Raw genomic sequence first — 144,179 nt, 5'->3', positions numbered from 1 at the left:
AGAAATACAAAGGATCATAAGAGACTACTACAAGCAACAAAGAAAAGTCCAGGACCAGATGGCTTCACAGGTGAATTCTATTAAACGTTTAGAGAAGAGCTAACACCCATCCTTTTCAAACTCTTCCAAAAAATTGCAGAGGGAAAAACACTCCTGACCTCATTGTACAAGGCCACCATCACCCTGATACCAAAACCAAATATATCACATACAAAAAAATTACAGGCCAATATCACTGATGAACATAAATGCAAAAATACTCAACAAAATACTAGCAATCTGAATCCAATAACACACCAAACAGATCATACAACATGATTAAGTGGGATTTATCCCAGGGATGCAAGGATTCTTCAATATATGCAAATCAATAAATGTGATACATCATATTAACAAATTGAAGGAGAAAAACCATATGATCATCTCAATAGATGCAGAAAAAGCTTTTGACAAAATTCAACACCTATTTATCATAAAAACTCTCCAGAAAGTGGGCATAGAGGGAACCTACATCAACATAATAAAGGCTAATATGAAAAATCCACAACAAACATCCTTCTCAATGGTGAAGAACTGAAAGCATTTCCTCTAAGATCAGGAACAAGACAAGGATGTCCCCTCTCATCACTATTATTCAACATAGTATTAGAAGTCCTAACCATGGCAGTCAGAGAAGAAAAATAAATAAAAGGAATACAGATTGGAAAAGAAGAAGTAAAACTGTCACTGTTTGCAGCTGACATGATACTGTACCTAGAAAATCTTAAAGGTGCCACCAGAAAACTAATAGAGCTAATCAATGGATTTAGTAAAGTTGCAGGATACAAAATTAATTCACAGAAATATCTTACATTCCTATACACTCACAACAAAATATCAGAAAGAGAATTTAAGGAAACAATTCCAGTCACCATTGTAACAAAAAGAGTAAAATACCTAGGAATAAACCTACCTAAAGAGGCAAAAGACCTGTATGCAGAAAACTATAAGATACTGATGAAAGAAATCAAAGATGACACAAAGAGATGGAGAGACATACCATGTTCTTGGATTGGAAGAATCAATATTGTCAAAATGACTCTATTACCCAAGGCAATCTACAGATTCATTGCAATCTCTATCAAATTACATTTTTGTAATGTAAATGTAATTTGGCAAATGGCATTTTTCACAGAATTAGAACAAAAATTTTTCCAATTTGTATGGAAATACAGAAGACCCTGAATAGCCAAAGCAATCTTGAGAAAGAAAAATGGAGCTGGAGGAACTATGCTCCCTGACTTCAGACTATCCTACAAAGCTACAGTAATTAAGACAGTGTGGTACTGACACAAAAAACAGAAATATAGATCATTGGAACAGGATAGAAAGCCCAGAGATAAACCCACACCCCTATGGTCACCTAATCTATGACAAAAAATGCGAGAATATACAATGGAGAAAAGACAGCCTCTTCAATAAGTGGTGCTGGGAAAACTGGACAGCTACATATAAAAGAATGAAATTAGAACACTTCTTAACACCATACACAAAAATAAACTCAAAATGGAATAAAGACCTAAAAGTAAGGCCAGACACTACAAAACTTAAAGGAAAACATAGGCAGAACACTCTTTGACATAAATCGCAGCAAGATCTCTTTTGCCCCACCTCCTAGAGTAATGAAAATAAAAACAAAAATTAAAAAATAGGACCTAATGAAACTTTAGAGCTTTTGTACAGCAAAGAAAACTATAAACAAGATGAAAAGACAACCTTCAGAATGGGAGAAAATATTTGCAAATGAAGCAGCTGACAAAGGATTAATCTCCAAACTATACAAACAGCTCATCCAGCTAAATATCAAAAACACAAACAACCCAATCAAAAACATGGGTGGAAGACCTAAATACACATTTCTCTGAAGAAGATATACAGATGGCCAAGAGACACATGAAAAGATGCTCAACATCACTAATTATTACAGAAATGCAAGTTAAAAGTACAATGAGGTATCACCTCACACCAGTGAGAATGGCCATCATCAAAAAATCTACAAACAATAATTGTTGGAGAGGGTGTGGAGAAAAGGGAACCCTCTTGAACTGTTGGTGGGAATGTAAATTGAAAGAGCCACTATGGAGAACAGCATGGAGGTTCCTTAAAAAACTAAAAATAGAACTACCATATGACACAGCAACCCCACTACTGGGCATATACCCAGAGAAAACCATAATTCAAAAAGACACATGCATCCCAATGTTCAATGTAGCACTATTCACAATAGCCAGGACATGGAATCATCCTAAATCTCCATCAACAGAAGAATGGATAGAGAAGATGTGGTACATATATACAATGGACTATCACTCAGCCATAAAAAGGAATGAAATTGGGTCATTTGCAGCGATGTTGATGGACCTAGAGGCTGTCATACAGAGTGAAGTAAGTCAGAAAACAATTATTGTATATTAACACATATATGTGGAATCTAGAAAAATGGTATAGATGATCTCATTTGCAAAGCAGAAATAGAGACACAGACGTAGAGAACAAACATATGGGTACCAAGGGGGAAAAGGGGTGGGATTGACATATATATACTTTTGATACTATGTATAAAATAGATAACTAATGAGAACCTACTGTATAGGACAGGGAACTCTACTCAATGCTCTGTGGTTACCTAAATGGGAAGGAAATCCAAAAAAGAGGGGATATATGTATACATTTAGCTGATTCACTTTGCTGTATAGCAGAAACTAACACAACATTGTAAAGCAATTATACTCCAATAAAAATTAAATAAATAAATAAATAAATAAATAAATAGTTGAATGAACAAAATGATGGCATTTATTTCCCCCAGGTACATTACCAAATTATTTTTAAATTCCTGTGGATGCCTGTGAGTAATAGAAATTACTCTTTAAAGTTATTTATTCAGAAGTTCTTTCTACCTGTTTTCAATGATAAAGCCATATGGTTAATTCATTTGTTTAAAAGTGAACAAGACTAGGTCATAGTGCTTTGCAATTATTTTTATAAGTATATGTATTTTTAAATGGTGATTCTGATCTCTATGATGATATATGAATAACTTCCACTTGGTTGATTGGTTAACCAATGTTGGAAGCTCATTTTAAAATAGGAAATAGTAATTTATTATGTGGATAAATTGTTAACTGACAGTGATTCTTAAAATGGAACATTTTTTCTTCTCACTATTGAGATGCGAATCCTAGCATCACTAAATATTTGCAGTCAAAGGCCAAACTTGTATTTTGAAAAAAGTTAATGTTAAACATTGACATCTTTAAGTATAAAATGACAGGGTAATTTGTTTTGTTACCAGGGATTTGATTAATTGCATTTTAGCAAGGAATAATTCCTATAAGCATATATAAATGAGGTGTGGACAAAACTATTGTGTAGGGAATTTTGTATTTGTGTATATTAATTGCCTGGGTTTTCAAGGATGACTGATGCATTTTAATTCAAACTTCAAATGCCCTTCAAATGAACAACCTGTGCCTGAATTTAAATCCTTACAAAGAAATAGCATTAGAAGCTCTACTTTCATTTTGTAGGTAACTAAGAATATGAAACTGTCTCTTTTTTTTCTCATTTTTTTCAGATTAACCTTAGCCTACTGACTATCAAATTTTTAAATGCATCAAGAACATTTTTTGTCTGAAAAACATAGCTTTTGTTAATAGGCAAAGTTTCAGGGTTAAGGAAGAAAACATAAGTAAAAAGTGTTATCCCAAAGCTTCAAAAATTCACTTCCTCAAAATCAAGCATTGGTAATAAAATAAATGAAATAAATTTCCCCTGCTCTCTTCTTTGTACCAATACACTTACTTTAGGATACGTGACAAGATTTTTTTCAGTGAGTCAGCCCAATCTTAGTTATTTAAATGAAGTTGAATAATCAATCCAAAAAACCCGCCTAAGTTTTATCTTAAAACAATCATTTTTCCAAGTTTTTCCTATTATTTCCTGGCTAACTGAATCAGAAATGTTGGTTTTTAAAATATTTTTGATAGATTTTCTTTACCTGTTTTTGTAACTTCATTTCCAATTCTGACAAAATCGGGGAGTGCTAAAAATAACAAACGTGACTAATTATCAATTACCTGCAGTAAAGCGAAGCAAAAGGGGAGCTGGCATGATGGAATAAATTACATCCACTGCTAGTTTAAAAATCCAATTTTAACCATTACTTTCAACCTCCTTCTTATTAACAAATAAAATTGGACTTCCCTAAGTTCCATTACCTCTTCCTTCATCTGAAAAATCCCCTGATGGAGTTGCTGGCATAAAGATAAATATTCCAAAGACAGGAAAGAGAGGATAGAAATGGAGCAAGAAATATGGATCCTTTGCATACTTGATATTTCATTCCAAATCTATAAATAAAAAATAAATAGTTGAATGAACAAAATGATGACATTTATTTCCCCCAGGTACATTACCAAATTATTTTAAAATTCCTGTGGATGCCTGTGAGTAATAGAAATTACTCTTTAAAGTTAATCTAACAAAAAATATCAGATGTAAGCAAAAATTCTTAGAATAAAATGTAATTTTTATGAGGTGACAATCTTGCCTGAGATCTGTGTTATTCTCCAACATACATATATATTCCTTTGTCCTTTAAATTTAGGTGGTGTTGGGATAGAAAGAAGGATAGGTGTATAGAGTTATGTGATAAAACAAATATAGCAAAATTAAATTAAAATAAATCTAGGTGGAGTGTACAATTTTTTCAACCTTTCTGCTTGAAATTTTTCATAATAAAATTTGGGAAATAAAAATCAGAATTCTAAAAGAAATCTCCTCCAAATAAATTTAATATAATATTAGAAGATAATTAAATATTGCATGAGTTGGTTTTCTCTGACCATATCAAGTGCTTTCAAATATATGGAACTACTAGAACCTTTATACATTGCTGGAGGGAATGTAAAATGATACAACCACTTTAGGAAATAATTTGGCACTTTCTTAAAAATTTAAACATATAATTACCATGTAAACCAATCATTCCTCTTCTAGGCATTTACTCAAAAAAATTTAAAAAATAAAAAGAGCTTTGCACATAAGAGCCAAACACCAGAAAGAACTCAAAATTCTACCAACATGTGAAAAACAGTTTATCCAAAGGAATAGTTATCAGCAATAAAAAGGAATGGGATATTGATACATGCAGCAATATGAATGAACTTCAAAATCGTTAGTCTGAGTGAAAAAGGCTAAACAAACGTACATAATCTGTGCTTGCAGATAATTCAAACTACTCTATAGTCTGAGTGAAAAAGGCTAGACAAATATACATAACCTATGCTTACAGATAATTCAAGCTACTCTATGGTGACACAAAGTCCATCAGTGATTCCCAGGGTACAGGGTGGACAGAAGGAAGGATGAATTATAAAAGGGCACAAGGAAACTTTTGAGGATGATAGAAATATTTATTGTGGCCATGTTTTTTGGGTAGATGCATATGTTGAAAATGGCCAAGTTTTACACTTTAAATATGTGCAATTTAGTTTACTTCAACTATGCCTCAGTAAAATTACCCAAAAAAATGTCATGAATTGGGCTTTTCAAGCGTACTTCAACACACAAACAGAAATATTTCAGGAGCACTGTAAAGTAATATGAAGAACATTATAATTTTTTAAAATGATATATATAGGGATTTCCTTGTGCAAAATGGCTTTTAATGGGTATCATTTCCAACCATGGGCATGCATTTTGTTAGATACACCAGTTTTGTGGACATGCTTTGTAATCGTGCAAACTGTACAGTCACAGAGGATTCTTAGCTTGGTTTAATGCTCTGCTGTTGCCATCTTAAAATTCTTAATAATTTTTTTTTTCACCAATGGGTCTTTTTAATATATGAATTTATTTATTTTTGGCTGTGTTGGGTTTTCGTTGCTGCACATGAGCTTTCTCTAATTGCAGCAAGTGAGGGTTACTCTTCGTTGCAGTGCACGGGCTTCTCATTGCTGTGGCTTCTCATTGCAGAACATGGACTCTAGGCTCGTGGGCTTCAGTAGTTGTGGCACGCAGACTCAGTAGTTGTGGCTCGTGGGCTCTAAAGCACAGGCTGAGTAGTTGTGGTGCACCGGCTTGGTTGCTCTGCGGCATGTGGGATCTTCCCGGACCAGGGCTCAAACCTGTGTCCCCTGCATTGGCAGGCGGATTCGTAACCACTGCGCCACCAGGGAAGTCCCATAAATTTCTTAATAATTTTTGAACAAGGGGCCTCTCATTGTCATTTGCTACTGAATCTGACAAATTATGTAACCAGTCCTGTGCCAGAGGCAATTTAATAGAACTAGGCCTCTTGGTAATAAAGAGTAGATCTGCACTCAAAGCACGTCTGTTCATGGTTTGGAAATTCTACAAGGGAAAAGGTATGGAAAATTAGATTGCACAGAGTGGATTTTTGGTATCATTAGTAGGATTGAACGTTTATCGACTCAAAGCACATGCTAAATGAAGACTTTCCTGACCAAACCAGGCAATAACAACATTTGGAGCTCTAGATAGTTAATGAGTAACTCTCAGCAGGTCAAATTACTTTCTTTTTTTTTCTCTCTATGTCAAGGTATAAATTATACATCATTCCCCAGATGTGTGATGGTAGTTGGAGGCCACCTCCAACAGTTATTAGAGAGCTGATGATATACATGTTATTTGCTCTTGGGCTTTGCAGAGACAAACATGTTAAACCATCCACCACAGATGTTTCTTCTACCACAGTTACTGAAACAGCCATGTACTGTAGTAAAATTTCCAAGCATGAAACAGAAACAGAAATGATTATGAGTGTTGAAGTTTTTCAATCTCTCTCCTTTTTTTTGTTTTTGGTTTTTGGTTTTTTGACCAACAGGCGTGATGAATATCAACAAACCAATCCTGTACTATCAACAAGAGAAGCTGATTAATAATGTATCACCGGGAAACTTGCTGGTATTTCTTTGTGAAACAAAATTTTACCTTCTCTGTTTCCTCTCCCACTTTAAAAGCTTTAGGTTTTTGTATATCCAGAGTAGAGGTCAAGAAGGAGCACTTGCCTTAGCTATACAGAAACTGATCACAACAATAAGTCCTGAGTCACTTGCTTGATGTCTTGCTTGTAGCTAGGTACAGCTGCCTTTTAGAGACTGGTTATAAAAACTTTCTAAGGCTTTGCTGAGCTGTGAAACTTGTTCCTCACCAAAAGAAAATACAGACAATAAAAATCCAGGAGCTGAAACAGAAAGAAAAAGGTAAGTTGTTCACATTAATAATCAGGAATTGGGCTGGCAATAAGGATCAATTTATTATCATAATGGGTATTATACTTCATATTTCATCATATAGGCATATTGTTCATATTGTTGAGGAAACTAATGTAAACGCATTATTACAGATTAGAGTCAGAACTCAGAGGACATTGTGTGTACAAGCACAGTAGATTATTATCTAAGAGCAATATCACATGATCTGGAGTATTTCACAAAAATGAATTTTATGTATTAAATATTGACAACTTGTTCTACCCAGTGTACAGGACTGACCTTGAGCTGATTATTGGCTGGTTGACTGGCTGAGGAAGAGGCTTAAGATTTGCACCTGCAAACAGTTCAAGAAGTTTGACAGTCCAAGGTCACACTATAAGGGAAACCAAAACATTATTTTTTAAAATATTTATTTGTTTATTTGGTTGCACCAGGTCTCAGTTGCAGCTCGTGGGCAACTTAGCTGTGGCAGCTGGGGTCCTTAGTTGTGGCAGGCGGGCTCCTTACTTGCGTCATGCATGTGGGATCTAGTTCCCTGACCAGGAATCGAACCTAGGTCCCCTGCATTGGGAGTGTGGAGCCTTAGCCACTGTACCACCAGGGAAGTCCCCCCAAACATTATTAAACTAATTTAGGGTCCTCAGGCTCCAGACAGACTTCCTTGGCCAAATTGTGCCATGACTTCCAGGGTCACATGATTGCCAAATTTCTGTCATAAGTAATTTCAATTGCCCTAATCATTTTTTAAACTAATTTAATTGAATGAATCTATAAATTCAAAATAATATATCAGAAAGAATAACTGAAATCCCTAACTCAAATTGAATTTGGCCACATTGCTAAAGTGAATATTATTCTTGATTTCTACTTTTGTAATTTTGGTTTGGTTGCCACTTTCTCTTTTTAAATTTCACTTCTGGTATGTCAACTTTTATCCTGCAATCCTGGAGTAGATACACCCACTTAACAACAACAAAAATAAATAAATAAAAAGTAAAGCAGAGAAGAAAAATTGTTGTAGAAGTTAATTTAAATTTGCCTTCCCCAATAAAGAAGATGTGGTACATATATACAATGGAATAACACTCAGCCATTAAAAAGAATGAAATAATGCCATTTGCAGAAATATGGATGGACCTAGAGATTATCATACTAAGTGAAGTAGGTCAAACAGATAAAGACAAATATCATATGATGTAGCTTATATGTGGAATCTAAAAAAAAATGATACAAATGACCTTATTTACAAAACAGAAACAGACTCACAGACTTAGAGAATGAATTTTGGTTACCAGAGGGGAAGCATCGGAGGAGGGATAGATTGGGAGTTTGGGATTGACATGTACACACTGCTATATTTAAAATAGATAGCCAACAAGGACCTACTGTATAGCACAGGGAACTCTGCTCAATACTCTATAGTAACCTAAAAGAATTTGTAAAAGAATAGATACACGTATATGTATAACTGAATCACTCTACTGCACACCTGAAACTAACACAACATTGTTAATCAACCATACTCCAGTATAAAATAAAACTTAAGCAAAAAAACAAAAAACTTATACTTACAGTTACCATGCAATTCTCAGTTTGTAAGTTTGCAAAGTATTGTTCTTATTAATACAGGGTCAGGATATATTCCCAGTAGATTACTAAAGGTAAGATAACTATTAGGTTCATTCAAAATACAATAAATACAGTAAATAAATTAATTAATTTTCCTTCCCGAGAAGGCAGAAACTTTTAATCCTTCTTAGGTGTGAAGCTATATAAGGAGTCTGTACAGCAGTCTCTCTGGTAAGATCATAGAGAAAGGGAATAATTCATGTTTCCAGAATAAGAAAGTCCTTGAAAGAAGGATACTCCAGGTCCTGCATCTACTCTAAAAGCAAACATTTTCATTTCTATTACAGTACTATTGTATGAAATAGGAGAATAAGTAAAAAAAATAAATACTTAAAAAAGCAAGTACATAATAAAAATTATTTTACATTTATCTGGAAGAGGGAAGAGTCCTAATGAAATCCCTTTCTGGTATATCATACTGACCCCAGCTTGATTTTGTCTATACCAAGCTTTCTCAACCTTGTCACTATCAATACTTTGGGCCAGATAATTATCTGTCTTGTGTAGTCAAGACTTTTTGGCTGATTATTTGTTTTTTATTTTTATTTTTTATTGAATTATAGTTGATGTACAATATTTCAAGTGTACAGCAAAGTGATCAGTTATACATATATATTATTTTTCAGATTATTTTCCATTATAAGTTATTATAAGATATTGAATATAGTTCCCTATGTTATACAGTAGATCCTTGCTGTTTATCTGTTTTATATATACTAGTGTGTACCTGTTAATCCCCATTTCCTAATTTATCCCTCTTTCCTTTCCCCTTTGGTAATCATAAGTTTGTTTTCTATGTCTGTGCATCTATTTCTGTTTTGTTAATAAGTTCACTGGTATCATTGTTTTACATTCTACATATAACTGATATCACATATTTATCTTTCTCTGTCTGACTTCACTTAGTATGATAATGCCTGGGTCCGTCCATGTTGCTGCAAGTAGTATTTCATTCTTTTTATGTCTGGGTTATATATATATATATATATATATATATATATATATATATACCACACTTTCTTTATCCATTCATCTGCTGATGGACATTTAGGTTGCTTACATGTCTATTTACAAGGCTATTTAAAATAGTGCTGCTATGAATATTAGGGTCCATGTATCTTTTTAAATTAGAATTTTTGTCTTTTCTTGATATATGCCCAGGAGTGGGATTGCTGGATCATATGGTCGTTCTATTTTTAGTTTTTTAATGAACCTCCATGCTGTTCTCCATAGTGGTTGCACCAATTTACATTCCTACGAACAATATAGGAGGGTTCTCTTTTCTCCATACCCTCTCCAACATTTATTATTTGTAGACATTCTGATGATGGCAGTTCTGACTGGTGTGAGGTGATACCTCATTGTAGTTCTGATTTCCATTTCTCTAATAACAACGGATTGTTAATTTGCATTTCTCTAATTAACAATGTTGAGCATTTTTTCATGTGCCTGTTGAACATCTCTATGTCTTCTTTGAAGAATTGTCTATTTATGTCTTCTGTCCATTTTTTATTGGGTTGTTTGTTTTATTGATATTGAGCTGAATAAGCTGCCTGTATATTTTGGAAATTAATCCCTTGTCAGTCACATCATTTGCAAATATTTTCTCTTAATCCATAGGTTGTCTGTTTGTTTTTTTTATGGTTTTGTTTACTGTGCAAAAGCTTTTAAGTTTAATTAGGCCCCGTATGTTTATTTTTGCTTTTGTTTCCATTACTCTAGGAGAGGAATCCGAAACAATATTGCTGCAATCTATGTCAAAGAATGTGCTGCCTATGTTTTTCTTTAGTTTTATAGTATCTGGTCTTACATTTGGGTCTTTAATCTATTTTGAGTTTATTTTTGTACATGGTGTTATAGAATGTTCAAATTTCATTCTTTTACATGTAGCTGTCCAGTTTTCCCAGCACCACTTATTGAAGAGGCTGTCTTTTCTCCATTGTATACTCTTGCCTCCTTTGTCATAGCTTAGTTGGCAATAATTGTGTGGGTTTATTTCTGGGTTTTCTATCCTGTTCCATTGATTTATGTGTCTGTTTTTGTACTGGTACCATACTGTTTTGATTACTATAGCTTTGTCATATAATCTGAACTCAGGGAACCTAATTTCTCCAGTTCCAGTCTTCTTTCTCAAGATCACTTTGGGTATTCAGTGTCTTTTGTGTTTCCAGTGAAATTTAAAAATTTTTTGTACCAGTTCTGTGAAAAAAGTCTTTGGTAATTTAGTAGGGGTTGCATTGAATCTGTAGAGGCTGATTATTTTTAAGAAACTACAAACACTGGAGAACCTCTAAAAACCAGGTAGAAAATACTTTTTTGTAGGAGACATTTACATGTACAGATGGTCCCCAACTTATGATGATTCAACTTACATTTTTTTTTAACTTTATGATGGTGTGAAAGTGATTGATAGGCATTCAGTAGAAACTGCACTTTGAACTTAAAATTTTGATCTTTTCCTGGGCCACAGCTCCCAGTCAGCCACAGGATCACAAGGGTAAACAACTGATACATTTACAACCATTCTGTATCCATACAACCATTCTTTTTTTTATTTTTAGTACAGTGTTCAATACATTACATGAGATATTCAATAATTTATTATAAAATAAGTTTTATGTTGGATGATTTTGCCCAACTGCAGGCTAATTGAAGTATTCTGAGCATGTTTAAGGTAGGCTAGGCTAAGCTATGATGTTTAGGAAATTAGGTATAAAATGCATGTTTGACTTATGATATTTTAAACGTATGATGGGTTTATCAGGATGTAATGCCATCATACATAAATGAAGATCTGTATAAGGCAAATCTCCATTTGTGAGGGTGTCTCCCACCCTGTATCAGGAAGAGGGGGATAGCCTTATCACTGAAAACTCTTATTAATGCAGCAGACAAAAACTGAACTCCATATAATAATCTTACTCTTGTTTATTGTGCTTTTCCTGGTAATCTCCCAGGTTAACTGACTCCCTACATCCAACATCTTCTTTTCTCTTTAGTTAGTTGAAGGTGGTATTTAAGGTGAGGGTTTCTGCTATTTCAGGAAGTTACTCAGTTTTTCTGGGTATATCCCATGTATACAGGAGGTATACATGTTATTAAACTTTTATTTGTTTTTCTCCTGTTAATCTGTTTTACACCAATTTAATTAGTAAACCAGCCAAAGAATCTAGGAAGGAAATTTTTTCTGCTCTTACAACAACTAAAAATATACTCAGACATTGCCAAGTGGTCCCTTGAGGAGAAAAATCACCCCCAGCTGAGAACCACCACCTTACACAGTACTGCCTAGAATAGCACATGGCACATTTCCCTTACATAGCATTTGCATATACTGTCCCCTCTTCCTGGCTTGGTCTTCTTCAGATACACAGACACATGCACACACACACACACATAAATGTTTCTTTCAGATTTTCAGAACAATTTTTTAAATGGGAAATGTTAAAATTTGAAGGTTATATTTTCTTATTTTAATATAAAAAACATTTACTAAGTACTTATTACATGCAGAGCAATGTGCAATACATTAAATAAGTTCTAAAGATAAAAGAGGAACACTTCCTTCCAAAAAAAGTTTGTAATCTGTAAAGAGAGATCCAAATTATTAGAACACATTGCAGAGTAAATTAACACCATTAGAGAGGACAAATGGTGAGGAAATTAAAAGAAGATATGACACCTAGGCATATTGGTCAAATAAATTTCTTAAGGCTCTTTGCAAGAAACAGCCTTGCTCTCTTTCTTGAAGACATGTTTAAAAGTCCCTGAATTTAAATTTGTCCCCTAAAACCTCCTTCTCCTTTCTAGGAATGTTAGGAGACTTTAGTTAGAAGAACCATGAATTTCTCTCAAGTGATGTTAAATTTCAAGGCACTTAATCAGAGGTGTCTGTTTATTCATCAGACACCTGAGAGAATTACTAGCTTCATTTTGTAGGGAGAAATTAAAGGCCCAGAAAATCTCACTGAGTTTTCAAAATTACTCTGAGAAATAACTTTATATCCTTATTTTAAAATGTGCTATTGTTAGCTTTAATGTGGTTTAAGTTATATCCTACTGAGCTTGAATTACAGCTGACAGTAGCTTGAAGCAGAACCTGGTTTGGCTATGAGCTAAAAAGTCATGTAACATTATTATTAAGAGAACTGGGACAGAAAAGTTTCATGCATAAACCTTGTCTATAAATATCTTTAGTAACCGAAGTTTTAATTTCAAAAGCAAAGCTCTGTATCAGAAAATTGATAATTAGAAAAAGCGCTTAATTATTTCTTCCATTTTTCTAATAGGAAGAGCAAAGAAGTTAGGTAGAACATATAAGAAATCTGCTAGCTGATCTTCGAAACTAGGAATGTCAATGAGGTAAACCACATCATTTCTTTAGCTAATAGACTAAGCAAGAAGAACAGAAAAGCAAACAAATTGTCATATTTTGCAAGTATGCCACAAAAAACTTCTGAAACATGATAAAGATCCACAATTGGTTTATATACTGTACCTCACAGTTGCTGACATGGTAAATTCTAGACTAGTAATATTCATTATAGCCACTTAAGCCTAGATATAGACAATGCTAAGACTAATCAAAGGTGAATAATAAAGGATGGCTAATGTTTAAATAAATCTCTTAATCTGGTAGTCTGTTTAAGCTAATGATGGCATTAATGTTTATTATTAGAGGTTTTAATTAAAGATTATTAATTTTTTACTAATGTTTTATTACTAATGTGAAGCCCCACCTGTTGGTTCAGATCACAAGGCAGTAATCATCTTGTCACTGTACACATTAATTTAAAGGTGGGGTAAATATGCAGGAGAAATGAAATAGTTCCCAACATGTTGACATTATACCAGGTCATAAAGTGTCAGTAAGTAAAGTATTCTAATAGAAAAATCGTCAAAAAAGACAAGGCCCACATCTATGTAATTACCATGGAAAATGAGATCTGGGGCAGTGGATAACCCTAGGTTGTTTTGGTACCATGATAGCAACAATGAAGGTATTTAAAAGATTTTTTTAATTTTTGAAATAATTTTAGACTTACAGAAAGTTGGAAAAACACTACAGAGAATTCTCACTTCACCCAGTATGCCCTAATGTTAACATTTCATATAATTATGAATAATTTTATAAATAATATTGATACAATACTATTAAGCTGCAGACATTGTAGCTCATTAACTTTCTCTCTATTGTTCTTTTTCTGGACCAGGAGCCTACATTTCATTTGGCTGTTATGTCTTCCCAATATCCTCCAACCTGTGACAGTTCCTTCGTCTTTCTTTGTCTTTCATGACCTTCACACATTTGAGGAGCATTTGTTAGCTATTTTGTCCCTTAAAAATCTTTTAATTTGGGGTTGTCTCATGTTTGCTTATGATTATATTGAGGTCGCTTTTTTGGCAAGAATACTATAAAACTGATGTTATATCTTTCTCTGAGCATTGTATTAGGAAATAAATGAATAAATGATAATGTATCTCATTACTAGTGATACTAAATTTGGTCACTTGGTCAACAGTATGTTTGCCAGATTTGTCCACTATGAAGGTACAAGAACCTTCAGAAGGAACACTGCTCTACTGACACGTTAGTTTTAGCCCAGTGAATACCTTTTGAACTTCTTACATCCATAACCAGAAGGAAATAAACTTGGTGTTTTTAAACCACTGAGTTTGTGGTAATTTGTTACAGTAGCAATAGGAAACTAATACAGCACCCATTTTATTATTTAAAATAAAAACATTCAATTTGTCAGATATTTCTGAAAGAAAAGCGTTTGCATTAATCAGGATTTATATCTTGCAAAAAATAATTTGACTTGCTACTCTTGAAAATGAAGAAGGCTTAATTTCATAGACCACAATTGGTTGGAAACAGGAGATTTTGATTCAAAAATACCAGCTTTATATTTGCTTTCAATTCCAGGTCTAGTGTCTAGTGTACTCTAGGATCAGCAGAACCACTGTACTTCTTCAAAGAGATAAAACTCAGGAAAATTCTTTCAAGTAGGTTGGGTATATGAGTGAAATGGAGAGTACATCAAGTAACACCCAGAGTTCAAATCAACTATTTAATTTTAGTTAGATAAAATATTATCTAACTAAATATTTTGACTTGGTATTTTACTAAATATAATCTGTGTACGTTTGGCTTTTCTGTAATCAAATATGTGTGGTTGCATGCGTGTATGTGCCTATATATTCACATGTCCCTCTTCATAGTGGATTAACCATAGAATTAATAATTTTATTTCATTGAAATTACAGGTATTCCACAAGTATTTTCTATTGTTCATGGGGAACACGATGTTGATAATGATGAGAAAAATATTTACACTATTTTTTTTCTTAGACCACTGCAAGCATTTTTTAAAGTCAGTTTGATTTTCCCTGGGTTAATTCTTCAGAAAGATTGACTTATTTTCCCCAGCTTTACTGATGTATAATAGACTTGTAACATTGTGTATGTTAAGTTATACAAAGGGATGATTTAATATAGGTATATAATGCAAATGATTATCACAAGGGTAGTTAACATATGTACAGCTCACATAGTTATTATATTAATTTGTGGTGAGAACATTTAAGATTTACTTTCTTAGAAATTTTAAAGTATACAACATAGTATTATTAACTATAATCACCATTCAATATATAACACCCCCAGAACTTATTCAATTTATAACTGAAAATCTGTACACTTTGATCAACATCTCCCTATTTCCTCCACACCCCAGCCCCTAGCAACCACCAATCTACCTCCTGTTTGGCTTTTTTGGATTCCACGTGCAGGTGAGATCATACAGCATTTGTCTTTATCTGACTTATTTCACTTAGCATAATACTTTCATTGTTCATCCATGATGTTGCAAATAGCAGGAGTTCTTTATTTTTTTTTTAAATTTTATTGGAGTATAGTTGATTTACAATGTTGTGATAGTTTCAGGTCTGCAACAAAATGATTCAGTTATACATATATATATCTATTCTTTTTTAAATTTTTTTATTTCATATTGGAGTATAGTTGATTAACAATGTTGTGCTAGTTTCAGGTGTACAGCAAAGTGATTCAGTTATACATATACATGTATCTATTCTTTTTCAAATTATTTTCCCACTTAAATCTTCCTTTTCATGTACGAATAACTTCCATTATACATATGTATTATACCCTTTTTTAATCCATTAATTCATTGATGGACACTTAGGTTGTTTCCATGCCTTGGCTATTATGAATAATGCTGCAATAAACATAGAGGTACAGATATCTCTTCAAGATGGTGATTTCATTTCTTCTGGATATACACCTAGAAGTGGAATTGCAGGATGATGTGATAATTCTATTTTTAATTTCTTGGGAAACTTCCATACTGATTTCTATAGTGGTTGAACCAATTTAAATTCCCACCAACAGTTCATAAGGGTTCCCTTTTCTCCATCACATTATTCTTAAACATGCATACACTTTTGTAGCTTTTCTTGGATATTACCTGAAAAAGCCACATACTGCTCTTGTGGTCACAGGAGCAGTATTTTCACCTTGACTGGACACATTTCTTCTTATTTCAATTTTGCTCTCCTACTTAATTGGGGAATGAAATCAAAGTTTGATTTTTTTTTATTGACCACTTCTGATAAAAGAACCATTACTCTTCCAAGTTTAATTTTTTTGAATTGTTGTTATTGTCTAAATTGTCTAAATTCTGAAAGTACTCCCAAGTAGTTAAGTCATTTTAGTAAAATAAATTTGATTTCTATAATACTGTTTAAATTTAGAAAATTCTAAATGGTGTCTATGACATTTGAACTACATATAGTTTCTTCATATGACTTGATTTGTTTCAATTTATTTCTTTAAAAAAAATCTACAGTGCAGAACAGAAGTTAAAATGAAATCAGATGATAAAAGTGATGATTCAGATAAATCTTATAAGTCCTACTTCATATGGGAATATTATCAAATCAAGAAACACTCTTATTTTTCATCAGTTCCTAAGACTCAATTAAAAAACAAGAATTTTTAAAATAATTTTCTAGAATTTAAACAAATCTTCTTTATTTGAAAAACTTACTTTGTTTCTCAGAACACAGTGCAAGAAAGATTAGTTTTTAAGGTTTATATTATTTTATACAAAAAAGACCATGATAAATCTATACTAATTTTTCTTATCATTCACTGGAAAGAACATTTCTGAGCACCTACTGTGTGCATGACATTGTGCTGTAGTGATAAACATAACTAATATTTTAAAATAAACAATAGAATACTGAGAAGCTAACTGGAAGTATTATTAAGCTTTGGCTAGATTTTGCTTGGGGCAACTCGGGCCAAGAATGGGAATAATAAAACTATATTGAGGCAGCCCAGGATGTCAGGCTGAAGCCTGATGAATGAGATGGAAACATGGGGCATTAATGATTGGTTTTGCTTTCACTGATTTAAGTGTAAGAGATGAAACTTGGAAAAGTAAAAGTATTCCTTAGGCAGGGAAAGAGATGCATGAGTGCTTCTCCAGGGGATGGGCAGCTGCCAGTCTAGAGAACAAGCTAAGCAGTATACAAGTCACAGCCAAGAGAGCCAGGAAGATCTGCCAGGCAGGCAAGAATGATTAATATTCAACCGTTTATCCCCCCACCGGGACACTTTCACACTTCAGACAGCAAAGGTCGAGCACAAAAAGCAATTTCTCCCCTTGAAGGATTTTGTGATGGCTTGATTGCTAACTAGCTGTCTTAGTGGTCACTGTGATTAAATTACCCATATGGTCGACATTTTCTTTATCCTAACATTCTGGAAATATGCAGTTATTGTTGGTGATTTGTTTCCTGCTAAATATTCTGTATTGCATACTGAAGATTTTAGAACCCTGTAGTGCCTTCACATGTTTCTTGTTATAAATTAACTTAGAAAACTAACTGGAAGCACAACTCTCTTAGAAGCTCAGGAACAACACCTTTGTTTTTCCCAACACTAATGATAAAACTGGGATCCAAAATGACAGCAACACATTCAGAGCTCAATCAAAGGTGATTGGGGACCTTCACTTATTTATTATGCTACCTTTCCTGTGTCCTATTTGTTTAATGTTGCTCTATTTTTACTAGGGCCCCTGCAGTTGGGTAAAAAGAAGTCATAACTAGTATTAATAAGTTCCCTTTTGGGTAAGAGGACTCATAGGTGAGTCTATCACAGATTAAGCCTTCCAAAAGAGTCTAATTTGAGTGTTATTTATTCTGTCACTACTCCTTATCAATTATTTAACATAATCTTTGATCACCAGCTTATTTCAACATCTAAAAATATTAAGATACAGTTAGGAGAGGTCTTTTTGAAATTAGCTCCTATACTTTCTGGAAACAAGTATGCTTCTAGGGAACTAAAGGAAGAAAAAGCCAAGATTATCTTGCTCATATAATTTGGAACTTAAAATGCCTATCTCTATTCCTGTAGCATAATTCATTCACTGAAGTTCATGACATAATAAGGCTCACAAGACTACAGCAGAGACAAGAGGGGTAACCAGGGCTTTCTACTCTCCAGACACCATGTTGCGAGGGAAGGAGATGGTGGAGATTACAAAGGGGCCAGTGAATAACACCTTTCTTTTCCTTAATCAGTCTCTGAATCTGTCAAAAAATAAGACAGAAGAATCAGTACATGGAAGCAAAAAATTGTCCTTACAACTGGTAAACTGCATAGGAGTATGTAGCAAGATAGTGGGCTTCCTAATACTACATCATAGAATTAGACCAACTTGCCCATGCATTAACAACCAGGGCTGGAAATTTGCAGACCTCCCAATGGAGAGGCACACCTTGTAAAATTTAATAAAATCCAAGGGCAGACCAGAGCCCATCTTTCTTACAGGTACCTTGGCTCCCAAGAGGAAAGATTGGCTTAGCCATGCATGCCTTCTTCATGCAAACATCAAGCAAAACTCATCCCAGCTATTCTCATTTCCAAAGGTGGTGGGGAAAAAGTGGTAGTCAGGTCTACTTAGGGAAAATGTCTTATTGGTAAAAGTTAAAGAATTGAAGACTAAGCATCCTTTTCAAGTGAGTTTCTACTCCTGTCTGAATGGAGTGGGCTCTGCCAATAGAAATGTAATCAGGTCTTAGAAGAAAGACCAAAGTCCTCAGATGAACCCAGCCTCATCCCAGCTCTCCCTCTACACCTTAGAAACTCCTGCCCTCAGGAAAATGAATAGAAAGGAGTGGTGATTTGGAAAGGGAAAGGCAAATTAGTCCCAGATAAGATGGGTATCAATAGGACATTGCTCACATTTCATCAGAGCAAATACAAAGTTTGGACAAATATGCCTGTATCTGAGAGATAAATGAACAGTAATGCCATGGCAATTTTGCAAACATACGATAAACGCATTTGAAAGAATGAACAAAGGAATAAAAACAACAAATGAGATGTACAGAAGGGAGACAAAGAGCTCAGTATGGGAGAAAATATCACCTAAGAAATAAAAGCAACACTATACAAGTGCTACAGAAGAATGTAAAAAAAATCGACACAACATAAAAAGAGCTCACAATTACATAATTAAAAAATTAGAATGAGATGAAAACATACTGTAACATTAAGAGAACAGATGTAGGAATAAATAACTCCAATACAGACATATTGCTTAAGTGAAAAAATAGTGAGGGACAGAATAGAGGTGGATTAATAAGAAAAAAATTTGACACATTCATAATGAGTAAAAAAAAGGCAAGAATAGGAATAACTAGTGAGGAGATGAAATTATATAGAACAGGAAAAAATGATCCAAAATAAAGATAGTATCTTTGAGATAATGAATATAAAATATGAAGCATAAAAATATTCAGAATATAGGAAAATGGGTTTGAAATGTAGAAAGACATGACTTGTCAGATTAAGTATGTATAATATCTCATGGAAAAGTGATCAAAACAAGTATATCAAGATAAATTTTGACCTATTGAACTATAAAGAAAAAGGAAGGCTTTTGACATCGTTACAAAAAGTAAATCACTTACAGTATGAAAGATTAAATCTAGACTGATCTCATACTGCACAGCAACATCAATGCCAGAAGATATGGAATACATTCTAAAAAAATTCTAGGAAAGATATTTTCACTCAGCAACATACCTACACAAATTCTCCTTCAAGTTAGATGAAACTAGGAAAAAAAACACTGAAAACCTGAACTAATTCAGGTAATAAAGTAAATATTAAAACAATTCTAAATGATAGAAATCTATCTATATTTATCAAGAAATAAATCATAATCGAATGATAACATGGAAAAAAATGGGTGGTATGGTTTGGGATGATATGCTGAAACATTATTTTCTTCTGCTTTTTATGGTTTCAGTTTAATCAAGCATGGATCATTTTAATAAAAATCATTGTCTGTACTTTTCAAGAACAAGTAATATAATTCCATTTAGGTAAAATTTTTTAAACAGTCAAAATTAATTTATAGTACAGAAATAAATCAACATTTGACTGGATCCAAGAGTAGGAGATTTACCTAGGAAGGCACATGGGGGGACATTTCTGTAATGTAAATGTCTACATCTTGACTGTTGTCCTGCTTACACAGGTGCATAAATTTATCAAAATTCATATAATGTTTTACTGAAAATAAGAGTGTCTTATCATAATTAAATTATACTTCAATAAACTTGATTTAAAATGCAATATGAGTAACTGATGACAAATAATCTGGTGGCATGGTGATTATTAGTCATATACAAAATACACACACACACACACACACACACACACAGATACTTTATACTGAGTGGCTATGATTACTTTCCTATTAAATGTGATCAAACAATAGAATTTTTATCCTAGAATTTAGGTAAAGAGGTTAAACGAAACTCCAAGACCCTTAAATTAGTGGTCCTTTGTGAGGTCCACAAAGATCCCCATAAGAGGCTGCTCTCTCTAATGTTGTTTGCCCTGCCCAGTCATCTAATGCATGTCCTCATCCATCCACAGTGATTTTATACTTTTCAGAAAAAATATCCAAAATTATTTACCAATTTTCCCATTAGACTCTGGATTCAACATATTGTGATACAGAACACGCTATCTCCAATTCAATCTACAATCCAATTTGATTTCTTTCATTCTGAAATACAATTTCAGTGAAATATAAATTGGTCATTATTTTTAACAGTTAATTATATATTTAACAGCTGTTCAGAACATTTTAATCCTAAATGCAAGCTATTTTAATGCTCCATGAATTATGATACATATGACTTTTACATTAATAAATATTTATGTTTTACTCCATACATCTATGTATATAAGTACGTTTAGATAGATGAGATGTTAGAAATAGATGATGGATTGATGGATGATAGATGGGTAGATAGATACATAGATAGATAGGGAACTAGGTAGATAGATATTAGATTGACTTTTTTTTTCTATACATCTCCCAAATCCACATACCCTTTCCAATTTGGGGAAACCATTCTCAGGGTAAGATTGAGTGTGAAACCAGTGAAGCTCCAGCTCTGTGCACCATGACTCACAGGAACCTCTATGAGTGCTAGAAGTTGTCACGGGGTTACCTTAGTTTACTGCTTTGAGATTTTTCAGGTAGCAGCACAGAGATGTGGAGCCCTGGTGGAACTCAGTGTACTTCCTTAGTTGAGGAGACAGAGCTGAGAGTGTGAGGACACCAAGGCAGAAAAGATCACAGGGCAGAGTACCAAAGAAGGAAAAGCTACACAGAGAGAAAACGCAGGTCTGTACTGGATCCACCTCAAATATTCAGCAGAGTACGGATCAACATATGTCTGTGAGGAAACTACACAAAGCTGAGGAAAGGGCCATCCTAAATGAATAGAGGGGCAGTCACCAATGCTCAAGGAAGGCCAGGAATAATTCCACTTCTCAGCAGCCAGATTTGAAAACCTTATGATCATAGGACACTATGAATGGAGTACTCAGAAGTGTCCTGCACTATTAGTGGGGAATAATTAGCCCTAGACTAAATATTGCCCTTATCCGGTGCAACAAATCATAAAAGGATCAAACTGTTTCTAAGAAACTTGACTGTATCCTACAACAAAGCTCAAAAATTTTCATAGAAATAAAATACAACTAGAACTCAACAAATAAAAATTAATAATGCTTGGCATCCAAACAAATGTTATGATGTATGCAAAGAAGCAGGAAAACATGATTCTACTGAGGGAAAAAAAAATCTAGCACTATGTTAAACATATACTGAAAGCTCAATAAATGTTTGCTGAATGAGTGACTGACTGAATGAATCATAGAAAACAAATTTGTCTCAATGTTCTTGCCCAGTAAGAATATTTGTTTTCCCAAGTATTTTTCTTCAGCTAAAATTCTTGTCATATTATTTCTTATGTGTCTTTCAAAAGGTAAAACTCCCTATGAGATGCTGGACAGATGTTTCAGCATTGATCACAGATCTGGACCAAATTGAACAGAAAATATTTATTAAATGAGCAAATGAAGGAAGGAGAAAAATACGGAACAAAACAAAATATTTTAAATGCTGGGGTTCACAACAAATTATCGATTCACCTTTATTATATACAACCTTTTCATCACTTCAACAGCATTTTCTTCTCTAACTGAAGATGAGTTCTGGGATTTAAATGATACCTGAGTTTGTGCATTTTGGACCAAAAATAATAGAGCTTTAGACTAATGATCTTGACAATCTAGAAAAGGATATAATTTTCTTTCTCACTGTTTCCAAACTTTCACTGCATATCATTTTTTTAACTACATGTCAAATTATAACTCCATCTTACAAGTAACTATTTAGTTAATTACTAATAAAAAACAACAGTTTTTCTGGAGTCATTAGGATTTAAATAATTTACCAACATATTAATTTAAGCTTGCTTTTTTTAAAAAAGTTTAGCTGTTGTTACTTTAGTTCCAGGATTGAAACACAATTCTTTTTTTTTTTTTTTTTTGAATTTTTGAATTTTATTTAATTTATTTTTTTATACAGCAGGATCTTATTAGTCATCAATTTTATACACATCAGTGTATACACGTCGATCCCAATCGCCCAATTCATCACACCACCCCTACCACCCTCCCGCTGCTTTCCCCCCTTGGTGTCCATACGTTTGTTCTCTACATCTATGTCTCAATTTCTGCCCTGCAAACCGGTTCATCTGTACAAGTTTTAGAGGTTCCACATATATGCGTTAATATATGATATTTGTTTTTCTTTTTCTGACTTACTTCACTCTGTATGACAGTCTCTAGATCCATCCACTTCTCTACAAATGACCCAATTTCGTTCCTTTTTATGGCTGAGTAATATTCCATTGTATATATGTACCACAACTTCTTTATCCATTCATCTGATGATGGGCACTTAGGTTGCTTCCATGACCTGGCTATTGTAAATAGTGCTGCAATGAACATTGGGGTGCATGTGTCTTTTTGAATTATGGTTTTCTCTGGGTATATGCCCAGTAGTGAGATTGCTGGATCATATGGTAATTTTATTTTTAGTTTTTTAAGGAACCTCCATACTGTTCTCCAGAGTGGCTGTATCAATTTACATTCTCACCAACAGTGCAAGAGGGTTCCCTTTTCTCCACACCCTCTCCAGCATTTGTTGTTTGTAGATTTTCTGATGACACCCATTCTAACTGGTGTGTGGTGGTACCTCATTGTAGTTTTGATTTGCATTTCTCTAATAATTAAGGATGTTGAGCAGCTTTTCATCTGCATCTTGGCCATCTGTATGTCTTCTTTGGAGAAATGTCTATTTAGGTCTTCTGCCCATTTTTGGATTGGGTTGTTTGTTTTTTTTATTATTGAGCTGCGTGAGCTGTTTATATATTTTGGAGATTAATTCTTTGTCCGTCGATTCGCTTGAAAATATTTTCTCCCATTCTGAGGGTTGTCTTTTTGTCTTGTTTATGGTTTCCTTTGCTGTGCAAAAGCTTTGAAGTTTCATTAGGTCCCATTTGTTTATTTTTGTTTTTATTTCCATTACTCTAGGAGGTGGATCAAAAAAGATCTTGCTGTGATATATGTCAAAGAGTGTTCTTCCTATGTTTTCCTCTAAGAGTTTTATAGTGTCTGGTCTTACATTTAGGTCTCTAATCCATTTTGAGTTTATTTTTGTGTATGGTGTTAGGGAGTGTTCTAATTTCATTCTTTTACATATAGCTGTCCAGTATTCCCAGCACCACTTATTGAAGAGACTGTCTTTTCTCCATTGTATATCCTTGCCTCCTTTGTCATAGATTAGTTGACCATAGGTGCATGGGTTTACCTCTGGGCTTTCTATCTTGTTGCATTGATCTATGTTTCTGGTTTTGTGCCCGTACCATATGGTCTTGATTACTGCAGCTTTGTAGTATAGTCTGAAGTCAGGGAGTCTGATTCCTCCAGCTCCATTTTTTTGCCTCAAGACTGCTTTGGCTATTCAGGGTATTTTGTGTCTCCATACAAATTTTAAGATTTTTTTTTTCTAGTTCCATAAAAAATGCCATTGGTAATTTGATAGGGATTGCATTGAATCTGTAGATTGCTTTGGGTAGTATAGTCATTTTCACAATATTGATTCTTCCAATCCAAGAACAGGGTATGTCTCTCTATCTGTTGGTATCATCTTTAATTACTTTCATCAGTGTCTTATAGTTTTCTGCCTACAGGTCTTTTGTCTCCCTAGGTAGATTTATTGCTAGGTATTTTATTCTTTTTGTTGCAGTAAATGGGAGTAAATGGGAGTGTTTCCTTCATTTCTCTTTCAGATTTTTAATCATTAGTGTATAGGAATGCAAGAGATTTCTGTGCATTAATTTTGTATCCTGCAACTTTACCAAATTCATTGATTAGCTCTATAGCTTTCTGGTGGCATATTTAGGATTCTCTATGTATAATATCATGTCATCTGTAAACAGTGAGAGTTTTACTTCTTTTCCAATTTTTCTTGTTTTATTTCTTTTTCTTCTCTGATTGCCATGGCTAGGATTTCCAAAACTATGTGTAATAATAGTGGTGAGAGTGGACATCCTTGTCTCATTCCTGATCTTGGAGGAAATGCTTTCAGTTTTTGACCATTGAAAATGATGTTTGCTGTTGGTTTGTCGTATATTCCCTTTATTATGTTGAGGTAGCTTCCCTCTATGCCCAATTTCTGAAGAGTTTTTATCATAAATGGGTGTTGAATTTTGTCAAAAGCTTTTCCTGCATCTATTGAGAAGATCATATGGTTTTATTCTTCAATTTGTTAATAAGGTGTATCACATTGATTGATTTACATATATTGAAGAAACCTTGCATCCCTGGGATAAATCTCACTTGATCATGGTGTATGATCCTTTTAATGTGTTGTTGGATTCTGTTTGGTAGTATTTTGTTGAGGATTTTTGTGTCTATATTCATCAGATATATGGCCTGTAATTTTCTATTTTTGTAGTATCTTTGTCTGGTTTTGGTATCAGGGTGATGCTGGCCTCATAGAATGAGTTTGGGAGTGTTCCTTCCTCCACAATTTTTTGGAAGAGTTTGAGAAGGATGGGTGTTAGCTCTTCTCTAAATGTTTGAAAGAATTCACCTGTGAAGCCATCTGGTCCTGGACTTTTGTTTGTTGGCAGATTTTTAATCTCAGTATCAATTTCATTACTTGTGATTGGTCTGTTCATATTTTCTACTTCTTCCTGATTCAGTCTTGGAAGATTATACCTTTCTAAGAATTTTGTCCAGTTCTTCCAGGTTGTCCATTTTATTGGCATAGAATTGCTTGTAGTAGTCTCTTATGATGCTTTGTATTTCTGCGGTGTCCATTGTAACTTCTTTTTCATTTCTAATTTTATTGATTTGAGTCCTCTCCCTCTTTTTCTTGATGAGTCTGCCTAATGGTTTATCAATTTTGTTTATCTTCTGAAAGAACCAGCTTTTAGTTTTAATGATCTTTGCTATTGCTTTCTCTGTTTCTATTTCATTTATTTCTGCTATGATCTTTATGATTTCTTTCCTTCTGCTAACTTTAGGTTTTGTTTGTTCTTTCTCTGATTCTTTCAGGTTTAAGGTTAGATTGTTTATTTGAGATTTTTCTTGTTTCTTGAGGTAGGTATGTATAGCTATAAACTTCCCTCTTAGAACTGCTTTTGCTGCATCCCATAGGTTTTGGATCATCGTGTTTTCATTGTCATTTGTCTCCAGTTATTTTTTGAACTCCTCTTTGATTTCTTCAGTGATCTCTTGGTTTTTTAGTAAATTATTGTTTAGCCTCCATGTGTTTCTGTTTTTTATGTGTTTTTCCCTGTCATTGATAGCTAATCTCTGTTTTTTATGTGCTTTTCCCTGTCATTGATAGCTAATCTCATAGCATTGTGGTCAGAAATGATACTTGATACGATTTCAATTTTCTTAAATTTACTGCAGCTAGATTTGTGACCTAAGATGTGATCTATCCTGGAGAATGTTCCATGTGCACTTTAGAAGAAAGTGCAATCTGCTGTTTTTGGATGGAATGTCCTATAAATATCAATTAAATCTCTCTGGTCTATTGTGTCATTTAAAGCTTCTGTTTCCTTATTAATTTTTGGTCTGGATGATCTGTCTATTAGTGTAAGTGAGGTGTTAAAGTCCCTCACTATTATTGTGTTACTGTCAATTTCCCTTTTTATAGCTGTTACCAGTTGCCTTATGTATTGAGGTGTTCCCATATTGGGTGCATATATACTTATAATTGTTATATCTTCTTCTTGGATTGATCCCTTGATCATTATGTAGTGTCCTTCCTTGTCTCTTATAACAATCTTTATTTTAAAGTCTATTTTATCTGATATGAATATTGTTACTCCAGCTTTCTTTTGATTTCCATTTGCATGGAATATCTCTTTCCATCCTCTCACTTTCAGTCTGTATGTGTCCCTAGATCTGAAGTGAATATCTTGTAGACAACATGTATATGGGTCTTGGTTTTGTATCCCTTCAGCAACCCTTTGTCTTTTCATTGGAGTTTTTAATCCATTCACGTTTAAGGTAATTATCGATATGTATGTTCCTATGACCATTTTCTTAATTGTTTTGTGTTTGTTTTTCTAGGTCCTTTTCTTCTCTTGTGTTTCCCACTTAGAGAAGTTCCTTTAGCATTTGTTGTAGAGCTGGTTTGGTGGTGCTGTATTCTCTTAGCTTTTGTTTGTCTGTAAAGCTTTTGATTTCTCCATCGACTCTGAATGAGATCCTTGCTGGGTAGAGTAATCTTGGTTGTAGGTCCTCCCCTTTCATCACTTTAAGTATATAATGCCACTCCCTTCTGGCTTGTAGAGTTTCTGCTGAGAAATCAGCTGTTCACCTTATGGGAGTTCCCTTTTATGTTATTTGTCATTTTTCCCTTCCTGCTTTCAAAAATTTTTCTTTGTCTTTAATTTTTGCCAATTTGATTCCTGTGTGTCTCGGTGTGTTTCTCCTTGGGTTTATCCTGTATGGGACTGTCTGTGCTTCCTGGACTTGGGTGGTTATTTCCTTTCCCATGTTAGGGAAGTTTTCAACTATAATCTCTTCAAATATTTTCTCAGGTCCTTTCTCTCTCTCTTCTCCTTCTAGGACCCCTATAACACAAATGTTGCTGTGTTTAATGTTGTCCCAGTGGTCTCTTAGGCTGTCTTCATTTCTTTTCATTCTTTTTTCTTTATTCTCTTCTGCAGCAGTGAATTCCACCATTCTGTCTTCCAGATCACTTATCTGTTTTTCTGCCTTAGCTATTCTGCTATTGATTCCTTCTACTGTAGTTTTCATTTCAGTTATTGTGTTGTTCATCTCTGTTTGTTTGTTGTTTAATTCTTCTAGGTCTTTGTTAAACATTTCTTGCATCTTCTTGATCTTTGCCTCCATTCTTTTTCCGAGGTCCTGGATCATCTTCACTATCATTATTCTGAATTCGTTTTCTGTAAGGTTGCCTATCTCCACTTCATTTATTTGTTTTTCTGGGGTTTTATCTTGTTCTTTCATCTGGTACATAGCTCTCTGCCTTTTCATCTTGTCTATCTTTCTGTGAATGTGGTTTTTATTCCACAGGCTGCAGGATGGTAGTTTTTCTTACTTCTGCTCCCTGCCTTGTGGTCTAAAACACAGTTCTTATTCCAAAGGTCTTGTTCTTTCCTGCCACAATATTATAGGGTCTTCCATCACTGAGAGCCACTAAGCATCTGAAACAACAATAAAATACCTGTCTCAAGAAGTTTTAATATTCACTACAATTTTAGATTGAACTTTACAATAAAAAGTTATTCAAAAATAGTTTTATCTCTTCTCATATGACATGCCTTACAAGTCTTACTTAGGGTTCTGTTGAGTCCTAGTGACAGTATATAGTGATAGAAGAAAGAAACAATGGAGATAAACACAATGGATATTTTAAAAATAATATTCTTACTTGTATATTAGAATTAAATGTGTCTCTATCTTAAATTGGACTGTTTATTCTCTTTTAAAATCAAATTTTATTTTCTTAAATCTCTATATGATGTTCACTTAGTTTCCTATTTTTTTCTTTAAACTATGGAACATTCTTTGATGTAAAATATATGATTTAAATATTTTGATTTGTACTTTATCCAAACAGCATTTACTCCATACTTAGAGAGATTTTTTTTTTTTAAGTTGTCCAGTTCTTTTTATGTTTAATAACACTTAAGTGGCCACAGAATTTTATCAAAACCATAGTTTTGATAAACACAATTTCACTTTCTCAGCTTTAAAAACAATGAGAATTACATACTGGTGCCATGAGAGGGAACAATGAACAATACTATTTTATTTTAATTATAACTACTGCTTTTAAGGAAAATAATGCATTTTAATATTTTACATAAACTTTCACTGCTATTATTTTTCTGTTTCTTTACTCACTGAAGTCTGTTTCAAATTACTAATATATTGTGTCATTTAAAAAATTCAGCAGGAGTCTTAATTATTACTTAATTTTGTTTGTCAATTACTGAATGCATTGTTCTTCTTAAAGAGTTATTCAACATAAGATTTTCTTTCCAATTCGAAAAGCACAGAAATTTCTGAAGTTGTATAGGTCGTAGACCTTTCAAACACTGTGAAAGAATATATCTTGCTCCTCAATCTTGATGACATTTTATACTTTTATGTGGCTTTTAGAGTGAAGGCATAACAGAGGAACACAGGAATTGTTTGTCCAAAGGTATGAAAAATTGCTAGAAGTTATTTTGTTAAAGGCCAATATAAATTCCTAGGACTTGGTCAATAAAATAGGTAGGGCTGTTGTATGAAATCACATATTGCTTTAAGCATTACAAGAAAGATAAATCAATATTATCAGAAATTCTTTAGTTACATTACTAACGTTTCAAATGAATACTTATTTAGAAGAGAGATATATATAAAAAACTTTATTTTTTCTGTACATTAAATATGGTCTTGTATCCAATCTTGGGGTATATTTATGTTGAAAATTTGAATATCCAGAGGCAGGCAGTGGGGGGGTGGGAAAAACAGGTGAAGGGCATTAAAAGGTAATAAGAAAAATACTGTAGTTGATGTAAAAAAAGGAATAGAAATTTTGAATCATATTTAAAATACTGATTTTATATATATGTATATATATATGTTTATGTATATGCTAAATAATTAACTCTATTTTATTTTATTAAAAAAAATTAAAATATTTTTGGAGCATGAACCAATCAAAAAATGAATTAAATAATTTAAAATGGATAACCAACAAGAACTTACTGTATAACACAGGGAACTGTGCTCAATATTTGTGACAACCTAAGTGGGAAAAGAATTTGAAAAAGAAGAGATACATGTATATGTATAACTGAATCACTTTGCTGTACACCTGAAACTATCACAACATTGTTAATCAACTGTACTCCAATATAAAATAAAAAGTTAAAAAAATAAATAAATAAAATAACTTTTAAAAAGGTGGTCTTGTCACCAATTTTGGAGTATATTTATGTTAAGTTTGGAATATCTTTTTATCTCATTTCATTTGTTTTAAGAAAAAAGTTTAGTGAATCTCTTCAGACAATATTTCAGAGAAATTCATCAGTATCTATTTCCCAGGCAGGGGCTGGAAGGTTAGAACCAATCGTACTTAGTCATCTCCACAATTGTTACTATTCACTATGTCCAAATCATTTGTGCACAGATCCACATTATCAGGTTTAGAAGGGCCAAAGTGAATGGACAGAATTTCGGTCATGTAGTTAACTTGTATAGATGTATCCTCAGGCTTCTGAGCACCTCTGCCCTTTGTGGGTCATTCTCAATTGGTCTGAAGGCGTATTTCCTGACAGGAATTACCAAACCTCATGGTGTCATCTTTAATGAACTTGCGTTAGTCATTCACCACCCCTTTCCCACTTGCCATTACCAGAACAAGTATGCTCTGTAAACCTCATCCAAATTTTTTTTTATTTTTAGAAGTGCCTTAAAAATGAAAATGTACGGCTGAAGCGTCATTGGAGTAAGGATATAGTTTAATCTTTATATGTAGGGAATTTGTATATTGAACGCTAAGCTTTTAAGATGAGATCATTGAAATTTCCATATTAACAAATGTTCCAAATAATCTAGTATTCTGAATCCATACATGGTTTAAAAGAGATGCTTACAAGGAAAATAGAGGTGAGATATATAAATGCTATCTTAAAAATAAACAAGGGAAAGTTTTCATAAGAGAACAGTTTGTCCTGAAAATTTTAATGTTTGATTATTCACTATCTCACCTTATTCTTTAATGCTATAAATATTCTTACTATTTTTTTCTATCTCCAGCATTTTCCACTGATGCTGGTTTTCACATGGTAAGAAGATTATTTTGGAAGATTTTAATATTGCTCGTTGAGTTATAGCCAACTCTAATGACTGTAAGTTCCCAGAGTTGTGAGCACAGTGTGGTGGTGAGGAAGGCTGTGGTGTCAGAGTGCTTGGGTTTGCTTGGGCTTCACCACATGCTAACTGTGGGACCTAGAGCAGCTTGTTTTAATTCCTCTGTTCCTCCATAGCTTCATTTGTAAACTGTGACTAATAACAGTACTTAAAATATGGGCTGTTTTGAGGTTAAATGAGATAATGCCATGCTTTGCAATAGTAAATATTCATATATCATTGTTATTGATACTATTACAAATAGTTTCATTAGTCTCTGCTTCTTCTCTTGCCCACCTCCAATCTATGCATCCCACAGCAGCAGGAGGAATCCATTTAAAACTTAAAACAAACAATGCCACCACTGTGCTTGACCTCTCCAGGAGCTTCCTGTACATTTAGAAAAAAGTTCCATACCCCTTACCAAGACCTAAAAGGTCATGGTGATCTGTCCCCAGACTGTTTCTGTTCCCACCTCCTAATGCTTAGTTCTGTAGCCTCAATGGCCTTCAACTTGCACCTTTAGCACACCAAGGCCTTCTTACCACAGCGCTTTGCAATAAGTCTTCTCTTAGAGCACAAGATCCGTGTGTGACTCACCCTTTATTTTTCCTTCGGCCTCAGCTCTGGTTTTAGAGAAATCTTCCTTAATTACTATATTGCTCTGGGTTCTTTTCTTCGTAGAATTTGACACTAGCTAAAATTACCTCCTTTATCTATTTATTATGTATTTTCTTTCTTTCTCAGGAGACTGAAAGGTCCACAGGTGTAGGGACATTTTCTATCTTATTTTCTATCTCCAATGTCACAACTGCACTTGATAAATATTTGCTTAATGACTAAATATATAATTATAGTTCAATTCAAAGACGATGCCATTCATGATAATTTTGTCAAAACTCACACCAGAGTAAAAATCTCTGTGGCAGAAGGAGCTGGTTTCCAGGCTAGAATAGGAATGATTTATTTCATTTAAATTTTATAATTCTTTTCTATCAGGTCTGTACAAACCAGGGTTGTTATTGTTTTTTTAAACCACATGTGATTATATAAAACTCAAAACCAAGTTTCAAGTCAAGAAGAATGTGAATATATGTAAACGCTATAAGATGGCAGAACTTTTATGAAGAAAAACCTAGATACAGCTAAAAAGAAGTTTCTCTAAATAAAACTTTCCACTCTTTCATAATTACTCTTTCCATCCAGAATCCATATCTGTCTCACTCTACTCAATAGCTTTGAAGCTTTGTTGTTCCTTCCTTTAATTTCTTCTAGTTTTGAACTTTTACTTATCGTTTATGATACTGATATTGGCATGAAACATGACACATTCAAAATTGGAAAATTGAGGAAAGGTTAATAGGGGAACTATTTTCTAAAGAGCAGGAGAGCTGGTGCATATGTTGTAGCTTTTAACTGTGCTGACACTTCACAATTCCTATCCTTTATAGTATAAGGGGAGGAAGCAGTTACCAGAACCCAGAGAGTTAAATGCCTGGGAAGGACAGTCAGACCACAGCTAGCTTTAGAGGCATTCAGCCAACTGGCTGCACCCTAATAAGCAGGGAACCAGGGAGAACATCGCTTCTCACTTATGCAACCTCTGGACATCTCCTGCTGGTGCGTCCCATTGGTCTACAGAAGCAACCCATAAAAGTAATCTCTCCCTTCCTCCCCTCCTCCAACAGGAAGGATGTAAATGAGAGAATACAGTAGAGTTGAAGATACCAAAAGAGAAGACATACATCGCCTCTTCTCATTCTGTCCCTTCTATAGTTTGGACCAACTTCTGACCAATTAGAAATGATACATAATCTTGCACAGGTTTTGCTGTTCTTCAGTAGTCTTTTTAAGACCCCCTTGTGTTCTGACTACTACACATTCTCTGCACTTCCCACTCTCCACTCTGCAGATCATCAGTGCTTCTTCCTCATAGGTTGTGTCCTTTCTACAGGAACATATGCTAAACTCAACCCAGAGAGAATGAAGAAGCAAAAAGTGCAGTACATCTTAAAGTGCTTCTACTTTTCCTCTTTTTTTCCATACTCTTCAGGGAAGTAATCTAGTACTTTTGCTCCTATCTTCTTATCATATTCTCTATTCTTCACCCTGCCAATCTAACATTTTTCCACTAAATTCTCACTCACTAAAATTGCTTTAAGTTCAACTTACCTCTAAACAAATCACATGATATTTTCTCAATTTCCCATCCCTCTTTCTCTGTCTCCAAAAGCATTTTAATCTTCAGGATTCCTCCCTCTGCAATATTTCTATGTACTATGTTTCATTTTTTTTTTTTTTTTTAACCTCTGGATAGTTTCAGGTCTTATTTTTTCTCTTTATTCAATTCTTAAGTTATTTATTATCGTGACTTCAAATACTTTTATTTATTATCTTGCATTTTTTACCCAACTAAATAATTATTTCCCTCCATTTGATCTGTTCTCAAACCTATTTACTTATCTTAGTTTATACTTTGGCTATCCTTCTAGTGTCATGGGAGAAAAAAAATTACCTCACTATTTATTTGGCCAACCAATTGGTAGCCAAGTCCTATTACATTTTCTTTTGCACTTTCTCTACTATTGATTTTTATTATCACCAACCTACTAGATGTAAGTTTTAATATTTATTGCTTAGACTTTTGAGGCTACCCAATAAGTTTCCTTGCATTCAAATTCTTCCCCAACAAAACCACCCTTCTTACCACTGTTCAGAAACCGTCTTATAGAATCACAGAACCTCGAAAGTAATTCCTTTGAAGACAAATTTTCAATGGAGCTTCCATGGCATTCTGAATAACTCCAGTACTAATACATATAAATAATTTCCTAGAGAACCTGTAACCATCTAGTTGATATTTTTTTTTTTTTATTGAATGCAAACTAAGACCACTTGACTGTTACTGAAATGAATAGCCCAGTTTGCTTTTTTTTTTTTAAAGAAATTCACGTTCTTTTTTTTATTTATTTATGACTGTGTTGAGTCTTCGTTTCTGTGTGAGGGCTTTCTCCAGTTGCGGCAAGTGGGGACCACTCTTCATCGCGGTGCGCAGGCCTCTCACCATCGTGGCCTCTCTTGTTGCGGAGCACAGGCTCCAGACGCGCAGGCTCAGTAATTGTGGCTCACGGGCCCAGTTGCTCCGTGGCATGTGGGATCTTCCCAGACCAGGGCTCGAACCCGTGTCCCCTGCATTGGCAGGCAGACTCCCAACCACTGCGCCACCAGGGAAGCCCAAGTTGATATTTAATGTTTATTTGACATAAAAATTCTGAAGAATAAAACTTAACATTATATCAGTTAAAATGCAGCTATTATTAATTTTACAAAGTCCCTGAGAAGAAAATCATTTTCTGTAATGTTTTAGCCTGATATTTTAATTGTCCTCATGACACACTTTTTAAATTTTGCTGGATGTGGGGGAGAGAGGGAAGCACTGAAATTCCCAAGGACTTATGAAAATTTCATATTAAAATATTTCCCTCTTGTCAGTAATTAATTTTATGTTAACTGTTTAATTACACATCTTTTTAGGTTTATTGCAAGATGTAGCTTTCCAAGTACGTTGAGGATTTTAACTGCAAAATTACATCTTACTTTTCTTGTATTGTGGATAATGTTGATTAAAAGTGCAATAGAGAATGAATATAATTTTGATATTTATTGTAAATAATAGAATGACCCTTATAACAGCTCTACAGAGAACCTAGCTACTTTCATGCAGAATTAATTGTACTTCAGAAAAAGTTAAAAATTATTTCAAAATGAAACAACAGAGTACAACAACTTAACAGTAAAACGTAGTGGAGATTATATGAAAAGGCATTTGAAACTATCTATCTTAAGAGAGACTCCACATGGATAAATGAGTTAAATAATTTTTATTATTAGAATGAAATTTATAATGTATAAAACTAATTACATGCTTATCACTACAAACACTATTAGAAGTTTCTAACTATGACTTAATACTGCTATACAGGTCTTGAAGCAAGAATTTGGCTAACAGCTATGTTTATTATAAATAATAAGAGCCTTGAAGAATTAAACTTTTCCAGCTTCATGTAATTGTTCTCCAAATTCTTTTATACATACTAATTCAATACTTGATCATGGTGTTAAATTATATTTTGTAGAAACTGTAAGATCAGAGTAACACTAACACACCTTGAACTACTCTCTTTGGCATCCAGACATAATGTAAATCATCTTCAAAAATAGAGGGTCAAATTAATGTGAAGATATATAAAAATGAAGTTATTATTAACCTAAAAGAGTCATTCAGACATGAATGTCTGGAAATATATGGTGAAGACTAAAATAGCTAATGGAATAATTGTTAGGAAATATATTTTTACCTTCCTGTTATTTTGTTATCTGATCATTCAGCCTATCGTTAGAGCATGCTCCATTACCTAATTAGACTAGTTGAAATATGTATAGCTGATTCATTTTGCTATAAAGCAGAAACTAACAAACACACCATTGTAAAGCTATTATACTCCAATAAAGATGTTTTTTTTAAAAAAGTCTATGATCTTGATTAAAAATGCACAAAAAGCTTTTTAATCATCCAGAAAAAATACCAACTTAAAATTTTAGCCATGCTCAACCAGTTGAAAATAACTGAATGTTAACTGGCCAAAACCTATTGCCAAGTATACATTTTTGCAGTTTCTGAAGTGTTAATGGTAGATTTTAGTGTGCTGTTAACTGCCAAGCTCAACAATAAGCACTAACCAGTATTCTGTTAAACTTTTCAGACTGAATTGCATAGGATTTACCGTGAACTTCAATGTTAATTTGACCATGCAGTGAGAGTGGTCAAATTTTAACAAGAGGGTCTCTCCATATAAGAATATAATAAATCAATGACAAGAGTGCTTTAGTTCTTTTAAAACATTTTTAGATCCTTTATTTCCTTTTCTCCCATTGATGAATTTATAAAATAAAAAATGAGATATTTTCTGCTAACTAAATAAAGGAAGAAAATAATTTATAAGATGGTTAATTGATTCACCAAAGTGCATATAGATATATAGAAAAAAAACACCAGAAACTAGGCTTCTTGACATCTGTTTTTTCCAATGAGCAACAAAGCCTGAAGGGATAGAATTATGGAGCATTCTCTCAAAGGACATTTTTTCATCATCATCTCCAGAAACTCTCCCACTGATGATAGGCTCAATGTGCAACCCACATTTCTACTTATGTTAGCATAGGGATTTCCTAATTAATATTAGCTAGCTCATCTTCCATTCTTTCTTTTTAGGACATCTGAACAGCACGACTCCGACCTCCATCCTTAACATTTCAGTAGCGTCATCTGTCCTTCAAGGAACTCTACCCAGATGCTTCTGACACTCTGGAATGGTGGTCACAGCGACTCCTATATATCAATCTAGAACTTAGTAAATCCCATATTGCCCAGCAAATTATTGTTCTGGCTGACATAAGTAAGATGACTGTTGATAATACTGATTTAGAGATTTAAGACAAATAAGTTCTGATTGCCTCCCTACTTTATCTGTTAATAAATATAGCTTAAAGAATCCCATTATCACCAAGGTTAAAAACAGGCTATTTATGATGTTAATATTATAAATATAAATGATATTTACAACAATTAAAAGCTAGAAAATACCTAAAATGCAAGAACAGAAAAATTATTAAAATATTCTGATATATGGAATACTATGCCAATTAAAATAATAATTTAAATGAATATTTAATGATAGATAAAATCCTATAAACATACTTAGGATAAAATAGAGGACAAATTTGTACATATATTGGAGTGAAATGAAAAAACAAATACAGTGCTCAGAAGAATGTCAACACATAGTAAACAATGAGTATTAAATTTTTTCCAAATTGGGTTTTTGAATATATATAAATACATAGATATGCCTAGATATATATGCAGAATTAGGAAAATTTTTATACCTCCAAAATCTCCAAACTCTTCAATTAGCAAATAGAATGGCATATATCTTTAACTCTGATGTAGCTCTGTCTTGTTTGATATAGTAATCGTCTCAACCCTTCTTGCCCAAACTCTAACTTAGTAGCTTGGCAATACAAGGAAGACTAACTGTGGTACAATAAATTCTGACATACATAATTCCAAAAATTGTAATGAAGACACAGGAAGAAAAATAAAGAAATATGGTAACTGGAATACAGATTTTCTCAAATTTTTTTTTTAACATAGTATCATTAATGATAGTGGAAAGTGGAAAAAAATCCCTACTAAAGTTAAAGAATATAGTCTAAATGTCCTATCACACATACAAATTTTCAAATTACTTTTCTTGTTTTATCTTAAAATTTCATGGAGTTATCACATGAAAAGATACTCAATATCACTAATTATTAGAGAAATGCAAATCAAAACTACAATGAGGTATCACCTCACACTGGGCGGAATAGCCATCATCAAAAAATCTACAAACAATAGATGCTGGATAGGGTGTGGAGAAAAGAGAACCATCCTACACTGTTCGTGGGAATGTAAATTGATACAGCCATTATGGAGAGCAGTATGGAGGTTCCTTAAAAAACTAAAAATAGAGCTACCATATGATCCAGAAATCCCACTCCTGGGTATATATCCAGAAAAAAAAAAGAAAACATAATCGAAAAAGATACATGCACCCCAATATTCATTGCAGCACTATTTACAATAACCAGGACATGGAAGCAACCTAAACATCAATCAACAGAGGAATGGATAAAGAAGACGTGGCACATATATACTATGGAATATTACTCAGCCATGAAAAAAGAACAAAATAATGCCACTTGCAGCAATATGGATGGACCTAGAGATTGTCATACTGAGTGAAGTAAGTCAGACAGAGAAAGACAAATATCATATGATATTGCTTATAGGTGGAATCTAAAAAAAGGTACAAATGAACTTATCTACAAAACAGAAATAGACTCACAGGTGTAGAAAACAAACTTATTGTTACCGGGGGTAAGGGGGAGAAGAGATAAATTGAGAGATTGGGATTGACATATACACACTACCATATATAAAAAAGATAACTAATAAGGACTTACTGTATAGCACAGGGAACTCTACTCAATATTCTTGTAATAACCCTTATGGGAAAAGAATTTGAAAAAGAATAGATATATGTATATGTATAACTAAATCACGTTGCTGTACACCTGAAACTAACACAACCTTGTAAATCAACTATACTCCAATAAAAATTATATTAAAAAAGTACTAAAAGGGGAAGGGTGGGGCTTGGAAATCTTTGACACCAACTGGTGATTCTGGTGTCCATTTTCTATATTCTCAAATTATTAGGATTTTTATTAGTGTTAACAAAATGAAAAGTTGACATTTACAAAATTTTACTGCTTCTTTTTTTTTTATAAAAGTGCTCTCCTTTTTATGTAAAAATGGATTTGACACTAAAGGGAATGTTTGTAAAAATTTCCCATTGTGTCTTCACTTTAGCACAGCTATTTTATCATTTTTGTTTATTTTCTTCCAATATTTTCCATATAGTACTTATAATTGTAGTTATAATACACACACAATTTATATCTTACTTTTTATGCACTAGTATATCATAAATATTTTCCATGATTTTATATAATTTGAAATAAATATAACTTTTAATGATTTTTAAAAATTTCATGAAGCTTTCCTATTCTGAAAAATAATATATGTATGAATGTTTTAGTATTCAAAACAATATGTGTCTTAAAAAAAAAACACTTTTATGTAAAAATGACTCCTAAGAAAGATGAGTAGTGATATATTTATATACCACTATGCCTGGAATCATGTGACCTCAATGGCAATAGTGCATACCTTTGAGAAGCACAGAGTTCCATTTTTTCAGACTCTATCAAAGGCATTAAAACTATGTTTCCCCCAGATTTTCCCAGTAAAACAAGGATAGTGTCTATTGACAGTTATGGAGTAAAGCCAAATTTGTTGCATGAAAGAAAGAAATCCATTCTAGCTCATTCAAGGAGAGGGAAAATAAGAATAAGCTAAATGTCGGTAATGGAATTTTGCCTTGAAGATTGTACTACATGTAAGTATGAGATGAAACAAATTAATGAGCTCAAGAATGGGGATGTGCAATATGAAAAAACTGTCAGCAAACAATAAAACAGCTATAATAAAAATATGTATAGATTTTAGGTCACATTTTTAAAACTTGACTCAAGTTCTAAGATTTATTCTTTGTGTGTGTGTGTTTATGTGTGTGTGCTTATGCAGTCTTCACTTTATACAGCAGTGAAGGACTAAAAAATAATCATGCATGCTAAGGCCATGTAAAGCAATCTTTATAATCAATGGAAAATTTGCAACTGTTCTGCAAAATTTTGCTTGCATCAGACAATCTTTTCAAAGATGTTTGTATAGCAAGCAGCTTTGGAAGATAGAAACACAGTCTACTACTGAAGAAAATTTATTTACTGTTCAATATAATAAAAATAAGTTCTCCCTCTGGAGCAGCTGTGCATTCATGGTGTGCTACCAGGCCCCTCAGTAAGACTGGGTTTCCTAAATTCAAGTGTCTTCTGTAACACACCACACTGTGTGTACAAGCATCACCCAGCCCTCCTCTTGTTATCCTGCGGGAAATGGTGCTCAAAGAAGCAACACAACAGTGGTACTCTGGCTACTGCCATTGTTGTAAGTAATACTTATTTTTTGTCACTGGGCCAGGAGACACCTGTCTTTTGCTAGAATCTATTAAACTGTAGCAAACTAACTTCTTGGCTTGCAAGTAAGGTAAAAATCTCAGAGCCTTTGCAGTTCTTAACAAACCATCATAATTCTTTGAATAAACCAAATATGTAAACAGAAGTTGAAACTATGTAGAGAAATTTCTACAAACAAATTCATGTATAAAGGAGCAAAAACCCTAAATAAAAATCACCAAACAGATTTCAGATTAATTCCATTCTTATTATAAAATAATGTATTGAATTTAAGTCATGTGTATTCTGGAAATGTAACTAAAGTAAAATTATATTTGGTATAATCATATAAATAATCCCCCCCCAAAGTTTATAAAATTTGGCATCAGTTACCTATTCAAAATATTAAGACAAAATATATAATACCTTTTTGAACATATATTAAGATAAATGCCTATACTGTACAGATAGAATATTTAAGTGAATTAGTAAGTAATTAAACAACTAAAGATGAAATTGTTAGAAAATTTCCAATGAGGTCATAAATAGGACCAGGATTCTAACTATTATTTATATTACTCAAATTATTAAGATTTAGAAAACAATTACAAGATAATATGAGACAGAGTGGCCAAGATGTCAGAGATGGAAGACCCTGAGCTTGCTTCCTTCCATGAGCACACAAAATTTCGCATGCTATGAGACCCAGCGCAGAGGCAATAATTTGAAAAAAGCCTGGGTCAGACACACTTGCTGATCTTGGAGAGCCTCCTGATGAGGCAGGAGGCAATGGGAGTCACCCTGGGGACACAGATACTAGTGGCAGATATATTGGGGAGCTCATCTTACCATAAGGACTCTGGTGCTGGAAAACAATATTTTTGAGCCTTTCCTCTAGCTTATTAGAGCCAGGACCTGGCCCTACACACTTCCTGGTCAGTACCAGTCCTGGGAAACCCCAGGCCAAGCAGCCACATGCATGACGATATAGCCCCACCAGCAGGCCAGTAGCATCCATAGGTACAAGACCTCCAGCAACCCCAGGAACCAGCGCTGCCCACCATCAGGCAGGGAACCAGCCCTGGGACCCTCAGACCCCCCCAGCCAGTGACCACAGAACCCAGCTCACACTAGTAGGCCAGCACTGCCCTGACACCTCCCTGGGCCCCTGCAACCAGGCATGCTGGGACCTGACCCAAACCACTAGTGGGCTGATACCAGGACCAGGACTTCCAGACCATGTAGCTAGCCATGTGGGAACAAGCCTCACCCACCAACAGCCAATAGCCTCTACACAAGGCAGGGCCCAATATCCATCTGGACCAAGCTCCATCCAAAATTACCAGCACACTCACAGAAGTTTGCCCACCACAACAGAAAGGTCAACTCAGCCCACATAGGAGAAACCGATAGAGCATATAGTTTTGGTTAACAGAGGGGAGTGTGCTGCTCAGCCCTATAGGACATCTTCTACATAAGGCCACTTCTCCAAGATCAAGAAACATAACTGACCTACCTAATACATAGAAATAAAAATAGAGAATCAGACAAAATGAGGTGGCAGAGGAACACTTTCAAAACAAAGAATCAAGATAAAACCTCAGAAGAAGAGCTATACAAAGTGGCCATAAGCAATCAACCCAATAAAGAGTTCAAGGTAATGATCATAAAGATGTTCAACAAACTCAGGGAAAAAATGGATGAACACAGTGAGAAGCTTAAGAAACAGTTAGGAACCAAAGAGCCAAACATTAACTGAAATAAAAATACTCTAGAAGGAACCAACAGTGAATTAGATGATAAAGAAGAATGTATCAGCAAACTGGAGCACAGTGTAGGAAAAAATCACTCAAGCTGAACAGAAAAAAAGAAAAAAAAATTAAGGATACTTCAAAAGACCAATGAGACAACATCAAGCATACTAACATCTGCTAGGGGTTCAAAAAGCGGAAGAGACAGAGAAAGTGGCAGAGAATATATTTGAAGACATAAAAGCTGAAAACTTCCATAACCTGGGAAAAAAAATAGACCTCCAGGTCCAGGAAGTACAGAGAGTCCTAAACAAGGTCAACCAAAGAGGTCCAAACCAAGACACACTGTAATTAAAATGGCAAAACTTAAAGAGATAAAATAATATTAAAAGCAGCCAGGGCAAAGCAACAAGTTATGTACAAGGGAAGTCATATAAGACAATCAGCTGACTTTTCAGCAGAAACTTTGGAGGCCAGAGGGAGTGACACAAACTCTTTAAAGTGATGAAAGGGGAAGACCTACAACTAAGAACACTCTACTCAGAAAGGTACCATTCAGATTTGAAAGAGAGATAAAGAGTTTTACAGGCAAGCAAGAGTTTAGCACCACTAAACTGGCATTGTAAAAAATGTTAAAGGGACTTCTTAAGCAGAAAAGAAAAGGCCACAACTAGAAAATGAAAATTATAAAAAGAGAAATACCACTGGTAAAAGCAAATATACAGTAAACATAGTATATCAACCACTTTTAAAGCCAATAGGAAGGCTAAAAGACAAAAGTAGTAAAATCATTAATATGCATAATAAGTGTTTAAGGGATATACAGAACAAAAAAAAATGTAAAATATGTTTTCAAAAATATTAAACAAGAAGAGATAAAAATTCAGGGTTGCTAAAATATGTTTGAGCTTAAAAGATCAACTTAAAATAATCATGCATATAAATAGGTTGCTATATATAAACCTCATGGTAACCACAAACCAAAAATCTACAATAGATACACACACACACACACACAAAAGGAACCCAAACATAACACTAAAGACAGTCATCAATTCACAAGGAAAGAGAGCAAAAGGAGAAGAAAGGAACAAAAAAGAACTATAAAAAACCCCAAACAACTAACAAGGTGACAATAAGTACCTACCTTTCACTAGTAGCTTTAAATATAAATGGAATAAATTCTCCAATAAAAAGACATAGAGTGACTGAATGGATATAAAAATGAGACCTATATATATGCTGCCTACAAGAGACTCATTTCAGATGTAAAGACATACACAAACTAAAAATGAGAGGATGAAGAAAGGTATTCCATGCAAATGGAAACAAAAAGAAAACAATGCTTATATTAGATGAAATAGATTTTAAAACAAAGACTGTAATAGGAGACAAAGAGGACATTACATAATGATCAAGAGTTCAACCCAATAAGAAGATATAACAATTGGTAATGTATATATATGCCCAAAAAAGGAGCACTTAAATTCATAAAGCAAATATTAAAAAATATAAAGAGAGAAATTGACAGTAACACAAAAATAGTAGGGAATTTTAACATCCCACATAAATCAATGGACAGATCATTCAGAAAGAAAGATCAATAAGGAAAGACTAGCCTTAAATGACACATTAGACCAGTTGGACTTAATAGGTATGTATAGAACATCTCATCCAAAAGCAGCAGAATACACTTTTCTTTCAAGTCCACACAGAACATCCTCCAGGATAGTTCACATGGTAGGCCACAAAACAAGTCTCAGTAGATTCAATATCGAAATCATATCAAGCATCTTTTCCAACCACAATGCAATGAGATTAGACGTTCACTATAAGGAAAAAAAAATGCAAAAAACAAAAACACATGGAAACTAAACAATATGCTACTAAACAATCAATGGGTCCCTGAAGAAATTAAGAGGAAATCAAAAAATACCTGGAGACAGATAAGCAGCAAGGATTTACTATATAGCACTGGGAAGTCTATCCAATATATTGTGTTAATCTGTAACGGAATATAATCTGCAAAACAACAAAAAAGAATCACTATGCTGTATTCCTGAAAATCATGGAATATTGTAAATCAACTATACTTCAATTAAAAAGAAAAATTCTGTAAAACAAATATAAAATAAAAATTTCTTGAGATCAAAGTTAAGAAAATATCATTTTTCTTAAGAATGCATTGTCTAAAATACTTAACACTCTTGTATGCACAGGTGCTGCTTAATAAATAATGTTCTAGTACCATGAAAAAAAACTTGGAGACAAACAAAAATGGAAACACAATATTCCAAAATCTATGGGATGCAGTAAAAGCAGTTCTAAGTGGGGAGTTTACAGTGATAAAGTCCTAATTCAGGAGACAAAAAATACCTCAAATGAGCAGCCTAAAGGAACTAAAACTAAAAAAGATGAATGAACAAACAGAAAGTTAGTAGATGGAAGGAAATAATAAAGATCAGAACAGAAATAAATGAAATAGAGAACAAAAATATAGAAAATATCACTGAAAACTAAGAGCTAAACTGAAAAGATAAGCAAAATTGACAAACCTTCAGCCAGATGCAACAAAAAGAGAGAGAGAGGGAGAGAGGACCCAAATAAATACATCAGAAATGAAAAAGGAGAAGTTACAAAAAACACCACAGAAATATAAAGGATCATAGAGATTACCATGAACAATTATATGCCAATAAAATGGACAACTTAGAAATGGACAAATTCCTAGAAATAAACAATCTCCCAAGTCTGAACCATAAAGAAATAGGGAATATAAACAAACCAATTACCAGTAATAAAATTGAATCGGTAATTTAAAAACACCCATAAAACAAAAGTTAACTTCAAAAGCTTCACAGGTAAATTCTACCAAATATTTAAAGAACAGTTAACATCTATCCTTCTCAAGTCATTCCAAAAAAATTCAGAGGAAGGAATGATTCTGAACTCGTTCTGTGAGACCCCATCATTCTGATATCAAAACCAGGTAAAGACACCACAAAAGAAGAATATAAAAGACCAACATCACTGATGAGCAACAATGCAAAAAATCCACAATAAAATATTAGCAAACAGCTTTCAATAATACATTAAAAAGATCACACACCATGATTAAGTGGGATTTATCACACTGACAAAAGGATTATTCAACATTCACAGACCAGTCAATGTGCTATATTATGTGAACAAATTGAAGAATGAAAATCATATGATTATCTCAGTAGCTGCAGATAAATCTTTTGACAAAATTCAACATCCATTTATGATAAAAAGAAACCTCTCAACAAAGTGGGTATAGAGGGAACATAACTCAGCCCAATAAAGCCCATGTATGACAAATCTACAGCCAAAATCACATGCAATGATGAAAAGCTGAAAGTACTTCCTATAAGATCAGGAACAAGTCAAGGATACCCACTCGACACGTATTCAACATAGTAGTCAGACAAGAAAAAGAAAGGAAAGGAATCCAAATTGCGAAGGAAGAAATAAAACTGTCACTGTTTGCAAATGACATGAAACCATACATAGAAACCTCAAAGACACCACCAAAAAACTATCAGAACTCATCAATGAATTTGGTAAACTGGCAGGGTACAAAATTAATATAAAGAATTCTGTTACATTTCTATACACAAACAAGGAACAATCAAAAGAGAAATTAAGAAAACAATCCCATTTATAATAGCCTCAAAAATAATAAAATACCTAGGAATAAATCTAAGGAGGTGAAATACCTGTACTTGGAAAACTATAGGACACTGATGAAAGAAATTGAAGATGACACAAATGGAAAGATATACTGTGTTCATGGATTAAAAGAATTAATATTGTGAGAATAACCATATTATGCAAGGCAATCTACAGATTCAATGCAATCCTTATCAAAATGCCCATGGCATTTTTCATAGAACTAGAACAAATAATTCTAAATTTTGTATGGGAACACAAAAGACCTTGAAAAGCCAAAACAATCTTGAGAAAGAAGTACAAACTAGAGGTATCAAACTCCCTGATTTCAAACTACACTACAAATCTAGAGTCATCAAAACAGTATGGTACTGACACAAAAACCAACACATAAATCAATGGAACAGAATAGAGAGCCTAGAAATGATCACACACTTATATTGTCAATTAATCTACAACAAAAGAGGCAAAAATATACAATGGAGGAAGACAGCCTCTTCAATAAATGGTGCTGTGAAAAACTGGACAGCTACATGCAAAAGAATCAAACTGGACCACTTTATCACACTATATGCAAAAATAAATCAAAATTGATTGAAGACTTAAATATGAGACCTGAATCTATAAAACTCCTAGAAGAAAACATAGGAAGTACACTCTGACATCAGTCTTAGCAATGTATTTTTTGGTTCTGTCTCCTCAGGCAACAAAAAGAAAGGCAAAAATAAACAAATGGGACTAAATCAAACTGAAAATCTTTTGCACAATAAAGGAAACTATCTACAAATCGAAAAGGCTGCCTTCTGAATAAGAGAAAATACTTGCAAAGCCTGATAAGTGGTAAATATCCCAAGTACATAAGGAGTTCATGCAACTCAACATCTGAAAAACAAAAACCCAATTTAAAAATGGGTAGAGCACCTGAATATACATTTCTCCAAAGAAGTTGTACAGATGGCAAACAGGCACATGGAAAGATGCTCAACATCATTAATAATTAGGGAAATGAATTAAAAGCACAATGAGCTATCGCCTCTCACCTGTCAGAGTGACTATTACCAAAAAGACAATAGATAACAAGTGTTAGCGGGGATGTGAAGAAAAGGGAACTTTCCTGTACTTTTGTTGGGGATGTATATTCATACAACCACTATGGAAAACAGCATGGAGTTTCCTCAAAAAAATTAAAAATAGAACTACCATACAATCCAGTCATTCCACTCCTGACTAGCCAAAGAAAATGAAAACACTAATTTGAAAAGATATATTCTCCCCTGTGTTCATTGAAGCATTATTTATAATAGCTACAATATGGAAGCAACCTAAGTGCCCCTCAATAGATGAATGGATAAAGAAGATAAGGTATATAAATATAAATGGGAATATTACTTATCCATAAAAAAATAATGAAGTCTGCCATTTGTGACAATATGTCTGAACATTATGGCTATTATACTTAGTGAAATAAGTCAGAGAAAGACACACATGATTTCATTTATATGTGGAATCTCAAAAAAAAAAAAAACAAATGAACAAACATAACAAAACAGAATCATAGATTCAAAGAACAAATATGTTATTGCCCAAGGGGCGGAGGGTGGGTGGATGAGAGAAAAGATGAGTGAGATTAAGAGGTACCAACTTCCAGCTACAAAATAAGTTAGTCACTGGTATGAAATGTGGAGTGGGGAATATAAGTCAATAATAATATTATATCTTTGTATGGTGACAGATGGTAACTAGAGTTATCGTGGTAATCATTCTATAATGTATAGAAACATTGAATCACTGTGTTGTGCACCAGGAGCTAACATAGTGTTGTAGGTCAGTTATACTTTAATAACAAATTCAGAGAAAAGGAGATCATATTTGTGGTTACCAGAGTCCAGGGTGTAGAGGAGGGGAAATTGGATTAGGTGGTTAAAAGGTACAAACTCTCAGTTATGAGATAAATAAGTACTAGGGATATAATGTACAACATGATTAATATAAAAATATTTTTTCGGGCTTCCCTGGTGGCGCAGTGGTTGAGAATCTGCCTGCTAATGCAGGGAACACGGGTTCGAGCCCTGGTCTGGGAAGATCCCACATGCCACGGAGCAACTGGGCCCGTGAGCCACAATTACTGAGCCTGCGTGTCTGGAGCCTGTGCTCCGCAACAAGAGAGGCCGCGATAGTGAGAGGCCCGCGCACCGCAATGAAGAGTGGCCCCCACTTGCCACAACTAGAGAAAGCCCTCGCACAGAAACGAAGACCCAACACAACCATAAATAAAATAAAAATAAATAAATAAAAATAAATTAAAAATATTTTTTCTTTTTCTTTTATTTTGGATTTATATAAGGTGATGGATATCCACTAAACTTATTATGATAATCATTTCAAGACATATATGTAAGTCAAATCATTTTGATATATACCTTAAATTTATATTGCACTGTATGTGAAGTATATCTCAATAACACTGGAAGGAAAAAAAAGAGAGAAAGCAATTACCAAAAAGAACTTTATATGTTGAAAAAGATGAGAAAATTTTGTATTATGTGAAAATAACATTACATAGCTGTAGACACAAAAAATATTATTTGTGAATTTAATCAAATTTTTAAAAAATATTATAATATATTTTGAACTAGAAAGTAAAGTAATAGAAGACCTTCCTCCCTTCCAAAAACAGTTGAAAATGAAGAGTAATCAGAATCCAGATTCAGCCAGTTGCTAAAACTTAATATAAAGCTAAAATAAAATAGTCACTCCACTGTATACTACTTTGCATTTGAATTGGCAGTCATTCCTAAATTTATTAGTTTCATAATTTCATATTTTTATATAAATGGGACTTTTTCTTTGTTAACTTATTTTGTGGTCTCATTTTTAGTTAATAATGTTGATAAGTTATATTAGGATATTTTTAAAAATCACAAAATGCATACAAAAGAAAATTGAAATCAGCCATGATTCCATTATGCAAAGAAACATTTATTTTTTAATCATTACAAAAGTACTGCATTTGACAACATGAAAATGAGTATCTACAGATAACTCAAAAAATGAAATAAATTTAAATTCTCCCACAAGCATGTCTCTTAGAGATAACTAGCATTAACACTTTCATAAACTTATTTCCACTTATTTTTCCATACATATATATTAAATGGCAAGATTCCTCTTATAAATTGAATTTTTCACTTAACTATATATCATAAACATCTCTCTATGCCAATGGATATTTATCTACACTACCATTTTTAGCTGGATGAAAAGAGTTGCATTTTATTAATACACTATAACTTATTTAACACCTATTTATAGACATTAATGTGTTTCCTCTCAACATTTTAATAAAATAAATAAGGCTATAGTGACTCTTTTTAAGACCCAGGAGACATACTGCCTGGGTTTTATAATCTAGGCTCCTGACTTCAAAACTTATTTCAAGGACAAATAATCATTTGTGATCATTGCTTATATTACATTCAATCAAAGTATCTTGTTCAGGACCTTAAGTGTAACTGTTCATACATTGTCCCCTCAGAGAGTTCAACAACTCATCCTGCAACAACAGGAGGAGGAGAGACTTAGCTCTAGTCCAACCACAGACTGCACTCCTAATCTATAGAGTGTAAACAATGGTAAAATATGGATGTCATGGATTAATGTTCTGTGGCCTGTTTTCATCTGCCCTCGGTCAAAAGTGGGGACTAACAATGAGAACAGGGGTCCCTGACATCTGGGAACTGCTCTGGTACTGTCAAAAAGGCCTTGGTTTTCTCTTGTTGAACATAAACAATTTTACAGAAATCAATATCATACAAAGGAACATGTGACCAGATGACTGTGATGGATCAAGACAAAAACAAGACAAAATTCTATAATCATGTCTAAACAAGAACAAAAATCTGAATACAGTCCAAACAACAAAAATGACCCAAACATTTCCCTATCCTGACTAATGAGCTCTGTCTTTTACCAGTTACAGTTTGGCCTCATTCTAGCTTTCCCTCCTTCTAGCTAAGATTTGCATAATCAATCATAGAATTAACACCACTTCCTGACAGCATCCAATCCAGAACAAAGCCCTGCTTCCTTGAATCCTCCTGAAAATCACCCAAATCAGGATAATAAGCCTAAATCCTGTAAATCTTTTTAATACTCTCTCACTGAAATGCCCCTTGGTTCCCCATAATGTGAGCTTTTCCTCCTTACAGTAAGTTATGATCCCAAATTATTCAACCACCGGAATTACTGGAGAGCACTGACACTTTTAAAACACTTAGAACACTTTCTAGCACATGGTAAGTGCTTAATAAATGTGAGCTGTTATCATTATAAGAGACAGCTTAGTGTTAGGTAAAATATATGGATTTAGAAATCAGACCTCATTCTGCACTGTCCTGGCCAAATCCCAGATTTCTCTAAACCTCAGTTTCTTCATCTGTAATGTTAGTTACTGCAACACTTTCCTGCAGAAAGATGAGTATTATTAGATGAAGTACTCATTTAATGTTAATTTCCTTCCTATATCTTCCCATTTATTCTACAAAATGTATACCCCATTTCCAAAACAGTAAGTGCATTCTCAATGAAACAATCCACTTGTTTTCAGTTCTCTCACAGATACCTACAATAAGCAGAAACAAAGACATAAACAAAGACATAAACACTTTAAATAAGGAGATTGGTCATGAAGAACCAGTTCCCCCCCCACCCCCCCCGCATACAAGAACCTGCTGCAAACTCTTAAGCAGAGGGTAAAAGAATGAAAGAGTGTGTCACAGAATGCAAGTTCATGTGCCTGATGCACATTGAGGCCAAACACTACTGAAATGTCAGAGTTTGGGCAGAGAAAAGTTTACTGCAGGGACATGCAAGGACATAGGTGGCTCATGATCAAAAAACCCAGAACTCCCTGAAGGGTTTCAGCAAAGCATTTTTAAAGGTCAAGTGAGGGAGGGGAGTTTCAGGGTTTGTGATCAGCTTGTGCACAATTCTCTGATTGGTTGATGATGAGGTAACAAGGATTAACATTATCAATCCATAGGCTCCAGGAGGCCTGGGGGCTGTGTGCTCATGGTCATCAAGTAGTTAACATCTTCCATTTGGTGGGGGGTTTTCCACATCTGTAAAACAACTCAGGAAATGTACATCAGATACTGCTATCTAGATACTTCAGAGAGGAGCTAAAGCAGAGGATATGGGGGAAGGGCCTGCTCTGGGAAGGTCCCAGAGGGTCCATCACAAGTGAAGGTGTAACTTTGCTCCTTGACCAAGATAGAAGTGAGCAGAACAAAGTGGAAATATTTCTTAGAGACTGGACAACAATTTATACGCAACCATTCCTACACATATTTAATACATGGTTTGATGTCTTACAAATTCAACTTATATAACCTTCAATAACCATTTACTGTGTAAATAATGCAACACTTGAATAAAAATACTCTTTATTAGTGTTCTTTACTAACCAAGGACATTTGGCATGAAACAGATATTCATACAACATTTTTCCTCTTTTTTGAACACAGGTTCACCATAGAGGGAAAAAAAAAAGAACAAAAAGAAAGAAAAGCTTTCTTTAAAGGTGTTTTCTTCCCATCAATAATTGAATAAGAGAATAGAGGGAGCAAAAAAAAAAAAAAAAAAAAAGACAAGAACAACAGGCCATATTCAAATTAAATACAAAAATAAAAGTGTGCCTACTGAAACTAAAATTCAGTGACTATATTCCATGAGCACTTCAATTTTCTTGCTTCAAATATCTTTAGGTTATCTAAACATATTGAAGTATTTTTAGTTTTTTTTTTTTTTTTTTCTTAAGAGATTGACAGTCTTCTCCATTAGGAAAAAGAAAACAAACTCAAATTAAAGGGCTAACACAAAAAAGCATTAGAGTGAAGGAAATCATGTCTGATGGAAATCAAGTGTCAGTATAATGTAAAACACCTTATCTGTTTAATTTTGACTTTTTTTCCTTTTGGTTACTTAACAGAACACTTCACAGAACTTCTGTAACCAAACTCAGGTTTGGCTGCTCACCACTCATATGCCAACAATTCAAAAGGCAAGTGTCAGTAGAAAGGAAAGGTGCTTTCATCAGAAAGCCGGCAATATGGGGAGATGGTGGACTTGTGTCCAGAGACCAACTCTGAAGTTTCTGCTCAACCATGACAGTTTTTAAAGGGAAAAATGGGCAGGGGCTGCAGGGGGAAGAATCTCAGTGAATCATCCAGGCAGGAGGTTGGGTTCTGCATCATTCTCCTTGCTGCAAACTGACTGACTCTCTCTTCAGATGTTATCTTGTCTGCAGATCTGCCTGCAGGATTGCTACGGAGGATGTTGGGGTTAGAGAACTAGTCATTTTTTAACTGCTTACTTCATTCTTACTTCTTTTATCTAGGAAAAGAATCAACAGCTTAGACAAGGCATGGTGTGTACTCAGGAGAGCATAAGTCAGGAGTTAGTTTCAACTGATTAATGATCTCTTTCCCATAATTAGGTTTTTTTTAAGGTTAGAGGGAACAGAAATGGGCAAACAGGAAAAGGGGGCAAAGAGCTTCTTTCACTTTAACCTCATAATTTATATTACCTCAACTTCTGATGAAAGTAACCAAATAAAATATGAATTTATGGGTTTAATATTTATGGATCTACTAATATTATGAGATAATCAGGAAATAATTTAGGAAATAGAAAATAAATGTAACTGAGGAACAATTTTATTGAAATTTATTGATATGTTTTCACTCATCTGGCATTTTGTAATTTCTGGAATCCTTTTTTGTCCTTAAATTCTAACATACTTAAATATATATTCCAATTTATATGCATATTCAGTTGTGTATTCTAGCTGTCTAATACAATATATTCACATCAATTTAAAATTCATCCTTTATTTACATAATATTTAAATGTAAATTTTGCAATCTCTCTTTTACTTGTTCATAATTGTTAAATTATTATCTCCTTCAAATTGGTTATTGAGTTTACAGTCACTTACTGTTCTTTTACTGATTTTCAAACACATAATGAATGTTCTATTGGTCTCACCACATGTGGATAGAATTGAATTTTTAAAAAAAGTACTGGTTAAACTTTGGTATTAGTAGTTAGTGATTATTAGTTTGTTACTCTGACTGTAGTTTGGGAGGGCTGTTCTCTAAGGAGTATGTAAATGGGAAAAATTATTTAATCTTTAATGTGGGTTAATGAATCTCAGTAGCCAGACCAGCTGTGCAAGAAGTCTACAGTTCTATGTTTTGTATAACAGTATTATTTTGGACTCTGGGAATCCATTCCATCTATCTAATGGGAGGTAAAAATAACTTCAGTTTTTCCTGTTTCTCCTTTCTCCTCCTGGAATTGACCAGGAAAATGCTTAGGAATTTAAGGGTGACCCTCAACTTGACTAAACTTTAGATAAGCTTCTTCCTGACACTAGGCCCCTTCCCTCCATTTTATTAGAGCAATTACTATAGAAAATTTGTAATTAAAAAATTCTTTCTCTACCTCTTTGAGATGCAAGTCTTTTTAAAAGCTTTTTGCCAGTTATATAATCCAGGAATGTCTTTCTCAAGGATGTGGGAGCCATCTCTTTTAAATCAGGAATGATAATACCCCTATCTTCCAGTCTCTGTGAGAAAGTAAGCGTTTAAATTCATTGGGAGCCAGTTAGCAGGCACAGATATACTAACTGCAGAGAAAAACATTGCAAACTCAGGAATAACACAATGTGCTCAACACACCCCACTGACCAACTTCCCCACTAATGTCCTCCAGTATTTTTCCACTAGCTCACCCCAGCACTTAAAAACCTTCCCACCTTTAATTCTTATAGACCTTCAGACACCAAAACTTTCCATTCATCCTTGAAATTAACTTGTCCTACACAACTCGCTCAGGAGCTCACCTACACATGGTTAAATTATTTTAATATTCTCCTCACTAGAATGTCCTTGGATCAGATCTGCAAGCAACAGAAAACAAATCTGGTCAATTTAGACAAAAGTTGCATTTGTTGAAAGGGTAGTCAAAACATCACCAGAGATTCCCAAACTGTGGTTGGAGGCTAAACAGCCAGGAGCTACAGCATAATGTTGCAAGAATTGCTGATATTCTTTCTTCTGTTGGACATCGATGCTGTTCCTAGCCCTGCTAATTCCACTGACTCTGATCCTGGCATATTGTTACCTCTGTTTTTTCTGGAAACAGGAAGTAACTCCTTCTGCTACTGATGCTGCTGCAGATACTACTGACTGCCACCCATCCTCAGACTGAATCCCATGTGGACCTGACTTCTTCACAATACCCTTGTAAACGTGTGCTCATTCCCTAGTGGCAGAGGATCCTGGAACAGTGAGTATTTTTGCATTCTATAGTGAGAGATGAGCTCTGCCACATAAGCTGGAAAATTCCAAAATTACTGGGAAGTGTTTCATATGCTGGGCCCTAAATAATGACAAAACCCCACATAATATCCCTTTTCTATCTATCTTATGTAAAAATTTAACATTGCTTCTATTATCTTGCCATGTACTTGCTTTCAGAAATCCACTGGTTGCAACAACATGGATGAAACTGGAGAATATTATGCTATGTAAAATAAGCCAGACACAGAAGGACAAATACTACATGATATCACTTACATGAGGAATCTAAAACAGTCATACTCACAGAAGCAGAGAGTAGAGTACTGGATGCCAGAGACAGGAGGAGGAAACAGGGTGTATTAGTCAAAAGGTAAAAAGTTTCAGTTATATAAGTCCTAGATATTTACTGTATAGCATTGAGACTATAATAAACAATAATGTGTTGCATACTTAAAAATTTGCTAAGAGGGTATATCTTATGTTAAATGTTTTTATCACATACAAAAAATAAATAATACTAATAATAAATACAGAGGGTGGGAGGAAACTTTTGGTGGTGATGGATATGTTTATAGCATAAATGTGGTTTTACAAGTGTATACTTATCTCCACACTCATCAAGTTGTATACAATAAATATGTGCAAATTTTTGTATGTCAACCATACCTCAATAAAGGTATTGAGGTATGGTTGACATACAAAAAATTCCCACTGGTTCTCAGTAACCAAATGAGACTAATATCCTAAACTGGGCATCTATGCTCTTCTATTATTAGGCCACACTGCAACTACCTAACTTTGCTTCTCTTAATACTCAATATAAATCCTGACTTTTTATTGTTCCTGGAACATTCCAAAAGTGAGCTTTCCAAAATTCCAAAAGCGAGCTTTTGTACATGCTATACCCAATACCTGAAAGTCCCTTTCCTCAATGTCTCTGTAGAAATTAGGGATGGTAAACATTTTTCAACTCTAATGATATCTGTGATAAAATGTAGGTTCTTCCTGAAACACTTTATTGAGAATGATTAATGCCGCTTCCAGGTTCAGTGAGAGCATGACTGATTAGTGATGTCTGCCATGGCTGAAGGACAAGTATGTGACACCCTCATACAAGATCTCTGCCCTCCCTGGTCTAAGCATTTCATAACTCTTTTCAAATAACTTCCTCTATTAAGCCTTGACCATCTATTATAGCTCACCATGACCAATCTATTTTAAAATAGATATTTCTTATTTTTTATACCCATTTTGACAATTTTCTATCTCTTTTCACAGTATCATGAACGTATATCTGCATATATCTTGTTCCCTAGACAGTAGGCTCTTAAAGGCTAGAACTCTTATTTTCTTCTTCTGCACATCAGCCCATTGATCTGTACTCTGTCCTCAGCAGATGGTCAAAAAGTTTATTTATTGAAGGAGCTACTACCACTGTGAACTTATCTCAGGTTTCATCTTCCTCTTTAAGATTTTGGGCTCTCATATTCTCCACAATGACTCGTATGGTATTTTATGTTCTTGCTGAACAAGGCTGGCTTCTCAATTTCCTAACATATACCTGGCAATGATGCTGGTAGGTAAATTAGCTCAGTATCCCAAGTGGATTCCCTAAGATTCCTTGGATCCCAGCAGCTGCTACAAATGCGTTGTGCTTCATTCCTTCGACAAGCTCATTATGCTCCATTGTCACGTGTTCTTACACTTACCTCAGGCTGTTGCAATATCACACCAGCCTCTGCTGCCTCAGGCTAGCCCTGCATTCCAATATGACTACTGTACCCCTCCCTCCCCCTGGCCTGAATGAGCAAGAAAGCCCTAATCAGCTGCTGCTGTAACCCCCTCCAGTCTCGGTGGGAAACAGACTCCTGAAGGCAGCCTACACACAGAGGCAGGGCCAAAATGAAAGCTGAACCCCAGGAGCTGTGCAAACAAAGAAGAGGAAGGGAAATTTCTCCATGCAGTCTCAGGAGCAGCAGATTAAATCCCCTCAATCAACTTGATAAACCATCTGAAGAATACCTGAATAGACAACGAATGTTCCCAAAATTGAGACGGTTGACTTCAGGAGCAACTGTAGACTTGGGTTTTGCTTTCTGCATCTAATTTGTTTCTGGTTTTATGTTTATATTAGTATAGTATTTAGTGCTTATTATCATTGGTGGATTTGTTTATTAGTTTGGTTGCTTCATTCATATATATATATATATATATATATATATATATATATATATATTTATTTATTTATCCTTTTTCTCTTTTTGTGAGTGTGTATGTGTATGCTTTTTGGTGTAATTTTGTCTGTATAGGTTTGCTTTTACCATTTGTCCTAGGTAAAATGACAAATGTTTTTATCATTTGTCCTGTCTGTTCATTTTTCCTTTTTGTATTCTTTTTTGTTTGTTTTGTTCTCTCTTCCTTTTCGTCTGAGCCATGGGTTTGTCAGGGTCTTGGTGCTCCGGCAGAGTGTTGGGTGCCTCCAAGGTGGGAGGGCTGAGTCCAGGACATTGGACCACCAGAAACCTCCCTGTCCCATGTATTATCAATCAGCAAGAGCTCTCCCAGAGATCTTCATCTCAACACTAAGACACAGCTCCAACTAATGACCAGCAAGCTCCAGTGTTTGACGTCCCATGCCAAACAACTAGCAAGACAGGAACACAACTACTCCCATTAGCAGAGAGGCTGCCTAAAGTCATATTAAGTTCACAGACACTCCAAAACACACCACTGGATGCGGCCCTGCTCACCAGAAGGACAAGATACAGTGCCACCCATGAGAACACAGGCACCAGTCACCTCCACCAGGAAGCCTACACAAGCCACTGAACCAACTTCACCCACTGGTGGCAGACACCAAAAATAATGGGAACTATGAACCTGAAGCCTGTGAAAAGGAGACCCCAAACACAGTGAGTTTAACAAAATGAGAAAACAGAGAAATATGCAGCAGATGAAGGAGCAAGGAAAAAACCCACCAGAACAAACAAATGAAGAGGAAATAAGCAGTCTACCTGAAAAAGAATTCAGAGTAATGATAGTAAAGATGATCAAAATCTCAGAAATAGAATGGAGAAAATACAAGAAGCATTTAACAAGGACGTAGAACTAAAGAGCAAACAAACAATGATGAACAACACAGTAAATGAAATAAAAAATTCTCTAGAAGGAACCAATAGCAGAATAACTGAGGCTGAAGAATGGATAAGTGACCTGGAAGATAAAATAGTGGAAATAACTACTGCAGGGCAGAATAAAGAAAAAAGAATGAAAAGAATTGAGAACAACTTCAGAGACCTCTGGGACACATTAAACACACCAACATTTGAATTATAGGGGTCCCAGAAGAAGAAGAAAAAAAAAAGGGACTGAGAAAATATTTGAAGAAATTATAGTTGAAAACGTCCCTAACATGGGAAAGGAAATAATCAATCAAGTCCAGGAAGCACAGACAGTCCCATATAGGATAAATCCAAGGAGAAACACGTCAAAACACATATTAATCAAAGGAACAAAAATTAAATTCAAGGAAAAAATATTAAAAGCAGCAAGAGAAAATAACAAATAACAATACACAAGGGAAAATAATATACAAGGGAAACCCTGTAAGGTTAACAGCTGATCTTTCAGCAGAAACTCTGCAAGCCAGAAGGGAGTGGCAGGACATATTTAAAACGAAAACCTACAGCCAAGATTACACTACCCAGCAAGGATCTCATTCAGTTTTGACAGAGAAATTAAAAACCTTACAGACAAGCAAAAGTAAACGGAATTCAGCACCACAAAACCAGCTTTACAACAATTACTAAAGAAACTTCTCTAGGCAGGAAACACCTGAGAAGGAAAAGACCTACAAAAACAAATCCAAAACAATTAAGAAAATGGAAATAGGAACATACATATTGATAATTATCTTAAATGTAAATGGATTAAACACTCCAACCAAAAGATACAAACTGGCTGAATGGATACAAAAACAAGACCCATATATATGCTGTCTACAAGAGACCCACTTCAGACCTAGAGACACATACAGACTGAAAGTGAGGGGATGGAAAAGGATATTCCATGAAAATGGAAATCAAGAGAAAGCTGGAGTAGTAATACTCGTATCACAAAAAACAGACTTTAAAATAAAGACTATTACAAGAGACAAGGAAGGACACTACATAATGATCAAGGGATCAATCCAAGAAGAAGATATAACAATTGTAAATATTTATGCACCCAATATAGGAGCACCTCAATACATAAGGCAAATGCTAACAGATATAAAAGGGGAAATTGACAGTAACACAATCATAGTAGGGGACTTTAACACCCCACTTTCACCAATGGACAGATCATCCAAAATGAAAATAAATAAGGAAACACAAGCTTTAAATGACACATTAGACAAGATGAACTTAATTGATACTTATAGAATATTCCATCCAAAAACAACAGAGTACACTTTCTTCTCAAGTGCTCATTGAACATTCTCCAGGATAGATCATATCTTGGGTCACAAATCAAGACTCGGTAAATTTAAGAAAATTGAAATAATATTAAGTATCTTTTCTGATCACATTGTTATGAGACTAGATATCAATTACAAGGGAAAAAAACTGTAAAAAATACAAACACATGGAGGATAAACAATGTGCTACTAAATCACCAAGAGATCACTGAAGAAATCAAAGAGAAATTAAAAATTACCTAGAAACAAATGACAATGAGAACACGATGACCCAAAACCTATGGGATACAGCAAAAGCAATTCTAAGAGGGAAGTTTATAGTAATACAATCCTACCTCAAGAAACAAGAAACATATCAAATAAACAACTTAAACTTACACCTAATGCAATATGATAAAGAACAAAAAAAAAACCCCAAAGTTAGTAGAAGGAAAGAAATCATAAAGATTTGATCAGAAATAAATGAAAAAGAAATGAAGGAAACAATAACACAAGCCAATAAAACTAAAAGCTGGTTCTTCGAGAAGATAAACAAAATTGATAAGTCATTAGCCAGACTCATCAACAAAAAAAGGGAGAAGACTCAAATCAACAGAATTAGAAATTAAAAAGAAGTTAAAATGGACAGCGCAGAAATACAAAGCATCATAAGAGACTACTATAAGCAAATATATGTCAATAAAATGGGTAACCTGGAAGAAATGGACAAAATCGTAGAAAAGTACAACCTTCAAGACTGAACTAGGAAAAAATAGAAAATATGAAAAGACCAATTACAAGCACTGAAATTGAAACTGTGATTAAAAATCTTCCAACAAACAGAAGCCCAGGACCAGATGGCTTCACAGACGAATTCTATCAAACATTTAGAGAAGAGCTAACACCTATCCTTCTCAAACTCTTCCAAAATATAGCAGGGGGAGGAACACTCCCAAACTCATTCTGCAAAGGCACCATCACCCTGATACCAAAACTGGACAAAGATGTCACAAAAAAAGAAAACCACAGGCCAATATCACTGATGAACATAGATACAAATATCCTCAATAAAATACTAGCAAACAGAATCCAACAGCATATTAAAAGGATCATACACCATGATTAAGTGGGGTTTATCCCAGGAATGCAAGGATTCTTCAATGTAATGCAAATCAATCAATACGAATACACCATATTAGTGAGCTGAAGGATAAAAAAACATATGATAATCTCAATAGATGCAGAGAAAGCTTTCGACAAAATTCAACGCTGTTTTATGTTAAAAACGCTCCAGAAAGTGGACATAAGGGAACGTACCTCAACATAATAAAGGCTATGTATGACAAACCCACAGCCAACATCACTCTCAATAGTGAAAAACTGAAACCATTTTCATTAAGATAAGGAAGAAGACAAGGTTGCCCACACTCACTGCTATAATTCAACATAGTTTTGGAAGTTTTAGACACAGCAATCAAAGAAAAAGAAATAAAAGAATCCAAATTGGAAAAGAAGAAGTAAAACTGCCATGTTTGCAGATGACATGATACTCTACATAGAGAATGCTAAAGCTGCTACCAGAAAACTACTAGAGCTAATCAATGAATCTGGTAAAGTAGCAGTATACAAAATTAATGCACAGAAATCTCTTGCATTTCTATACACTAACGATGAAAAATCTGAAAGAGAAATTAAGGAAACACTCCCATTTACCATTGCAACAAAAAGAATAAAATACCTAGGAATAAACCTGCCTAGGGAGACAAAAGACCTGTATGCAGAAAACTATAAGACTCTGATGAAAGAAATTAAATATGATTCAAATAGATGGAGAGATATGCCATGTTCTTGGATTGGAAGGATCAACATTGTGAAAATGACTATACTACCCAAAGCAACCTACAGATGTAATGTAATCCCAATCAAACAACCAATGGCATTTTTCATAGAACTAGATCAAAAAAATTCACGATTTGGATGGAAACACAAAAGACCCCAAATAGCCAAAGCAATCTTGAGAAAGAAAAATGGAGCTGGAGAAATCAGGCTCCCTGGCTTCAGACTATACTACAAAGCTACAGTAATCAAGACAGTATGGTACTGGCACAAAAACAGAAAAATAGATCAGTGGAACAGGATAGAAAGCCCAGAGAAAGACCCACACACCTATGGTCACCTAACCTATGACAAAGGAGGCAAGAATATACAATGGAGAAAAGACAGCCTTTTCAATAAATGGTGCTGGGAAAACTGGACAGCTACATGTAAAAGAATGATATTAGAACACTTCCTAACACCATAAACAAAAATAAACTCAAAATGGGTCAAAGACCTAAATGTAAGGCCAGACACTATAAAACTCTTAAAGGAAAACACAGGCAGAACACTCTATGACACAAATCACAGCAAGATCCTTTTTGACCCACCTCTTAGAGAAATGGAAATGAAATAAAAATAAACAAATGGGACCTAATGAAACTTAAAATATTTTCTACAGCAAAAGAAACCATAAACAAGATGAAAAGACAACCCTCATAATGGGCAAAAATAGTTGCAAATGAAGCAACTGACAAAGGATTAATCTCCAAAATACACAAGCAGCACATGCAGCTCAATATCCAAAAAACAAACAACCCAATCCAAAAATGGGTGGAATACCTTAATAGACATTTCTCCAAAGAAGATATATAGATCACCAACAAACACATGAAAGGATGCTCTATATCACTAATCATTATAGAAATGCTAATCAAAACCATAATGAGATATCATCTCACACCAGTCAGAATGGCCATCATGAAAAAATCTACAAACAATAAATGCTGGAGAAGGTGTGGAGAAAAGGGAACCCTCTTGCACTGTTGGTGGGAAAGTAAATTGATACAGCCACTATGGAAAACAGTATGGAGGTTCCTTAAAAAACTAAAAATATAACTACCATATGACCCAGTAATCCCACTACTGGTCATATACCCTGAGAAAACCATAATTCAAGAGAGAAATGTACCACAATGCTCATTGCAGCACTATTTACAATAACCAGGACAAGGAAGCAACCTAAGTGTCCATTGACAGATGAGTGGATAAAGAAAATGTGGTACATATATACAATAGAATATTACCGGCCATAAAAAGAAATGAAATTGAGTTATTTGTAGTGAGGTGGATGGACCTGGAGTCTGTCATACAGAGCAAAGTAAGTCAGAAAGAGCAAAAGAAATACCAGATGCTAACACATATATATGGAATCTAAAAAAAAAAAAAAAAAAAGGTTCTGATGAATGTAGGGGCAGGACAGCAATAAAGATGCAGAGGTAGAGAGTGGACTTGAGGATACGGGGTGGGGGAAGCATAAGCTGGGACGAAGTTAGAGAGTAGCATTGACATATATACACTACCAAATATAAAATAGATAGCTAGTGGGAAGCAGCCACATAGCACAGGGAGATCAGTTTCATGCTTTGTGACCAGCTAGAGGGGTGGGATAGGGAGGGGAGGAGGGAGGCACAAGAAGGAGGGGATATGGGGATATATGTATATGTATAACTGATTCACTTTTTTGTACAGCAGAAACTAACACAACATTGTAAAGCAATTATACTCCAATAAAGATGTTAAAAAACAACAAAGATGTAATCAAAACAGAAAACAAACAAACAAGGAAAAAAGTGTCTAAGGGTTCAGTGGTACTCAGATTAAGGGCCCTTGACTAACAGAAGAGTTTCATCCCTTGAAGGGTGATCAATCTCCAGTCAGTGAAGGTGTTCAAGTATCAGTGTGACAACTAATTGGTGAGGATACTGTAGCAAATAAATTTGCCATACTAGACTCATTGAAGAAAAAAAAAAAAAAAGTCCCGATGACTTTTATAAATTTTCAAAACAAGGATTAAGTCCAGATTTAAACATGAACTATACCAATAGCCAGTGCAAGTTTCCTTGTAGTACAAATTCAACTAGCTACATGGAGAAAACAATACTAGATAATAGAGAGATAGAAAGATGCATGAAGGGTGGAGAGATGGGGAAGGAGAGAGATACACACTCATAAATATTATACCTAAATGAAAGCAAAACACCCACTAAGGGTATTTTCCTGTAAGGATTATCTGTTGGATAACAGCATGTACTCTTTCATTTCTGAATAGTCTTCATAAAAGGTCATCTCCTGACAAATGCAGTCATTAGCATCTCATTTTTATTTTAAGTGGTGACAAAGGCACTACAGTATGCCTTTCAATACCCTAAATTAAATAGGAGTGATTTAACATTGGCAATTAATCAATAATAGATCAATAATAGTAAATTGCTTAAATGGATGAATATATATATATATATATATATATATATATATATATATATATATTTTAGGAGTGAAATAGGGCCAATAGTAATTCTTTCTTATTTTACTTTATGCAGCCAGGGCTAATTGATAATTGACAGAAGCAAGGAAGCTTTTGTTAATTTGGGAAGAACCGGATCTGGGTGACACCCTGTATTAACGGGAGGGTGTGGACTATCTATGCATCTTTAAAACAAAGTGTGTAAAGCACAAATAAATACTTAAAATTTTATACAGTTCACACATACCGATAAATATTAAGAAAAACTCCTGTGTAACTCCACTTAGCCTTTTTTCTAAGAATGTCAATGCTATTTACATTAATACAATAACTCATTAATTAAATGATTTAATGTAATTCCCAAGGTTAATTTGATTAGTAATTACAAAAAGCAATTAGTTAAGAACTAATGGCTATTTTCCCTTGAGGAGAATAAACGATCACTCAATAATTGCATATAGTTTTTTTTGAACCAGCAAGAACACAAAGTTATATGTATTCAGTTACTAGAGTTATAAAAGACGGTCATAAAAACAGTTATGAGAGACACACTACATCATATGGTATATATTTTTACAAAATGGGGAGGGGGAAACAAGAAGACAAGAAAGAACTGGAGACAGTGTCTGGGAGAACACAACAAAAACCAAAATACAACAGTATCTTGGTATGACTTTCTCTGAGAATGTCTCGAAATTTTAATTTTATAAAAATATAAAATGTTTCATGCAAGCTACAAATTATGTAAGAATTGATTCAAAAGCCCCTGAATCTGTCATAGTTCCAAATCACTCAACCATTCATAAAAATATTTCTTATTAATAAAGTCTATTGTTTTCCTTTTTGTTGTAAATAAAATGCTGTTTGGTTTGTCAAATCACCTCCTATTCAGAGAAAAACTCATTCTCGTAGAGATTCATAGAGTTAAATAATATAGTGTGATATGACCCAGAATTCAAAATTATTAAATGAGAAAAATACAGGATATGGTTTTAGCTTATTTAATATCTGTAATAAATAAACTTAAAATTCTAAAATAGATTGAGGAATATGGCCTTTTAAAAAGCACAGTGTTAATGGTATCATCACTTATGCTCTGAATCAAAACGACAGGATCACCAACGAACTATGCAAATACTATTCGATCTGGAAATAATTCATATGCTCATAGCTCGAATAGTCAGGGGTGGTTATAATACTTATTTTTATTTTATGTAACTCTGTACCATCTGTACTGCCCGCTATGGACACAAGTATTTCAGTCACTTAATATCATAACATCATATCCTTTGAGGGTTTGAGGTTTTCATATGCTAGTTGAATTTACTTACTCAGCAATACTTAGTTCTATCTTTTTAAAATCTCAATATATTCCCACATGGTGTTCATTCATTTATTCTACAGTGTTCTACATGTTTGGGATGGAAAGATGAATGAGATGTTGCTACTGCCCCCGTGACTCTGACATCCATTCAGTGAGACAGACAAGAACATAAATAATTATATTTGTGGAAAGTGTTATATTCAAGGTGCCTTTGAGAAACACAATATGACAGATACTGTATGTTAACTTACCCCACAGCCATGCTTACTCCTTCTCCTTTACTAATTTCTTCTATAGAGATTTATAAACTCTATGGAAGAAACTCTATAGAAATTTAGAAACTCCAAAAACTAATCATTAAGCTAAAAGCCAATTAACTAGACCCACTGCAGCTAAGGATTGCTTTGCTATTCAATTCTGGTCAATGAAATATAAGCAGACATCTGCTGGGGCTGCCTCTTCCATTTTCTCCTTCCTCTTACCTGGAATGTGGATTCTCTGCCTGGCTATGGGGCTATTTGAGTTGCAAATGTGAGGACAAAAGCCACATGCTATGAATGACAGAACAAATATTTCCCATGTCAGCACTTAACTGCTACCCCTAAATCTCCAGTTGTGTGAGATATCAAAAACCCTTACTCATTTCAACCACTGCTGTAGATAGTTCTGCTACACACAGCTGAATCCAATCCTAAATAATATGACAGAAAGAGGTAAGCTAATTCTGACTGGGACCTTATGGGAAATTTCTTCATCTGAAAACTCTGGAAGAACCTTGAAATAAGTATAGGAGCTCAGAAATAGATAGGGAAAGGAAATTTGAACAAAGCAGAGGGAATAGCAGTGTGTATTCAAAGCATAGGTTTTGGGAAGTGAATGAGGGGACCCAGTTTAAGCATATAAAGACAGAAAGGTGGTTTGGAATTTTTCAAGGGTCTTGTGTTTTCAGGCACAAGAGTCTGTACCTACTGTGTTGAATATGACTTCACAACAATTTGCTTTAAGGTCCTGGATTAACTTTTGCATTCAAGCAAGATTTTAAAAATAAATGAAGCTGTTCCTCTCAGGAGGTCATGTAGGTCAACCTCAAAAGCTTGCCAGATCTCACCGTGAGCTCACACTTTGTGACTGCAGCAGCTAATGACAACTTTTTGGACTTCCCTACAAATTTGAACTTTTCCACTTGCTTGCAGAAGTCGTTCATAACTATTTCCGCTACAGCATTCCAGAACTTTATTTCCCGCAGTTCCTCCAACATTAATGCAAGCCTGCTTCTTATAATCCTCACTTTCTTGGTAGTGCCTCATGTGTGAGTAAATTCACACTGGTATACCAGGTAAGCAGCGAGAGACAAATTTCTCATTAGTTTTCATCTAGTTCTTCTGCCTCTCTTCTATTAACTTCTATTCCATCCACTACACAGTGACCAGAAAGCTCTTTCAAAGCATACATTAGACTATATGTTTCCATGGCTGCAAACCCTTCCATGGTTTTCTATAACCCACAAAAACTGATCCCAGGACCAGCCAGACATTGATGTAGAGAAGCCTCCTTTTCAGGAAAGCATAGAAAATTTCATCAAGTGATCCAGGCATACAGTCCAACTTTAGCTCTCTTATTATCTTTATTTTCAAATGGACATCTGGTCACACCAAACTATTTGGTTTCCTGGCTTAAAATGCTCTGTCACACCTCTGCACCTTTGCTCATCCTTTTCCACGGAATCTCCCCCAATCTTCATCTCGGTATACTCCAAGTCATTTATTCAATATACTACACAAACTTCACCTGGTGACTCTTCACCACTACCCACAACCCTTCCCTTGATTGACATCACCAGCCCTCCTACACGTTCTCCTTAATGTCCTATACATACTTCTATTACAGACTTGTCATATTTTTTTTCATTTTACTTGTCTTTCTCCTCTAGTAGGACATAACTCTTTAGTTAATAATCTTTGTAGCTTCATTGTTTTGTTTAGTAATAAAACACGTTAAATAGTTTTGAAATTTATGGACATGTTTTTTATCTTTGAGGGTTTTTAAGTAAGTATCATAATCTGATTTGCATCTAGATATATATTATCATGAGAAAGTAAAATAAAGATTAGAGTGAGAAGAGACAACAGGAAACTAAAAGAGTCACTAAATTTATAATTAGAAAATGTATGATAAACTTGACATTTCTATTTAGAGTGGCTACAATCTCTACATGTGTCTTAAAATCCATATTTTTCCAGTCATTTGCTGGCTGAGAATATGGTGATAGGTTCCCACCAAATTTTAAAGCTGAATTAACTCTCTTGTGCACCCAGAGAGACTGCTGCCACTCTAGGATCACTATTCTACCATGCCAGGAACCTCTAGGAACCTCTAACATCACTGTGTGCTGTGATTTCAGAGCCACTGAAAGGCTACCAGACATCAAAATACCTCTTCCACTCAACCACTAACACTTGAGGAATAACATCTGTCATCTGTTAGAGATGAGACATAAAATTGCCCCTAGGAGATTCAACACTCTGGCTTTGAGCTGTATTTTGAAGTTATGACTAGCAAGTGATTTTCTTATACCAGGCTTTGTTGAATACAAAAAGATAGACTGTGAGTGATGTGAGTATCTGAAATAGAAGGAAGAATAAACCCCAAGAAAACCATCAAATTGGATGCACCAATTGAAAACTTTACATTTGTGATAATTTTGCCTACAAATTACCTTTTATTCTTTCATGTAGTTATTTTGCAAAATTTTACTGGCACCAGCTATGCACCAAGGATATAACTGGACCCTAAGGATACAGAGATAAATGATCATCAGCATTTATGTGTCAGGGAATAAGAAGTCAAATAGAATACAGTTTGGACAATGTCCTGATAGGCCCTTAACAGGCAGCCCTATAGCACCAGCATCATTCCCTACTTTAAAATACAGATTTCTAAACTTCTGTTAGCTAACATCTAAGATAACCCCACAAAGGTATAAACCTACCATCACATCAGGCACTTATAATTCTGTATTCTGCTATAATTGCCAAAAGGATGCCCTATAAATCATCTCATCTGACCTTGGAATCAAGCCTGCCTGACTCATGTTGTTTCATTCCTGATCCTCCAAAGGCTCTTCAGTTAAATATTGCTTCTGTTTACTCAACTCATACATCATATAAAAGACTTGTGTTCTCAGATGCACCTCTGCACAAATTACATGACATTAGGCCTCTGCAGAGCCTCACTCCTGCGCTATTACACCACCACTGCCACTCAGTTAGCTGCTGACTCTGCTTTGAGTAAATGGTGCAGAGCACACAGGCCTCCCTTCTCTGATCCCAATACCCTTGAATATAAACTATCAGCATCCAAGGTGCCTCCACCAGTTGCAAGTCTCCTACTATTTCATTTGTATGAATGCTGAGCATTCACTCTGCAGCACAGCTGGTGGTGTCCTAGGAAGATATTCAGTGAGATTCCAAAGATTCCAGCCTCCCCTGGCTTTTGCTCAATACACTTCCTTAGACCCTTCAGCTCAGTGTCTAAGTCTTTGGCTTTTCTACCCCAGTGTCCATGGCTTATGAGGACTCTATTTTCCACCTCCTCATAGGGCCCAAACCTTGTCACTAATAACATTGACAAATACTAAGTTCCTACTACGAGTTAGCAAATCCATTTCCAGAAATAAAAACTATCTAGAACTTCACTGGACTCGCAGTCTTTAGAAACTGAAAATCCAAGAGTATCTTATCCAATCAAATCCTTATCATAGTTCTTAGCACACTGACATTTAAAACTACATTAAAATTGCTTTTATGTTAGCTTTTATCCTCTAGTGAACTAAAAGCTCAGGATATTTGAATCCATGTTTATATCTCTCACACTTTGCTCTCTGATTTGCGTAAAGTAGAGATGGAGAAATATTTGTTGAATGAAACAGCTGTTTAGATGTCCCAACTAATTAGGCACCTCGTAGGGTCAGAGATGTCATTCCATTAACCATTCTGTTCAACCCCTTCACACATCAAAGTCCAGAGCCCTCTCTTGGTCCCCTGGACTTTGCCACAGGGACAAGGAACAGCTCAATTTGTTACTAGGATTCATCATTTGATCCTAATTTCGGTCCAGGGAGGTTCCTGCAGCCATATCTCCTTCCCTCTGCTCATCTGTCCCATTTCTGCCCAGTGATTATCATCTTTATCTGGTTTAAACAGCTGAAAAAACTACAACTTCATCAACACTAGTTTTAAAAGATTGCCTGTTACTGGTTTTATTTTTCTTTTAATTATCACTCATTTTGGGAATAAAATTTCAGGAAAAAATATCTAACCAAAAACACATGGGATCAACACACTTTCCAAGTTGTTATCTATCTTTTCAACCCTTTAGGAAAAAACCTTACATGTATCATATGCTAAAATACTCAAGCTCCTTTATGTTAGAAAAGTACAACACTGCCATTTGCTTTCATTAAAACACTGTACCAAAAGTGATGTAGATTATAAATAATGTTGTGCTATAATCCTACAGAGTCCTGATGAAATCACTGGTATCCACTCATAATTATATATGAAGAAGCAAATGCATGGGTAAAAGGAAGTAAACTATACCATATCAGACTTTTTTGTTTCCCATGTGCAGTTCTCACAAATAATATATAGTCGTAAATTTGAAAAGACTGAGAGAAGTGCATCTCCAGGCATTCCCTTATCATCCCTAAATTTAGCACTACTGAAACCATGGCACCAGAGAAATGACATTGCAATACCTTGGATGCTGGTGTAGTGTAATATGTAAGAGAGAAGGTGTGCATTTTGCAGAGAAAGTTTTGTATAAATCCTGACTCTACCCCTTAAAAGTATGTGAGTTTGGGAACTTACAACTTCTTAGCAACAGTTTCCTCACCTGCAAAGTAAGGCTCAGTGACAATACCCAAATCAAAGGATAGTTATAACGTTTAAATTAGATAATCCATGTAAAATGGTTATTATAGAGTTTGGCACCTATAAATATTTAAGATTATTGTAATTAATGTGTTATATTTGCCACCTTAATTTGAAAATAAATGACTTGGTTTACTTTAAGGAATGTTTCTGGAAGAAGAGAGATTTTATTGCATCTTCGTATTCCTTAATCAACAAAGGTTGACATACCTAATGCTAGTATAAAATAAGCTTATGGTAGGTTCTTCAGGAATTCAAAGGCTATTTCATTACCTCTCCCTTTTCCAGAAAGTGTATGTTAGCATAAGCTTAAATAGAAGCAGAACAAAATTAAAGCATGACAAGTAAGTAAATGGTAGAAAATATTCTGTGTAAGATTAAGGCTTTATCTTTGTTGAACTCGGCAATCTATTGCCTGTTTAACTAAAGATTATTTTAAAGACCGTCTAATGAATACAAAGTTAATTCATTTTTTCCTGTGATGAGAAATATATATTAGCTTTTGAAATATGGTCTAAGTCATATTCTCTTTTCATTTCAAGGACATTTTAGACATCTCTGCAATTCAGTCTTTTATTATAATTTCATGCTTGTAAAGTACAAAGGATTGTCTATGTCTGTAACTGACTATTCAGGCACTAAGACAAAACTTTCATAATCAGTGATAATATATCTTAGCGAAGAATACCAATACATATTTAATGTGTAACCTTTGACTGTATTGTAAAATTAACTCTTTGTATCACTTTTTTAGTGAGATCCAAGGGAAATATTATTCTCCATGTTAAACAATATTCATGTTTAACTGATTATCCTTGTGAAAGGTAGATACATATCTGGTTTTTCAGAACTCTCTTGGAAAAAATAATGTTTTTACACCTGGAAAGTAGCAGTGCATATTTTATTGTTTTTCACATAGAAATAAATTTTAAGAAGAGATGATCACATTGACAAATTTACTTTACTTTATAAATTTTGGTAATTAAACTAAAATTGGTCATTCTAGTGGCAGAGTATAAAACATTTCAAACCTTACAAGTAAGCACATAAATGCTGGATATTTACTTATTATTTTTATGAGAAGAACACTTAACATAAGACCTTTCCTCTTAGCAAATTTTAATTATATAATACAGTAGTGTACATTAAAATAATAGTAATAATAAATAAAGAGGGTGAGAGAAAACTCAGAGGTGAAGGATATGTTTATGACATAGATTGTGGTGATGGTTTCAAGGATATATAAGTCTCTCTAAACTTATCAAGTTGTATACATTAAAAGTGTATAGTTTTTTGCATCTTAATCATACCTCAGTAAAGTGATCTTTTTTAAATGCTGAAATATTTATGTCTCAAAGCTCCTTGTTAGGGGTTCTCATTCCAGAATTTCACTAAGTCTTAAAGAATACTGTTGTACTTGCAAGAGAATAGATTTCTTATTTTCTGGAGCCTGCTAAAAAATTATGTAGTTAAAAACAATAATATGATTTCATAATGAAGATTGCCCATGTGAAACTATTGAGCTCAAATATATGTCTACGTACAACTCCTTAATCAAAAAATAAACAGCAACTTATTAATCAAAAAATAAACAGCAGCTTATTATTTGACTATGAAAGTCATTCAATCTCTAGAAAAGGTAATTTTCATTCTGTTAAAATTTCCAAACTTTTCTTGTTAATTTTTAAATTCTATATCCTTTGTGACAATTTTCAAATAAAGTATTGAGGGAAAGAATGACTTATGAAATTAGGATACCCCAATTACCTTGTAACTTTTCCTCTTGATCACTTAAATGCAAATCAAATGGTTTTTTGAAATAGTAGCCATACTGCCATAATGTAATTGGTTGTAAGCACTGATTAATGTATCCTTCTGTGCCTCATGTTTAATTATTTTACTTTGACATCTTCACTGAAGTTACTCAATGGGGTCATAGCTATCTATATTCTGCATTTAGATGTCATTAAAAACACAGTTCCTGCTTTTAATTTATATAGCCAATGAGAATACTTGTGTCCTAACTTTCTTGAATACATATTATTTGGGAATCACAACAAAGACTAATGGATTGAGGAAATTCCTGGTTACAGCATTAGGTTCAGAATAAAGGAAGTATTTTGCTTGTGACATTTCCCTACTAAAGTTATTATTTGCTTTATTCTGCTCATATGTCATTAAATTATAGTGATTGTGAAATATAAAAGCTCCAGGGATGAGTATGAGTGTGAGGAATGGTTTAGAGGAAGGCAGACATTAAGATGCACTGGGAAATCTGCAAAGTTCGGGGATAAAGAAAAAAAGCTTTCTCTTACTTCTATATCAGACATGTTGAGTTTTGTGACAAGGAAGTAAGAAATCAAGGTAGATCCACATGTCCAATTTTCAACCAAGATTTTGGTTGTCAAGACCTTACCAATTTTAACCTTCTGGAAAGAAATGTAATGTCACTCAGGCTTGAGATGGAGTAAGTGTAAGTTAAAATGAAGGTAAGTATGTTGACTTACTGTCATGAAAAATTGACTTTTCTCTAAGTTTGCTAAAGGTCAGAGACAAAAAACATGTGTTTCTTTATTTTCCCAAGCACGTAGCAAACCCAAGAAACTGTGTACCAAAGATACGGTAGAGTTTAAAAATATAAATTGTTTCCAAAAAGAATTAGGGAAAATTGAAAATACTTTCGTATATAATAGGAAATTGCTAGTTCTGGTAAATGAATTCAATACAGTCATAAAAATCGTAATTATGGAAAGCACAGAAATATGTATAAATATTCATAAAATAATGTTAAGTAAATAAGCTTAACACAAAGCCTATATTTAATTAATTAATAATGATATGGTGTAGATGGAAATAAAAATAAAATAGTTCATGTTAGTGGAATTAACAGGGCTTTCTTCCTAAATTTTTTTATACATTTTTTATTGTTTACACAAAGATTTTTTCAAAAAAATAAAATAGAGTTTACAGAAAGTGTCATATATGATCAATTATAATAGCTGGTAAAAGAAGGCTAGGAAATTATGATTATAAACACTGAACATATTTTTACTCTATAGGCCAGAAATTTTACTTCTAGGCATATACGCAATATAAATGTGGCACAGGTTCATCAAAAAACATGTTCTAAAATATTCTTGGTAGCCCTATTCATCATAACTCCAAACTGAAAACTATTCAAGTACCCATCAACAGTAGAATGGATTAATAAACTGTGGATATTCACCCAGCTGAATACTACACAACAATGAGAATGAACCTTCTACAGCTATGTCCTGCAATATGGACAAATCTCAGAAGCAGAATGTTGAACAAGAAAGAAAAACATAATCTTTTCTACCTGTCTTTGCTCACTCAATATTATGTTTGTGGGATTCCATTTCTATAAAACCCACAATAAATCCTTCTAGGTCAAATGCACAACATTCCTGGCCATGGGAAAAATTCTGCTAAAAGAAACTAAGAATCTCAATGGGCTATTAGGATTCAACACACATATCAAAGTTGAAATGTTCTACAATGAGATAAATTCACTTTTACCTAAAGATCTTTACTATAATATAAAATATAAATATAAAATAAAATATAAAATCTATGTACATAAACATGAATGCATGCATACTATATGTATGTACATTATACATGTATAAATATATGTGCATACAGATACATATTCTAAAATTTTCCTATGGCAAAAACAGCTATGTGTCTACCAAAGTATTGTACTCCCTTTCTGTAGTGAGAGCTATTGCTGGGAAGTGGTTGCTCTGTCAGGGACTGCATTTACTGGCCCCTTAACCCTTCTCACCCCAGGTGAGATGAGACTTAACTACTTCAAGATAATGGAATGTGAGCATAAGGGATGTTTCAGTCAAGAACAAAGGACTGTCTCCACACAGCCCTACCCCAGTGTGGACCCCAGAACAGGACTCCAAGGTCCTAGATGATGGACAAGTCACCAGATGGACAAAGCACAAGTTTCTGAATCTCTACGTAGAAGACTGCCCACCTACCAGAATCATCTGCATTGACTGAATTGTTACATAAACCAAAAATAAACTTGTGTTGGATTAAGTCTAATATTTTGAGGTTTATTTGATAGCAAATTATATATTTTAATATATATTTTTTTGTTTTTGTTTTTCTAATGCTAGCTTGACCTAGTTTTGAGGCCCTGGCTAGTGGCCGGTCAGTTTCCCTTTTTGACGGATAGGACCAAATTCCTACCTCTTCCCTTATATGGCTCTCACACACCTGACCACTAAGCACCAGTCCTAATCACCCTGAGACCAGGTATGAGTCAGCCAGGAACAGTCATTGCCCCAGAGCCCATGAAATTATTCAAGTTAGTCAATCCACAAAGCGTCCAACTCCCTCTGTGACGCTGCCTAGCAGTTCTCTCTTATTTGGAGTTTGAAGTAACAAAGAATTCTGTCTTTCATCTATCCAACTATTGTGTCCCACTATCAAAAGAATCTTAAATCTTATAAAACAGTGGTCCCCAAATTTTTGGCACCATGGACCATTTTCTTTGAAGACAATTTTTCCACAGATGTGGCCAGGGTGCGGGGGAGGGGGGGATGGTTCAGGTGGTAATGCGAGTGATGGTTCAGGCAGTAATGAGAGCGATGGGGAGTAGCAGTTGAAGCTTCACTCGCTTGCCCGCTGCTCACCTGCTGCTGTAAGGCCCAGTTCCCAACAGGCCACGACCAGTACCCATCCACAGCCCGGGAGTTGGGGACCCCTTTATTAAACATGAATTTAGTTTGATCTTATACCCTAAGCTTCTTTTTGTAAAATGTAGTCATTTAGCTTTCGCAGATTTAATATTTGTGTTTTTTTTTCCCTCAAGATACCAAAGATTCATTACGTGCAGGTGTTTGTCCATTTGCTGAGACACAAATTTGAATAACTTCAAGGATGGTTGAGTGCACATGCTATTTAACTAGCAGTTGGGTTTATAAAGCTGCCCAACATTTGCATTTCAATGTGGTTTTGTCCTTGCCTCATAATTATCATTGCAGAAAATATAATAAAGTGCCATAATCTGTATTTCTTGGTGAAAAACAACTTTGCATGAAAGACAAACTTCAATGAAATCTGAAAGGGTTAACATGGCACAAGAAACAAATGACTCTTCATAGAAAAGTGATTCAGGAATAAGTTGAGAGCCTGTATTAATTTTCTTGTATTTCATGTTTTTCAAAGATATCAACCATATCCCTCCAAAATGATAAGAACTAATCATAAAAAATATGCATATATATTGCATATAAGTCCATGTAGTTCAATTTTTCTTTTTTGATTTTATCTCTCTCAATCTATTTTGTCTTATATAATACTAATTTGGGAAATGTGAATTATTTAGGGATAGAGGATGATTATGAGCGATTAGTGGCTCAAATTTGAAAGAAAAACAGCAGTCTTGAGATCTACTCACTCTACTTACCTCCTCCTTTCCTATTTGTAAAAAAAAAAAAAAAAAAAAAAGAGAGAGTGAGCATATCTGGGACCATTTGACTAGGAATTTTGCAACTTGATACTTATTGAACATGAGCGGGAAATGTGCATTATTTTCTGTTTACTCAGGTTTTAGAGATTTTAAAAAGGAGCTAAAAATAATTATACATACTGCCATAAATACATATTTATTATATAAACGATATCCATTTATATATACACATGAATTTAGTTAAATCACCTATTAAAATAAGTTTTAAACAATAACTATGCTGTACTACTGAATTGTAGATTTAAATAATCAACTATGGGCACAATAAATTATGGCAGTTAAGGTCACAGACTCTGGAGCCAGATTGCCAGTTTTCATCCCAGTTTCTCTCTCTACTTGCCGTGTGATCCTGGATGAATCACTTCTCCTGCTTGGACTCCAGTTTGACCATAAATAAAATAGAGATAATAATAGTAACTACGTGATAGTGTAGTTGTAAAGATTAAATAAATGAATACATATAAAGTGCTTAGCATTGTGCTTAGCACTAATTAAATGCTACCTATGACTATTATTTGGTGTGATAGAAAGAGCGGAAGTGAGGACATTCTAACTCTGTAGCTAATTCTCTACATAAATTTGAAGACATTATTTACTTCTCTGGATCTCCAAGTCTATATCTGCAAAATAAGAGATTTTGGATATATGGTTTCTAAGGTCTTTCTTAGCCCTAAATTTGTGGAAGTCAAATAATATTTTATAGAAATCACTTGACAAGTCACTTCGATTATTTCCCTGTAACGATATCCTTATAAATGCCTTGAGGCTGCATGCAGAATCTTTACTGTTATGGTTGGTTGATTGAAGGTGAGTTCTGATGAGTCAACTGCTGAGATTTTTCCAGTTTCATATTATAGTTTTCTTGTTGTAATCATAAAAATATAAGAAAATGGTGAGTTTTAAAAGTTCCATTCCATGAGAGATACTTATGTATCAATAATGGAACCAAGTGAAAATAAGTTTGCACTATTTGCCACATTGTAGGTGCTCTCTCAAATTAATCAATTTATCTTAACTTTAAAAGAAATAGATTTATGACACGTCATTTACAATCTCCAAAATTAGATTTTCTTTTGTAAGGCTAGCTCACTAATAAAGAACACGATCTGCTGCATAATAAATTCAGCATAACACCTGATTTTGTACATACATTATTGTACTCTATTAAAGTGAATTTGTGTTAAAAAAAAAAAAAAGGAAAGAGATCATTTAACATGAGTTTCAGATAAAAGGTGAGCATTTGTGTAAGATTTTCCATAGTAGAAATAATCAAAAGTGCCTTTTTCTTTCAATATTGCCTTCACCCAGTAGTGTGGCCATGACCAAAAGACATCTGTGGAAATTAAAGTATAATACCACTTGGAAAATAATAGTCAATTACCAACTCTTAAATGTGATTCTTTTTAATCCTCACATACTGAAGTCTATAACTGTTGTCATTTTGTCATAGATTGCACCACATTTAATCACTTTAAAATAAGACACAGATGGCCCTTGTTCCATAAAATCTCTGGTTTCTTTCTCTTTCACTGACCGCATAGTCAATATGCATGAATCACAAAGTTGAGACTTAACATTTTCTTCAATTAGCCTGGGGCAATAATAAATCAAAGATTCATTTCTGGAGATGGCAAACCTGGCAGATACAACATTGTAGAGAGCAGATAGACATCTGTTTTATGAAAGAATGTTGCTAATGACAATCAGATACACATTAATGCATAATTTCACTGAACTTTTATGGGTCAAAATCTTATTAGGTTAACTCCTATTTTTTGTTACTGAAGTAAAAGCTGCTTTAATCAGATGGATACATAATACTCAGGATTTACTCAAGTCAGATGTAAGCATTGCAATAATTGTTCTACTTTAGCTTCCTAATAGGTCTCAAGCAGTGAGCAATAAACTGGACCCAACTCCAGTACATCCTGACTATACTGTAAGCACAGACCATTTTTTTCCTTTTTAGTAATTGGTATGAATATATATTTTGGAGAGACATATTGGCTTTATTTAGAATAAATTTCAATAAGATTTCTGCAGGATAGAAACTATGGCAGAGCTGAAAAATCTGCAAAATGAAGAGGGATGATATTGAGGTTTCTCTGAAGGAAATTAAGGACAAAAAAGACTGAGCTTTCAGGCTTGGTGGGGAAAGAGTAAGGAAGGGGAAGACTTCCATTGGGAGAGAGAGCCAAGGAGAAACTTCCAAGGAAAAATGTGTAAATAGTTCTCAGTTGAAATATCATGTTATAAGATTTTTACCTTTCCTGATGATGCCTGGAGTCTTCAACTAAATTACCCTCAACAAAATTCTATTACAAACGTGGTATGATTCTTTTTGTAAAAATCAAGGAAGAAGCCGAAATTTTGCAGCAGGATGGGAGAAGAATCAAAACAGCAGGAGGTGGGGGCAAAGAATAGTAGAAAACCCTACCCTATAGATTCTAGCATTGAACATGGATCATGTTCCAAAACCATGTAGGATTCACCATAATCTCTCCATGGGACTCCAGTCAGATTCATAGAATGGATGTTTAGCATTTGTGTAAATAAAACATTAAGTGCATGATACCTGGGATGCATAAACCTTTAGTGGTGGAGAAGCACAGAGGTCTATCATGGATAAACGTAAGAGCAATTTCCTTGAAAAAAAGTATAAATTAGCTGAGATCTGAAATATAACAAGGGAATGTCCAAACAGAAAGGAGATGGAGAGTGCTGAAAGCAAAGAAAATGGTTTATGCAAAAGCCTGGGTGGAAGAGCGGATGTTCCATATTCAGTAAGCTAAAATGACTCCTGATTTACTAGATTTTAGAATAGGAGATATTGTATGTTGTGAAATGAAACAGAGGAAATCTACAAGATTCAGACCATAAAAGGCCCTGTAACTTATACTAAAGAGTTTGGACTTGACCCTGGGAAATAAGAAGTCATTAAAGATTTTAAACAGGGAGTAATAATATCACAGTATTACACAGAATTCAGAAAAATGAATTCTTGTCTATGGTTTCCTCTGGCCATCCACAGGGCAAGGAGTCCAAAGGGCCAAGGACACAAACCCACCTGGCATTCATGACCATCCTTCTAGAGCGTTCTCTGTGCATATAGTCACACAGAATTCCATGTCCAGATGAGTCCAAACTTCTTCTATGACCTGTGTGGGTTCTTCTCCGGGTCTGTCACCTAAGGGCAGATCTCACCTGTGGGCTTACCTCTAGACCTGAAAGAAGGTCCCTGAACAGTTGTTAAGGGGAGGATGGCTATGGACAATGATCAGATATACAGCTAGGTGTGTCTACATATAAATGCATATAATAGCACTTATATATAAGTGCCCTAGCAATTATGAATGAAGGATGAAAATAGAGAAGGGAAAGAGCCATTTATCTCCATTTATACTCTGGCCTGAACTCCACAAATTTTGAGAATTGGCCAGATTATTATATTTGTGCTTTAAAAGATCACTCTGTCTATGTTACAGAGAATGGAATGGAGGTACAAAGGACCGGTAAAAAGCATAGTATTTAAAAATCTGTTGAAATATTCTTGGAAAGGGTTGATATCATCTAGTGCTTGGTGGCGACAGTCGGAATGAAGATAATTTGATAGAATTTGGTGTTTGATTGCTGTGGGGGCTTAGATGGAGAGATAAGTCAAAGATTCTACCCAGGTTTTCAGTTTTCACACCTGGGTGACAGTAGTAGTTTTCATTGCAATAAAAATTAACAGAGGAAGAACAGTTTATAGATAGATGATGCTGACTTCAGTTTGGAGCATAATGAATTTAAAGTGCCTATGGAAATCAAGACAGGGATGCTCAATAGGGCATTTGATTTTGTGGTCTAAAGAGCTATATGCTGGAGGAATAAATGTGGGACTTCTTAGCAAATGATAGTAATTGAAGCCCTTGGAGTAGATGAAATCATCTGAAGAGTGATCGATGAAAAGAGAGCTGAGGATAGATCAGTGAGTAAAGCCAACGTTTAAGGGATAAGAATTTGAAGAGAACACCACTATTAAATGTGTCCAGAAACATAAGAAATGTGTTGCAAAGGGGGTTATTGAAATAGGGTAAATAAAATGAAGATCATAAATTAATTCATAAAATGAATCAATAAAATTAAATGCAGTAATAGCCAACACCACCTACTAATCCTGAGAATATAGCATGCAAAGACTTTCAGCAATTTTTTAACAGTCTTAGTACATGCATACATGAGCCAGGGTAAGTACCCCACTTCCCACCAATGATATTCTTTAAATGGCTGTTGTTAAGGATCATGAAAATGTGCTTTGTTTAGTAATTATAATTGAAACTGAAAGTGATTGATTAAACTATTATGTACTGTTTATATTTAATTGTATTAAAATCATTTGAATTATGTACTCTTCATTGAGTACTATATGACAGAAACCATGCTGAGAACATTTTACTCATAATCTCATTTAGTCCTCATGAAAAACTTATGAAGTAGCTTCTATTATCCACTTTTCACAAATAAGCTGAAGTATAAGAAAATGAAATAACCTGGCCATGATCACAGAACTTATTAGTGGCAAAGTTGGATTTTGAACTTAGGTTGATTAGTATCAGACATCTTAACATTAAAATTTTATTTTGGTATCAGGAAACAAAGTAGAGATAAAGAAAGTCTTAGCAGTTGATTTAAGTTTGATTGGTATTTCTTGACTAACCATAATTTAAAATAATAAATAATTTTAGGACATCCAAATATTGTCTTTCTCATGTATTCACTATTTCAAAATAATTAATAAACTTTGAATTAGCTATTTCTTTCTGCTACATAATAAATGACTTAAATGTAATCAGTTTTAATTGAAGCATTTATTTTTTTAATTGAAGCATCTAAATATTAATTTATTTTGGTATAATATCCAACTAATTCTTGGCACCTATACTAATCAAGTTATGTAGAAAATCTCTTTAGCTTAAAAGAATTTAGAAAAATGCAGTTTAAATATGTGAAAATTCCTAACTAGAGAATATTTAAAATTCATGTTATGAATTAAATCATATCTAACACAAAATCATGGCTAATTTTATTTTATTTTTCTTAAAAATTTTATTTATTTATTTATTTTTGGTGGCATTGGGTCTTTGTTGCTATGCACGGGCTTTCTCTAGTTGCGGGGAGTAAGGGTTACCCTTCATTGCAGTGAGTGGGCTTCTCATTGTGGTGGCTTCTCTTGTTGCATAAAACGGGCTCTAGGCAGGCGGGCTTCAGTAGTTGTGGCACGCAGACTCAGTAGTTATGGCTTGTGGGCTCTAGAGCACAGGCTTAGTTGCTCCGCGTCATGTGGGATCTTCCTGGATCAGGCATCGAATCCGTGTCCCCTGAATTGGCAGGCAGATTCTTAACCACTCTGCCACCAGGAAAGTCCCTCATGGCTAATTTTAAATAAAATCATAGGGAAATAAATTCTAGGAAAAGTAACAATATGAAGTAAAATAAAATACATAAAGTAAAAGAATTTAGATTGACCGCATTGATTACTGCCATGCAAAGTGACACTTGAAAGCACTTGAAACATATTTTCACTGTTAAACAATCCTCCTAAATTATTATGTATACTAAAAATTTAAGACAATATTTTTTCTTTGAGCATAAAAGTAAATTTTAGCATCATTTGTATTTAAATCATCATAAATTCCTAATTAGTTAGGCATAACTAAGGAGATATGACATTATTATTAATTACTATAATAACTTGTAAACACCTCCGTATCCTATATTAAATAAAAAGATGAACAATCTAAATACGTTTTAGTTAGCCATGTTATGAGGAAGGTCATGTTATAAAATTGGGTGACCAACTGAATAATATAATGTATATAGACAATATCAATAAATAAAATCTTACCTTCCAGGAGCAGACCAACTGAAACTCAGGCAAGAAATTAAACATGCAGTCATAAGAGAGGGTTATATTTATTTTGAGAAAATCAATTCAATAAAGTTGTTCTGTCTGCTCATAAATACACATAAAACACAAAATGCATTATTCTCTTTTTTTAGGTCGATATATGTGCACATATATCAGAGAGAAGAAGAAAGAGACAAAAAGAAGTGAGACATTCTAGTGAGGTATACAAACAGGTACAACTATCACTTCTTAAGTATTGATTTTAATAAACATTTTACACTTTCTCTGACTATGGTCTCTTTTTCCATAGCCATTATCATCATAAATGAAATTTTACTCAGAGCTGCCCAAAACACGAATACTCTCCTCAAGTACATTGCATCTTCTTAGATATTGTGTCAATTTTTGTACATGCTGAGAGTTTCCAATTTGTGAATTATTTTTAATATATTGAGCTCACTTCCCTACCTTCTGATTTATGTTTTTAGTGACTTAGTTCCTTTTATATATTCCCACCTATAACCACATTGTAATCATTGTTTTTTAACTTCATTCCTCATAGACTGAGTTCAATGAGATAAAAATCTATGCTGTTCATTTCTTCACTCTGAGCACAAAATGTGTCTGGTACATAGGAGGTGATTTCAAGTATCTTTTGAATGAATGATTAATTGAAGGGAATGTTCTGAGGTGTAGGTTAGCGATTAACCTACGAAAAGTTGAACATATAGGTGAGTGGGAGAATAGGGTTTCATAAGACTTTGCAATTCTGTAAAGCAGGAGCAACGTATAGCTTTTCTTCTTAGTTTGTTGACAACTTGGTAATACTAAGCCTACTACTACTTTTCACCCCTTACCTGAATCTTAGAATATATAAAAGGAACTAAGTGAATCTTAGAATATAGATCAGAATGGTGGACCCAAAGTAAGGTAGTTGTATGGGGATGAAGTTAGGAGGAAATAGGAGTAAAGGATTGCATGTGGAGAGGTGATTAAGAGGCCTCTGACTAACATAAATATATATAGGAATTCATTGATGACAAGGTTGCAAATGTTAAATAAAGGTGAAAAGCATCTTTGGCATAGTATCTGAGGGACTGAGTCTTTGGAATATTAAAGTATCAGTGACCAACTAATGACAACTAATAGGATACTCAGATCTGGATCTCAAGAGAAAGGTAGAAACAAACATCAAGAAAGTAACATGAAAAAGGCAACAGGGTTTGGTTGAAGTCCCCCGAACAGTGCAAAGAGTGAGAACATAATGCAAGCACAGTGTCAAATTATTTCACTCAGAGGAGGAAACTTCAGTGTATGAAACAATGTTTTTCAGACCTTTCAAGTGATAGAAAGTCACTTCCTTTTCAAAAGTTAAGAACTCAAATCCACACATTAAGTCATCTCTAATGTGATCTGTATTTTTTAAACATTTGCAGTGAACATGATTTTCATCTGACTTTTGATCTAATCTTCACTTCATATTCAGAGACAGATCCATCTTGAAGCTAATGGAGCTTATATAGCCAGGTCCGTCATTTGGTTCCTTCCACAACCCCCAAAATGGTCCAGCAATGTGTTTATACAGTCATATGAGTTTTGAAAATTTTGTGAAAGTGAGATAATTTAACTGTAATTGATTAAGACCACTGTCTGTTGCCATTCATCTTCCCCTCTTGTTAGGTAACATGGGATGAGTTTGAGCATTTGGAAATATAGCTAAGGGGAATTTAAGGTGGAGATTCATTTAGTTTGAGTTTAGTGGGAAATAGTTATGTGATTCACAGTCACTTCTGTACACAAAGAGTATTGCTACCTGTTCTAGGGTAGGAATGACCTCCAGAAATACTCTCCCACTCATTGACCTAAGGTGCTTCCACTCATTGACCTAAGGTCACATTGTGATCTTGGCAGGGCCAATGACACCTCAGCCTATGAGTTGGAGAGGAGAGTCTGGTTGTAAAATGTCTAGAGCCAGAAGCTAGTCTGTAAAATTTTTCTAAACCTTACTCATATGTTTAAAAATTCTCTAAGATACTTTCCCAAATTTGAAAACAATTCTAGGAATTGCATGACATTTTCAATAATATATAAAAAGAACTCCTATAAGCCATCAAAAATAAATACATTTTGATCAAACATGTTAGGAAAAAAACCTGATTATTTTTCTCTTCTAGGTATAGAAAAAGATATAAGGAAACCATTGTCACATGAAGAGCTGATTAAAGAGTATGCAGCCAAAAATGTAGAGGAAAAAAAAGTATAGCAGGTGTTATTCAATTAATTGAACATATATCATGCTAATTTTCTGGATTTTTGTGATGTTTGTGGTTTTCAACCATTTTTTAAAATGTACTATTAATTATGATTTCTTTCTCATCCTAATTAGATATTCATTTTCATACTTAATTATACATTTCTAATTTTGCATTACTTTATTAAAAAAACCTCTGAACTTGTATAAGATTCACCTCCTCCAAAACTTAATTCTTCCCTAATAAAGTCCTCATCACTGCCATGGAGAAAAGAAAATAGCTTGAAAGCATTTCTATAATATTCACTACACTATTGTTGAAACAATAGAGAAGAAAAGCTACCAAGTCCTAAGATATTCATGAGAATTATATCTGGATGCTCCACTGATATTTTAATTTCTTTAAATGGTTTTTAATCCACAAAATACTATCACTATAGGTAACAATATTTCAAAGGCATCATTTTCATATAACAAATTTACATAGATTTTGGAAAGTTATAATCTATACATCATTGATTTAGAGGCAAGTTGGTCTATTTCACACTTTTGAACAATTACCATCTACTGCTTTGACGTATATAGAGTTTAATAGTACAGTGTATATTCTCCTCAGTTTATTGTTTGAGCAGAAAAAAATATACTGAATTTAATGTTCTTGAAAAAAATCAGTTATTTTCCAGGTAAAATGGTAGCTGTAAGAAAAAAATCTTATTTTTGTTTTATTTAGCAGGCATAGCACACTGACCTACCACATTACAGAGAGACATACTCTTAGATGTCTAAAGCATAGAAGGGCCAAAAAATCCATAAAAATCACTGTTCTAACATGTTAAGTGTAATCCTTGAAGTTACTGATATTTAGAGATGAGTAAGAGAAAAAGCCCATTTCTTAAAATGTCAATTGTGCAGTTTGTGCTGATGTGAAGCATCTTAAAATTGCAAAATATCCCCTATCAAACATTATGAAGAAGCTTCACCTTCCGAGGAGGATGGGAGGAACGGATTTTTGAAAACTAACCACTTTTATAACATTTCTCCATAGTGTTGAAGTGTTGAGTGAATTTGATGTAAATACATTCTCATTTTGACATAATTTATTACCTAATTTATCAAGATCAATATTTTAAACTCTATATATAGCTTTTAATTTGTATTTATCTCTAATATAGCAATTTATAATTAAATAAAGAGATGAATGGATAAATTTTTCATATAATTTAAATCTAGAAATGTATGTCAGACGATTTTCACAGGAAATTTTCTAGCTTCTCAACTAAATATATATGTCTAGCTTTTCAGGAGAAAACACCAGGAGAATTCCCCTGAAATCTCTTCAGTGTGAGTGTGTATATAATGTGCAACTGCCTCCATTTCATAACACCCCTACCTTCCTGAAGTTCTCTATCCTCCCTGACATTTTCATTGAAATAGCAATTTTGACTCGTAGGAAAAATCACACATCCAACAGCACAGGAAAATATGGGTAACAGTTGATCATGTAACAGAATCCAGGCAGAGTTTCCACAAACTATGGTATCGGTGGGCTGGATTTAAAAATTGAATTAGTGTCATGTCATGTCTTTCTTACTCTAAATATATTATGTAGTAAATTAAATTATCATTCCCTTTAATATCTAGTTAAATTGCTTATTTACATAGAATATCTTACCGTGCTTTGTACCTATTCTAACTTGGGAAAAAAAAAAAAAAAGGAATGTCAGAATGCAGGTAGTTTTCCAGTAAATGTTATTTATTTTGTGTAACTGAGACTCAATAAAAGTTTTAGTTCTTGGATTACAAAACGAAAGTTACAGTTCAGTTTCTAACCTAAAGCATTGTTTGATTTCATATTGTAAAATTACTGCTTAAATTCATATACATACTAAATTAAATCTTGAAAATTAAACATCCATTTCTGTTATAGATCAATTAGAATTACTTTTGGCTAGATGATTAATTGTGCTTCTGTGCTTATAGTACACAAGAAACTGCCTGAAGATTAGCTAAATGTTCTCCCCCAAATCTATTAGTAACTTAATCATCTTGGCTACCAAACAATTAAATTTTAATCGTTCTACAGCTGGTTTAAGGTAAGTTTCCCTAATAAAGTATACATGTACTACTTGGTCTGGTTGATTTTTTTCTTTAACTTTCCAGAATATTCTTCCTATAAGGTATGGAAGAAAATGAAAGAAATATTCTTCAAAACTTTCAACATTCTTCAAAGGCTTGATCTTTGTAGCAAGAAAATAACTCAGCATTTCACAAAGGATGAACTAAAGTGGCATCCTGCCATTTAAGTACACTTCTGTATTAGCCTGACCCAGTCTGTACACATTGATTGTAACATTGTGCTGTGTGTTCTTTATAAATGGCTCAGAACAAATGACCCTGCTGTGCAACAGTCATTACAAGACAATTTAACTAGTGCTTACCATTCTTTGGTTGTTGAAAGAAAAGACGGAGATTATCCAGAACTAATAAGGTGGCACTGACATTCAGTAGATCAAGATAAAAAGCAAGCAGATAAAAAAGAAAAGAAAAGGAAGAAAGACATGCAAGGGAATTGGCAAATCTTCCTATTTCATGAGTTAAGACTGATTTTGAACCACAAAATAATTTCTCAGGTCATTTCTGTGGAAAATGTTACCATCGAATACAAATATATTTATTTGTATACACATCTGAATTTACATCATAATTAGTTAGGGAACTAAGAAGATAAATCAGGATAGTAGCAATGAACAATTATAAAACAACAAAAAGAAGAACATTTTTTTTTTTTTTTTTTGGGGGGGGCGAACAATTTTATTTTATTTTATTTTTTATTTTTAAAAAATCTTTATTGGAGTATAATTGCTTTACAATGGTGTGGTAGTTTCTGCTTTATAAAAAAGTGAATCAGTTATACATATACATATATCCCCATATCTCTTCCCTCTTGCATCTCCCTCCCTCCCACCCTCCCTGTCCCACCTCTCTAGGTGGTCACAAAGCACAGAGCTGATCTCCCTGTGCTATGCGACTGCTTCCCACTAGCTATCTATTTTACATTTGGTAGTGTATATATGTCCATGCCACTCTCTCACTTTGTCCCAGCTTACGCTTCCCCCTCCCCATATCCTCAAGTCCATTCTCTAGTAGGTCTGGGTCTTTATTCCCGTCTTGCCACTAGGTTCTTCATGACCATTTTTTTTGTTTGTTTTTTAGATGCCATATATATGTGTTAGCATATGGTATTTGTTTTCCTCTTTCTGACTTACTTCACTCTGTATGACAGACTCTAGGTCCATCCACCTCACTACAAATAACTCAATTTCATTTCTTTATATGGCTGAGTAAGATTCCATTGTATATATGTGCCACATCTCCTTTATCCATTCATCTGTTGATGGACACTTAGGTTGCTTCCATGTCCTGGTTATTGTAAATAGAGCTGCAATGAACATTTTGGTACATGACTCTTTTTGAATTATGGTTTCCTCAGGGTATATGTTGAGTAGTGGGGTTGCTGGGTTATATGGTAGCTCTATTTTTCGTTTTTTAAGGAACCTCCATACTGTTCTCCATAGTGGCTGTATCAATTTAGATTCCCACCAACAGTGCAAGAGGGCTCCATTTTCTCCACACCCTCTCCAGCATTTATTGTTTGTAGGTTTTTTGATGATGGCCATTCTGACTGGTGAGAGATGATATCTCATTGTAGTTTTGATTTGCATTTCTCTAATGATTAATGATGTTGAGCATTCTTTCATGTGTTTGTTGGCAATCTGTATATCTTCTTTGGAGAAATGTCTATTGAGGTCTTCTGCCCATTTTTGTATTGGGTTGTTTGTTTTTTTGATATTGAGCTGCATGAGCTGCTTGCAAATTTTGGAGATTAATCCTTTGTCAGTTGCTTCATTTGCAAATATTTTCTCCCATTCTGAGGACTGTCTTTTCATCTTGCTTATAGTTTCCTTTGCTGTGCAAAAGCTTTTAAGTTTCATTAAGTCTCATTTGATTATTTTTGTGTTTATTTCCATTTCTCTAGGAGGTGGGTCAAAAAGGATCTTGCTGTGATTTATGTCATAGAGTGTTCTGCCTATGTTTTCCTCTAAGAGTTTTGTAGTGTCTGGTCTTACATTTAGGTCTTTAATCCATTCTGAGTTTATTTTTGTGTATGGTGTTAGGAAGTGTTCTAATTTCATTGTTTTACATGTAGCTGTCCAGTTTTCCCAGCACCACCTATTGAAGAGGCTGTCTTCTCTCCATTTTATATTCTTGCCTCCTTTATCAAAGGTAAGGTGACCATATGTGCGTGCGTTTATCTCTGGGCTTTCTATCCTGTTCCATTGATCTATGTTTCTGTTTTTGTGCCAGTACCATACTGTCTTGATTATTGTAGCTTTGTAGTATAGTCTGAAGTCAGGGAGCCTGATTTCTCCAGCTCTGTTTTTCTTTCTCAAGATTGCTTTAGCTATTCGGGTTCTTTTGTGTTTCCACACAACTTATGAAATTTTTTGTTCAGAACATGTGTATTTTTATTCATGATAAAAAAAACAAGCCAGAATAAGAGACCCTAAATTGAATGAATACCTGGGTAAGTAGAAGCTCTGAAAATTGTGATGGCAAAAATCCTGGGCCTCAGTAAATAATACAGGGTTCAATACATCAAACCATTATACCATCATCTGTGATAATCTAATAGTACAACGGAGGTGTAGTGTAGTAAGTGTTCCCAGAGTTGACTTCTCCTCACTACAATTTCTAAAAATAAGGGTATCAGAATGACTCTAAAAACAGTTGAGGAGTATGGCTGTTACTGGGCCTGGTATCAATAATGTAAATTAAATTTCATATTATTTTGGGTTTTCATAGAGGGGATCTTTCTGGTCACAAGGAAACGTCACTTTGTTTTGTTTGTTTTACTTTTCATAATAATAATAATAATAGGAGACTATGTGCTTCTTTGAATCATAGACTTATGCACTCAATATACTTTTCAAAATATCTAAGAGTTACACTGGGCTCATTTGAGTACATGGGGGAGAGTTGGAGTCAATAAATATGAGAGGTACATAGGGACATAAATTGCATGGAGATAACATTCTAACTGTCCCCATCTGTTCTCAATTGCAAGTTGGTAAATGTGTGTGTTGAGTGGGTTTATAATGGATAGAATGGGCTCTTTTAAAAGGGCTAGAAAATGTTCCTCAAATGGCATAGTTGATTTCATAGAAGTGAGTTACAAGATACTAATAGGAAATGTTGATTATACGGTTGCTTTTAATGCAATGTGGCCACATCCATTTATGAGAATCATGTATCACTACATTGTGGTACCTGTGGTACCCCCACTGTGTCTTCAGGGTCACTGACTTCTGTCACAATCCCTGATGCCACTGTTTCACACAAATGATTTAGTTCACAAGTTTCTAAATAAGTTTTTCAGTTCCTCTGCATCTGGGAAAATTCCAATACATCCCCAAAAAACCAGAAGCTCACTATATGACATTAAATCTCAAGGAGGTGGGATGCATTCTCCTTCTGAGGAGATGTCAAAGATTCTGATAGTGGATTAATTAGAAAAGATCCTGCAGGTGAACCTACAGATGATCTCCCCATTTCCATTATTGCTCTTTTGCAAGCCATTTCCCATATAGGACCAGAGTGATCAACTTAAAACATAAATTAAATCATATCACCCTACATAGAACTTTTCAATGATTTCACAATGCACTGGGGTGGGAGTTGAGGTGGGGAGAAGAAATGCATTACCTTTTATACAGTTCTTGAGTCCCTGTGCTAATTGCCCCTGCCTGACCTTCTTTCAGTTCTTCAAGATCCCATAGGTTCTTTCCTTGCTTTTCTGCTTAAAACTCTTTTCCTTGACTTTTTGCTTGCTAATATCACTCTTCCTTCAGATAGCATCTTAAAATAATTACCTTTCCTGAGACGACTCCCAATATAAATTAAGATCTTCTGTAATATTTCTATAGAAATATGGACTTATCATAGTGCTCATCAGTTTAATAATTATATTGTAAAGACATTGTTTATTGCTTGCATTCCCCGTTAGTAGGTTTCTGGTAGCTGGGATGGTGTTTGTTGGTTCATCACTCTATATTCAGAATGTAGTATAATGCCAAGTATATAGTAGATACTCAGTAAATTGATGAAAGAGTAAATGAATGTATAATGGTGTTTTTAAGGTGTCAACACTGCCAGGTTACAATACCCATTAATTCAAAAAAGCACAACCAAAGTGTTGCTGTGAAGATATTTTGCAAATACAATTAAAGGTTAATCTGTTGACTTAAAGAAAGGGAGTTTATCCTGGATAATCAATTGGAAGTCTTTAAAACCTGGGCTGGGATTCCCCTCAAGGGAAAAGAAACTCCACCTGTGTCTATGGTTGAACTCTGACTGGTAGAGAAGGAGTGAATGAATGGGTACTATCTGTGCCACCTTACTGACGTTCTGAGCAAGTCACTTATTTACTCCATGTAAAATATGCAGAATGCAAAATTATAGTGCCTATCTCACAGAGCGGTTGATAGAATTACAAATGTAATGGTTATAAAAAATATGGCACAATGTTTAGTATGTAGTTCGATAAATAGTTGTTATAATTATTATGAAATACTTATAAAACATGCTTTAATTAAAATAGATGTACTACTTTCTTATCAAATATATGCAGTATCTTTAAATATTATTCTCGAATTGTCGCCAGGTATATGATTCAATGAAAACAAAGTAACACACCATTTAAATAAAGAAAAGTAGAAATTACTGACTCAGAAAAGAATAAATATTGAGAAATTGAAGCAAAGTATCTCCTCCTGGTTCACTTCTGTAATACATATATTTCTCTTTTTTTAACATCTTTATTGGAGTATTATGCATTACAATGGTGTGTTAGTTTCTGCTTTATAACAAAGTGAATCAGCTATACATATACATATACCCCCATATCTCCTCCCCCTTGCATCTCCCTCTCACCCTCTCTATCCCACCCTTCTAGGTGGTCACAAAGGACTGAGCTGATCTCCCTGCGTAATGTGGCTGCTTCCCACTAGCTATCTGTTTTACACTTGGTGGTGTATATATGTGCATGTCACTCTCTCACTTCACCCCAGCTTACCCTTCCCCCTCCCCATGTCCTCAAGTCCATTCTCTATGTCTGCATTTTTATTCCTGTCCTGCCCCTAGGTTCTTCAGAACCTTTTTTTTTAGATTCCATATATATGTGTTAGCATACAGTATTTGCTTTTCACTTTGTGACTTACTTCACTCTGTATGACAGACTCTAGGTCCATCCACCTCACTACAAATAACTCAGTTTTGTTTCTTTTTATGGCTGAGTATTATTCCATTCTATATATGTGCCACGTCTTCTTTATCCATTCATCTGTCGATGGACATATAGGTTATTTCCATGTCCTGGCTATTGTAAATAGTGCTGCAATGAACATTGTGGTACATGACTCGTTTTGAATTACAGTTTCCCACAGTGTCGAGTAGTGGGATTGCTGGGTCATATGGTAGCTCTATTTTTAGTTTTTTAAGGAACCTCCATACTGTTCTCCATAGTGGCTGTATCAAATTACATTCCCACCAACAGTGTAAGAGGGTTCCCTTTTCTCTACACCCCCTCCAGCATTTAATGTTTGTAGATTTCTTGATGATGGCCATTCTGACTGGTGTGAGGTGATACCTCTTTGTAGCTTTGATTTACATTTCTCTAATGATTAGTGATGTTGAGAATTCTTTCATGTGTTTGTTGGCAATCTATTTATCTTCTTTGGAGAAATGTCTATTAAGGTCTTCCATCCATTTTGGGATTGGGTTTTTTGTTTTATTGATATTGAGCTGCATGAGCATCTTGTTAATTTTGGAGATTAATCCTCTGTCAGTTGCTTCATTTGCAAATATATTCTCCCATTCTGAGGGTTGTCTTTTCGTCTTGTTTATGGTTTCCTTTGCTGTGCAAAAGCTTTTAGGTTTCTTTAGGTCCCATTTGTTTATTTTTGTGTTTATTTCCATTTCTCTAGGAGGTGGGTCAAAAAGGATCTTGCTGTGATTTATGTCATAGAGTGTTCTGCCTCTATTTTCCTCTAAGAGTTTAATGGTGTCTGGCCTTACATTTAGGTCTTTAATCCATTTTGAGTTTATTTTTGTGTATGGTGTTAGGGAGTGTCCCAATTTCATTCTTTTAACATGTAGCTGTCCAGTTTTCCCAGCACCACTTATTGAAGAGGCTGTCTTTTCTCCACTGTATATTCTTGCCTCCTTTATCAAAAATAAGTTGACCATATGTGCTTGGTTTTGTCTTTGGGCTTTCTCTCCTGTTCCATTGATCTGTATTTCTGTTTTTGTGCCAGTACCATACTGTCTTGATTACTGTAGCTTTGTAGTATAGTCTGAAGTCCAGGAACCTGATTCCTCCAGCTCTTTTTTTCTTTCTCGAGATTACTTTGGCTATTCTGGGTCTTTTGTGTTTCCATGGAAATTGTGAAACTTTTTGTTCTTGTTCTGTGGAAAATGCCATTGGGAATTTGATAGGGATTGCATTAATACTGTAGATTGCTATGGGTAATATCATCATTTTCACAATGTTGATTCTTCCAATTCAAGAACATGGTATATCTCTCCATCTATTTGTATCATCTTTAATTCTTTCATCAGTGTCTTATAGTTTTCTGCATGCAGGTCATTTGTCTTCTTAGGTAGGTTTATTCCTAGGTATTTTATTCTTTGTGTTTCCGTGGTACATGGGATTGTTCCCTTAATTTCCCTTTCATATTTTTCATTATAAGTGTATAGGAATGCAAGAGATTTCTGTGCATTGATTTTGTATCCTGCTACTTTACCAAATTCATTGATTAGCTCTAGTAGCTTTCTGGTAGCATCTTTACAATTCTCTCTGTATAGTATCATGTCATCTGCAAACAATTAGAGCTTTACTTCTTCTTTTCCATTCTGATTGTTTTTATTTCTTTTCCTTCTCTGATTGCTATGGCTAAAATTTCCAAAACTATGTTAAATAATAGTGGTGAGAGTGGACAACCTTCTCTTGTTCCTGACCTTAGAGGAAATGGTTTCAGATTTTCCCCTTTGAGAACAATATTAGCTGTGGGTTTGTCATAAATGGCCTTTATTATGTTGAGGTAAGTTCCGTCTATGCCTACTTTCTGGAGGGTTTGTATCATAATTGGGTGTTGAATTTTTTCGAAAGCCTTTTCTGCATCTATTGAGATAATCATACGTTTTTTTCTCCTTTTATTTGTTAATATGGTTTATCACATTGATTGATTTGTGTATATTGAAAAATCCTTACATTCCTGGGATAAAACCCACTTGATCATGCTGTATGATCCTTTTAATGTGCTCTTGGATTCTGTTTGCTTGTATTTTGTTGAGGATTTTTGCATCTATGTTCATCCGTGATATTGGCCTGTAGTTTTCCTTCTTTGTGACATCTTTGTCTGGTTTTGCTATAGGGTGACAGTGGCCTCATAGACAGAGTTTGGGAGTGTTCTTCCCTCTGCTATATTTTGGAAGAGCTTGAGAAGGATAGGTGTTAGCTCTTCTCTAAATGTTTGATAGAATTCACCTGTGAAGCCATCTGGTCCTGGACTTTTGTTTGTTGGAAGATTTTTAATCACAGTCTCAATTTCAGTGCTTGTCATTGGTCTGTTTATATTTTCTATTTATTCCTGGTTCAGTCTTGGAAGGTTGTGGATTTCTAAATATTTGTCCATTTCTTCCAGGTTGTCCAGTTTATTGGCATTTAGTTGCTTGTAGTAATCTCTCATGATCCTTTGTATTTCTGCAGTGTCAGTTGTTACTTCTCCTTTTTCATTTCTAATTCTATTGATTTGTGTCTTCTCCCTTTTTTTCTTGATGAGTCTGGCTAATGGTTTATCAAATTTTTTTTTTTTTTATCTTCTCAAAGCATGAGCTTTTAGTTATATTCATATTTGCTATTTTTTCCTTCATTTCTTTTTCATTTATTTCTAATCTGATCTTTGTCATTTCTTGCCTTCTGCTAACTTCGGGGTTTATTTTTTTTTTTTCCTTCTTTCTCTATTTGCCGTAGGTGTAAGTTTAGGTTGTTTATTTGAGATGTTTCTTGTTTCTTGAGGTAGGATTGTATTGCTATAAAGTTCCCTCTTAGAACTGCTGTTGCTGCATATTATAGGCTTTGGGTATTAATTTATTTCTATATATTGTTTATATACTCTTTGATTTCTTCAGTGATCTCTTAGTTATTTAGTAGCACACTGCCTAGCCTCCAAGTGTTTGTATTTTTTACAGATTTCTTCCTGTAATTGATATCTAGTCTCATAGTGTTGTGTTTGGAAAAGATACTTGATACAATTTCAAATTTCTTCAATTTTCCAAGGTTTGATTTGTGACCCCAGATATGATCTATCCTGGAGAATGTTCCATGAGCACTTGAGAAGAAAGTGTATTCTGTTGTTTTTGGATAGAATGTCCTCTAAATATCAATTAAGTCAACCTTGTTTAATGTATCATTTACAGCTTTTGTTTCCTTATTTATTTTCATTTTGGAATATCTGTCCATCGGTGAAAGTGGGGTGTTAAAGTCCCCTACTATGATTGTGTTACTGTCGATTTCCCCTTTTATGGCTGTTGGTATTTGCCTTATGTATTGAGGTGCTCCTATGTTGGGTGCATAAATATTTACAATTGTTATATCTTCTTCTTGGATTGATCCCTTGATCATTATGTAGTGTCCTTGTCTCTTATAATAGTCTTTGTTTTAAAGTCTGTTTTGTCTGATATGAGAATTGTTACTCCAGCTTTCTTTTGATTTCCATTTGCATGGAATATCTTTTTCCATCCCCTGACTTTCAGTCTGTATGTGTCCCTAGGTCTGAAGTGGGTCTCTTGTAGACAGCATATCTATAGCTCTTGTTTTTGTATCCATTTAGCCAGTCTATATCTTTTGGTTGGAGCATTTAATCCATTTACATTTAAGGTAGCTGTCATTATGTATGTTCCTATTACCATTTTCCTAATTGTTTTGGGCTTGCTATTGTAGGTCTTTTCCTTCTCTTGTGTTTCCTGCCTAGAGAAGTTCCTTTAGCATCTGTTGTAAAGCTGGTTTTGTGGTGTTGAATTCTCTTAGCTTTTTCTTGTCTGTAAAGATTTTAATTTCTCCGTCAAATCTGAAGGAGATACTTGCTGGGTAGAGTAATCTTGGTTGTAGGTTTTTCCCTTTCATCACTTTAAATATGTCCTGCCACTCCCTTCTGGATTGCAGAGTTTCTGCTGAACGAGCAGCTGTTAACCTTATGGGGATTCCCTTGTATGTTATTTGTTGCTTTTCTCTTGCTGCTTTTAATAATTTTTCTTTGTATTTAATTTTGATAATTTGGTTAATATATGTCTTGGTGTGTTTCTCCTTGGATTTTTCCTGTATGGGATTCTCTGTGCTTCCTCAACTCGATTAACTATTTCTTTTCCCACATTAGGGAAGTTTTCAACTATAATCTCTTCAAATATTTTCTCAGTCCCTTCCTTTTTTTCTTCTTATTCTGGGACCCCTATAATTACAATGTTGTTGTGTTTAATGTTGTCCCAGAAGTCTCTGAAACTGTCCTCAATTCTTTTCATTCTTTTTCCTTTATTCTGCTCTGTGTTAGTTATTTCCACTATTTTATCTTCCAGTTCACTTAACCGTTCTTCTGCCTCAGTTTTTCTGCTATTGATTCCTTCTGGAGAAATTTTAATTTCATTTATTGTGTTGTTCATCATTGTTTGTTTGTTTTTTAGTTCTTCTAGGTCCTTGTTAAACGTTTCTTCTATTTTCTCCATTCTATTTCCAATATTTTGGATCATCTTTGCTATCATTACTTTGAATTCTTTTTCAGGTAGACTGCCTATTTCCTCTTCATTTGTTTGGTCTGGTGGGTTTTAACCTTGCTCTTTCATCCACTGTGTATCTCTGTGTCTTTTCATTTTGCTTAACTTACTGTGCTTGTGGTCTCCTTTTCACTGGCTGCAGGTTCATAGTTCCCATTGTTTTTGGTGTCTGCCTCCAGTGGCTAAGGTTGGTTCAGTGGCTTGTATAGGCTTTCTGGTGGAGGGGACTGGTGCCTGTGTTCTGGTGGATCAGGCTGGACCTTGTCTTTCTGGTGGGCAGGACTGTGTCCAGTGGTGTGTTTTGGGGTGTCTGTGACCTTATTATGATTTTAGGCAGCCTCTCTGCTAATGGGTGGGGTTCTATTCCTGTCTTGCTAGTTGTTTGCCATAGGGTGTCCAGCACTGGAGGTTGCTGGTCATTGAGTGGAGCTGGGTCTTAGCATTGAGATGAGATCTCTGGGAGAGCTTCACTGATTGATATTAGGTGGAGCTGGGAGATCTCTGATGGACCAATGTCCTGAACTCAGCTGTCCCACCTCAGAGACACAGGCCTGACACCCGGGTGGAGCACCAAGACACTGTCAGCCACACGGATTTTCTACAGCCTGAATTTTTCACTTGTTCTCAGCCTACTGCTTTTAAAAGTAGATGAATTAATATTGCTGATATTAATTATCTTTCAACTTCATGATTGATAATATTTGGGGGAAAGAATGATATTCTATTCAAATGTCAGGTCAAAAGCTTATCCACACATCAATTTGTCAATCCAGGATCTTAGGAAGTGACAGAATGACTGCAGCTGTACAGGCACCAAGAGTGAGATCACAAAACAAGTTTGTGCTGCCTCCTGGTGGCACCTGATTCATGGGTGCTCAATAAATGGCCATTACTTTCAGTAGTCTGTAAATTCACTGGGGGCTCCTGGGTTTCTTTCTTGGGCAGCCACAATGGAGGTCTGTCTGCATGCTCTGCAGTCTTTGCACAACACAGAAGTGGGGTGACTGCATCCCCTGTGCCACATCCACACAGCACTCTACATCTTTTACACCCCCTTAGCCCGCCCCCCACCCCAGAGACCTTCCACAAGGCTCTAACCCAGGCCTTAGCTGGGCCCTGAACGACAAGGCTGTGAGGATGCCCCCCTGGAGCTAGAAGCTCAGATTTCGCACCATGCTTCCCTGGCCCCAGGCAGCCGTTGTCCTCAGGGTGGAGGAATTGCACGCAGCTGCGAGCCTTCCCTACCTATATTTCTTGAGTCAGTAATTTTCTTCATTTAACTATTGTGTTACTTTTGTTTTCATTGAAAAAAATGATATATATATTCATATATATTATATGTATCTTAAATGTCATATAACTTTGGATCAGGTACTCATTCACATTATGCTTGATTCATATTCAAGTTTCACCTGAGGTTATTAAATAATCAACTTGGATTCTAAATAGATTCTTTTAAACAATAAACTTAAACATTTTAACTTTCAGCAGAGATAGTAATGGAAGTGGAAATGTGAACGTGATTAATTCAAATTTGACAGAGGTTAACAATCAGCCATTCTGTTCAAATACAGTAATCTGATATAAAATGTGCTTGACTTTACAGTTGGCCTATTTTTAAAGCCTTTGGAAAAAAATTATATCTAAATGATTGTTTGCCTCTGTAATATCAATATGGAAGAGCAGTAAGAAACTCAAAGTTTTAACAATGTTCTTTCACCACAGAACTATATACAGGTGTCTGTCATTTTCAATTAAGATATACAGCAAAAGGCAATAAGACTTTTCTGGGAAAAAATTGTTTGGTATATCTTTAGCTGTGGAGAAAAGCAAAAGGTTCATATTTTCTGTGCGTATTTTTAATTGATCAACATCATTGTCACCACACCTGAAGACTGACAAGACATTTCCTGTACCTTCTTTGCCAGCTTTGCACAGATCAGTTTTAACAAGAATCCTGCTAAGTGGGTTTAGAGAGAATCCCCTACCCTTGACATCTGATCACCCTCACCTGCCTTCAGCAAGAATTCTGTAAGGTCTGTTTAGCAAGAATCCACCCTGCCTTGTTATACCTTCTTAGTACTTTTCCACCCACCAAATCCCCGCCTATTCTTTAGCTACAAATTTTCATTTGTTCTTTTCTGGCTTCAAAATTGAGCCAGTCTTTCTCCACTATTGTGGTAGTCCTGACTAGTCTTCCTTACCATTTTAACAGAATAATTTTTTTCTTTAGCAAGAATCTAAAAGTTAATCAAAAGGAAAGAAGGGTTTTTTTTTGTTTTTTTGTTTTTTGTTTTTTTTTTTTTTGCCTTAAGCTTATTGTGTATCTGCCTGCATGTGGAGCAATTCAATAATATAAGAAAAAAAGTTCAGTGAAATCATGAGTTTTTTAAAAAGATGACATAAGAGGGTAACCATACACAGTTTCTACATTCTATCTTTCTTCTTCCCAATATCTCTCTCTTTCTCTTCATGGTTACATTGAAATGCAAATGAATCTCTTTATAAGATTTAACATTTGAAACAAACCATTTTAGTATTTTGCATTTCAATTGAAATAACAAAGAGTATAAAGATAACCCCATCAATGTTGTTTCAAAAACAAATTCATCCTACAGATAATAGTCCTGAAAAATGTTTTAATGTAAATTGACAGACAAAACCTTTGCACTGGAAATATGAGTTACATTTTTTCTTATCTGCATTATGTTAAAGATTTACGGATGGAATTATTTGGATTGAAAAACAGCTAAATCTCCTTTACCTTGAAAAGTGTAAAAAGAGAGAAAAGTTGGATAGTTTGGAAAAGTAGGCTTGGTAATTAATATTTCATTCATTCTACCTATGAATAGGAGAGAATTTTTAAAATTTCCCCACAAATCCTGTATACAAACTCTCATATTTCATGTTACTTTGAATCTTAAAATTTTATATCTGAAAAGCAGGGCCATCTGGTATAAAAGTAGAACTCACAATACTATAACATTTTCAATTAAAAATAATTATATATGATAAGCTTTTCCTTGAGGAATAATCATCTTTTTATGAAATAATCATATCAGAGACACATGACTATTTAAAAGAATTTTTTTAATGTGCTAAAAGTTTAGAATAGAGATACCAAAATGTCTTTCTGCCTTTGGGTACCTTAAATAGGCACTTTGAAACCAATTGTTTGTAACCCAAAACATTTTCAGATTTTAACAACTAGTTAATTTAAGTCCCTCTGATAATAAATAGGTACCAGACAGGTATTGGGGAGGGGAGGCACAATAGAAAAAAAATTGCCTTTCATTTTCATGAATTTCTAATTTTTCAAAAATTTAATAAACTTTATTTTTTTAGAGTATTTTAAGATTTATAAAATTGAGCAGTTAAGTACAAAGAGTTCCCTGTGTATCAGCTCTCTCCCCATCCCATATATGATTTCCCCTATTATGAACGTTTTGCATTAGTGTGGTACATTTGCTATAATCAATGAGTCAATATTGATACATTATTATTAAATTAAGCCCATGACTTACATTAGGATTCACTCTTTGTGTTGTACCAGACAGGTAATTTTGATTATTAAATAAAATCTTTCACCATTTAAACACTACTGATAACAAATTGGCTATAAAGTAAAAATTGGTGGGAAGACAAGTTCAAATAATCAATGATAATACTTTATGTAATCACATAATGGCCTCCATCTTTTCTGATACTTGCACTCTAAATTGGAATTAGAAAGGGACAGGAGAGATCCCTGAATACCAAACCCAATCTCAGGTTTCTAATTGGGAACTAAATCTCTTTGTTCTTTTTTTATTTTCCACCGATATCTCAGATGCTCAGAGCAGATTTAATTTTTATTTATAAGCCAAAAAAATGAAGAGAGTGGCACCATTTAATATCCATAAGTCCAAAAATTTAAGGTTCAATATTAATTTGTTTTGTAGGAGAGCTAAATTTGCCACCCCAAAATATGTCTCTTTGGCATGTAGATTATTTTTAGCGGAAGACAATCAAGGCCCAAAAGGAAGAAACTTTGACATCCTCTCTGACTGCCTAAAAGAATTTAGATAGAGGATCTGTTCCAGGAATAGCGCTATCACCATAGATAACTATAGTATGAACTAGGTCTGTAGACAGGAAGGAACCTAGAAAAGTCTGTTTGCTAAAATTCCTCTCTGCATGGACCAGCAAACATTTGTTTACCAAACGTTTGGTCTTCCATCTTCATGTGTATTGCCTTCATCCCCTTTGAAGTCCCAAACCACTACCTCCAACATTATCCTTTGTCTTTAAATACTATATCCATAGTATTTAAAGTGATGGTTTCAACCATTTCAGTGTTACTCAGTTTTCCTGTCTCTGTCCCATTAATACATGTTATTAAACTTTTGTTTGATTTCCTCCTGTTAATCTGTCTATGTCAATTTAATTCTTAGACCAGTCTTAAGAATCTAGGAGAGTAGGGGAAAATTCCTTCCTCCCTGACAGCTTATTCACCGTAAGATGAGTGTTCCTCCTTTAAACATGATTACTTATCAAAGGGTTTCAAGCAGATGCTCAACTAAATGATGAATCCATTATTGTTGCAGTATTTGATCTATACTGGACAATATGTTTAAATCAGTTCAGGTATAGCTTTATCATATAAAAGTGGTTCTCAATGCAATGCAAATAATAATGGCCATATAACTGTGTGACCTGTTTTCTTTGCTTAAACCAACAAATAGATTAACAGAGACAGACTATCAGGAATAAACCCATGTTAAAGGCAATGGAAAATTTAGAACTGTCATTTCTCTGCAAGTAAATCAAACTCAACAATTAAAAATCTGTTTAAATATATAATCAAATAACTTACACAGCCACTATAATATTTTTTTAACTAATTCAGAAATTCTCTTGGGTTTGGTGTGAATGTGTGCATGCTATGTGCATACGTATGGGTATCAAGTGCATGTGAATATTACATGTGTATATTGTGTGTGCACACATGAGTGTATTGTGTGTATGTGTGCATTTTAAGAAACAATTTTGTGGTCAGCCCAGATTTATGCCAATTTAAATTAGAATGAGCTTAATTATAATTATATTAGTTAATCTTCAGAAATAAGGGCTAGGGAAGAGACAGTGATGTACTTGGACTTTTAAGAACAGTTTAGATCAAATGCTATAAAAGATTAATAAATGACATCTTCAAGGAGATCTATAATATATCCCTAAAGTTAGCTATGAAACTAGATAGCAGGCCTGTTATTTGCTTCTATGTGATTATGAAAGAACTAAAACATCTCACACTAATAATCCAAATTACACTGTACCACTTGAACCACTTAAGTCTTTTCTCTGTACAATAAACACTAAACACACACCTAGTAACTGGCAACCAGTTCCAGTTTCCAAATTGAAATAACAGTAACCACACCTTTCTTCACCCATAATACACAGTAACACACAGACCACACAGCTGGCATCAATTAACTCTGATTTAAAATATTATAGTTGATTTGGCATCAGAGCTTTCATTCCCAGCCCTTCCACTCAGCACTGTGTCACTTAGCCAATTTTATTTACATCAATTGAAAACTAGCATAAAAAGGATTAGGCACACTGCAATCTAATAAAACACAAACGAATATTAAAACTTCAACCACTTTTTTTTCCTATTTCAGTTCTAGTTGGGGTATAGCCAAATGGAAACCATTTAGAATGTTAAAGGTGTTTTAAGATTTTTTGATAAGCTTATTTAAATGGACTAGCTCCAAAGTAACTACACTATATCTATGAAAAAACACTGTAAAAGAACAGTGCTTATTCAATAGCAAGATAATTAGAAGCAAATGGGAAATTATCTCAAAATGTAAAACGTTTCACGTTATGTCCCATTTTAACATGAGCAGAACACTTCGTTTGTCAAAGGCCCTTGCTTTGAAAGAGTACTATAAAAATGTACACACCTGCTTGGAGCTCATTGTAGCATTAACTACCTGAATTGCAAACGGTAATAGGCAACTGTGTACATTAGGAATAATTTGAGCCAGTAACTAGATGGACATTTTTCTGGGAATTATTTAACAAAGATGGCTTTGTAATCTTAAGCCTAAGGTTATTTACAAAGGTTCAGCCAATGTGTAAAATAAAATTTTAGGAGATTCATTTAAAATAAACGTTTTCTATTTAAAAGTTCTTTTCTTAAATAAAAGATAGAATTTAGCTATCATGCAATCTGTATCTAAATTTTATTGAATATAATTTATATATTTTTAAAAATTTTATTGTCTATACTTTCACAGAGGGAATATTCAAAAATCACAAATGTGATCTTGACTTCCTTGCATAAAATTCTTCAAATTGCTCCCTGTTGCTCTGATGATCAAGTCCAAAGTCCCTAATATGACCTTACATTTCGTCATAAAAGCACCTTCACTTACCACTACACCCTTACTCTCTCTTTCACCCCCATCCCCAGATCTTGGCACATGTAGTCTTTGTTTTAGTCATACATTATTGTTTTAATTTCCTGTATGTTCCTGGCTCTCTCTTGCCTCTAGGCACTGAATGTGATATTTTCTTTGCATATGATATTTTCTCATCCTACAACACTCACCCCCATCTTATCCTTCTTCGATTTAATTCTCTGTGTAGGAGTCGCTTCCCCTGGAAATCTCTCCCAGGCTCACCAAGTCTGTGTTGATGTCTAGACTGTATGCTGCAGAGCAGCATCTACTGCCTCTATCAAAAGACATTCAAATTGCCTTCTTACTTGTCCACGTCCTCATTGACTAAGTTCAATGATATAAGCAGTCATGTCTGTCTTATCTGATATTTTATCCCTAACCCTGGTACACAATAGAAGTCAATACATGTATACTGACCAAGTGAATGAATGACAAAATCTGCAAAAATTGATGATGGCATTAGCTGAAAGAGAAAAGAATGACTGCACTTTTAGGATTGAGAGTCTCTGAGAGCTAAGATTAAGTGAAGGACTGAATAAGTCTTGTTTTCTTCCTAATGTCCCCCAGAAAGTTATTTCACCTTTGTATGATGAGGTTAAATGGGGACAATGATAACAGTGCCTATTTCATAGGATTTCCTTGAATTTAAATTAATTAACATACAAAGGCACTTAGAACTATGCCTGAGTTCTAAGTTCTAAGCACTGACTTCTTAAGTGCTTTATTCGTGATTTGTATTATAAAAGAAAATTGCACCAGACTAGTTAAAAAACAAAGAAGACTTTGTTCAAGATTATTGCAGTAGGGAAAGAGACAATTGCAATAGCAGAAAGATATTGAGCTTAACTCCATTGAAACAAAAGGCAGAAGTGTTTTTAAGTACCGGAAGATATTAGGGGTCACATGTGATTAGGACATCTGTGTTTGCTGATTGGTGCCTATTAAGTTAGGCTCCTACCTTCCCACAGAGAATGGAAGACAGGGGCACTATTTTTTTTTTTTTTGTGATTATATTTCAAAGAGATTGTTCCCAGATCCTTGAGAAACGCATTCCTGGGTTGTAGAAGATTTACATCTCAAAGAGGCAGAGAAAGAATTTAAAATTGCAAGTTTTCTAACTTAAATGAAAAGGGAGGTCAGAAAGAAACCTGGCTAAAATTTAGTCAAGCTCAGGGGAACTCTTTAAGACTACCTTGGCCAGTATCAAATATTTTACTGTAATTAAATAGTAAGGGTGAGGGTAAACTGATTTTGATATTTTTTAAATGTTACTGAATATCTTCTTTTATGTTTCCAATATCTGTTGCACACACCAAATAAGGTCAACATTTTTTAAATTAAAATGTCATTTTATGCTGCTAAAGTCTTTGTTAGCTCCATAAAATATGTCATAGAGTCAGAATGGGAGCTAATGAGAACACAATGAGATATCCCTTCAGACAGTGGCAAAAGACAAGAGAAGGGTACCAATGTATTAACTAATAGATGATAGGCCATACCAAATGCACATCACTTAACTCCAGGCTAGATATCATAGATTTTTAATCTACAAACCATGAAATTTCTACCATTATAAAATGTATTATACTTCCTAGGGAGGAGTGTTTCACATTCTAAAAGTTATTTGAGTATTTGAATAGACCTGTCTGAGAAGCTATTAATCACCTTCAACTCACCGAATTTTAATCATCAACATATCAAATCATTCAATATGTTTCCAATTTTACTAAAAATGTTATACATTTTATATCATAACACAGACAACTACTATTTAATCAGAGAGTAATGGGCTAAAATATGACACCTGCTGACTAAACTTACTAATGTAATTTCAACCTTCAAAAGCAGCTTTTGTGTAGTATTCATACTTAAGAGAAGCAAACATGACTGAACTAATACATTATATTCAGCTACAACTGCAGTGAATACCTTCTAATTATCTTAATGGCTCCTTAATAGGTCACTAATTACAGACGGGGAAGAACAGAGGAAATTCAAGGCATGACTGAAAAATAACAGACTCTACTCTGGATTAACTCCACATAAGAAAAAGAATAATGTGATAACATCAGTCAGTGATAACAAGGAGCTTGGACATTACATGCCTTGTACGTCTTACCTCTTCATTCCTCAATTTTCCATGTATATACTAAAAGCACCACGCCTTTACTGCCAATGTAGGCATGACTTTGTAAACTTCCAAGACTACAATACAAATTCTAATCTCTTACTTCTTCTAATCCCTCTCTCTTGCTCCAATCTCATGCATCTAATATACCTAGAAATCTCTAGGATTAAGTTTTCTCTTTTTCCCCATTGAACTGAAAGCTGAGACTCACATTTGACCCTTTTTTTTGTTGTTTTTTAATCTCAACCCACAATAAAAGCCAAGGCCATGCATTTTAGGCCATGCAATATATAGAAAATATATTTTCTATAATATATTTTAGTGCTTCTACTCCCCAATGCCCTATAAAATGAGAAAAAAATCCACAAGCTTATCTGTCCTTCTCTCTTTTGGAAGGTCAATCGTTAGAACTGAGATCAAACAGAAAAATTATATTCAAGGTACTTCCCTTTCAAAACGTTTTAAAGCATGGTAGGACCATCTTAATACGTTTACAGAGAAGTAAGAATAAATGAAGGTAAGACATGCTCTTAACTTAAGTCCATTCTGTGGTCACTTAATGATTCTCTCTTTTTCAATGATGTTACTTTTCTCGGTCAGGCTGACACATATAATACAGTTGGAGTAATGCAAATTGGATTGTATTATGTTGACTGATCTGAGCACTTAAATAAAATTTGACATCCTTGATTAATTTTTATGTCTTGAATTACTACTACCTAAAAAAAACTAGTATCTATTCAATGGTAAAATGTGTAAAATATCAACCCTATAGGAAAGTAAGACTCCCAGTTTGTCAAAAAAAAAAAAAAAAATTTACTAAGCACTAGTAACATAATGAAAAGTGATATAGGAGTAGTTCTTACTTTTGTGGAAACTGTAGGTTTGTGAAGAAGACAACACTAATCAAATGACTATAAATGCATGAGGGCTGTCATAGTAAAGTATAATGGAAGTCAAAGCCTTCCAGAAAGAAGTGAGATTTATGCAAAGATTTGAAAGATGACTAGCAATTAGTTCAGTGAAATGTGTCAGTGTAGAATTTCTACTGAATTAGGCCAAATGGTCATTTAACATTATGCCTCTGGTCCTCAGAAGAGAGCAGTGGTTAGAAATCATAAATTAGAGAATCATCAGCACTGAAATGTTCATCTAAGCTATGAAAATGAATGAGCTCACCAAAGGAAGGAGTATACTTGGAAAGAAAGTTGTGGACAATAAAAAAAAAAACAAAACACATGTACATAACAAAAACTTGAGGTGTTATTAGAAGGCCTGTTACATATAGAGAACCATAAAAATTAGCGCCATATCTCTGTGGTGCTTTCTACTCAGATAATGTAGACAACATCTGCTTTCTAAATTCCCGAATCACTTTATCTCTAATTTCTCTTTTGTCTTTGATTCCAACAAAAGTTTCTTCTCAATAATCCATCTCAAGCTTGTCTATCTCAAATGTACTCAGAGTGATAACCATTGTCCATCTAATGGCTGAGAAGGTTCCATATGATCTTGTACTCCATTACCTGTTGATCCCATCTCCTTCTCCTCATTCTCATTCTTTTTCAGCTACACTGGCCTCCTTTCTGTTTCTTGACAACACCAGACACACTCTCTTGTTAGAGTTTCGTACAAGCCATTCCCTACGTCTCAAAATGCTGTTCCTCCAGATTTGCACACAGCTAACTCTCCCCCTTCAATTGTCTTCAACCGTTACCTTATCTAAAATTGCCACAATCACAACTTACCTAACCTGCCCTGTTTTTTCATTTCCTCATAGTACTTTGTATATTAATATTTTCCAATTACTGAGATCATTCAATGTGTCCTTAATAAGTAATTGTAGGATAAATGAATGAATGGATTTTGTATATGAATGAATAGATGAATATGCAAAGAACCAATTTTTTCCAAATTTAAGCAATATAGAAGTAGATGAGCCCATATATATTTCATGGGCTATAAAAAAGCAGTTAATACTGTTTCTAGATAATGTACAACTTAACCAAAGTGCTTGTATACTGATAAAGTAACTTAGAGCAGATTGTCTATAAAAGAAGTTAAATCTTTGCATATCTTGCCAGAATGACTATGGATTAGATATGTATAATCAATAGACACTGAAAGGAACAGCTCCTAAATTTGAAACCTTTGCTCAGTGCCTCTCAATGCACCTGATTCAAAGAGTTATTTCTGAAATTGTAGAAGACTAAAATATCATGTATTAATGCATATATGTGGAATCTAGGAAAATGGTACAGATGAACCTATTTACATGGCAGGAATAGAGACACAGACTTAGAGAATGAACATGTGGACATGGGAGGGGGATGAATTGGGAGATTGGGATTGACGTTTGTGCACTGCCATGTGTAAAACAGATAGCTAGTGAGAACCTGCTGTATGGAGCAGGGAGCTCAGCTCGGTGCTCTGTGGTGACCTAGATGGGTGGGATGGGAATGGGGGGTGGGAGGGAGGTCCATGAGGGAGGGGATATATATGTTTACATATAGCTGATTCACTTCATTTTGCAACAGAAACTAACACAACATTGTAAAGCAACTATACCCCAATTAAAAAAAAAAAAAGGGGGACACTTCCAAATTAAAAAGCAGAGTATGCTGATATATTAATGAATTTTTGTCCTAAAACATAATACACTTCCTAAATGGGACTCTGTTCCTTTACCTGTGGTTTAAAATGGAGAACTAAGTAGACTTTGAGTTATTAAAAGTTATTCATTAGCTCCAATAAGCATAGGAAATAATAAGAAAAACATTCATAAGTCCACAAATATTGTACATGTGTGTAGAAGTACTCCTTAATAAAAATCCATTTCCAGTCCCATGTTAAATGTGCACAAGAGGCTAGAAAAACCCAGTTTTAATAAAAATTATGCTTTTAGGTATCCTCTCCAGGTTTTCTAAAGACAAATTATTTTCAGTTTTCAAATCAACAGAATAATAAATGTAACAGAATCAAATTCTAAATTAGAGGTTATTTTTATACCATATATTTTTCATTTGGGAAATCATAATCTGAGGTTTAGGAAATGAAACTATAGTGAATATAATGTAGCAATGCTTGTCTTCTTTCTGTTTTGTCCTAAAATAGAGGGTTATCTGTTCTGTTGCCAAATCAATCATTTGCCTTCTATGGATTCAATTCTGGATTTAATGCCACTTTTAGTTGTAAAGATACTTTCTTGGCTGAGGTGGAAAGGCACAGCATTATAGAGACACTATAAAGTTCAATAACTTACTTTGATGTGGAGAGTTTGTAACCATAATTCTTATTCTAATGACATTGCCATTATAAATGGTTTGATAAATTATTATACCTTATTCAGAGAGACACCATTGTGTTCTATTAAAATTTAATTGCATAAGTATACAACAAACTGCTTTCAAATCCTGTAAGGCTTGGTTTAAATTAACCAAGTAGGGGGACCTTCAAGATGGCAGAGGAGTAAGATGTGGAAATCAACTTCCTCCCCACAAATACATCAGAAATACAACTACATGTGGAACAACTCTTATAGAACACATACTGAATGCTGACAGAAGGCTTCAGACTTCCCAACAGGCAAGAAATTCCCCATGCACCTGGCCGTGTAGGTGACAAGGTCTTGCTGATCTGACCAGGTGTCAGGCCTCAGCCTCTGAGGTTGGAGAGTCAAGTTGAGGACCTTGGTCCGCCAAACACCTCCTAGCCCCACATAATATCAAACAGCAAAAGCACTCCGAGATCTCTATCTCAATGCTAAGACACAGCTTCATAGTAAGAGCAAACAAACAATAATGAACAACACAATAAATGAAATTAAAAATTCTCTACAAGGAATCAGTAGCAGAATAACTGAGGCAGAAGAACGGATAAGCGAACTGGAAGATAAAAGAGTGGAAATAACAACCACAGAACAGAATAAAGAAAAAAGAATGAAAAGAATTCAGGACAGTCTCAGAGACCTCTGGGACAACATTAAATGCACCAATATTCGAATTACAGGGATCCCAGAAGATGAAGAGAAAAAGGAGGGGACTGAGAAAATAGTTGAAGAGATTATAGTTGAAAACTTCCCTAATATAGGAAATGAAATAGGCAATCAAGTTGAGGAAGCACAGAGTCCATTCAGGATAAATCCAAGGAGAAACACACCAAGACACATTAATCAAACTATCAAAAATTAAATACAAAGAAAAAATATTAAAAGCAAAAAGGGAAAAACAACAAATAACGTACAAGGGAATCCCCATAAGGTTAACAGCTGCTCGTTCAGCAGAAACTCTGCAAGCCAGAAGGGAGAGGCAGAACATATTTAAAGTGATGAAAGGGAAAAACCTACAACCATGACTACTCTACCGAGCAAGGATCTCATTCAGATTTGACAGAGAAATTAAAACCTTTACAGACAAGAAAAAGCTAAGAGAGTTCAGCACGACCAAACCAGATTTACAACAAATGCTAAAGGAACTTCTCTAGGTAGGAAAAACAAGAGAAGGAAAAGACCTACAATAACAAACCCAAAACAATTAAGAAAATGGTAATAGGAACACACATATCGATAGCTAACTTAAATGTAAATGTATTAAATGCTCCCACGAAAAGACATAGACTAGCTGAATGGATACAAAACCAACACCTGTAGATATGCTGTCTACAAGAGACCCACTTCAGACCTAGGGACACATACAGACTGAAAGTGAGGGGATGGAAAAAGATATTCCATGCAAGTGGAAATCAAAAGAAAGCTGGAGTAACAATTCTCATATCAGACAAAATAGACTTTAAAATAAAGACTATTACAAGAGATAAAAAAGGACACAATATAATGATCAAGGGATCAATTCAAGAAGAAGACATACCAATTGTAAATATTTATGCACCCAACATAGGAGCACCTCAATACATAAGGCAAATGCTAAAAGCCATAAAAGGGGAAAATGACAGACACAATAATAGTAAGGAACGTTGACACCTGGCTTTCACCAATGGACATATCACCCAAAATGAAAATAAATAAGGAAACACAAGCTTTAAATGACACATTAAACAAGATGAACTTAATTGATATTTATAGGACATTCTAACCAAAAACAACAAAATACACTTTCTTCTCAAGTGCTCATGGAACATTCTCCAGGATAGATCATATCTTGGGTCACAAATCAAGCCTTGGTAAATTTAAGAAAATTGAAATCATATCAAGTATCTTTTCCAACCACAATGCTATGAGACTAGATATCAATTACAGGAAAAAAATCTGTAAAAACACACAAATGCATGAAGGCTAAACAATACAGTACTTAAAAACCAAGAGATCACTGAAGAAATCAAAGAGGAAATCAGAAAATACCTAGAAACAAAGGACAATGAAAACACGATGATCCAAAACCTATGGGATGCAGCAAAAGCAGTTCTAAGAGGGAAGTTTATAGCAATACAGTCTACCTCAAGAAACAAGAAACATCTCAAATAAATAACCTAACCTTACACCTAAAGCAACTAGAGAAAGAAGAACAAAAAAACCCCAAAGTTAGCAGAAGGAAAGAAATCATAAAGATCAGATCAGAAATAAGTGAAAGAGAAATGAAGGAAATGATAGCAAAGATCAATAAAACTAAAAGCTTGTTCTTTGAGAAGATAAACAAAATTGATAAACCATTAGCCAGACCCATCAAGAAAAAAGGAACAAGACACATAACAATAGAATTAGAAATGAAAAAGAAGTAACAACTGACCCTGCAGAAATACAAAGGATCATGAGAGCTTACTACAAGCAACTATATGCCAATAAAATGGACAACCTGGAAGAAATGGACAAATTCTTAGAAAAGCACAACCTTCCGAGACTGAACCAGGAAGAAATAGAAAATATAAACAGACCAATCACAAGCACTGAAATTAAGGCTGTGATTAAAAATTTTCCAACAAACAGAAGTCCGGGGCCAGATGGCTTCACAGGCAAATTCTATCAAACATTTAGAGAAGAGCTAACACCTATCCTTCTCAAACTCTTCCAAAATATAGCAGAAGGAGGAACACTCCCAAACTCATTCTATGAGACCACTGTCACCATGATACCAAAACCAGACAAAGATGTCACAAAGAAAGACAACTACAGGCCAAATCACTGATGAACATAGATACAAATATCCTCAACAAAATACTAACAAACAGAATCCAAGAGCACATTACAAGGATCATACACCATGATCAAGTGGGGTTTATCCCAGGAATGCAAGGATTCTTCAATATACGCAAATCAATCAGTGTGATAAACCATATTAACAAATTGATGGAGAAAAACCATGTGAGCATCTCAATAGATGTTGAAAAAGCTTTTGACAATATTCAAGACCTATTTATGATAAAAACCCTCCAGAATGTAGGCATAGAGGGAACTTACCTCAACATAATAAAGGTCTTATATGACAAACCCACAGCCAACGTCATTTCCAATGGGGAAAATCTGAAACCATTTCCTCTAACATCAGGAACAAGACAAGGTTGTCCACTCCCACCACTATTATTCAACATAGTTTTAGAAGTTTTAGCCACAGCATTCAGAGAAGAAAAAGAAATAAAAGGAATCCAAATGGGAAAAGAAGACGTAAAGCTGTCACTGTTTGCAGATGACATGATACTATACATAGAGAATCTTAAAGATGCTACCAGGAAACTACTAGAGTTAATCAATGAATTTGGCAAAGTAGCAGGTTACAAAATTAATGAACAGAAATCTCTTGCATTCCTATACACTAATGAGGAAAAATCTGAAAGAGAAATTAAGGAAACACTCCCATTTACCATTGCAACAGAAGGAATAAAATACCTAGGAATAAACCTACCTAAGGAGACAAAAGACCTGTATGCAGAAACTATAAGACACTGATGAAAGAAATTAAACATGATACAAACAGATGGAGAGATATACCATGTTCTTGGATTGGAAGAATCAACATTTGAAAATGACTCTACTACCCAAAGCAATCTACAGATTTAATGCAATGCCTATTAAACTACCAATGGCATTTTTCATGGAACTAGAACAAAAAAAAGTCACAATTTGTATGGAAATACAAAAGACCCCGAATAGCCAAAGCAATCTTGAGAAAGAAAAACAGAGCTGGAGAAATCAGGCTCCCCGACTTCAGACTATACTACAAAGCTACAGTAATCAAGACAGTATGGTACTGGCACAAAAACAGAAATATAGATCAATGGAACAGTATAGAAAGCCCAGAGATAAACCCAGGCACATATGGTCACCTTATCTTTGATAAAGGAGGCAAGAATATACAATGGAGAAAAGACAACCTCTTCAGTAAGTGGTACTGAGAAAACTGGACAGCTACATGTAAAAGCATGAAATTGGAACACTCCCTAACACCATACACAATAGTAAACTCAAAATGGATTAAAGACCTAAATGTAAGGCCAGACACTATCAAACTCTTAGAGGAAAACATAGGCAGAACACTCTATAACATAAATCATAGCAAGATCCTTTTGACCCACTTCCTAGAGAAATGGAAATAAAAACAAAAATAAACAGATAAGACCTAATGAAACTTAAAAGCTTTTGCACAGCAAAGGAAACTATAAACAAGATGAAAAGACAGTCCTCAGAATGGGAGAAAATATTTGCAAATGAAGCAACTGACAAAGGATTTTTCTCCAAAATTTACAAGCAGCTCATGCAGCTCAATATCAAAAAAACAAACAACCCAATCCAAAAATGGGCAGAAGACCTAAATAGACATTTCTCCAAAGAAGATATACAGATTGCCAACAAACACGTGAAAGAATGCTCAACATCACTAATCATTAGAGAAATGCAAATCAAAACTACAAAGAGGTATTATTTCACACCGGTCAGAATGGCCTTCATCAAAATATCTACAAACAATAATTGCTGGTGAGGGTTTGGAGAAAAGGGAACCCTCTTTCACTGTTGGTGCAAATGTAAATTGATACAGCCACTATGGAGAACAGTATGGACGTTCCTTTAAAAACTAAAAATAGAACTACCATACGACCCAGCATTCCCACTATTGGGCATATACCCTGAGAAAACCATATTTCAAAAAGAGTCATGTGCCACAATGTTCATTGCAGATCTATTTACAATAGCCACAACATGGAAGCAAGCTATACGTCCATTGACATATGAATGGATAAAGAAAATGTGGCACATATATACTATGGAATATTACTCAGCCATAAAAAGAAACGAAATTGAGTTATTTGTAGTGATGTGGATGGACTTAGAGTGTGTCATACAGAGTGAAGTAAGTCACAAAGAGAAAAACCAATACCATATGCTAACACATATATATGGAATCTAAAAAAAAAAAAAAAAAAAAAATGGTTCTGAGACCCTAGGGGCAGGACCAGAATAAAGACACAGACTTAGAGAATGGGCTTGAGGACACAGAGATGGGGAAGGGTAAGCTGGGACGAAGTGAGAGAGTGGCATGGACATATATACACTACGAAATGTAAAATAGATAGCTAGTGGTAAGCAGCCACATAGCACAGGGAGATCAGCTCGGTGGTTTGTGACCACCTAGAAGGGTGGGATAGGGAGTGTGGGAGGGAGATGCAAGATGGAGGAGATATGGAGATATATGTATATGTATAGCTGATTCACTTTGTTATAAAGCAGAAATTAACACACAATTGAAAAGCAATTATACTCCAATAAAGATGTTTTTAAAAAAAGTAAGAAAAAAACATAAATTTTACAGAAGTGAAAGTCAGGAATCAAAACAGTTTTGAATAATCAATGACCCTGAATCTGTATGAATGGTGGTGGTGACAGTGGTCTGTGTGTCTGAGTAAACACAGAGAAATAAAGACTAGAAAAAATAGAGTGAAACATTAACTAAAATTATCTCTCCTTAATACAGAGTTATTGAATACTTGTTTCAAGTTCCTTTGACGTTTTTCACAGATTGCTAAACTGGAAGAGTTTCTAGGAGATCAGTTGCAGGTTTCTATTTTTATTCCCAAACAAGCTGCATAAAATAGAGTGCATTAAACTAGGCTATTAGTTCTGTTCCACTACTTTGTTGCTAAAAATCGACTTAGGCAGTTTGTCATAAAACTGAACTAACTGAACACATCCTCATGGTTCTGCTTACTATTATAATGAACTCTGAACAAACATTTATTTTCTAAATGCTAACGAATATTTCAATATATATTTATAAGTTTGCCTGAATCTTTCGTTTGTGCACATTATATGTAGCCAACTAATCACAAATTCTTTGCAATTAGTATGGTTCAGTCCATTGACTCTAATTCTATTTCTATTCTATTTTGATACTTTTGACACTTACTAAAGTTATGATTTTAAGCAAAACAGCCTCTCTGGATCTCAATTTCCTCATCTCTGTGGCATACATGTATTTGTTCTTTTTTTTTTTTTTGGCTGTGTTGGGTCTTCGTCTCTGTGCGACGGCTTTCCCTAGTTGTGGCAAGTGGGGGCCACTCTTCATCGCGGTGCGCAGGCGTCTTCACTATCGCGACCTCTCTTGTTGCGGAGCACAGGCTCGAGACGCGCAGGCTCAGTAGTTGTGGCTCAAGGGCCTAGCTGCTCTGCGGCATGTGGGTTCTTCCCAGACCAGGGCTCGAACTCGTGTCCCCTGCATTAGCAGGCAGATTCTCAACCACTGCGCCACCAGGGAAGCCCCTATTTGTTCTTAAAATCATTTAATTTTTGTTATTCAACATCTTATAAAGGATTTGGTATAAGGGTATTAGAATAGCACCAAGGAAGTAGACAAAAAAGAGAGTTTCCCATTTTTTTTTTTAGAGAGACCAAATAGCAACACCTCACACACACACACACACACACACACACACACACAAATATCAAATTCACTTATATACAATACATACAATCTTACACATATATTATTAAGACTACGTAGACATAAACTGGGAAAAACAAGTAAAACTGATTCTCCTGAATATCAGAAAATAATTCTTAAATAAAGAGTATGCACAAAACATTCTTGGATGGAAAGACTTCCAGTGTACAGTTGTCAATGCCTATATATTAAATTTTAAATGTAGTGATTATAAATAGAAATTACAAAACAATATTATTTAAACTGAAAAAAGCATTCCTCATTTTTTCTGAAAAGATAATTACAGAAAAACAGAAATATGAAAAAGAGAAATATTGTTGCTGAATATGAAAAGGTACTCTAAAGCTAAAATAATTGAAACATAATGTTGGCACAAGAAATTGATGAAAACATAAAGCAGAATAGATAATTCAGGAACATATATAAATATGTTTTAACGTATTAGGTAATAAAGTGTGATATCAAATAACTGGGTAGTGGATGAACAAAGTAGTAAATGGTTGTTTTGTCACCTAAACATTTGGGATTAAAATAATAAATTACTTAATAACACCAATCAACAAAATTATTTCAGATAAATTAAAGAGCTAAAGAAAAATATAAACCTTCAGGGTTCTGGATAAAAAAATTAAGTGGCTAATTACATATACTTGGTGTAGGAAAGGTCTTAACACCTCCAGAAGAAACCATAAGGAAAAGATTGTTTGACCAAACTATAGAAAACATAAACTACTGCGCTTAAAGAAAATCATGTCATAAAAAAATTAAATGACAAAAGCGAACTGGGAGAAATTAGTTTCAACATATTTGACAGAAAACAAATGATAGCTTTACTAAGTTGTTTTTGCATATCAATAAGAAAATACGAACACCATTAGAAAAACAGGTAAAGGACATAACTAGGTGATCACAAAAGAAAAAAAAAAACAAATGATTGCAGACACAATAAATGTTCAGTCTGTAGTAGAAAAAGATATAGAAATTTTGCCAAATTGAAATTTTGCCAAAATTCTGCTACTAAAACTAGTAGCCCTCAATGTTTGAAATAAACATTTCATGTGTATTTTTATATTTTGCTATTAGCAATGTTAATTGTGTAAACATCTGCAAAAATATGGTGATATACATCTAGAACCCTACGAAAGCACATATCTTTCCATACAGTGTGAAAATTCATTATAAGACAGTGACTTTAGAATTCAATCCAAAATCAGGGTGGTAGAAACAGTACATCCAGGACACAGGCAATAAGGACGTGCATTCTGTGTAGAGAATTTGCAACAATAATAAAGCAGACTAAAAGCCAGTTTGCTTTTATTATCACCATGCACAGGCAATTTGAAACAATATCAGTGATTTAAATACTCCTTCCCACCAGGTTGGCTTCTGTTGCCTAAACTTGGTACTCTACTGTTCTGAGAAATAAAAAATGTGTGCAAAATGTGTGCAAAAATATTTCATGAATGATATTCATCACCCTATTTATTTTAATATTAAAAGAAAAGAACTCTCCTAAATGCCTAATATTATAGGATTAGTAAAATAAAGCATGGAACATTCATATTTCCAATATCAGTGTTATTCTGTATTTGTTCATCCATGTTGTATTGTTAAATCAAATGAAATACACAACAAAAATTCTACTCACAATCTGTTTTTAAACGTATTTATATCATATTATATTCAATAAAAGGTTACCAAACAATAGTTTTAGTCACAATCTTATTTTAAGTGTATTTTTGTTATAATGTAGGAGAGAAATTCCAGTAAATATAAACAGATCTATAACATCTGCTCCTCCCAAAACACACACACACACACACACACACACACACACACAGTTTTTACTAGAGCAGTTGTTTTCAAACTTGACTACACATTAGAATATCCTGGGGAGTTTTTAAAATCATAATACCCAGGATACATCCATATAAAATCAGAATCCCAGATTGGGACAGGGAGGGACTGAGCATCTGTATTTTTTAAAATTTCCCACTGGGTCCAATGTTGAGCCAAATTAAGAACCAATCAGCTACAGCCTTGCTGCTCACATGTGGTCCATGAACCTGCATGCAGCAGTGGCAACCACCAGGAGCTGGTTAGAAAGGCAGAATCTTGGGCCCCACTCACATCACAATAGTCATTATAACAAGATTCTCAGGTGATTTCATTAAAGTCCAAGAAGCACTGATAGAGACCTGTTTTCATCTCTCCAAGATAGGATTTTATTGGAGTAAAGAGTTCTGAGGTTCAAGATACAGAGATTTGTTGGAAACAGGTTTAGAAAGTTATGTATCTCCTTGCTCTTGGGGGAAAAAAAAATGCATCAGGATTTTTCCTCTTTTGTCTAAAAGAAAAAGAAATTTCCAGACTTTGAGTTCAATATTAACTTTCTTGATTATCTTTTTGAAGAGACATATTATCCAAGTAAATTCATGAGCTGAACTTTAACAAATTTACCAAGTTTCTAGAGGAATTAGATAATATATCTCTTGTCCAGATCAAAAGAAAATTTGAGTGACTCCTATACGTCATTCTAATCCCAGCTGTTGTTTAAGAAACAAATTGCAAATGAGTGAAGTTAATAAAAGAAAAAAAAAAAACAAAACCGGAGCTTGGGGAGGGGTATTTAAATGAGACAAACTTTTAAATTGAAAAAGCAATTGCCATACAAAGTATTTTGTGCAGGGAATAAATTTACATAATGGAAATTCAAGGCAACCTGAATCAATTCAAATAACCCAATACAATAACAACTTTATTTAGATAACAGCTATATACACATAGAAAATAAAGGCATTTTCCTCAGCCTTGAAATGGTATTCTTGTAACGGAAACCAGCATTATAAACGTTCAGTAACAGAAAAAAATTGGCTGATACACTGATGTTTCTTGTGTTAACATAGTAATGCAAACTCAGTCTCTTAACAGTTTCTGCTATAAACATCAACACTGTTCTATATGGTGGATGAAAGTTAAAATTGAATTCTGTATCATAAATTTTGATTAGTGCTTCAGAGCTTTTAAAGAATTTTCTCTCTCCTTATTCATTGAATCCTCATCAAAACTCTGTAATGGATTTATATCCCCAGTTTAGAGGTAAACTAAAAGTTGGAAGAGTTCTATAGCATACCCAAGAACACATGTCTGCAAGTGATAGAATGTACACTCAGACCTAGAGCTTTCATTCTAAGTTTCTCCCATATCACAGCTTCTTTCCAAATAATTTAAATAATTCTATTTCTTTCAATATTTATTTTGTTCATTATGTTTTTTGAGAGTACACAAACACATACACATATATGCCTGTACTTGCATACACACACACACTTTGGGGTAATTCTGGCCAAAATCCAGGTCACAGGTATCCTGTTGTCAAATAAAGTCATGTAAATTGACATTTTCAGATTCTGATGCCACCTGCCCTTTTCCTGGAAACTCAATATGAAGAAATAAGGTCTTCTTTGGTTTCACCCATTATTCTGAGAGTCAGAATTAAATTCTACCTCTTACGCAGATTATTCTCAGTCACACTTAACCAAATTAGCAAGGGAATGGTTAAGAAGAAAATATCATTATGCAAAGTTAATTCTTAGCTAAATTCTACTTTTTTTTAAGAAATGTCATTCACTTCTCTTCAAATGTGCCTGAACACTTCCTATTACTCACTCTGTTTTATTTTCAATGTTACTTTTTTAGTTTAAAAGCTATCAAGTGTATTTTCATGGTGCAAACACAAGACATGGTAAACTGGTATATAAATGTCTAGAAGACAGATTAGAGTTTGTTTATTTAAATGTAACGGATAGTCACAAAATTTCTCACTTCATATTTCTATAGCTCATTTGGATTTCTTCTAATTCATGCTAGTTCACTTGATTATTTCTTTTTATGTGCCTGTGGTAAGCATTCCCTTGTATTTTTTCAAAGTGAAAGAAAATTTTTAGGAATTCTAATCAATCTTGATGTTAATATTCTATTTAATAGTTCTGGATTTACTGAAGTCTTCACAGAAATAAGAAAACCCAAGGAGAAAATGGAAATAGATCTAAAATGATTTAATAATACCAAATGCAATATAAACAATCAACCCTCAATTCCAAATAATTTCTATTCTAAAGAATTTATAATGATTTCTCCAATTCCATTTTATTTTCATTCAGCCAGCAGTATAATTCCAATATAAATATAGATATCCTTTGGGATATTTGTTTATTAGTATAGGACAAGATGTCTTCCTTATTCTTTGAAGGTAATTGTATGCATTGTATAATATAGAACTGAAAATTGAGAAAACAAATCTTAATTAAAATACCTAGTTATTTGAATATTCAGATGTTTTTCTTAATTATACATTCTCACCAGTGGTATGAATGTACATATTTCAATTTCAGATCAAACTAAATTTTCAATCCAGCTCATACTAAGTGGTGTGTCTTAGTAAAGATTAAATAAATATTTCTCATGTACATTATTAGAGTTAGAAAATCATATATTAGCCAACTAATTTTAAAAGGAAAAAAACAAGGTATTAAATGTAAGGAAACATGTTAATTGTAACAGGAAGAAATTTATTTTTGTGTAGTAGTAGTCTCCAAATGTGGATCCCCCAATAAATCATGACTCCCAGTATTTACTCCCTTATATAGATAACCTTATCGTCTTGAGTATGGGCTGACACAACAATCTGCTTTTGAGATGGTTGTGTGCTTCTGTGTTATTTCCAAGGTTCGATCATAAGAAGCCTAGTAGATTACACATAGATCTCTTGAAATGCTTGGCCTAGGGGAAACCAGCCACTTGGTAAGAAGCCCTGCACCTTCAAGCCATCATGCTGTGAGGAACCAAAAACAAACCACATGGAGAGAGAGAGAGAGAGAAAGAGGAAGAGAGAGGTACTTGACTAGCTCCCAGTTATTTAAGCCACCCAAGACCAAGCACCAGAAGTGTGAGTGAAATCTGATTGAAGAAACACTCTTGGATATTTCAGTCCCAGGACATCTCATGTGGAGAAGAACCCAGGAATCAGGCTGACAGACAGAACTGAGGCTCCAGATATAAGACTCCAGTTGACTCATCTAACCCCCTCTAACCAGATGAGTGCTCAGACAACAAAGAGCAGACATGAGCCATTCTCACTATATCTGACATATGTTCTGACCATCAGAATTTTAAGCATAACTGTCATATAAATGAGCCAGAAAGATGGCCTCTGTGTTTTGGCCCTTAGGTTGTTTTATTCTTCACTACAGACTGAGACCTGTTAGTTCAAAATCCCTCCAGTGCCAAGTTCAAATTCTTACAAAACCAATTGCTTTAAAAGTAGCTTAAACAAGCAGATTTTTAAACATTTAGAGCCTGCCTGCTTTGCATACCCCCTGAGAAATCTCACCCAACATCTGCCAGCCGTAAGTAAGATAAGCCTGTGGTTAAAAGACTCAAAGATGCCACTGTTCTTCAGAGCTTTCTGACTCAAAGACCTTCCACTGTACTGCTTGTACAACATCACCTAGATACTCTAGATACATAACCCCCCTCAGTAGCTTCTGGACAGACTCCTGCTGTGAGGGATTTCCCCCAAGTTTGAACCTGTCAAAGCACAGCCCAATAACGCATGTATAGACCTCTCTCACCTCTTATCCTTTGATCAGCCTCCAAATCCCTTAAACTCCCTACAGTAATAAAATGACTTTTGTTTTATCAGACTAAATTTTGGGTCTTTTTGTTATGCAGCAGTGAGAAATAATGGAAGCAATTTAAACCATTTCCCTAAGGCATCCAAAGCCAGTTGTAAAATAACAACTAACTGCACTGAGAAATTTACTAATGTTGTATTTTATGCATTATTCAAGTTAATTCATAAAAACTATGGTCCAAGGCTGAGGCGGTAATGTTCTTGAAATGATATTACTTTTCATGGTCCATTATATCCTTATGAGGAACACCATGAGATGATAAAATATTTTAGTAAGAACAGGAGCAATTTTCCCCAAATTTAACTGTTACCAATGTGCAATGTAAAATCACAACCTTAACAATCTTGTTCATAAAAAAAAGCAGTTTTGGAACTAATCAACTGTTCCTAAATTGTTAATATTAATGTTATTTTCTTATTTGTTTTCATTTAGTTTTTGCCATTTATTAACATTCATTAACAGGTAAGTTGTAGCCGGAAGTTTATAGAAAATATTGAAGCAAAAATAAAACTTGGAAAATTAACAATTGATATCTGTAAATGCTTATAAATAAGAAAAAACTTCTTTATAACTAAGAAAATTAACCTTCTTGAAAATTAGAAATAGACTGCCATATCATTTTTTGGCAATATAACATTCTGATCTGCTTGCTGAACATATGTGTTCTGTGTCAGCATCATCTGAGAACACTGATGTGGAAATGTTCTATAACACATTTTTGTCTTCCAAAATAAAGAAGAATTAAATAGTAAGCCCTCTATTATTTAATGCATTTGGCTAAATCATGTTTGAAGTTAATGAAAATTTTTAAGCTGGTCTCTGAACACTTGCATGAGAACTGAGCACATTTTCCTCAGCACTGGGTTAGGAGCACCCCACAAATTCATAGTGATTGATGTATGCATATGACTCCACTCTACTTGGCCATGTGAGAAAGCATTCCAAAGATCAGAGAAATTGAACTAGGGAAACCTAGGTTTTATTTCTGACTTTGCTAGTTACTTGTAGGGTGATTTCATGCAAATTATATAATGAAATCGAGCCTTCATTTACTCATTTATAAAATCATATTAATCTCAAACGGTCATTTTGAGAGTACATTATAATGCATCTGTTTTAAGTAACGTTATTTTCATGGATTATTATAAAAGTCAGAACAATATTACATAGGTTTGAGGAGGAACAATGATCTCTTTCTATTTAACTTACCAAGAAATTTTGTCACATGACCTAACACTTTCAGGAGAAGTCTTATATTCAGCTTATTGCATTTATATGCCACTTATGGCATAATATGGCAAGATGCACTGACTGGCAAAGACATTGGCAAAGTAGACTGCAATGTCCATTTAGAAGCTTTGGAAGCAAAGAAAACATAACATCAATGTGACATAAATCACCATACCCAATAAAAAATATCAAATTCCATTCAACTTTCAGATAATAATTATTAATCATTAATTAATTATGGTTTAATTTTATCTCAGTCTTCTTAAAAGCACACACAATAATTCTTTCCTTCATTTACCAATAAGGATATTGAGGTATCAGAGAAGTGACAGAGTCAAATCTCTGAACCCTCTCCAACTTCTCTCGATAAAAATTCGATTTCTGCATGTGAACTCCTGTAGGAAGGTACAGTTGGCTAGCATTCACTTAAAAAGGGGAAATAAAGTGGATTAAGGTGATGATTCTCGATTAGCTTAATATATTACCATGTGTGGAGATACTTGACTTTTTTGGAAGAGAACAATCGTTTACCTAAAGTTATTAAACACTTATTGTGGAATGTCAAGCATTAGGGACAGTCTAGTCATGCACTTCCATGTCTCAGCTGGCATGGCTACTGTGCCAAAGTTCAAAAGACCCAGGAAAACCTGGAGGGGCACTAGGCACGGTTGATGGGTTCAGTGAACCAAGGCATGAAAAACAGAAGCCAAAAGTAGGTCAAACTGGGAATTGATATTCAAAGGTACAAGATACACACAAGTGCTGCAACCAAGTAAAATAGAACATTTAAGCTGAAATGGAGGGATGGAGTCTTAGGCAAACACAATGGCAAGGTTGCCTCATGGTATGACAAGTAAAGGTATGAATTGAAAGGAACAGAAGATACCAAAATGCCAGAAGTAAGTGGACAGATTATAGTAGTAGAAGCGATATGTGAATCTATTTCATAAACTATAAAGCACCATAAAATTTTAGAAATTATTAGGTATTATTTGTCAATTAAATTCTACATTATGGCCCCAAATTCATCTCATCTATTTATGAAAGCTCTCCTTTGCTCCATATTTACACTAATTTCTTCCCACCCAAATCCTTTTAGAGATTAGTTAACACTTAGTTTGCGGATTTTCTGAATCTCCTTTCACTATTCAGCCCACTCCTATCTAGTTTGCAACACCATGACCCTACTGTGACAATTCTCCATGGGGTTACTTTTGACTTCTAAGCGACTTAAATCAATGGGCATCTTTAGCCCTGATCTTACATGAGTGGCACCAATACTAAACCCATTTGACCACTCTTTGTATAAACACTCTCCTCGCTAACATCTATGATATCGTGTGTCCCTTATTTTTCTGGCTGCTCCTTCTCTTTCTTCTTTGCTGACTCAGTTTTCTCAACACAATCCTTAGATGTCAAATCCCCTTCCAGGCACATTCTTCTGTCCTTTCCTCTTTTCACTCTATACTCTCTTTGTGCAGTTCCACTCATCCCATGGTCTTCAGTTACCAGACATATTTTTGTGACTTTTACATATAAAACAGTAGTCCAGGACTCTTAGGTCCAGGTTGATATATCCAGTTCACATTGTCCTCACTTGCATGTTCCAGAGATACCCTAAACAGCCAGTTCAAAGCCAAACCCCTGAGCGTCTCCCCGTCTGCTCCCCTTCCATTGTTCCCTATTGAACAGCACTCTCGTCCATCCAGTTCTTCAAGCCAGAAACTCATGGGTCATCCTTGGCTCTCTCCTCTTTCTCCATAGCCAATCCATCACTAAATGTTGTTTATTTTACCTCATAATTTTAAATCTATCTATCTTTACCTAGTTCAAGTCTCTCGTGTGGATTCAATGCCATAGCTTCCTGACAGGGGCTTCTTCAAACTGCAGCAAAAGCATTTTTTAAAGCAATCTGTCCAGGTACTTCTTCTGTTTGAATCTCTTGAGAAAATGTACAACATCTGTAACTAGCTCATAGGGTTTTGGGTGATCTACTCCCTAAGGCCATCTCTGGCCTCTCACATTCCTCTCCTCTGCAATCTGTTCACCAGCCACACTGCATTGTTTCCACTGCATGAATAAGCCATGCACCCACCTGCCATAGCCTTGTGCCTAGTGCACTCTTCCCCATTCCCTGCCATTGCCTAAATTAACTCCAATTTATCTTTGGATCTCAGCCCCAAACTCGCTTCCTCAGAAAGTCTTTCCTGGCATGTTCCTCCCAGGTTCCTCCAAAAGAGTCCCCTATATACTCTCATTACACCCTGAACATTTCACACATAGTATCTTTCACAGTGTGCAAATGTAGTTATTTGTATGACTGTAAACCTGGGAGTAAGGAATGATGCTGGTCTTTGATCACGCTGCAAGCCCAATGCAGAGTAGAGGTGCAGCATTATCTGTTGAATAATTAAGTGAATGGATTGAACTAGCCAGGTGAATACCTTCTCATCTTTTCAAGGCTCTATCATGTCTTCCTCAAATGAAATATTTCCAACTTTGTGCTCGTAATTGACTGTTCATGTTCATATCATATTTATCACACTGATGATATATTTGTATCTTTTTTCCAATACAGGTTGTGAGTTCTTTAGTGGCCTGAGTTTAGAAATCATGTCTTGTTCACTGTTGTACACTGAGGTCTCTCACAGCACTGGGCATATCACAGGCTCTCAGGAGTGGAAGGAACTGAAATAGAGAAAAAGATGAACTCTGCTGGTTTGAAGATTTCAATTGGCCTTGCTTCTGGAATAAATCCATTTTCACACAGGAGGTGAAGCCAAGCATTACTGAGGAAAATTGCTTAATCTGCTCTATATATTACAGATAATGTCCTGAATCTGCTTTCAGGCCCTGCCAACCTGCTGAATTTCAGAAAAATTCAAAGCTTTCTTCTGTTTTTTCTCTTTCTCCTTCTTCTTCTTTCTCCCCCTTCATGGTAATTTCATGTTTTTTTTGAAAAGGATAGACTTTAAATCTGAAATAGCATTTTTTGGTTTTTTTAACAATGAAAATAAAGCATTAGTTTACAAAGCAAGTGACCAAGTTTTAAAGCTTATTACCCAGAGATAAGATGACAGAGACAGGAAGTAAGAATGAACTTTATTCTTAAAATGGTTGTATTTATGAGTAATAAAGTCTTGAATTTTTACTAAGACAAACAACGTAATTAACCTTTAAAATTCACATTAAAAAGAAAAATTGTGTCCTCTCATGACCTGTCTGTTGAGGTATTTTTTGTCAACATAAATTCTCTAAGCGGGTCATTGTTTCTCACCAAGGTTGTCAATTCCTAGTTTATGTCCTCTGTTAAATATAACTGATAAATACATACTGAATTTTGCTTTTAATAACTGGCAATCTCTCACACAGTTTAATATGTGTGAGAGATTGCCAGTTATTAAAAGCAAAATATATATATATATATTTATATATTTATATATATATATATATATATATAAAAATATATATATAAAACAGTAATTTGTTCCTTGCTTTCCAAACCTGAAAGATTAACATTATCCAAGTGAAAAGTGTTGTATTCACTATGTAGGGAAATTTGGGGCACTACACATGACATAGATAATGAGTCCACTTTAAAAAAGATAGGAATATGAAACGTTGATATTTTTAGATAATAATCTCCTAAATAAGGAAAGAGTGACTATCTTTACCTATATTTAACAACTAAGCAAGTCATCAAAGCAAGAATACACTAGAAGGAATGCCATGTATATGATTCAATGGGTAATATTTTAAAATAAACATTATACTGATTTCTCATTTATATGTATCAGATAATGTGCTTATTAGGTGTAAGTAAGTTTATTGGAAAGAATATTTCCAAAAGATCTTGTCTTCACCAGCCTGGGTTAACAGATTTCACACATTTAACTGAAGATTATGATATAAATAGAAGATATTAATATACTGATATCAACTACTCTGTAGAATTTTGCACTTGTTAAAATCACATATAGAAAATTACATTTATAATTTTTATTTCATCTCTATTGAAATTCAATATGCATATAATAAAATGCCTCTTTTTTTAATATAAAGTTCAATGAGTTTTAGCAAGTTTATACAACATGAAACATCTGCTTTAATGAAGATATAGAATATATGAATATACAATTTGTTTATCCGTTCATCTGTTGATAAACATTTGGGTTATTTTCAGTTTGGAGCTATTATGATCAAAGCTATGAAGAATGTTTATGTATAAGCTTTCTGTGGACCTTTTATTCCTTTTTTTTTTTTTTTTTGATAAATACTGAGAGGAATTGCTGAATCATACAGAAGGTATATACTAAACTTTATAAGAAACTGCCAATCTAAAAAACATATTTTAATAATAACATTCAACAGTATCAAGAGGGCTTTAATAAATATTAAGTAATCGTCTATTATATGGCAAGCACAAGTTTGTGCATTGGGTATATAGAATTTAACAAGACACAGTCCCTGCCCTAAGGACATTCAGAGAGTATTGGAAACAACTCTTCCTTATGCGTGTAACAACAAAAAAAAACCCAAAAAACCACCCTGTATGCAACTTATTTGAGGAGACAATTCCTGTATAATTAGATATGCTAAGCCCTAGGTCTGGCTCTGCTATCAACTAGTTATTTAACTTTGAGAAGACTCTTAATCTCTCTGAGATTTATTATCTCTAAAAAGACAAGATTTAAATAATCACTTATTTTCAAACACTAAAATAAATCTATAATTTATAATGAAAGTAACACAGCAACAATTTTCCAAATTTAACTCTAAATAAAGTTGATAACTTAAAGTTTCAAATTTTGAAGTAGTTGGTACTTTTATTAGAGCTTGAGTAATAGGTTTCTTTCTAATAAATATGAGAAACATGAATTATTTCTTAAGGCATAATAGTTCATTGACTGAGCATTAGAACATCTATTGTATGAGAAATCATATCAATGAGAAACCTGAAAATCGACTGCCCATTGAATCTCAACCAATCTAAAGTCTAGAAATAAAGACAAATTTTAACCAAACATAACAGAACAGTGAACTGAAAAAGAAAAACACTAAGCTTCCACTGGCTCCCAACATCATAATCTCCAGATGTCACATTTTAATGCTCTAGATACCAAATAAGCTGAAAACTGGTTTGTCCAGCATGTGTTAGTGAGATCTCTCCCTGCAAACAGTTCAAAAATTGACTATCTTAGAAAATCAACAGAGGGCAAGTAGCCAAACTTATGTAAGACATAAAAGTAAAACAGTCCTTGTCCATCATTATGAAAAATTTTCAATTAATTCTTTCAGATTTACAGGGAGGAAATTTCTTTTTTTTTTTTTTTTCATAAGAATTTAAACACCTTGAATGAAGAAAAGAGCTTGGTCTTATTTGTTTTGCTTTGTCCTGCTGATAACATCTTCATCTGTCATCAATCTCTGCCACCATGTTCACACTAAGACTAATTCCTAGAGGGCACTTGATAATTGTCTTCCCCCACATCCCAAGCAAAAAAGACACCAATTCTTTAAGAAAGCCAAGGATTCTGTCAAGAGCAAAAACACCAGGTGAAAAAGATTCATTAGAGGAAAAGATGAAGAATGGAAACTATCTTCCTCCCAGCATTTGAATAAGTATGCAAGTCAACACATTAGTTAGATGATTACCAAACAATGAAGAATAAAATGATGACTGTCTGCCTTGGAGGTCTTAGAGTATTAGTTAAGATCATGACATCAGAGCAGTACCCAGAGTCAGAACCAGATGAGTTATTAGTCTCTGTAATCAGAGGCAAGTCAATTATCATTTTTCTATGCCTTATTTTCCCTATCAGAATAATAATGCTTGTTTTTTCACTCAGGTTTATAATAGTTAACAGAAAAGTCATGAAGAAATATTAATCTTTATGTAACATAAACTTTAGAAAATGATAACACATAGAGATATTTTATATATTTTATGCCACATTACTGTGTAAATGTAAAATAATCATTACTGTTATAATTTTAAATATAGATGCTATTTAAGATTTCTGAGTAGGATCAGCGAGTACTTCTTAGAGTAAGAGAAGTTTTTCATGAATTCTTGAACTTCAAATTGAGCCCCCAAATGAGGCTAATTTTCCATCAGTGCTGGGTAGGCCTCATAAAATGATCCCAAAGTTCTTCTTTCTCTTTGTGAAAAAGAAGAACAAAAAACGTTTCTCACCAAACAATTCCACAAGGGTTAAGTCATAACCCATTGAGGTTGTCTACTGACAGCTCACCTTGAGAAGAATCAGGATGAACAACAGGATGAGGTGCTCTGTGCTTTGGAAAAACAAGCCCTTAGATTGTTAGAAGCACATCTCAGGAGAATTTCAATGACTCCGGATTCTTGAATCTTCCCATACATAAGAAAGCACTAAAATCATTAACTTGAGATGTCTGTTATTTGTGATTAGCCGTAATCTTTTACCAAGATGTATGCTTGACTGCATGTATTCCCTATCCAAAAATCATATATAGACTGGTTTCTGGCTTCTCCAGAAAACTTCTGGGGCAGTTTTCTCAGAGCTGGCTGAGCAACTGTTTCCCAGGCTATAGTCCTCAGTAAGACCCTGTATAAAGCTTAAATTCACAACTCTTATGTTGTGCATCTTTCTTTAAGTTGACAACCTATAAAGCAACTGTAAAAAGCATATGAGATATAATCATCACATGCATATCATGAAAACAAATCTACTCTTGGATATGACCCTGAATCCATTATGTTACATCTATTTTCCCTGTGATCAACACTGGGGCAATTTCTACCTTGGAAAGATTCATCCACCCAAAACATTAAATGAACCTTGTTTTCATACACTAATTGGTCAAGAATCATAGTAGAATGCCTACGAGACTGAAGAGGAAGTTGATTAGTTCCCCTCTTGCTCTCAGTTCTGTATTTAAGTACTGAAGAATTTGGGTCAATTTTTTTTTTTTTTTTTTAATTCTTGGTGTTCAATTTTACCATAGATTATTTAAGTCCATCCTCTGTCATCAACCTTATAATCCTCCAGTGTGGAAACTAGGAGTAAGAGGAGGCCTTACTAGAATGAATATGCAGTGACTGTCAGTCTTAAGACTAACATAAACAGTTGCATCATCTAGTTTGAAAACAAAAACCATGAATCTGTATGCCATCTGGTGTCTTCTTGCATTCAGGGATAACATTAAGCCCATGGCTCACTATGGTTAGCTGAGGCTAAGTATAGCCACACTATCTTTCCTTTACCCACTAGCCTCTCATGAATAATAAATACCCAGTGCTGCTAGTAACCTTCTCTTTCACATATAAAATCTTTTCCCTTTTGCTTCAACCTTTCTTGACTTTTTATCTTTAATGAAAAATAAATAAAGTATAATTCTTTAATAGTAATCCATGGTAGGTAGTTATTAAATTGAGTGAATTGCTTGACCCTTTCTAGGTTTGGATAAATTTTTTAAAAAATCAAGTTGAAACTTGCAGAAACCTTTAACCAATAAAGGAGGGAGGAGTGGGGACATCACTGGCATTCAAAGGTAAAAATTATGGACTGTAAAAAGAACAAATGAGGGTTAAAAATGTGTTTGTACAGTGTCTCCAAACAGCATGGAGCCAAATGATTTTAAAAAGATTTATTGTTTATTAAGCAGAGATGCCAATGAATAATAGTTAAGATTTGGAAGATTTTTTTAAAAAAGGGAAGTAGCATTTTACTCTCTTTCTGCAATAATGCTGCATTATTTGGCTGATTTGGGATATTTCTGAAGTCAATTTTTGGCCTTCTTCCTGGTAATAGATCATTTCCTTTAGGTACTATACAGACATCCAGTGAAATTTAAATAGTAACATGACAAAAAAAAAAAAAAAAAGTAACACGACATAAAAGTAGAGGTCTTCAAAAACATAATCTATTTATTTGTGTTTCAAAGTATATAAAAATGGAAATGAAAAATACATAGAATTTATATATAGTATTAGATGATACATCCTATTTAAATATATAGTCGAACAATATTTTTTAGAAAAATTTCACAAATAGAAACATGGTCCTATAATTACACAACTACTTTCTTTTGGAGAAGGGCATGATCTATTTTTACTATCTCCAGAACTTTCTGGCAGTCACTACCAAAACTGCATCGGCTTCACTTGATAAGGATTTTGTTAAAAGGTGCATTACTAAGAAACAGTGAGTCACAAGTGGATGAATTTACCTTGAAGGCACAGAAAATTTATACAAAAAAGACTACAAGAACAATGGAATCTGGTTTCTTTGGTTTCAGAGCTGACTCTCTTATAGCAAGAAAGAGTTTGACCTCAGGATAAGCTGCCTAAGAGAAAGTGGAGGAAAAATAAGATGGTGGATACCAGATATCAGGGAAGAAATATGAAAGAGCTAAATGGAACTATGCTCTGAAAATATGCTGTACATTTTTAAAGTATACTTTTCCTTAATATACTAGAGGAAAAATTTAGGAAATAAAGTGCCACAGTTTATAAAATTAAGGTTATTTTCCTACATTTAAAATAAGTTGCAGGGGGCTTCCCTGGTGGTGCAGTGATTAAGAATCCACCTGCCAATGCAGGGGACACGGGTTTGAGCTCTGATCCCAGAAGATCCCACATGTTGCAGAGCAACTAAGCCTGTGCACCACCCTGCACTCTAGAGCCCATGAGCCACAACTACTGAGCCTGGGTGCCACAACTGCTGACGCCTGTGTGCCTAGAGCCTGTACTCCACAAAAAGAGAAGCCACCACAATGAGAAGCCCGTGCACTGCGATGAAGAGCAACCTCAGCTCCTCGCAACTAGAGAAAGCCCGTGCACAGCAACGAAGACCCAATGCAGCCAAAAATAATAAATAAAATAAATAATTTTTTTTTAAAGTTGCAAATCAAAAGTATAATTCCAGTTCAACATGCCAACTTTATGGCTGAGTTTCTAAAATTTTCTTAAAATAAGTACAAAAAGTAAATAAGTAAATAGTTGTTATGAGTTTGCTAAAAGGAAGAAACATCGCAAGTTGGCTAAATGTGACATAATTACTGGCAATTTTGCTACTCCAGTATTCAAATAAAATAAAATTCTAAGTTCTGGGAAATAAAGTTTTGTCTGGTTTTAGATTAAAAGCTTAGAAATGCATGAGCAAAAAAAAAAAAAAATTCAGGAATCTTTCCAAGGAAACTATTAACTTGTTTATTAGACTAATATAACCTGAAATAATTGCTAGGGGAAAATGGTGTGCTGGACTGATAGACAGGCAGAGCAAAAGGCTGGGCTTCCACTTAAATTACACTCGTGGTCAGACTCAAATCCAAGTGGTGAGACTAGCAGGAAATATTAAAATCATCTACATTCTACTACAAATCTGTGTTCAACCTATGTCTCTTTGTAACATCCTACGTAAATAAGTTTGAATATCTTAAAGACCCAAGAGAGATATGGAAAGAATCTTGTGAAGGGATAAGAGGAAAGTCATGAAATGGGAGGACAACCTGACACTTTCTGGAGGACCCTAATCCATCACACCAAAGTTCAGCATCAAAAAGATATCAAATTAATCCTTTGTATCCCCTTTTCTTTTTCTCCTTTTTTTCCTATTGCCTTTCTCATCTTCTTGTCCTCTCCATGTCAGCATTAATGTTATTGTCAGCAAAGGGGGTTTTCAAAGAGTGCTAAAGCTTTAGTAGTAAATTATAATCAGGTAAATTGAACTTTTTGTTGAATTAACAGCAACAACATCATCATATCATATCATAGTACCTTTATCTTCATCACAGTACTTTACAACATGCAATAATTTAATATTTTTGTAGTATTTATAGACTCTTCTACCTGTACATTATCTGAGTATCAGAGTAGTATTGCACTGAATGACATAAATAAATAGCTATGTGTGTTTATAAGTGTGTTGTATTAGAAATATCCATACTCAACATGAGGGACAGAAGTTTTCAAATCCTCCATGTGATAACTAATATTTGGTATAAAGAGATAGCTATAACCCAAAGATAAATATCTTGGCATTTTTACATAATAGCTTTCCTTAGTATCTCATTAATTGTTTTAGAGTGTATCTGCTGTTTCCTTATCCATAGTATCCCTGGCATGTTATAGGAATCCAATTTCACTTATCTCATGCATAAATTATAGGCAACTTGGAATCAGCAAGGCACAACGTTGGACTTAAATAAAGGAAAGTGAGAGAATGTAAGAGATCGTGAGATGGCTCGACGTTGAGGCTGAATTGTAACGGAGTATACCACTAAATATTTAAAAGAATGAAGTAGATGGAAAAGAGAGAGAATCATCTAAATATCCTTCTGTATATTTCATATGATATATGGGGAATAGGCTCAACTGAGAGAAAACTGGAATAGCTATTATGATTGTTGTCTCTATAAAACATTTTGAAAGTTTGCCATCTAGAGTCAGACTTGGTACAAGTCCTCACCTGTTTTACTCTCACAGAAATCTTGATACTTCTCCCATTTGTTGTTTCCTCATCTCAGTAAATGGTATCATCATCCATCAAATTTTAAAAAAAGAAAAGTCACCATTGATTTTTGCCTTTACATCAACCCTCAGAGATAATCCATTACCAAAGTCTGTCAGTTCTACTTTATTTTTTAATTCATTTTTATGGGACTATAGTTGATTTACAATGTTATGTTAGTTTCTGCTGTACAGCAAAGTGAATCAGTTAAAGTTATACCTATATCCACTCTTTTTTAGATTACTTTCCCATATAGGTATTGATTAGAGTATTGAGTAGAGTTCCCAATGCTATACAGTGTGTTCTTTTTAATTATCTATTTTACATATAGTAGTGTGTATATGTCAATCCTAATCTCCCAATTTATCCCCACCCCCTTCCCCCTTGGTAACCATAAGTTTGTTTTCTATGTCTGTGACTTTATTTCAGTTTTGTAAATAAGTTCATTTGTACTATTTTTTTAGATTCCACATATAAGTGATATCATATGATATTTATCTTTCTCTGTCTGACTCTACTATAAAATATATCTCAAATCTATTTTCTTTTCTTCCTATCCATTACCACCACCCCAGTCCAGGCTCTCCTAGGAGTTCAATATTAGCAGATAACCAGTCTTATGTACTCTACTCTTGCCCACAATGAAATCATTCTTGTCACAGTAGGATAATTTACTTTTAAAAAAGTAAATCAGCACTCATCAGTCCCCTGACTGAAATTCTTCAGTGACCTTCTGCAGCCTGAATAAAAACATTTTCCAAACTACAACTTTCAGTGTCCTGAATGATTTATTTCTACTTATTTCTCCCATTTCTTCTGTTACCTCAGTCTAAGACCACCTGTTTCATTACTTATTTCTGTCCTCTTACTTGAATGTAGGTTTCAAGTTCATAGTAATTGAAACATGTTATGTAATTATATATACATATATACATAATTTATATATATCTTATACATATTATTGATATATGATAAATGAGCAAATGATTCCATGCAAGTCAGTTCTCTGCCTTCTCTACAGTTCCTTATGACACTAAGGGACCAGCCTCAGTGACTCCAAGGGAAGTGCCCTAAAACCACTTTTCAGTGACAACCACTTGTTCAGCTGGGACTCCAACCCAAAACTCTCCAAGCAAGACTGGACTGTGCTCTGCACTCATTCCACTCTTGTACTTAAGAGTTTTATTATCATAATTGGCCTGGAATATGGCAGAGACTATGTATCATTCTCTTATTTTAAGAGATGAGGCAACAAATCTAAAAAGTATATTAGCATAAAGTGACACACTTTTGAAATATGGAGCTAATACATTGTTGAAAGTATACCTATTCATTCATTCCATTGTCATTTATTATCTTATCAGGCTGTTTCAGGTTTTGTGGGGCCTGAGGTATACAAAATTGGAGGTGAGGGATTCCTTTAATAAATACAAAAATTACTTTTTCAAGTTCCACTAAAGAGTGTGACTGTAAGAACACATGTCTAGGGTTTCTTCCTACTGTTTATGCAAATGAGGGGCCTGAAGTTTAACTGTAATATGCTTGATGGCAAATGGTGATCAGAGAGCCAACAAAACATTGTACCAGTCACTGGAATCAGTCGTGAAAGATGTCCCAGCTCTGAAGGAGGTGGTCAAAGGTGCAGAATTATAATAAATATCAAAATCGCTGGGGTCAAGTTAAGCCCAGGGTGTTTGGAAAGCACTAGGAAAGTGGAGGACAGCTTGGGGAAGGCATTATGGAAGAAGTAACATTGTGACTGAGTGTTTTAGGTAAGACTTGTCCTGGCCAGGAAAATGGTACTGGGAGCAGAGGGGAGAGGATGGTGTTAATGAAAATAAGATACAGCAGTACATCAGACAGGGGCGATAGACTTTGCAGAAGTATCAAGATACAGAAGAGGTTGGTAGACATGTGAACTGTAAGTGCTTGGGTATCTGAGGAAGAAACATCAAGCAGTGATGAAATGATAGCAGAGAGCAGACATTGGTACAAAAGAAACTTTCATGTCACACTAAGGAGTCTGTTTTCTCCTGAAAGCCATTGAAGATGTTTAAACAGGGAAATGATGTGAGAAATACAAATCTTAATAAGATTATTCCTTTGGTAATGTAGAAAATTGGTTGAAGCAGGGCAAGATTGAAAGCAAGGGGAATAGATGAAATGCTATTGTTGTAACCAATGAAGAGGAAAATGATAAAGACCTTGAAATAAGGGGTTGAGAGGATACCTACTTCCAGTTCATGTTTTTCATTCAAAGATGAATCATTTAAAGAATACAAAATGTAGTGGGAATTTTTTCCTCATTAATAACAGGAACATTGGTAAATTGAGTATCCTGGCTAGTTGTCTCTGATCTGCTCCTACTGTGCCAGCCTTGACAGTTAATTAAACCTCAGTTTTTTAGTCTGAGAGACGGTAGAACTGACCTAGATCATCTTTGAAGTTGCTTTGCAGTTCTAAAATTCTATGGACTACACAGTTTTCCCCATTTCTATTATAGAGCTGTTATTTATTCCTCTTTTCTCTAAGTTAGGAAAAGAAAATGAGCTCATCAACTTGGAATTAATCCTCCAGTTCTGCTGCCTTATATCTAGAATGCCAGGCATTGAGGTGGACTTTTTACAAATAGTAATTAAAACTCAGTTATCTTTATTGGAAAAGGTTATTCAAAAGAAGAGTATAATTTAAATATAAATTCTAATTTAAAGAGTTAGTTGTGTTTTCTCCTATGCCATAACAGTAGAAACTGTCTCTCTCTCTTTCAACATATCATATATTATTTATCTTAAAATAGCATAAATTAATACTTATGTACAGCTAAGCTCCTCAACATCCCATGCTTTTAGTTATAAATTCAGTTTAGGCTGCTTTAAATAATTCTACTAATTAATTCCAACTACAGTTTTGCTGAGGTGCTCCCATTGTGCACTTGAATCAGAAACCTGGTATCAAGTAAGTGCTTATGCATTATTTACTAAGTGGACACAGGTAAGTAAGCCATTCAAGCCCTCTAACCCACATATACTCAAAATAATGCATTTTATTTTACATATAAGGTGGAAACATATGGAATGAAATTGCATATGGTTGAATGCATTTGACTCCAATGCAGCAATTTCATATGGTTCATCTAATATGTGAGAGATATTTCATATGGTTTATACTAATATATGAGTTATTAAAAATAATTTCTATTTTCAAGAACTTTAATTAATTATAGACATTTTATGGAACATTAAGATATAAAGTACAGGATATAAAGCCCAAAGCAAAGCAAGCTTCATTGAGAAAAGGTCACATTTTCAAATATACTAGAAGCAAAATCTAAATAGAAAACTGAAATTCTGGACTTGGTGTCCCCTCAACTGAAGGATCACAAGAACTAGAAGCTCTGTATTGAGTTTTTCCAAATTATCTATGGAAGGAAAGGGAAAAGCACACATGTTAAGGCTTCTACAGAGGTGACCTGGAACTCCAACTGCAAAGTATATGCCTTTGAAACAGCCATACTAGAAATATATACTTCACAGGTGGCAGCAGTGTCAGATGGAGGAGGAGCCTAGTACATTTAGGAAAATAAACTAAAAATTGTGTTGAGGGACTCTTGTTAAAGTGCATTAGCAAGATTGGAGGATTCGAATTGACATGGTATGGTTGTAAGCCTGTTTTATTCTAGTAAGATATTGGGGAAAGTAAAATAAGATAAGAACTTAGGAGCGGAGCATATCCTTTTTCATATTTTCTCTTTGGATTAATGTCCTTGGAAAAGACTATTTCAAAAATATGAACACTCAGTGTTTGGGTTTTCAGTGCTAATTTAGGGTGATTGTACCCCCCCCAAAAAAATCTGTCCCATGGCACATCTGGTAAAAATTAATTATGACAAAGTAAACCCTGTTACAGACTAGTGTCAGCCAAAGGGAAACTTTAAAAAATATAGAGAGAAATAAATTGTTCAATAATATTATTATATTAGAACAGAACAAAGTTAGGTAGCAACTCATGTTACTTTGAGTTGACCTGGAGGAGAGATTTGGAACCCCTGAATAAATTTTGTATCCTCTGAGTAATATATAAAGCCACAAGTAATTTCTGGCAATCAATCAAAAAAAAAAAAAAAAAAAAGACAGACAATTCGGTAGAAAATGAATAAAAATGACAACAAAACAATAACTGTTTAACCTCACTAGTAATTAAGAAATGTCAACTAAAACAACATACTACTTTACATTCATCTAATTGAAAAATTAGGAATTCAGGTAACATGAAGAGCTGGTAAGGATATAGGAAAACTGGACCCCTCATCAGCTGAGAATGGGAGAATACACTATTGTAGTCACTGAAGAGAGAAATCTGAAAGTATTTAGTGAAATTCAGTATGTGTATACAGTGTGACATATGATCAATTCCAGTTATGGATATAAATGCACAGATACAACACAAAACATATTCAGGGACTGTCCAAGAAAGGGTTAGTAAGGGAAAAGCAGCCTCAATGTCCATCCTTGTCAAATGGAGATAAAAATCATGGAGGTTCAGAAGGACTGAATGAGATATTTCTAGAGCAGTGTGGACAGAGCTCCATAATTAGTCTAAAAAACAGCAAGAAAGAGAATGAGATTTATAATGTAATGCTATTACTTATTTTTAATTTTTTGTTAAAACAGTACACATATAATAGTTTCAGGTGTGCAACATAGTGATTAAACATTTATGTACATTACAAATTGATAACCACATAAATCTAATAACCATCTGTCACCATACAAAGTTACTGAAATATTATTGACTATACCCCAAATGCTGTACCTTACATCCCTGTGATTTACTTATGGCAGGAAGTTTGCTCCTCTTAATTCCTTATAACTATTTTATGCAACTGCTGACCCTCATCCCCTCTAGTGACCACCACTTTGTTCTCTATATTTATGAGTCTGCTTCTGCTTTGTTTTGTTTACTATTTCTCTTGATTTTAGATTCCACATATAAGTGAAATCATATGGTATTTCTCTTTCTCTGATTTATTTCACTTAGCATAATACCCTCTAGGTGTACTCATGTTGACACAAATGGCAAGATTTCATTCTTTTTTATAGCTGACTAATATTTCCATATATATATATATACACATGCATATAATATATATATCTTCTGTATCTATTCATCTAACTTGGGCTGTTTAATATCACTTTCTGTCTGTGTGTGTCCTTAGATCTGAAGAGAGTCTCTTGCAGGTAACACGTATATGGGTATTTCTTTTTTATCCATTCAGGCACTCTGTGTCTTTTGATTGAAGCATTTAGTCCATATACATTTAAAGTAATCATAGGTATGCACTTATTGCTATTTTTTTCATTGTTTTCTGGTTGTTTTTGTAGTTCTCTGTTCCTTTCTTCTTCTCTTGTTCTCTTCCGTTGTGATTTGGTAATATTCTTTAGTGTTATGTTTGTATTACTTTCTCCTTATTGTTTGTGTATCTATTATAGGTTTTTGGTTCTGGTTACCATGAGGTTCATATATAACAAACTATGTATATAGCAGTCTATTTTAAGTTGATACTCATTTAAGTCTGAGTGCATTCTAAAAGCACTACATTTTTACTCTGCCTTCTCCATTTTTATGTTATATTTTATATTCATTTATTTTGTGTATCCCTTAAAAAATTATTTTGGATATAGATGATTTTGCTACATTACTGTATTTGCCTTTATACTAGCTTTATAGCTGACTGATCCACTACCTATACTATATGTTTTCCTTTACCAATGAGATTTTTTTCTTTTATAATTTTCTTATTTCTAGTTATGGTCTTTCTTTTCCATTTTTTCTGTTTTTAAAAATTTTTTTATTGGAGTATAGTTGATATACAATATTGTGTCAGTTTCAGGTGTACAGCAAAGTGAATCAGTTACACATATACATATATCCACTCTTTTTTAGATTCTTGTTCCATATAGCCCATTACAGAGAATTAAGTAGAGTTCCCTGTGCTATATGGTAGGTCCTTATTATCTCTTATATATATGGTACAGTGGATATGTCAATCTCAATCTCCCAATTTATCCCTCCCCCCACTTTACACCCTGGTAACAATAAGTTTGTTTTCTACATCTGTGACTTTATTTCTGTTTTGTAGATAGGTTCATTTGTACATTCTATGTATAAGCAATATCAGATGACATCTGTCTTTCTCTGTCTGACTTACTTCACACAGTATGACTATATCTAGGTCCATCAATGTTGCTGCAAATGGCCTTATTTCATTATTTTTTATGGCTGATTCATATGACATTGTAAATATGTGCCACATATTATTTGTCCATTCCTCTGTTGATGAACATTTAAGTTGTTTCTATGTCCTGTCCTGGATATTGCAAATAGTGCTGCAATGAACATTGGGGTACATGTATCTTTTTGAATTATGGTTTTCTCCAGGTATATGCCCAGGAGTGGGATTGCTGAATCATATGGCAGCTCTATTTTTAGTTTTTTAAGGAACCTCCATACTGTTTTCCATAGTGGCTGTACCAATTTACATTCCCACAGTGTAGGATGGTTCCCACCCTCTCCAGCATTTACTGTTTGTAGATTTTTTTGATGATGGTCATTCTGACCGGCATAAGGTGATAACTCATTGTAGTTTTGATTTGCATTTTTCTAACAAATAGTGATGTTGAGCATCTTTTTTTTAGTCATCTGTATGTCTTCTTTGGGGAAATGTTTATTTAGATCTTCTGCTCATTTTTTGACTGGGCTGTTCATTTTTTTGAAACTGAGCTGCATGAACCGTTTATATATTTTGGAGATTAATTCCTTGTTGGTTGCTTCATTTGCAAATATTTTCTCCCATTCTGAGGGTTGTCTTTTCATTTTGTTTATGGTTCCCTTTGCTATGCAAAAGCTCTTAAGTTTCATTAGGTCCCATCTGTTTATTTTTGTTTTTATTTTATTACTCTAAGAGGTGGATCAAAAAATATCTTGCTGCGATTTATATCAAAGAGTGTTCTGCCTATGTTTTCCTCTAAGAATTTTATTGTATCCAGTGTTACATTTAGGTCTTTAATTCATTTTGAGTTTATCTTTGTGTATGGTGTTAGGGTGTGTTCTAGTTTCATTCTTTTACATATAGCTGTCCAGTTTTACCAGCACCACACATTGAAGAGACAGTTTTTTCTCCATTGTATATTCTTGCCTCCTTTGTCATAGATTAAGTGACCATAGGTGCATGGGTTTATCTCTGAAATTTGTATCCTGTTCCATTGAACTATATTTCTGTTTTTGTGCCAGTACTATACTGTCTTGATTACTGTAGCTTTGTAGTATAATCTGAAGTCAGGGAGCCTGATTCCTCCAGCTCAGTTTTTCTTTCTTAAGATTTCTTTGGCTATTTGAGATCTTTTGTGTTTCCATACAAATTGTAAAATATTTTGTTCTAATTCTCTGAAAAATGCCATTGGTAATTTGATAGGGATTGCAACAAATCTGTAGATTGCTTTGGATTGTATAGTCATTTTCACAATATCGTTTCTTCCATTCCAACAACATGGTATGTCTCTCCATCTGTTTGTGTCATCTTTGATTTCTTTCATCGGTATCTTATAGTTTTCTAAGTACAGGATTTTTTCCTCTTTAGGTAGGTTTATTCATAGGTATTTTATTATTTATTATGTGATGGTAAATGGGTTTGTTTCCTTGATTTCTCTTTTTGAACTTTTGTTGTTAGTTTATAGGAGTGCAAGAGATTTCTGTTCATTAATTTTGTATCCTGCAACTTTACCAAATTCATTGATTAGCTCTAGTAGTTTTCTAGTAGCCTCTTCAGGATTTTGTATGTATAGTATCAAGTCATCTGCAGTGACAGTTTTACTTCTTCTTTTCCAGTTTGGATTCTTTTTATTTCTTTTTCTTCTCTGATTTCTGTGGCTAGGACTTTCAAAACTTTGTTGAATAATAGTAACAAGAGTGGACATCCTTGTCTTGGTCCTAAACTTAGAGGAAATGCTTTCAGTTTTTCACCACTGAGAATGATGTTTGCTGTAAGTTTGTCACATATGGTCTTTATCATGTTGAGGTAGGTTCCCTCTATGCCCACTTTCTGGAGTGTTTTTATCATAAATGGGTGTCGAATTTTGTCAAAACCTTTTTCCGTATCCACTGAGATGATCATATGGTTCTTATTCCTCAATTTGTTCATGTGGTATCTCAAACTGATTGATTTGTGGATATTGAAAAATCCTTGCATCCCTGGGATAAATCCCACTTGATCATGGTGTACGATCTTTTTAATGTGTTGTTGGATTCAGTTTGCTAGTATTCTGTTGAGGATATTTGCATCTATGTTCATCAGTGTTATTGGCCTGTAATTTTCTTTTTTTGTGATATCTTTGTCGGTTTTGGGATAAGAGTGATGGTGGCCACACAGAACGAGCTTGGGAATGTTCCTTCCTCTGCAATTTTTTTGGAATGTTTTGAGAAAAAATTGTGTGAATTCTTCTCTAAATGTGTCATAGAATTCACCTGTGAAGTTCTATGGTCCTGGATTTTTATTTGTTGAAAGATTTTAATCACAGTTTCAACTTCAGTACTTGTGATTGCTCTGTTCATATTTTCTATTTCTTCCTGGTTCAGTCTTGGAATGTTGTGCCTTTCAAAGAATTTGTCCATTTCTTCTAGGTTATCCATTTTATTGGTGTATAGGTACCTGTAGTAGTCTCTTATGATCCTTTGTATTTCTGTGTTGACAGTTGTAACTTCTCCTTTTTCATTTCTAATTTTATTGATTTGAGTCCTCTCCCTTTTTTCTTGATGAGTCTGGCTAAAAGTTCATCAATTTTGTTTATCTTTTCAAAAAAGCAGCTTTTAGTCTAATTGATATTTTCTATTATGTTCTTTGTTTCTAGTCCATTTGTTTCTTCTCTGTTCTTTATGATTTCTTTCCTTCTACTAATTTTGGGTTCTGGTTGTTCTTCTTTCTCTAGTTGCTTTAGTTGTAAAGTTAGGTTGTTTATTTGAGATTCTTCTTATTTCTTGAGGTAAGATTTTATTCCTATAAACTTCCCTCTTAGAACTGCTTTTGATGTGTCCCATAGCTTTTCGATCGTGGTGTTTTCATTGTCATTTGTCTCTGGGTACTTTTTGATTTCCTCTTTGATTTCTTCAGTGATCCATTGGTTATTTAATAACATAGTGTTTAGCTTTCATGTGTTTGTGTTCTTTACAGTTTTATTTCCTGAAATTGATTTCTAATCTCATAGCTTTGTAATCAGAAAAGATGCTTGATATGATTTCCATTTTGTTATATTTACTGAGGCTTGATGTTTGGCCCCAGATGTAATCTACCCTGGAGAATGTTCCAGGTGCCCTTGAGAAAAAAGCGTATTCTGCTGCTTTCACATGGAATGTATATAGTTATCAATAAAGTCTTTCGGTTCTAATGTGTCATTTAAGGCTTGTGTTTCCTTATTAATTTTTGTCTGTATAATCTGTCCATTGATGAAAGTGGGGTGTTAAAGTCCCTCACTATTATTGAGTTACTGTCAATTTCCCCTTTTATGGCTGTTAGCATTTGCCATCTGTACTGAGGTGCTCCTATGTGGGATGCATATATATTTACAATAATTAAAACTTCTTCTTGGATTAATTCCTCGATCATTATATAGTGTCATTCCTTTTTTATATAACAGTCTTTATTTTAAAATGTATTTTGTTTGATATGAGTATTACTACTCCAGCTTTCTTTTGATTTCCAATTGCATGGAATACCTTTTTAAATCCACTCACTTTTTTTTTTTTAACATCTTTATTGGAGTATAATTGCTTTACAATGGAGTGGTAGTTTCTGCTTTACAACAAAGTGAATCAGTTATACATTTACATAAGTTCCCATATCCCTTCCCTCTTGCGTCTCTCTCCCTCCCACCCTCCCTATCCCACCCATCTAGGTGGTCACAAACGAACGAGCTGACCTCCCTGTGCTATGCGGCTGCTTCCCACTAGCTATCTATGTTATGTTTGGTAGTGTATACATGTCCATACCACTCTCTCACACTGTCACAGCTTACCCTTCCCTCTCCCCACATCCTCAAGTCCATTCTCTAGTAGGTCTGTGTCTTTATTCCCGTCTTGCCACTAGCTTCTTCATGACTTTTTATTTTTTCTTTTCTTAGATTCCGTATATATGTGTTAGCATACCGTAGTTGTTTTTCTCTTTCTGACTTACTTCACTCTGTATGACAGACTCTAACTCCATCCACCTCACTACAAATAACTCAGTTTCGTTTCTCTTTATGGCTGAGTAATATTCCATTGTATATATGTGCCACATCTTCTTTATCCATGCATCTGTAGATGGACACTTATGTTGCTTCCATGTCCTGGCTATTGTAAATAGAGCTGCAATGGACATTTTGGTACATGACTCTTTTTGAATTATGGTTTTCTCAGGGTATATGCCCAGTAGTGGGATTGCTGGGTCGTATGGTAATTCTATTTTTAGTTTTTTAAGGAACCTCCATACTGTTCTCCATAGTGGCTGTATCAATTTGCATTCCCACCAACAGTGCAAGAGTCTTCCCTCTTCTCCACACCCTCTCCAACATTTATTGTTTCTAGATTTTTTGATGATAGCAATTCTGACCGGTGTGAGATGATATCTCATTGTAGTTTTGATTTGCATTTCTCTAATGATTAATGATGTTGAGCATTCTTTCATGTGTTTGTTGGCAATCTATATATCTTCTTTGGAGAAATGTCTATTTAGGTCTGCTGTCCATTTTTGGATTGGGTTGTTTGTTTTTTTGTTATTGAGCTGCATGAGCTGCTTGTAAATTTTGGAGATTAATCCTTTGTCAGTTACCTCATTTGCAAATATTTTCTCCCATTCTGAGGATTGTCTTTTGGTCTTGCTTATGGTTTCCTTTGCTGTGCAAAAGCTTTTAAGTTTCATTAGGACCCATTTGTTTATTTTTGTTTTTATTTCCATTGCTCTAGAAGGTGGGTGAAAAAGGATCTTGCCGTGATTTATGTCATAGAGTGTTCTGCCTATGTTTTCCTCTAAGAGTTTGATAGTGTCTGGCCTTACATTTAGGTCTTTAATCCATTTTGAGTTTATTTTTGTGTATGATGTTAGGGAGTGTTCTAATTTCAGACTTTTACATGTACCTGTCCAGTTTTCCCAGCACCACTTATTGAAGAGGCTGTCTTTTCTCCACTGTATTTTCTTGCCTCCTTTATCAAAGATAAGATGTCCATATGTGCGTGGGCTTATCTCTGGGCTTTCTATCCTGTTCCATTGATGTATATTTCTGTTTTTTGCCAGTACCATACTGTCTTGATTACTGTAGCTTTGTAGTATAGTCTGAAGTCAGGGAGCCTGATTCCTCCAGCTCCATTTTTCGTTCTCGAGATTGCTTTGGGTATTCGGGGTCTTTTGTGTTTCCATACAAATTGTGAAAGTCCTTCTTCTAGTTGTGTGAAAAATGCCAGTGGTAGGTTGATAGTGATTGTGTTGAATCTGTAGATTGCTTTGGGTAATATCGTCATTTTCACAATGTTGATTCTTCCAATCCAAGAATATGGTATATCTCTCCATCTATTTGTATCATCTTTAATTTCTTTCATCAGTGTCTTATAATTTTCTGCATACAGGTCTTTTGTCTCCTTAGGTAGGTTTATTCCTATATATTTTATTCTTTTGTTGCAATAGTAAACGAGAGTGTTTTCTTAATTTCATTTTCAGATTTTTCGTCATTAGTGTATAAGAATGCCAGAGATTTCTGTGCATTAATTTTGTATCCTGTTACTTTACCAAATTCATGGATTAGCTCTAGTAGTTTTCTGATAGCATCTTTAGGATTCTCTATGTGTAGTATCATGTCATCTGCAAACAGTGACAGCTTTACTTCTTCTTTTCCAATTTGGATTCCTTTTATTGCTTTTTCTTCTCTGATTGCTGTGGCTAAAACTTCCAAACCTATGTTGAATAATAGTGCTGAGAGTGGGCAACCTTGTCTTGTTTCTGATCTTAGTGGAAATGGTTTCAGTTTTTCACCATTGAGGACGATGTTGACTGTGGGTTTGTCATATATGGCCTTTATTATGTTGAGGAAACTTCCCTCTATGCCTGCTTTCTGCAGGTTTTTTATCATAAATGGGTGTTGAATTTTGTCGAAAGCTTTCTCTGCACCTATTGAGATGATCATATGGTTTTTTCTCCTTCAATTTGTTAATATGGTGTATCACATTGATTGATTTGCATATATTGAAGAATCCTTGCATTCCTGGAATAAACCTCACTTGATCATGGTGTATGATCCTTTTTATGTGCTGTTGGATTCTCTTTGCTAGTATTTTGTTGAGGATTTTTGCATCTATGTTCATCAGTGATATTGGCCTGTAGTTTTCTTTCTTTGTGACCTCTTTGTCTGTTTTTGGTATCAGGGTGATGGTGGCCTCTTAGAATGAGTTTGGGAGTGTTCCTCCCTCTGCTATATTTTGGAAGAGTTTGAGAAGGATAGGCGTTAGCTCTTCTCTAAATGTTTGATAGAATTTGCCTGTGAAGCCATCTGGTCCTGGGCTTTTGTTTGTTGGAAGATTTTTAATCACAGTTTCAATTTCAGTGCTTGTGATTGGTCTGTTCATATTTTCTATTTCTTCCTGGTTCAGTCTCAGCAGGTTGTGCATGTCTAAGAATTTGTCCATTTCTTCGAGGTTGTCCATTTTATTGGCATATAGTTGCTTGTACTAATCTCTCATGATCCTTTGTATTTCTTCAGTGTCAATTGTTATTTCTCCTTTTTCATTTCTAATTCCATTGATTTGAGTCTTCTCCATTATTTTGTTGATGAGTCTGGTTAATGGTTTATCATTTTTGTTTATCTTCTCAAAGAACCAGCTTTTAATTTTATTGATCTTTGCTATCATTTCCTTCATTTCTCTTTCACTTATTTCATGATTTCTTTCCTTCTGCTAACTTTGGGGTCATTTTGTTCTTCTTTCTCTAGTTGCTTTAGGTGCAAGGTTAGGTTGTTTACTTAGGATGTTTCCTGTTTCTTAAGGTAGGATTGTATTGCTATAAACCTCTCTTAGAACTGCTTTTGCTGCATCCCATAGGTTTTGGGTCGTTGTGTTTTCATTGTCATTTGTTTCTAGGTATTTTTTTGATTTCCTCTTTGATTTCTTCAGTGATCTCTTGGTTATTAAGTAGTGTATTGTGTAGCCTCCATGTGTTTGTATTTTTTACAGATCTTTTCCTGTAATTGATATCTAGTCTCATAGTGTTGTGTTTGGAAAAGATGCTTGATACGATTTCAATTTTCTTAAATTTACCAAGGCTTGACTTGTGACCCAAGATATGATCTATCCTGGAGAATGTTCCATGAGCACTTGAGAAAAATGTGTATTCTGTTGTTTTTGGTTGGAATGTCCTATAAATATCAATTAAGTCCATCTAGTTCAATGTATCATTTAAAGCCTGTGTTTCCTTATTTATTTTCATTTTGGATGAGCCGTCCATTGGTGAGAGTGGATTAAAATCCCCTACTATGATTGTGTTACTGTCAATTTCCCCTTTTAAGGCTGTTAGCATTTGCCTTATGTATTGAGGTGCTCCTATGTTGGGTGCATAAATATTTACAATTGCTATATCTTCTTCTTGGTTCGATCCCTTGATCATTATGTAGTGTCCTTCTTTGTCTCTTGTAATAGTCTTTATTTTAAAGTCTATTTTGTCTGATATGAGAATTGCTACTCCAGCTTTCTTTTGATTTCCATTTGCATGGAATACGTTTTTTGATCCCTTCACTTTTAGTTTGTATGTGCCCCTAGGTCTGAAGTGGGACTCTTGTAGACAGCATATATGCAGGTCTTGTTTTTGTATCCATTCAGCCAGCCTATGTCTTTTGGTTGGAGCATTTAACCCGTTTACATTTAAAGTAATTATCAACATGTATGTTGATATTTTTATTGCTATTTTCTTAATTGTTTTAGGGTTTTTTGTAGATCTTTTTTCTTCCCTTTCTCTTTTGTTCTCTTCTCTTGTGGTTTGATGAGCATCTTTAGTGTTGTGTTTGGGTTACTTTTTCTTTTTTGTGTGTGTATCTATTGTAGATTTTTTTGTTTGTATTTCCCATTTCCCTTTCCTAGAGAAGTTCCTTTAGCATTTGTTGTAAAGCTGGTTTGGTGCTGCTGAATTCTCTTTGTTTTTGCTTGTTGTAAAGCTTTTGATTTCTCTGTTCAATCTGAATGAGTGCCTTGCTGGGTAGAGTAATCTTGGTTGTAGGTTTTTTCCCTTTCATCACTTTAAATATATCATGCCACTCCCTTCTGGCCTGCAGAGTTTCTGCTGAAAAATGAGCTGATAACCTTATGGGGATTCCCTATCATGTTATTTGTTCTTTTCTCTTGTTGCTTAAAACAAATTTTTTTGCATTTAATTTTTGCTAATTTGA

This window comes from Balaenoptera ricei, chromosome 18 (assembly GCF_028023285.1).
Source record: "Balaenoptera ricei isolate mBalRic1 chromosome 18, mBalRic1.hap2, whole genome shotgun sequence".
Lineage (NCBI taxonomy): Eukaryota > Metazoa > Chordata > Mammalia > Artiodactyla > Balaenopteridae > Balaenoptera > Balaenoptera ricei.
Note: the sequence above shows the minus strand (reverse complement) of the source record.